At 52.1% G+C, this 121896-nt stretch overlaps 11 protein-coding genes and 4 long non-coding RNA genes across 24 annotated transcripts; 9 read left to right on the top strand and 6 right to left on the bottom strand.

The window, feature by feature from the left end:
- Window positions 1-504: 504 nt before the first annotated feature.
- On the top strand, window positions 505-6045 carry aicda (activation-induced cytidine deaminase). The gene is made up of 5 exons (XM_069182601.1): window positions 505-621; window positions 3068-3233; window positions 4051-4309; window positions 4677-4792; window positions 5498-6045. Exons 1-5 carry the CDS (start codon window positions 602-604, stop codon window positions 5549-5551), a joined length of 615 nt encoding a protein of 204 aa, XP_069038702.1. The 5' UTR covers window positions 505-601; the 3' UTR covers window positions 5552-6045.
- A 1398-nt stretch (window positions 6046-7443) lies between these two features.
- necap1 (NECAP endocytosis associated 1) lies at window positions 7444-13749 on the top strand. Of its 2 annotated transcripts, none has more exons than XM_069182879.1 (8): window positions 7444-7762; window positions 9528-9628; window positions 10948-11052; window positions 11152-11233; window positions 11349-11457; window positions 12181-12253; window positions 12735-12831; window positions 12939-13749. In XM_069182879.1, exons 1-8 carry the CDS (start codon window positions 7668-7670, stop codon window positions 12991-12993), a joined length of 717 nt encoding a protein of 238 aa, XP_069038980.1. In that variant the 5' UTR covers window positions 7444-7667; the 3' UTR covers window positions 12994-13749. The 2 variants fall into 2 exon arrangements, with proteins under 2 accessions (XP_069038980.1, XP_069038979.1); XM_069182878.1 differs by having other exon boundaries at window positions 7448-7762; window positions 12181-12346.
- Window positions 13750-14624: 875 nt separating this feature from the next.
- mfap5 (microfibril associated protein 5) lies at window positions 14625-19301 on the bottom strand. The gene is made up of 7 exons (XM_069182779.1): window positions 19131-19301; window positions 17229-17298; window positions 16554-16586; window positions 15934-15987; window positions 15646-15733; window positions 14934-15007; window positions 14625-14845 (listed from the first exon to the last, which is right to left on the bottom strand). The coding sequence occupies exons 2-7, from the start codon at window positions 17269-17271 to the stop codon at window positions 14748-14750; spliced, it is 390 nt and encodes a 129-aa protein (XP_069038880.1). The 5' UTR covers window positions 17272-17298; window positions 19131-19301; the 3' UTR covers window positions 14625-14747.
- A 1997-nt stretch (window positions 19302-21298) lies between these two features.
- LOC102693658 (uncharacterized) lies at window positions 21299-29528 on the top strand. The gene is made up of 2 exons (XM_069182778.1): window positions 21299-21541; window positions 25025-29528. Exon 2 carries the CDS (start codon window positions 25188-25190, stop codon window positions 27480-27482), a length of 2295 nt encoding a protein of 764 aa, XP_069038879.1. The 5' UTR covers window positions 21299-21541; window positions 25025-25187; the 3' UTR covers window positions 27483-29528.
- Window positions 29529-30858: 1330 nt separating this feature from the next.
- LOC138224548 (uncharacterized) lies at window positions 30859-37773 on the top strand. Of its 2 annotated transcripts, XR_011183032.1 has the most exons (5): window positions 30859-31496; window positions 32368-32596; window positions 35527-35623; window positions 37178-37295; window positions 37459-37773. It is a non-coding gene; the product is annotated as an uncharacterized lncRNA (long non-coding RNA). The 2 variants fall into 2 exon arrangements; XR_011183031.1 differs by lacking the exons at window positions 37178-37295; window positions 37459-37773 and having other exon boundaries at window positions 35527-37170.
- Window positions 37774-38460: 687 nt separating this feature from the next.
- Window positions 38461-50878, top strand: LOC138224547 (uncharacterized). 2 transcript variants are annotated; one of them, XR_011183027.1, is made up of 3 exons: window positions 38461-39282; window positions 49982-50463; window positions 50576-50878. It is a non-coding gene; the product is annotated as an uncharacterized lncRNA (long non-coding RNA). The 2 variants fall into 2 exon arrangements; XR_011183026.1 differs by having other exon boundaries at window positions 49982-50878.
- Window positions 39281-43628, bottom strand: LOC138224546 (uncharacterized). 5 transcript variants are annotated; one of them, XR_011183023.1, is made up of 5 exons: window positions 43531-43628; window positions 43105-43199; window positions 42600-42739; window positions 41900-42048; window positions 39281-39384 (listed from the first exon to the last, which is right to left on the bottom strand). It is a non-coding gene; the product is annotated as an uncharacterized lncRNA (long non-coding RNA). The 5 variants fall into 5 exon arrangements; XR_011183022.1 differs by having other exon boundaries at window positions 43105-43297; window positions 43531-43550; XR_011183025.1 differs by lacking the exon at window positions 43531-43628 and adding an exon at window positions 43336-43399.
- LOC138224549 (uncharacterized) lies at window positions 45287-50035 on the bottom strand. Its single transcript, XR_011183033.1, has 3 exons — window positions 49948-50035; window positions 49829-49874; window positions 45287-45537 (listed from the first exon to the last, which is right to left on the bottom strand). It is a non-coding gene; the product is annotated as an uncharacterized lncRNA (long non-coding RNA).
- Window positions 50879-56909: 6031 nt separating the features above from the next.
- On the bottom strand, window positions 56910-62922 carry LOC138224865 (uncharacterized). Of its 3 annotated transcripts, none has more exons than XR_011183324.1 (3): window positions 59687-62920; window positions 57331-58276; window positions 56910-57062 (listed from the first exon to the last, which is right to left on the bottom strand). XR_011183324.1 is itself a non-coding variant. In XM_069183003.1 (3 exons), exon 2 carries the CDS (start codon window positions 58274-58276, stop codon window positions 57869-57871), a length of 408 nt encoding a protein of 135 aa, XP_069039104.1. In that variant the 5' UTR covers window positions 59687-62922; the 3' UTR covers window positions 56910-57649; window positions 57860-57868. The 3 variants fall into 3 exon arrangements, 2 of the variants coding, with proteins under 2 accessions (XP_069039104.1, XP_069039103.1); XM_069183003.1 differs by having other exon boundaries at window positions 56910-57649; window positions 57860-58276; window positions 59687-62922; XM_069183002.1 differs by having other exon boundaries at window positions 56910-58276.
- Window positions 62923-64264: 1342 nt separating this feature from the next.
- On the top strand, window positions 64265-72448 carry rcvrn2 (recoverin 2). Its single transcript, XM_069183000.1, has 4 exons — window positions 64265-64467; window positions 67116-67682; window positions 70101-70212; window positions 70808-72448. Exons 2-4 carry the CDS (start codon window positions 67302-67304, stop codon window positions 70897-70899), a joined length of 585 nt encoding a protein of 194 aa, XP_069039101.1. The 5' UTR covers window positions 64265-64467; window positions 67116-67301; the 3' UTR covers window positions 70900-72448.
- Window positions 72449-72533: 85 nt separating this feature from the next.
- On the top strand, window positions 72534-81117 carry LOC107075759 (germ cell-specific gene 1-like protein). The gene is made up of 7 exons (XM_069182999.1): window positions 72534-72925; window positions 74506-75766; window positions 76124-76372; window positions 76706-76753; window positions 77838-77990; window positions 78209-78320; window positions 80185-81117. The coding sequence occupies exons 2-7, from the start codon at window positions 75556-75558 to the stop codon at window positions 80672-80674; spliced, it is 1263 nt and encodes a 420-aa protein (XP_069039100.1). The 5' UTR covers window positions 72534-72925; window positions 74506-75555; the 3' UTR covers window positions 80675-81117.
- A 1488-nt stretch (window positions 81118-82605) lies between these two features.
- Window positions 82606-87045, bottom strand: atg12 (ATG12 autophagy related 12 homolog (S. cerevisiae)). The gene is made up of 6 exons (XM_069183004.1): window positions 86946-87045; window positions 86316-86384; window positions 85166-85390; window positions 84178-84314; window positions 83946-84008; window positions 82606-83004 (listed from the first exon to the last, which is right to left on the bottom strand). The coding sequence occupies exons 3-6, from the start codon at window positions 85272-85274 to the stop codon at window positions 82945-82947; spliced, it is 369 nt and encodes a 122-aa protein (XP_069039105.1). The 5' UTR covers window positions 85275-85390; window positions 86316-86384; window positions 86946-87045; the 3' UTR covers window positions 82606-82944.
- Window positions 87046-87143: 98 nt separating this feature from the next.
- Window positions 87144-90151, top strand: isoc2 (isochorismatase domain containing 2). The gene is made up of 6 exons (XM_069183001.1): window positions 87144-87225; window positions 87876-88023; window positions 88659-88865; window positions 88955-89025; window positions 89695-89812; window positions 90006-90151. The coding sequence occupies exons 2-6, from the start codon at window positions 87901-87903 to the stop codon at window positions 90066-90068; spliced, it is 582 nt and encodes a 193-aa protein (XP_069039102.1). The 5' UTR covers window positions 87144-87225; window positions 87876-87900; the 3' UTR covers window positions 90069-90151.
- A 348-nt stretch (window positions 90152-90499) lies between these two features.
- Window positions 90500-92664, bottom strand: cox6b2 (cytochrome c oxidase subunit 6B2). The gene is made up of 4 exons (XM_069183005.1): window positions 92558-92664; window positions 91462-91601; window positions 91236-91336; window positions 90500-90670 (listed from the first exon to the last, which is right to left on the bottom strand). The coding sequence occupies exons 2-4, from the start codon at window positions 91565-91567 to the stop codon at window positions 90617-90619; spliced, it is 261 nt and encodes an 86-aa protein (XP_069039106.1). The 5' UTR covers window positions 91568-91601; window positions 92558-92664; the 3' UTR covers window positions 90500-90616.
- A 1757-nt stretch (window positions 92665-94421) lies between these two features.
- rasip1 (Ras interacting protein 1) lies at window positions 94422-103958 on the top strand. Its single transcript, XM_069182998.1, has 16 exons — window positions 94422-94740; window positions 95180-95313; window positions 96172-96617; window positions 97001-97264; window positions 97687-97910; window positions 97982-98134; window positions 99233-99467; window positions 99550-99893; window positions 100819-100980; window positions 101151-101191; window positions 101284-101435; window positions 101681-101793; window positions 101990-102257; window positions 102717-102892; window positions 102981-103122; window positions 103513-103958. The coding sequence occupies exons 1-16, from the start codon at window positions 94525-94527 to the stop codon at window positions 103689-103691; spliced, it is 3249 nt and encodes a 1082-aa protein (XP_069039099.1). The 5' UTR covers window positions 94422-94524; the 3' UTR covers window positions 103692-103958.
- The last annotated feature ends 17938 nt before the right edge of the window (window positions 103959-121896 follow it).

Genomic DNA, 121896 nt, shown 5'->3' with positions numbered 1-121896 from the left:
CAGAGTGAATTTACACATGAGGATCAGATGAATCGGATGTATTTTAAACTTTATATTTAGTCCTGGGGATATCTATTACTGTAAATGCACACAACTGGGAATGAATATATCTATGCAGTGCTGGGTCTGCGAAGCCTATTAGAGTATTTCTAAGCAGCCTTGGGAATATATGACATCTATACTCTACAAATACACACCTGACGCTCTATAACACATTGATACAGCAGTAGGGAACACAGAACAGAATATCCACTCCAGGCTCAACAGGGCTGAGCCTGACACCACAGTGAAAGGCAGTGGCTGATCTCACGGTGATGCAGTTTTCCTCCTCCTCCTCGTGTGGGCAGGGCAGCCCGGTCTGACCAGGGCTGAGCAGAACGGTGCTTCGTCCTTGCAGGTTAACCCTTCGTGGCCCTAACGGACGCAGCCTGTGTCTCTCTCCCCTCCCCGCGATTCAAACGCTTGGGCACCAACCAGAAACCGGCTCACTGGTTTTCACCCCCTCCTCCCTCCCTCCCTCCCTCTCTCTCTCTCTCTCTCTCTCTCACTTCTTCACCCATTCACTCGCTCGGGGAGCACCTCTGACTGCCAGACCTGGAAGATGACTAACAAGCTGGACAGGTGAGCGCTCGTTCTGAAAGCCTCTCTCGGGCCAGGCTGCTTCCCCACCACTGACTCCCGGTCTGAGTAAGAACTGCTCTCGGTTTCATTCGCGGCTTTTTCACTACTTTCTCTGTTTTCGATCTGCGCCGACAGACAGTTCAACACCTGTCATCTGTACAGAGTGATAATACAGACACACTGACCGGACACTCCAGTACATTAACACTGCACTGAGAGAGAGAGGGGTTCATACAGACACACTGAATGAAAACTATGCTCAGGAAAAGTGGATGATACAATTACATACCAGGGTAAGGGTCATACTTATGAATTTGTTGAAGTTACAGAGGAGCTGGACTGAGTGTCTCTCCAGTATCTCCAGCTCTGATGGGGAGGGGTGTTCATGTGAAGTTACAGAGGAGCTGGACTGAGTGTCTCTCCAGTATCTCCTGCTCTGATGGGGAGGGGTGTTCATGTGAAGTTACAGAGGAGCTGGACTGAGTGTCTCTCCAGTATCTCCTGCTCTGATGGGGAGGGGTGTTCATGTGAAGTTACAGAGGAGCTGGACTGAGTGTCTCTCCAGTATCTCCTGCTCTGATGGGGAGGGGTGTTCATGTGAAGTTACAGAGGAGCTGGACTGAGTGTCTCTCCAGTATCTCCTGCTCTGATGGGGAGGGGTGTTCATGTGAAGTTACAGAGAGGCTGGACTGAGTGTCTCTACAGTATCTCCAGCTCTGATGGGGAGGGGTGAATCTGAACCACAAGAGCATCACATGTTTAGTAAGCTGCAGGTGCTTATTTCATGCCAGTGAGCTCACAGAGAGTCAGCCTGTGCAGGCAGATGTTAAAATAGCATCCATTATAATAATACAGTGTGTGATCTCCTGTCCCAGCCTGAGGAACAGACAGTGAGCCTGTCTCTCAATAATAATAATACAGTGTGTCATCTCCTGTCCCAGCCTGAGGAACAGACAGTGAGCCTGTCTCTCAATAATAATAATACAGTGTGTGATCTCCTGTCCCAGCCTGAGGAACAGACAGTGAGCCTGTCTCTCAATAATAATAATACAGTGTGTGATCTCCTGTCCCAGCCAGAGGAACAGACAGCGAGCCTGTCTCTCAATAATAATAATACAGTGTGTGAGCTCCTGTCCCAGCCAGAGGAACAGTGAGTCTGTCTCTCAATAATAATAATACAGTGTGTGATCTCCTGTCCCAGCCTGAGGAACAGACAGTGAGCCTGTCTCTCAATAATAATAATACAGTGTGTGATCTCCTGTGCCAGCCTGAGGAACAGACAGTGAGCCTGTCTCTCAATAATAATAATACAGTGTGTGATCTCCTGTCCCAGCCTGAGGAACAGACAGTGAGCCTGTCTCTCAATAATAATAATACAGTGTGTGATCTCCTGTCCCAGCCTGAGGAACAGACAGGGAGCCTGTCTCTCAATAATAATAATACAGTGTGTGATCTCCTGTCCCAGCCTGAGGAACAGACAGCGAGCCTGTCTCTCAATAATAATAATACAGTGTGTGATCTCCTGTCCCAGCCAGAGGAACAGACAGCGAGCCTGTCTCTCAATAATAATAATACAGTGTGTGAGCTCCTTTCCCAGCCAGAGGAACAGTGAGTCTGTCTCTCAATAATAATAATACAGTGTGTGATCTCCTGTGCCAGCCTGAGGAACAGACAGTGAGCCTGTCTCTCAATAATAATAATACAGTGTGTGATCTCCTGTCCCAGCCTGAGGAACAGACAGTGAGCCTGTCTCTCAATAATAATAATACAGTGTGTGATCTCCTGTCCCAGCCTGAGGAACAGACAGTGAGCCTGTCTCTCAATAATAATAATACAGTGTGTGATCTCCTGTCCCAGCCTGAGGAACAGACAGTGAGCCTGTCTCTCAATAATAATAATACAGTGTGTGATCTCCTGTCACAGCCTGAGGAACAGTGAGCCTGTCTCTCAATAATAATAATACAGTGTGTGAGCTCCTGTCCCAGCCTGAGGAACAGTGAGCCTGTCTCTCAATAATAATACAGTGTGTGATCTCCTGTCCCAGCCTGAGGAACAGTGAGCCTGTCTCTCAATAATAATAATACAGTGTGTGATCTCCTGTCCCAGCCTGAGGAACAGTGAGCCTGTCTCTCAATAATAATAATACAGTGTGTGAGCTCCTGTCCCAGCCTGAGGAACAGTGAGCCTGTCTCTCAATAATGCTCCATATGCCTGTATGTAAATGTATATATGATGCGTCTGTATTGTAAATGTCCGTAGACGTTGTTTTATTGTAACACGGAATTATTCTTTGATCACGCCAGCAAAGCTTCTTGAATGGAATGACTCCTCTTGCTTGTCATCTTGTATGACTTTAATAGAAGGGCTCGCTATGGTGCCAGGCTGTGGTGCAGGGCTTTAAAGAGATCGGATCGGCGCTGGGAAACTCTCTGTCTGTCCCTCTCAGCGTGCTGCTGGCCCAGAAGAAGTTCCTGTACCACTACAAGAACGTGCGCTGGGCCCGGGGGCGGCACGAGACCTACCTCTGCTTCGTGGTCAAGAGGAGGGCGGGGCCCAACTCGCACGCCCTGGACTTCGGCCACCTGCGCAACCGCTCCGGCCTGCACGTGGAGGTGACATGCGCTAGACCATGTCTCCCAGCGCTGAGGGTCATGGGACTTGTAGTTCCTTCATCCCCGGCATACTCATTGTGTGTAATATGGTTACTGTGTCTCTGTGCTGTAGTGTCCAGTCAGTCAGTCAGTGTCTCTGTGCTGTAGTGTCCAGTCAGTCAGTCAGTGTCCCTGTGCTGTAGTGTCCAGTCAGTCAGGGTCTCTGTGCTGTAGTGTCCAGTCAGTCAGTCAGGATCACAGCGCTGTAGTGTCCAGTCAGTCAGTCAGTGTCTCTGTGCTGTAGTGTCCAGTCAGTCAGTCAGTGTCTCTGTGCTGTAGTGTCCAGTCAGTCAGTCAGGGTCACTGTGCTGTAGTGTCCAGTCAGTCAGTCAGTCAGTGTCTCTGTGCTGTAGTGTCCAGTCAGTCAGTCAGTGTCTCTGTGCTGTAGTGTCCAGTCAGTCAGGGTCACTGTGCTGTAGTGTCCAGTCAGTCAGTCAGTGTCTCTGTGCTGTAGTGTCCAGTCAGTCAGGGTCACTGTGCTGTAGTGTCCAGTCAGTCAGTCAGTGTCTCTGTGCTGTAGTGTCCAGTCAGTCAGGGTCACTGTGCTGTAGTGTCCAGTCAGTCAGTCAGTGTCTCTGTGCTGTAGTGTCCAGTCAGTCAGTCAGTGTCTCTGTGCTGTAATGTCCAGTCAGTCAGTCAGTGTCACTGTGCTGTAATGTCCAGTCAGTCAGTCAGTGTCTCTGTGCTGTAATGTCCAGTCAGTCAGTGTCTCTGTGCTGTAGTGTCCAGTCAGTCAGCTGTAGCTCTTCCTCTTACGGACTCCCTCCCTCCTCTCCAGCTCCTCTTCCTGCGCTACCTGTCCCGCCTGTGGCCGGCCTACGGCGCCGGCGTCAGCTACTCCGTGACCTGGTTCTGCTCCTGGTCGCCCTGCTTCCACTGCGCGCTGCGCCTTTCGCAGTTCCTGGGTCGCCACCCCAACCTGCGCCTGCGCATCTTCGTCGCGCGCCTCTACTTCTGCGAGGAGAACAACGTGGAGCCCGAGGGCCTGAGGACGCTGAAGAGGGCCGGCGTGCACATCTCTGTCATGACCTTCAAAGGTGGGGGGGTGGGCTACAAGTCCCATGGGTTTCCCTGGCTGGTGGGCAGGCAGAGGACTACAAGTCCCATGGGTCTCACTGGCTGGTGGGCATGCATAGGACTACAAGTCCCATGGGTCTCACTGGCCGGAGGGCAGACATAGGACTACAACTCCCATGGGTCTCACTGGCCGGAGAGCAGGCATAGGACTACAAGTCCCATGATGCACTGTGACCGCATAGCCACCCACAGTGTCAGGGCTAATGACAGATGAAGTTTTTGTTTTGTAATATAGGGCACTGGGCAAACTGTTGTGCTGTAAGCGTGCTCACAGCCTGCATGGTACTCAGCAGACAGTTAGGTGGTCCCCTCTTTCTCCCCTCTCAGACTATTTCTACTGCTGGCACAACTTCGTCGCCAGTCGGGAGCGAGTCTTCAAGCCCTGGGAGGGGCTGCACCAGAACTCCGTCCGGCTGTCCAGAAGACTGAACCGCATCCTGCAGGTACAGCAGACACAACACAAACACAACACGCTGAGAAACACGCAAAACAATCACAGTAGAGACACACAACTGACACCATACACACGGAGCAGGGAATACACCCACAATGGACACAACACACACACAGCAAACACAATACTCACAGCAGACGCAGCACACGCAGAAAAGACGCAATCCACGCCACACACAGTGACAACCAGCAATACACAAAAGACAGGCAGGGACACAAAAAGAAAAGTATTTTTCCAGCGAGCACAGCAATCAGCGGTCGATGCTGATAAAGTCACCATCGCCTTTCCTCCTGATGAACTTCCTAGAGCAGACGCTCCGGGCGTGACTATCTCTCACTCGGTGGTTCGGTGCGATACTAGCGGCAACAACGGAAGCCTACAGCACCAGGGCACCTGGCGGATGAAACGTCCGGAGCTCAGTACAGCGCAGTCACGGCCACTCTCGTGCACGGGAATGAGCCAGGGAGCCAGCTGCAAGGGTGAAGCTGGGGAGGAGGGAGGCGCGCAGGGTTGTGGGCAGTGGATATTTCTATGTAGGCAGTGGAGGTGTGAGATTAGATGTGTCCTCCTCCCCTGACTTATCCGTTAGATCGCTCCGTTATTCCTCGTGATATTTCAGGCACAAGAATCGGAAAAAGCCCCCACCTGCGCGGGTGACTGATCCCACCCCTCTCTCTCCCTCTCCGTCCCGCAGCCCTGCGATGACATTGATGATTTCAGCGACGCCTTCGCCCTGCTGGGCCTATGACCAGCCCCTCCCTCTCCACGCCCCGGTGGTCCCGTGCGCTACCTCTCCCTCCGTCGACGGACACTCTCTCCGTCGCTCTCCCGACATTCCGTTACTCCGAAGGCGAGAGGGTGTCGCAGCGTCACTCCGACTCGGCCTCCCTCAGTGTTCAGACGTCGACTGGCCCCACGCGTAGATGTCAACACACAACTACAGTACGGGTTCATCTTCCACATCTCTGCTCTGTCCCCCCTCTCCTCTCTCTCTGCCCTGCTGGGCGTTTATTCCAGCACGTAGCCTCTTCTCCCGGTCCAGCGAGGCGGGAGACGCAGTTGAGAGAGAGGGGAATAGGAGTGAATGTGGGAGGGTGAGCAGAAACATTCAAACAGGTGCTTTTTCAATCCCTGTGGATTTGACTCCTGGGATTTCCAGTGCTTCACGAAGCAAAATACAATGGCATTAATAAGATTTCATTCTGATCTGTGCATCTACTGCTAAATGAATAATTAAAATAATTTTATTCAAAAGTGTTGTTTCTTTTATTCTCTCTAACGGGTGTATATCATCTCTTCACATCCTGCTCACAGGCTGGGATAGGGGACTCTGGAGTGTGTGTGTCTTTAAACTCTGCTCACAGGCTGGTATAGGGGACTCTGGAGTGTGTGTGTCTTTAAACTCTGCTCACAGGCTGGTATAGGGGACTCTGGAGTGTGTGTGTCTTTAAACTCTGCTCACAGGCTGGTATAGGGACTCTGGAGTGTGTGTGTCTCTAAACTCTGCTCACAGGCTGGTATAGGGGACTCTGGAGTGTCTGTGTCTTTAAACTCTGTTCACAGGCTGGTATTAGGGACTCTGGAGGGTTTGTGTCTTTAAACTCTGCTCACAGGCTGGGATAGGGGACTCTGGAGTGTTTGTGTCTTTAAACTCTGATCACAGTTTATTAGGGAATCTGGAGTGTCTGTGATTTTAAAGTCTGTTCAAATGCTGCTAAAAAGGACTGTGGTGCTGCTGTCTGTTTGTGTTCCAATAGGTCATAAAAAGCTAAACAATGACCGAAAGTTTTAAAAAAAGAAAAAGTGCACTCTTATCTCTCTGAGCACACATCTCAGACCTCTGTACCAGGGTTTGGCGCCTGTATAAGCACTTGACAGTATTTTGCAAGAAATAGACTAGGACATAACAACGCTGCTCTCTAGTGGACAGTATCCTGTACTGCAATTTCCTCCCTTGCTGCACTTTTCCAGGCATCGGATGCCCAGCATACAAAAGCTTTGTCTTTCTCATATACATATAGAACACAACATAATAAAAAAACACAGTTCTCGAAAGCCACGGCCCTGCGGGTATCCCATTTGCTTTCGAATGTATCTCATCTGAAAGATGACTTCCACTCAGCAGTTCAGCCAATGCTAGAGAAGGCTCTGACAGACGGCAGTGATCAGTCCCCTGGCTTAAAAGCGCAGTCTCCCACTTGCCGTAATCGTCTCTGTCATGGCGGCGCACGGTGAGCATGCCGTAATGCCTCCTCTAAGATGGCGGGGCCCTGTGCGACAGGAAGTCCCCTTCCGCCAGTGCGGGTGGTCCTGCGGGGCGAACTCCTGCCGTAATCCTGCGAATATCTCCGCCGCCCTTCCTCCAGCTGGTATTTGCCGTAGAGCCCCGCTTTTCTCTCTGAAATGCATTAATCCGATACTCAAATCAGGAAGAGGTGGCGACAGGCTCTAGTAAAGAAGACCAGTCCGTGATACATTGGAAATACAATCACTGTGATGTGTCACATTTATCAAACACGTGCAGGGGAATGTCTCAGAGCGCCCACGCAGCCCCTCCCTTCTCCCCCCTGATCGGACCTCACGCCGGACACGTTTGCAGGACACAAGGGGTTTCTCCGCATCTACTGGCTTCGGGGCGGGTCTTAACATCGCCGCCGCCGCCGCAGCCCGCACAGAGAGCGGGGAGAGACGCGGGAAGGCGTGCCCCTGCGCCACCAGCCCACAGAGGCGCCAGCCCGCCCGTCCCCCGCCTGCAGGGGCCGGGACGCGGTCAAACCGCGCTGCTCCTCTACACGGCGCGGTACGGTACCGGAGCCGCTATATCCCACACACGGGCAGGCTCCCGGCAGCGGCCAGTTTCCAAGATGGCGTCGGAGCCGGATTACGAGTCCATCCTGCTCGTCAAGCCCGATATCAACGTTTACCGCATCCCGCCCCGCGCCTCCAACCGGGGCTACAGGTAAGCACGGGCCCGGGGCGCGCCGCTGCCCATTGAGGGACTGGCCCGGTTCGGCCGGCCGGGCTGTCTCGGTCCGGTGTGTCGGATTGCCGAGAGCCGCTATAGACCGGAGCGGTGCGCTGAGGGAGGAAACCGGGCGTGCGGTGGTAGTAGAGGAATTACGGTACTCGCAGGTGTCGGGCTGTGCCGTGGGCTGTCACAGTGGCCGTGTCGCGGGTGGGGTTCGCTGGGTGTTTTGTGTGGCGGGGCTCACACCCCCCACCCCCCCCGCGGGGACGCGTCCTGACCTCCTTAGCTCATCCGCCTGCCGCTGCCGCACCGGCGCATCCTGCAGGTGTTGTTGCATCCTCCGCCTCCGCAAGCGTGCGATCGGCTCCGGGTTTTACTCTGCTGACAGTCCGGATCTGTTGGAAGGCTGATCCAGTCCCGGGTTTACTTTTAGTAGTCTGGATCCGTTGAAAGTTTTGATCCGCTCCGGGTTTTACTTTAAGAATCCGGATCCATCGGGAGTGTTGATCCGCTCCGGGTTTTCCTTTTAGGAGTCCGATTCCATTGGAAGGCTGATCCAGTCCGGGTTTTCCTTTTAGGAGTCCGGATCCATTGGGAGTTTTGATCCGCTCCGGGTTTTACTTTTAAGATCTATTGGAAGGCTGATCCAGTCCGGATTGTCTTATCGGACAGTTTCACAAAAGCGTGCCTGGAGGGCAGAGGGGCACATTCAGATAGAGACTGCACCCGTAACTTTGTTCTTACCCCTCTGTTGCTTCTGCCATCGATCCCTCTTCTTCTTAACAATTTAACAGCAGCCATATCACCCTGCAGCTCACAACTGGCAGCCCCACTGAAGCTCAGCAGGTGTGAGCCTGGTCAGTACCTGGATGGGAGACTCCTGGGAAAAACTAAGGCTGCTGCTGGAAGAGGTGTGAGTGGGGCCAGCAGGGGGCGCTCACCCTGTGGTCCATGTGGGTCCTAATGCCCCAGTATAGTGACGGGGACACTATAATGTAAACAGGCGCCGTCCTTCAGATGAGACGTTAAACCGAGGTCCTGACTCTCTGTGGTCATTAAAAATCCCAGGGTGTTTCTCGAAAAGAGTTGGGGTGTAACCCCGGCGTCCTGGCCAAATTTCCCATTGGCCCTTACCAATCATGGCCTCCTAATAATAATAATAATAATAATAATAATAATAATAATAATTGCTTACACTTATATAGCGCTTTTCTGGACACTCCACTCAAAGCGCTTTACAGGTAACGGGGATCCCCTCCACCACCCCCAATAATAATCCCCCTCTCTGAACTGGCTTCATTACTCTGCTCTCCTCCCCACTGATAGCTGGTGTGTGGGGAGCGTTCTGGCGCACTATGGCTGGCGTCGCATCATCCAGGTGGGGCTGCACACTGGTGGTGGTGGAGGGGATCCCCATTACCTGTAAAGCGCTTTGAGTGGAGTGTCCAGAAAAGCGCTACTGTATATAAGTGTAAACTATTATTACTATTACATCTTTTTTCATCCGAAACTTGGCCGTGTCCGAAGGGTCCAGCGATGTGACTTGAGGCCTGTCCTGACGGCAACAGACTTGCGGACGTGGAGTCGCTTCCGAGTGCAGAAGCGTCTCCGTTTCTGCACTCGTGTGTGAAGTCTGGAGGACGGAACCTGGGTATAACTCTAGGTGTTTCTGGTGGTCTGCTTTGTCCCTCGCGTGAATGAGGTCACTGTGGGTTGAGAGACGTTGTGAAAGTGGGGCGGTGCTGCTGTGTTGCAGGGCAGCCGACTGGAAACTGGAGCAGCCCGACTGGGTGGGGCGTCTGCGGATCACGGCCCGAGGAAAGGTGGCCTACATCAAGCTGGAGGACAAGGTGTCCGGTGAGAGAGGCACTGGATCGGCCCGCTGACCCGCTGACCCGCTGACCCGCTGACCCACTGACACACAGACCCGCTGACCCACTGACACACAGACCCGCTGACACACTGACCCAGCAACCTGCGCTGACACACTGACACACAGACCCGCTGACCCACCAACCTGCGCTGACACACTGACACACAGACCCGCTGACCCGCTGACACCGCAACCTGCGCTGACACATTGAACCGCTGACACAGCAACCTGAGCTGACCCGCTGACACATTGAACCGCTGACACAGCAACCTGAGCTGACCCGCTGACCCGCTGACACCGCAACCTGCGCTGACCCGCTGACCCGCTGACCCGCTGACCCGCTGACACACAGACCCGCTGACGCAGCAACCTGCGCTGACACACTGACACACAGACCCGCTGACCCGCTGACACAGCAACCTGAGCTGACACACTGACACACTGACACACAGAAACCTGCACTGACACACTGACACACTGACCCGCTGACCCAGCAACCTGCGCTGACCCTCTGACCCAGCAACCTGCGCTGACCCGCTGACACGCTGACCCAGCAACCTGCGCTGACCCGCTGACCCGCTGACACACAGACCCGCTGACGCAGCAACCTGCGCTGACACACTGACCCGCTGACCCAGCAACCTGCGCTGACACACTGACACACAGACCCGCTGACCCGCTGACACAGCAACCTGCGCTGACACACTGACACACAGACCCGCTGACGCAGCAACCTGCGCTGACACACTGACACACAGACCCGCTGACCCGCTGACACAGCAACCTGCGCTGACACACTGACCCACTGACACAGCAACCTGCGCTGACCCGCTGACCCAGCAACCTGCGCTGACCCGCTGACCCGCTGACCCGCTGACCCGCTGACCCGCTGACCCGCTGACCCGCTGACCCAGCAACCTGTGCTGATACACTGACCCGCTGACCCAGCAACCTGCGCTGACCCGCTGACCCGCTGACACGCTGACCCGCTGACACGCTGACCCGCTGACCCAGCAACCTGCGCTGACCCGCTGACCCGCTGACCCAACAACCTGTGCTGACACACTGACCCTCTGACCCGCTGACCCAGCAACCTGCGCTGACACACTGACACACTGACCCGCTGACCCAGCAACCTGTGCTGACACACTGACCCGCTGACCTGCTGACCCAGCAACCTGCGCGGATACACTGACTGACTGACTGACCGCTGGTCCACGTTCCAGTGTAACGTGACCGCCGTGACGCACACCATGAGGCAGCCTGGCGCTGTCTGACGTGCGATGCCCTGTTCCACCTGCAGGGGAGCTGTTTGCCCAGGCGCCAGTGGAGCAGTACCCTGGGATCACCGTGGAGACGGTCAGCGACTCCAGCCGCTACTTCGTGATCCGGATACAGGACGACAACGGTCTGTGACGCCTGTCCCCGCCTGTCTGTCCCCGCCCGTCTCTCTCGCTGCACCTGCCTCTTGTCGGGTGTGGACAATCTGTCTTTCTCTCGGTTCCAGGCCGCAGCGCGTTCATCGGGATAGGGTTCGGCGATCGAGGAGACGCCTTCGACTTCAACGTCTCCCTGCAGGATCACTTCAAGTAAGGCTGTGACCCTCCCTGCGTCTCGGCGCGGGGTTGAGTGTCCAGGCTGACGGTCAGTTGGCGAGCGTTATTCCACCAGACCTCACCTTTCCCCCTTCTCACTCTCTCCCAGGTGGGTGAAACAGGAGAGCGAGATCAGTAAACAGTCTCTGTGTCCAGACTTGACACCCAAACTGGACTTGGGCTTCAAGGAGGGACAGACGATCACACTCAACATTGGGGTAAAAAGCATGCGCAGCTGTCCTCTCTTTTTGTCTTTGTGGTTCTGTGTGAGGAGTGTCTCTAGGGCCTGTATTAATCTTTGTGTGTGAGGAGTGTCTCTGGGGTCTATATTAGGGTCTGTATTAATCTCTCTGTGTGAGGAGTGTCTCTGGGGTCTATATTAGGGTCTGTATTAATCTCTCTGTGTGAGGAGTGTCTCTGGGGTCTATATTAGGGTCTGTATTAATCTCTCTGTGTGAGGAGTGTCTCTGGGGTCTATATTAGGGTCTGTATTAATCTTTGTGTGTGAGGAGTGTCTCTGGGGTCTATATTAGGGTCTGTATTAATCTCTGTGTGTGAGGAGTGTCTCTGGGGTCTATATTAGGGTCTGTATTAATCTCTCTGTGTGAGGAGTGTCTCTAGGGTCTGTGTTAGGGTCTGTATTAATCTCTGAGTGTGAGGAGTGTCTCTAGGGTCTGTGTTAGGGTCTGTATTAATCTCCTGTGTGTGAGGAGTGTCTCTGGGATCTGTATTAGGGTCTGTATTAATCTTTGTGTGTGAGGAGTGTCTCTGGGGTCTGTATTAGGGTCTGTATTAATCTTTGTGTGTGAGGAGTGTCTCTGGGGTCTGTATTAATATCTGTGTGTGAGGAGTGTCTCTGGGGTCTGTATTATTTTCACTGTCTATATTGATTGCTCTGTTTTTCTGCCTCTTCATTCTTTCTCCATGCTTTCTCTCTGTAGCAAACAAAGAAAAAAGACAAGCCGCGACCCCAGGGAACAGGAGGCCTTGGGCTCCTCCCTCCTCCCCCAGGAGGCAAGATTGCCCCACCCCCATCAACTGTCCTGTCCAATCACGTCACAGAAACCACGGGTTCTGGTCACACCCACACAGGGGGAGGGGACACAGGTACTTTGTGGGAGGGGCTTGATGCCGCTATTAATATTTAGTTTTTATCATTTCCTGCTTTTACTTTCTAAAATATTTTTTTCGATTGAACTGAGAAATGGAAATTATTCCAAAATAACATAATTTTAGTGAAGTTCATAATGAACTGAAGCACTATTAATATTATTGAGTAATATTATGAGGTTGCAGTTTTGTTTTGTTTTTTGGATCTGCTAGATATTTGTAACGTTTCTGACCTGCCTGCCCCAGAGTGACTCGCAGGAGAGTCGACCCTGATTGGAGGGACAGCAGCTCTCTTGATGATGTCACAGCTGCCCTGCCATGACGCTGAGTGTATCTCATTGTTCTCCGGTATTGACTGGTCTCTCCCCCCCCGCCGTTGTCTCAGGGCGTCTGCTGGACCTGGACGGCTCTTCCTCCATCCCCACGCAGTCCCTCTCGAACCCGGGCGCCGACCTGTGGGGGGAGTTCTCCTCTCCAGCCAGGTACGTACGTACGGGCTGCAGCACAATACAACCAGAATCCCCGAGGAGCAGCGTCGCGTGTCCAGCCAGTGTCTGCATTAACGTCTTCTCTCTCTCTGTCTCTGCAGCTCGGTCTCCACCACAAACCCGGAGTCTTCATCTGGAAACTGGGTGCAGTTTTGAGCTCGGCCCTGCTCCTTTCTCTCGGTCTCCTTTTCTCTCCTGTCCAGTCATGCCTGCCCATGTCTCTCCCCTGTTGCCCTTTCATTCCTATAGACTGCTAAAACACTGACTTGATCACTAATGATCTCTCTGCTCTGCTTCCCTCCTCTGTCTCCTCTCTCTCTGTGTGTCTCCTGTCCTGTTGTTGTGTCTTTATTGCTGAGGGATTCTCTGTGATCTCCTCTCTCTCCCTGTGTCTCCTGTCCTGTTGTGTGTGTTTATTGCTGAGGGATTCTCTGTGATATCTCCTCTCTCTCTGTGTCTCCTGTCCTGTTGGGTGTGCTAATTACTGAGGGATTCTCTGTGATCTCCTCTCTCAAATTCTTCATATTCAAGGAGACACAACGAGAGAGAGAAGAGATAACAGGGTTTTGAGCAGAGAGAAAACTTAACTAGATCTTTCAAAAGGTACTGTACCCTCTCCTATATTCATAGTCCACCCTGAAGAACACTGCATTAGTTTACAATAATTATGCTGAATATTACAATACAAATAAGATAAATATTGTGTGTATATAATTGTGAATGTATATATCCATAGAGCCAGTGAAAATATGATCTGTTTTTAGATGATTTGTCAAGTTTAAGATTTGAAGTTAATAATTCATTCTGTACATAACATGGTTCTGTCTGTACGTTTCTCTGTGTTGATAAACTCGTGGGAAATTCATTTGTGTGTATTGAACATCATCTAAAAATAAAGAATATACTAAATGATTTTTTATCATTTGTCTAGGTGTATATATAGTGTCCTCCAGGAGCGTTTGTGTATACAGAGTGTCCAGTAAGAGTCTGGACTCCAGGTGTGTGTGTGTGTGTGTGTGTGTGTGTGTCCAGTAAGAGTCTGGACTCCAGGTGTGTGTGTATATATATACAGTGTGTCCAGTAAGAGTCTGGACTCCAGGTGTGTGTGTGTGTATATATATATACAGTGTGTCCAGTAAGAGTCTGGACCCCAGGTGTGTGTGTGTGTGTGTATACAGTGTGTCCAGTAAGAGTCTGGACTCCAGGTGTGTGTGTGTATACAGTGTGTCCAGTAAGAGTCTGGACTCCAGGTGTGTGTGTGTGTATACAGTGTGTCCAGTAAGAGTCTGGACTCCAGGTGTGTGTGTGTGTATACAGTGTGTCCAGTAAGAGTCTGGACTCCAGGTGTGTGTGTGTGTGTATACAGTGTGTCCAGTAAGAGTCTGGACTCCAGGTGTGTGTGTGTGTGTATACAGTGTGTCCAGTAAGAGTCTGGACTCCAGGTGTGTGTGTGTGTATACAGTGTGTCCAGTAAGAGTCTGGACTCCAGGTGTGTGTGTGTACAGTGTGTCCAGTAAGAGTCTGGACTCCAGGTGTGTGTGTGTATACAGTGTGTCCAGTAAGAGTCTGGACTCCAGGTGTGTGTGTGTGTGTGTGTACAGTGTGTCCAGTAAGAGTCTGGACTCCAGGTGTGTGTGTGTGTATACAGTGTGTCCAGTAAGAGTCTGGACTCCAGGTGTGTGTGTGTATACAGTGTGTCCAGTAAGAGTCTGGACTCCAGGTGTGTGTGTGTGTGTAAACAGTGTCTAAAAAAAGTAAATTAATAAGTTTCAACTATGCAGCAAAACTGTGATACAATATAAAATGTATTGATACTTTGTGTGAGAACGGTGTGCTCATAGACAGGTGCTTATAGAGTGAGGGGAGAAGCAGGAGGGCGGCGGTGCCCGGGGACGCTGGTGCTCTCTCTCTCAGGCTTCGCCGTGGGCCCTGGTCTTCCTGCGGCCGCAGAGCCCGAGCGACCTCTGAAGCCTCCTGGGATAGCCGGCTTTCACACGGCACAGGTCGGCTGCGGAGAGCGACAGGGAGGGAGCGTCACCAGCGCCCGCGTGTCTGGCGGACCGACGACGCGGAGACAGAGAGGGACGAGGTCTCACCCTTCAGGGCTTCCTCCTCCTGACAGACGATTCTGACACAGATCTCCTTATTGATGATATAGACACGAGGGGTACTGGGAGAGAGAGAGGGGTTAATATAGACACACTGACTGACTGGACACTACAGCACAGAGACACTGACTGAGTGACTGGACACTACAGCACAGGGACACTGACTGAGTGACTGGACACTACAGCACAGGGACACTGACTGACTGACTGGACACTACAGCACAGTGACCCTGACTGACTGACTGGACACTACAGCACAGTGACCCTGACTGACTGACTGGACACTACAGCACAGAGACTGACTGACTGACTGACTGGACACTACAGCACAGAGACACTGACTGACTGACTGGACACTACAGCACAGTGACCCTGACTGACTGACTGGACACTACAGCACAGAGACTGACTGACTGACTGACTGACTGGACACTACAGCACAGAGACACTGACTGACTGACTGGACACTACAGCACAGAGACACTGACTGACTGACTGGACACTACAGCACAGTGACCCTGACTGACTGACTGGACACTACAGCACAGTGACCCTGACTGACTGACTGACTGACTGGACACTACAGCACAGAGACCCTGACTGACTGACTGACTGGACACTACAGCACAGTGACCCTGACTGACTGACTGGACACTACAGTATATCAAGAGTGCACTGAAAGATCCAGAGTATCAGTTACCTGTAGATACAGATGGAGTGGAAACACTTCTTGGTGGGCCGATGAACCGAATACATTCTAGTGCAGGGATAGGTCTCCTCTCTACAGTCTGAGATATAGAGTGGGGCAGATTAACAGTGATTTCACCATGATCACCGCCACCATGATCACCACAAATACCATTTTCACCACCATGATCACCACAGTTACCATCTTCACCATTATCATCATCCTCATCACCATCAGCAGCAGTGTGAGATAGAGAGCCTTCCCATTTGCAATGTAAGGATACTCTGGGATGGAAAGTACCTGGTGTTAATGTTGCCTGAGAAGGATCTCCGGGCACAGGACCGTACGTCAGCTCTGCACAGAGAGAAAGTGAGTCGCAAGTGACTGGAAAACCACCTGGAAAATGACAGCAGACCTGAAAGGAACAGGGCAGCAGCCGAAGACCGCAGTGTGAACACAGAGCTCTGGTTCACTAACTGTCTACAACGGACGTGGATATTGATGAGCTCTCTGGGGCATCCACGGTACCAAAGGCAGGAAGGACTGTCTTAGAACCGGACTAGGGGCTAATGAACATGCATTCCCAGAACGACACAGCTGCCCTTATCTCCAAGCCTCTCCCTGGGTCACATCTGACCTCTGTTTCCGCTGGAGCTGTGGAAAGACAGGGGATCCAGCAGGACTCAACCAGTTAAGGAACTGGGGTGTGGAAACACGGGCGACGGACACACTTTCCTATTGGTTGCTGACCCGGGGGAGGCGTGGCCGTGTGGGCGGGGGGGCGTGGCAGTACCCACGTGCCCCGCCTGCCCTTCGGCAGGGAAAGAAGCCGCTGCCAGAGCGCTGCTGGCAAGGCGCGCGCGTGGCGCGAACTCATCAGGGCTCTCTTCGTTCACAACGGGGAGTTCCGTTCGTCTTACCTCTGTCCTGGGCTTCACCAAGGCCGAGAAGAACTGCGGGGGAAGAGGAGAAGACGCATGATCGGGTGAGAAAGAAGGCGGCGGGGTTGCGCAGTGGTGACCACCGCTGCCTCTGCGCACTGGGCCGGGGTGCTGTCTGTGTGGAGTCTGCATGTTCTCCCCCGCGTCTGTGAGGGTTTCTTCCCACAGTGCAATGAGGTTGCTTGTCTTCTGGGACAATCAGTGCTGACGTGAGTGTGTGTGTGTGTTTGTGATGGACTGGCGTTCCCCTCCAGAGTGTACCCCGCCGTGCGCCCCAAATGTCCCGCGAACCGAAATCGGACGAAGTTTTTAGAAAATGTATGGAAGTGAAAAACAGCGCCCCCCACTCTCTGCCCAGGCACAACAGGGGGACTGCAGGTCCATGTAGTTGTCCTGATCGCTCTCTCCATGACGATCATGTTATCAATCCTGTGCCATCATGCCAGCAAGGTGCACGACGTGGGACCTGATCACAGGACTGTCGATGGACTGCGAGGTGGAACCCAGAGCACCTGAACTGACCCCTGTCCTCACTGGGAGATCACGCAGACACTTCACAGACCGCACCCTGATCCAGAATGAACTGTCTGATAAGAGCATGACCATCTCTAAATCTGATTTTCAGACATGCTTCCTGTTTCCTTGGCTCCTTACCTTGGATACCGCAGAGAAGCACTGTGACTGGCAGGCGGCCCATCTTTCAGGAAAGGTCTCTACAAAAACACTGAGGAGATGGACAGAGTATTATTATACAAACATGGCGATGATGTAGTGTTCATGTGAAGTTACAGAGGGGCTGGACTGAGTGTCTCTCCAGTATCTCCAGCTCTGATGGGGAGGGGTGTTCATGTGAAGTTACAGAGAGGCTGGACTGAGTGTGTCTCCAGTATCTCCTGCTCTGATGGGGAGGGGTGTTCATGTGAAGTTACAGAGGAGCTGGACTGAGTGTCTCTCCAGTATCTCCTGCTCTGATGGGGAGGGGTGTTCATGTGAAGTTACAGAGGGGCTGGACTGAGTGTCTCTCCAGTATCTCCTGCTCTGATGGGGAGGGGTGTTCATGTGAAGTTACAGAGGAGCTGGACTGAGTGTCTCTCCAGTATCTCCTGCTCTGATGGGGAGGGGTGTTCATGTGAAGTTACAGAGGAGCTGGACTGAGTGTCTCTCCAGTATCTCCAGCTCTGATGGGGAGGGGTGTTCATGTGAAGTTACAGAGGAGCTGGACTGAGTGTCTCTCCAGTATCTCCTGCTCTGATGGGGAGGGGTGTTCATGTGAAGTTACAGAGGGGCTGGACTGAGTGTCTCTCCAGTATCTCCTGCTCTGATGGGGAGGGGTGTTCATGTGAAGTTACAGAGGAGCTGGACTGAGTGTCTCTCCAGTATCTCCTGCTCTGATGGGGAGGGGTGTTCATGTGAAGTTACAGAGGAGCTGGACTGAGTGTCTCTCCAGTATCTCCAGCTCTGATGGGGAGGGGTGTTCATGTGAAGTTACAGAGGAGCTGGACTGAGTGTCTCTACAGTATCTCCAGCTCTGATGGGGAGGGGTGTTCATGTGAAGTTACAGAGGAGCTGGACTGAGTGTCTCTCCAGTATCTCCAGCTCTGATGGGGAGGGGTGTTCATGTGAAGTTACAGAGAGGCTGGACTGAGTGTCTCTCCAGTATCTCCTGCTCTGATGGGGAGGGGTGTTCATGTGAAGTTACAGAGGAGCTGGACTGAGTGTCTCTCCAGTATCTCCTGCTCTGATGGGGAGGGGTGTTCATGTGAAGTTACAGAGGAGCTGGACTGAGTGTCTCTCCAGTATCTCCTGCTCTGATGGGGAGTGGTGTTCATGTGAAGTTACAGAGGAGCTGGACTGAGTGTCTCTCCAGTATCTCCAGCTCTGATGGGGAGGGGTGTTCATGTGAAGTTACAGAGGAGCTGGACTGATTTTCATTCTCTTTTTTCCTCATTTTCCTCCCTGTTTGTCCCTCTCTGGCACACTTTTGCTCTCTGCTGTTTGTGATCGGCGGTCGAGTCCAAGCCATGAGCTCATCCAAAAGAATGTGTTTTGTACACTAATCCTTGTGTGTGTGGCGATCCCCTCTCCCTCACGACCCTCTCAGTGCCAGGCTTGCGTTTAACCCATCGGGAACCATGAACGCTGTCCCCCTCCTCACCACCGAAAACCCCACAGGATCCCCCCCTCTGTCTCCACAACACCCACCCGCCCCTCTCTCCCCCTCCCTCCCTCTCTCTACGGCTAATTCTATTATTTCCGCCCCAGAACCTGGGCTCTGTTTCTGCCAAAACAACGCGGAGCTTGAAAACGCGAATAAGCATCTTTCATGAGCCAAAAAGTTAAGTTATCTAGATCAGAGATGTAGTACTGTTTGTGTAAAGGAATAGCAGTCTCTCTCTCTGAATGTCTCTCTCCCTATCTCTCTTCGAAAGCTACAGCTGTCTGTCTCTGAATCTCTCCATCTCTCTTCTGAAGCTACAGCTGTCTCTCTGTCTGTTTCTGTCTCTCTCTCTCTCTGTCTAACAGTCTACCTGTCTGTGAACGATGAATCACACTCACCTCTGTTAGTCCTGGCTCTTGGTTTTCAGCTCTTTCCCTGGCTCTTGCCCTGCGTCTCTCCCACTCTCGCCTTCCTAATTGAATCCAGCCACGGGCTCTGTGTCGTCCAGTGGATTCACCCTCTTAGAGAGAGAGCGAGGGAGAGAGGGAGTGTGTGAGAGAGGAGAGCAGTAGGAGTGTATGGGCGGGAGAGAGGGAGTAAGAGACGTAGGGAGAGAGAGTGAGGGTCTTTCTGCTTTAAGCTGCTCATATATCACAATGTGCAAGAATTTCCCCTTTAGCAAGCTCATTAACTTAAGAAGGTTATGATGTGATCTTCTGGAATGAAATCATGAGCACTCAGGCTGAAAGAGCAGAACTCTACTGAGTGAAACTGAGCACCCTGTCTGTACAAATTCTCACAAGTCCAGTCTGTATACACTGATCCCAGACTCACATATGTCCCAGTCTGTACACACTGATCCCAGACTCACACATGTCCCAGTCTGTACACACTGATCACAGACTCACAAGACCAGTCTGTACACACTGATCCCAGACTCACACATGTCCCAGTCTGTACACACTGATCACAGACTCACAAGACCAGTCTGTACATACTGATCCCAGACTCACAAGTCCAGTCTGTATACACTGATCCCAAACTCACAAGTGTCCCAGTCTGTACACACTGATCCCAGACTCACAAGTGTCCCAGTCTGTACACACTGATCCCAGACTCACAAGTCCAGTCTGTATACACTGATCCCAGACTCACAAGTGTCCCAGTCTGTACACACTGATCCCAGACTCACAAGTGTCCCAGTCTGTACACACTGATCCTAGACTCACAAGTCCAGTCTGTACACACTGATCTCTCACTCACAGGTGTCCCAGTCTGTATATACTCATCCCAGACTCACAAGTCCAGTCTGTATACACTGATCCCAGACTCACAAGTGTCCCAGTCTGTACACACTGATCCTAGACTCACAAGTCCAGTCTGTACACACTGATCTCTCACTCACAGGTGTCCCAGTCTGTACACACTGATCCCAGACTCACACGTGTCCCAGTCTGTACACACTGATCTCGGACTCACACGTGTCCCAGTCTGTACACACTGATCTCGGACTCACACGTGTCCCAGTCTGTACACACTGATCTCGGACTCACACATGTCCCAGTCTGTACACACTGATCCCAGACTCACAGATGTCCCAGTCTGTACACACTGATCCCAGACTCACAAGTGTCCCAGTCTGTACACACTGATCCCAGACTCACAAGTCCAGTCTGTATACACTGATCCCAGACTCACAGATGTCCCAGTCTGTACACACTGATCCCAGACTCACAAGTCCAGTCTGTACACACTGATCCCAGACTCACGTGTCCCAGTCTGTACACACTGATCCCAGACTCACAAGTGTCCCAGTCTGTACACACTGATCCTAGACTCACAAGTCCAGTCTGTACACACTGATCTCTCACTCACAGGTGTCCCAGTCTGTACACACTGATCCCAGACTCACACGTGTCCCAGTCTGTACACACTGATCCTAGACTCACAAGTCCAGTCTGTACACACTGATCCCAGACTCACAGATGTCCCAGTCTGTACACACTGATCCCAGACTCACAAGTGTCCCAGTCTGTACACACTGATCCCAGACTCACATGTCCAAGTCTGTACACACTGATCCCAGACTCACACGTGTCCCAGTCTGTACACACTGATCCCAGACTCACAAGTCCAGTCTGTACACACTGATCTCGCACTCACACGTGCCCCAGTCTGTACACACTGATCTCAGACTCACACATGTCCCAGTCTGTACACACTGATCTCAGACTCACACGTGCCCCAGTCTGTACACACTGATCTCAGACTCACACATGTCCCAGTCTGTACACACTGATCTCAGACTCACACATGTCCCAGTCTTTACACACTGATCTCGGACTGGTGAATTCCCAGTCTGTCCACACTTATTTCAGACTGGTGCTAAAATATGAACTGGCAGTCCTCTCTATAAAACTGCCCTGGGCTGCCCTGCTGTATAATATATTGGTGTATTATACTGAACTCCACTACTCCTCCGCTCTCCACAGCATCAGCGCAACTTGGCGCTGTCAGCTGCCGCGGGACTGGTAACGCGGGGACACCGACCCGGATCGCCAGCGCGGTGACACCAGGGCCGGAAGCGGAAGTCTCATTGTCTGCGCCGAGTGTGTCTGCAGCGGGGAGAGACAGGTTGAGACGGGCAGCAGGGAAAGAAAAACGGACTGAGGCGGAAAGACAGAGCGAAGAAGAAAAGTAGCAGAGGCAGCGGAGGACAGAGGCAGCTGGAGGAGTGCTGCATTGGCAGAAATCGCCCCCAGAAAAGCAGAGAGCGAAAACGGAGGAGGGCTGTATCATAGATCTAACGGTAAATCTACTACCTCCGTTATTATTATTATTATTATTATTAGTATTATTATTATTATTATTATTATTATCGAGATATGCATGCATGCATTAGTAACACTGACTGCTCAAGTGACCGGGAGTTAGCGGTGATGCTATTAAGTACCTCTTGGCTGTCAGTTAACACCGTTATAATGGTAGTAAAGTTTTAAGTCACACTTAACGCATGCATTCTCCCCTCGCGAGATTGTCTCCCGAATAACCGGTAAAGAAAAAAGCAACTCGTCAAAAACTTTCTCTCTCGGACACGACATCTGACTCCAGTGATGTTGCTTCAACATGACAGATCGCGGTCCTGTCGGAGTCGCGGTGACACCGCCCCTGATGACGATATCGAACTGCCCCTGTTATGGACAGTTAGTCTCTGGGTCTGGATCATTGATTATATGATTGCTTGGACCTCAAACGGTTTATATTTTATTCAACACGTATTTAACTCAATCGGGTTTACAGACAGGTAATCTATTTTGTCTTTAAATCTTGCATCTTATTTGCTGGGTCTGTCTGTAATAATATTGGGCTAAGCACTTTGTAACTCAGTGTGTCAGAGCTGTACTGAGCCCTGCGCTGTGTGACTCAGTGTGTCAGAGCTGTACTGAGCCCTGCGCTGTGTGACTCAGTGTGTCAGAGCTGTACTGAGCCCTGCGCTGTGTAACTCAGTGTGTCAGAGCTGTACTGAGCTCTGGGCTGTGCAACTCAGTGTGTCAGAGCTGTACTGAGCTCTGCGCTGTGTGACTCAGTGTGTCAGAGCTGTACTGAGCCCTGTGCTGTGTAACTCAGTGTGTCAGAGCTGTACTGAGCTCTGGGCTGTGTAACTCAGTGTGTCAGAGCTGTACTGAGCTCTGCGCTGTGTAACCCAGTGTGTCAGAGCTGTACTGAGCTCTGCGCTGTGTAACTCAGTGTGTCAGAGCTGCACTGAGCTCTGCGCTGTGTAACTCAGTGTGTCAGAGCTGTACTGAGCTCTGCGCTGTGTAACTCAGTGTGTCAGAGCTGTACTGAGCCCTGCGCTGTGTGACTCAGTGTGTCAGAGCTGTACTGAGCCCTGGGCTGTGTGACTCAGTGTGTCAGAGCTGTACTGAGCCCTGCGCTGTGTAACTCAGTGTGTCAGAGCTATACTGAGCCCTGCGCTGTTTGACTCAAGTGTGTCAGAGCTGTACTGAGCTCTGGGCTGTGTGACTCAGTGTGTCAGAGCTGTACTGAGCCCTGCGCTGTGTGACTCAGTGTGTCAGAGCTGTACTGAGCTCTGGGCTGTGTGACTCAGTGTGTCAGAGCTGTACTGAGCCCTGCGCTGTGTGACTCAGTGTGTCAGAGCTGTACTGAGCTCTGGGCTGTGTGACTCAGTGTGTCAGAGCTGTACTGAGCCCTGCGCTGTGTGACTCAGTGTGTCAGAGCTGTACTGAGCTCTGGGCTGTGTAACCCAGTGTGTCAGAGCTGTACTGAGCTCTGCGCTGTGTAACTCAGTGTGTCAGAGCTGTACTGAGCTCTGCGCTGTGTAACTCAGTGTGTCAGAGCTGTACTGAGCTCTGCGCTGTGTAACTCAGTGTGTCAGAGCTGTACTGAGCCCTGCGCTGTGTGACTCAGTGTGTCAGAGCTGTACTGAGCTCTGGGCTGTGTAACTCAGTGTGTCAGAGCTGTACTGAGCTCTGCGCTGTGTAACTCAGTGTGTCAGAGCTGTACTGAGCTCTATGCTGTGTGACTCAGTGTGTCAGAGCTGTACTGAGCTCTGTGCTGTGTGACTCAGTGTGTCAGAGCTGTACTGAGCTCTGCGCTGTGTGACTCAGTGTGTCAGAGCTGTACTGAGCCCTGCGCTGTGTAACTCAGTGTGTCAGAGTTTTATTGAGTGCTACACTATGTAGAATGATTTAAGAAATAATGATTATTAGGCATAAATGTTGGGACACTAACATTTTCCACCTTGCAAGTAAAACTCTTGATTTGACACCAGCATCCCTTTAAGACCCACAGAGTGCTGGCCCACAGTCTCTTCTGGCTGAAACAGCTGGTTCAAGCAGGTGCTCATTGAGCCTTTATTTCCCGGCGCAGTCCCCGAGTCCGACCACCAGGTGGCACTGATGCGCATTCACGCGGCACACCCTCCTTTCAACGGCCTTCGGATTTCGGTTCACTTTATTCAGTCCAGTCTGTTTCTCACGGGCACAAGCGCGGGGAAGTTGCTTATTAGCGCACGTGTGCTCCGATACAGAGACACTAAGGAATCACCACAACATAAACACAGAACAAGTTAGCGTACAAGTCACACAAGCAGTCTGAGAAGCGGAAAAAAAGACCCACATCCGTGTGAGTGGTAACGTAGGTGTAGTTATATAGAGGATTTGAGTAAGTGCTCTGTAGGGGAAGGTCATTTGCTTAAGATGGGTGTTTGTGTTTTGTATGCTTTTTACCAAGTAGTTTACAGCAGATAAACCACCCACGAAGGAAAGATCTTGTTTACACATGATCAGATAGTCACAGGAACAGATTTCATTGTGTAGAATAAAAAAAGAAGATCCAGAAAGCATATCTACAGTATACACTGTAGATGTATCTCATATAATTGTGTGAGATACATCTATAAACTATCTATACCCTCCCGTTAGTTCATTAGTTCTTTCATTATGGCCAGCAGCCATATCACCCTGCAGCTCACAACCGGTAACCCACTGAAGCTCAGCAGTGTGAGCTTGGTCAGTACCTGGAGGGGAGACTCCTGGGAAAAACTAAGGTTGCTGCTGGAAGAGGTGTGAGTGGGGCCAGCAGGGGGCGCTCACCCTGCGGTCCATGTGGGTCCTAATGCCCCAGTATAGTGACAGGGACACTATACTGTAAACAGGCGCCGTCCTTTGGATGAGACGTAAAACCGAGTTCCTGACTCTCTGTGGTCATTAAAAATCCCAGAGTGTTTCTCGAAAAGAGTAGGGGTGTAACCCCGGTGTCCTGGCCAAATTCCCCATTGGCCCTTACAAATCATGGCCTCCTAATAATCCCCCTCTGTGAATTGGCTTCATCACTCTGCTCTCCTCCCCACTGAGAGCTGGTGTGTGGGGAGCGTTCTGGCGCACTATGGCTGCCGTCGCATCATCCAGGTGGGGCTGCACACTGGTGGTGGTGGAGGGGATCCCCATTACCTGTAAAGCGCTTTGAGTGGAGTGTCCAGAAAAGCGCTATAGAAGTGTAAGAATTATTATTATTATTAAACTGAGGGTTTACTCTCTGTTTATTCCTTGATGTGCCATCGGGTCAGACCAGCAGGTGGCGCTGTTGCTCTCTGTGCTCCGAGCGCGGAGGGGTGTTGAGCCAGGTGTGGGCTGCCAGCGCAGTAGGACCGGTGTGCCCCCCGAAGCCTGCGAGGGGGGAGACGGGGGGCAGGGCAGGGGCGGGGCGGCGGCAGAGCTGCGCTCTGGATAAACGGTTCTTCTTCTCTTTTTTTTTTGCGGGTTCTCTGCAGCGGCGCCGCACCGCGGCCGAGGAGGAGGAGGAGGAGGAGGAGGAGGAGGAGGAGGAGCGGGCGGGACGAGAGGAGCCGGATCGAGGCGGGCTGGGGCGGGAGGGGGAGGGCAGCGCGCGGCCGGCCCTCGCTCCCTCGCTCTCCTGCGCCCCCGGAGGGGCCGATGGAAGAGGCGCCTGGAGGCGAGGGCGAGGGAGGGCTCCCAGGATGCCCTCTCCACCATTCCGGCTCGAGGGGCGCTCGGGTGTCCCCGCAAGGGGAGGGAGGGAAGGAGTCAAGCTGCCCCCCCTCAAAATCCGCCCCCTGGAAGCTGGGGGCTTCAGAGAGGAGCTCCGGGATCGTCCGGAAGAGCCGGGAGATGGGGAAAGCCACGGTTTCCGCCGCCCGAGGGCACCCTAAAATTAGCGGGCGCCCCGCGTCTCTCTGCGTGCCCCCCCCTGCGGAGCAGGAAGGCGAAGAGATGGCCGCCCTGTCCGTGCCGGTTGTCGGCCAGGCCTGGGTCCGGCGGGAGAGAGGGCCAGCACCCCTGGGGAGCAAGGGAGACGAGGGGGAGAGCCGGGGGGCGGGCCGGGGGGCGAAGGGGAGGGGGTTTGAGCTGGAGAGCAAGTGCGAGAGGGAGGAGCAGAGGGGGTCGCCGGGGGAGGGTGGAGAAGGGAGACCGGCGGCCGGGGCCACATTCCCGTCCCTGATCCGGGGCGCCTCCCGTCACGGCAAGCAAGGACTCCCACATCCCGCCCCGGTCGTCAGGGGAGACTCCGAGTCCAGGGCTGTGGATCTCCGCGCCCCAGTGCCGCTCCCGATGAGGGAAGGAGAGGAAGACCGCTCGGCGCCGAGAGAAACGGCGCCCCCCCCCGGCGGCCCCCCGAGCACCCCGCCGCACCCGCCGGGGCAGCAGGGTGACCCAGAGAGGCGGCCGCGCGGGCTTCAGGCAGCGGAGCGCCGACCTGGCTCGCCAGAGCCGAGCCCCCGGTCGCGGCGCCAGCCGGCCGAGCCAGCCCTGCGGCGGCGGCGGCGGCGGCGGCGGCTCCACCCCGGACCCCCGCTCCGGCAGCCTGCCCCCCCGGACCCGCCACAGCCGCCCTCCTCGCGGAGGAAGAGGAGCGACCCCGCTGGTCCGGAGCGAGCGGGGGAGGGGTCCGGCTTCCCCGCCCCTGGCCGGGTCTCCGGGGCGACGGCGCCTTCCTCCAGGAGGGAGGACGAGGGAGGGGCGCAGGGGGACTGGAGGGGGGAGACGGGGGCAGGGGGAGTGAAGTTCGTGCAGCTGATCGATGAGTCCGGGGGCTACGCCACCGCCAAGCTCGTGCCCTGCCTGGGCGACGACGACGACGACGACGACGACGAGGGGGGCGGAGGCGGGCTCGGCGGACGAGGCCAGGGAAGGGAGGGGGGAGAGGAGGAGGAGGAGGACACGGAGGACGAGCTGGGGGCGGTGGAGATCCGGGAGGTGATCGTGGACGGGGACGACGACGAGGACGACGACGAGAGCGACTCGCCCCCCCCCGGCCCCCTCGGCCCCCCCGGCCCCCCCGCGCCCAAGCTGTTCCAGTGCGGGGCCTGCGGGAAGGCCTTCAAGCGCGCGTGGGAGCTCTTCAGCCACGAGGTGGTGCACACCGCCGAGCGGCCCTACCAGTGCGACGCCTGCGGCGCCACCTTCAAGCGCCACTCCGACTACAAGAGCCACCGCATGGTGCACACGGAGTCGCGGCCCTTCCGCTGCGAGACCTGCCACAAGGCCTTCAAGCGCTCCTCCAACCTGCAGGAGCACCGGCGCATCCACAGCGGCGCGCGGCCCCACCTCTGCCCGCCCTGCGGCAAGCGCTTCAAGACCCCCTACGAGCTGCAGCGCCACGCCCTGGTGCACGTCACCGAGCGGCCCCACAAGTGCCAGGACTGCGGCAAGGACTTCCCCACCCCCGGCACCCTGCTGGCCCACCGGCGCCAGCACTGCGACGACAAGCCCCACGTCTGCCCGGCCTGCGGGAAGAGGTTCACCTACGGCCACAGCCTCAAGGTGCACGAGCGCGTGCACACCAACCATCGCCCCTTCGTGTGCCCGCTGTGCGGCAAGGCCTTCAAGCAGTCCAACGCCCTGGCCAGCCACGAGCGCGTGCACACCGGCGCCCGGCCCTTCGCCTGCCCCACCTGCGGCAAGGCCTTCAAGCAGAGCTCCTACCTGGTGATCCACCAGCGCGCCCACACCGGCGAGCGGCCCTACCGCTGCCAGACCTGCGGCAAGGCCTTCGCCCGGCCCTCGCTGCTGCTGCAGCACGCCCGCGTGCACAGCCAGGAGCGGCCCTACCAGTGCGGCTTCTGCCACAAGCGCTTCAAGGACGAGGCCTACCTCGCCGTGCACGAGAAGGTGCACACCGGCCAGAGCCCCTACCAGTGCGGCGTGTGTCACAAGGGCTTCGCACACCCCTCCAACCTGCTGCAGCACCAGAGAGTGCACCGAGACTGAAGGACACACTGGACACTCCAGGACATGGACACTGCACTGAGAGAGAGAGGGGTTCATACAGACACACTCACTGGACACTCCAGTACATTAACACTGCACTGAGAGAGAGAGGGGTTCATACAGACACACTGACTGGACACTCCAGTACATGAACACTGCACTGAGAGAGAGGGGGGTTAATACAGACACACTGACTGGACACTCCAGTACATGAACACTGCACTGAGAGAGAGGGGTTCATACAGACACACTGACTGGACACTCCAGTACATGAACACTGCACTGAGAGAGAGAGGGGTTCATACAGACACACTGACTGGACACTCCAGTACATGAACACTGCACTGAGAGAGAGAGGGGTTCATACAGACACACTGACTGGACACTCCAGTACATGAACACTGCACTGAGAGAGAGAGGGGTTCATACAGACACACTGACTGGACACTCCAGTACATGAACACTGCACTGAGAGAGAGAGGGGTTAATACAGACACACTGGTTGGACACTCCAGTACATGAACACTGCACTGAGAGAGAGAGGGGTTCATACAGACACACTGACTGGACACTCCAGTACATGAACACTGCACTGAGAGAGAGGGGGGTTCATACAGACACACTGACTGGACACTCCAGTACATGAACACTGCACTGAGAGAGAGAGGGGTTAATACAGACACACTGACTGGACACTCCAGTACATGAACACTGCACTGAGAGAGAGAGGGGTTCATACAGACACTGACTGGACACTCCAGTACATGAACACTGCACTGAGAGAGAGGGGTTCATACAGACACCCTGACTGGACACTCCAGTACATGAACACTGCACTGAGAGAGAGGTAAAGGTTAATATTGATAGACACAACAGTACATATATACTATAGTACATTAATTCTGCACTGAGAGGGATAGGGTTTATTTAGACTGACAGGACAATATAGTCTGAACACTACAGTATTAACACTGACTGGACACAGTGAGAGTGAGAAAGGTCAATGCTGAAAGCCTGGACAGAGGAGTAAGGGACTAAATCACTGATTCATTGGTCACTCCAGAGCACGTCAGAGGTTATGTTTACCGGGATGAGATATAGCAGCAACTCTGTATGTAAGAACAGATGTAGAGACGTGAAGAACACCATTACCCATGCTGCATTGTACCCTGAGGTACCCCTGAGGAAAACAATGCAAGCTGACCTCTGAACTCTGGGAGTTGTAGTTTTTGTCCAGAAGAACTCGCTGTGCACCATTAATCTTCTCTCTTACTCGTTACATAAGAATCAATAACCACAATAGTGTTACGGTTATAATTAAGGCTTCTGGTTTGAATTAGGAGATTATGTCATTCTCCCAGTTGGAAAAAAACCTGCAACATTGCTTGCATTTCAGGTTTATTTTAGAACCTTGTAGGTTTATTATGCATTTTATTTGTAGTTTTTTACAACCTTGAGAACAAGTTTGCATTTTGAGGTGGAAACCACAAGCAGTGAAAGAGTTTTTGTCGGCAGGCGGCTCGCACACCACAGTGAAGAGCAGAGACGCACCAGAGTCTCAGGTGAGTCGCAGACCGAAGCGAGAGGCAGATCCCAGACGGGGTGGTCACGTCAAGACCCGAGCTTAGGACAGGCCAGCTGTGGTTCGTAGTTCTTGAGTCGTCTCTGTTTTTTACGATCAAACCTAATCAACTGGCATTTAAAGAACGTTGTAGGGGCGAGACCGTATTGATGGACATCACACTCCAGCTCTTAAAATCTGTCCTGACAGAGCGAGGAGGGTGAATATTGATCTAATCCACCACACACTACAGTGTCTTCCACACTAAGTACTATAGGTGGTATACTCCTAAACATGCACAATGCCTAAAAAAACCAGAAGCCCTAGTTATAATAAGAATGACAAATAATGGTGTTGTTTTTATTGGATTTTGGATTTTGGAATTAGGTTTGTAAGCTGTAGTGTGGGAACACTAACGTGTATAATATTACTCCTAACCTAATAATCTGTTGATAGTGATATTGGAATTAAAATTCGGAGAATTGCCTGTTTGGTTTGATTGCTGATGGCCTCATGAACCAGAAGAGTTTGCAAATGGCTGGAAACCTGATATATTAACATCTGTCCGTTTTTTTTAACTGCTTTATCCAGCACAGGACCGCTGGGGAGCCGGAGAAAATCCCAGCAAGCTCCGGGCACGAGGCAGGGTACACCCTGGACTGGACGCCAGTCTGTTACACAGCACACAGACACACAGACACACACTCGCACTGGGGCCACGTTTCCCAGAAGGCATTTAACTGGCCAACATGTCTTTGGACAGTGGGAGGAAAGTGTAGCGCCCAGAGGAAGCCCAGGAGAACATGCAGACTCCATGCAGACAGCACCCCAGGTCTTGAATTGAACCCAGGGCCCTGCATCGCTGTGCCATCCTTCGTTGACATTCCCCAAATTGTAATTAATGAAGAATAGGGCTGGTGCATTATACTTGTGTGTCTGGGATACAAGCTCTAAATGTCTTTAACCTTTGCTCAGGAGGTTGAGTTGTTAACTATTCAGACAAAGAGCTTTTGATGAGCTTTCCTGGACAGCCATTGCAGAGCGCCCGAGGCGCAGGTGAACATCTTTCCTCTGTGTCTGTCTCCAGGTGTGTGTGTGTACAGTGTGTCCAGTAAGAGTCTGGACTCCAGGTGTGTGTGTGTATACAGTGTGTCCAGTAAGAGTCTGGACTCCAGGTGTGTGTGTGTATACAGTGTGTCCAGTAAGAGTCTGGACTCCAGGTGTGTGTGTGTATACAGTGTGTCCAGTAAGAGTCTGGACTCCAGGTGTGTGTGTGTGTGTGTATACAGTGTGTCCAGTAAGAGTCTGGACTCCAGGTGTGTGTGTGTGTATACAGTGTGTCCAGTAAGAGTCTGGACTCCAGGTGTGTGTGTGTATACAGTGTGTCCAGTAAGAGTCTGGACTCCAGGTGTGTGTGTGTGTATACAGTGTGTCCAGTAAGAGTCTGGACTCCAGGTGTGTGTGTGTATACAGTGTGTCCAGTAAGAGTCTGGACTCCAGGGGTGTGTGTGTATACAGTGTGCCCAGTAAGAGTCTGGACTCCAGGTGTGTGTGTGTATACAGTGTGTCCAGTAAGAGTCTGGACTCCAGGTGTGTGTGTGTGTATACAGTGTGTCCAGTAAGAGTCTGGATTCCAGGTGTGTGTGTGTGTATACAGTGTGTCCAGTAAGAGTCTGGACTCCAGGTGTGTGTGTGTGTATACAGTGTGCCCAGTAAGAGTCTGGACTCCAGGTGTGTGTGTGTATACAGTGTGCCCAGTAAGAGTCTGGACTCCAGGTGTGTGTGTGTATACAGTGTGTCCAGTAAGAGTCTGGACTCCAGGTGTGTGTGTGTGTATACAGTGTGTCCAGTAAGAGTCTGGACTCCAGGTGTGTGTGTGTGTATACAGTGTGTCCAGTAAGAGTCTGGACTCCAGGTGTGTGTGTATACTGCCTCATACCTCAGCCAAAAAACATTTGTCCTGTATCGTCCTGAAAAATATAAACCGCAATCATTAATGAGCTAGGTAAGCTGTCCGTTCACCAGGTGTCGGTATTATCCTGCATCATGCGGACGCCACTCGGCGCGAGGTCCGCTAGAGGGCGCTGCTGTGCCACGTCGGCCGTCACTGCCGAGAAAGTCTTCTCTTTCAGAAAATCGAAACCTCAAGTGGAGGCGAATCGGTCAGTATGTTGGCAGCTCGCTTGTGCGCCACAGACCAAAACAAAAGCGAGACGGACTTGTCTGCGTCTGGAGAGACTCTTTCTGCGCTTAAAGATTGTTTTTACACGAGTTAGGTGAGGTGCATGGTGGGACAGAAACATGACGTCAGTATTGTTGACTCCGTTTGGCTGTAGGCCATTTCTGACTTGCGTGAATCCAGCTTTGGGTACATCATTTCCAAAAAGCGATCGCAAAACTCTTTCCTCATCTGATAATTAAGCCACGGCTGCACCAGCGTTTCCTGAGAGCAGGTATGTGAAGCGCTGTGACACCAGTTTTGTCCTGCTCTTTGCTGCAGTTGGAGCTGTATGAGTGAGGTGCTGTACAGCGCACTGCAGTATTGTAATAGTGTCGTTTGTATTTTTACAGTGCTGTTGTAGTGGTGATATCGCAATAGTGTAATTGTGTATCATTACAGTTCTTTAATGATGAAGATGATCATAATGAACTTATGCATTTATTGCTTGGATACCTATTGTAATATTGAGCTCAAGTTGCTTCCCAATCACTCCGCCTTTATTAATAATGAAGTGTATTAGGACGCTTTTCTCAGTCACCCACACGACCCTGGTCAGTCAAGCTGGAGGTGTCGTCATTGCAATGCAGACAAGAGGACAGACGAAGTCAACAGAGAGTGCTCGTCTCCCCCTTGCTTTCCCAAGAGCAGCAGTGGGCTTTAATCCCTGAAGATGAGCAAGTTTTGTCCTGCAGAAACGTACAGGAGCAGTTTCTTACCGTATCGGGTGTAGACGAGGTCAGGACGTTAGCCAGTGAGGTCACCCTGGGGCAGATAACCAAGACCCTAATCAGATCAGACCCTGTTCCCTTTCATGGTGCTAAACCACCTGTAGGACACATGAGTTACACCTCCACTCCAGAGAAAGAAATCAGCCCAGCCAGGAGTGTGCAAAACAGCAGAGGCTCCTTCAAAGTATGGGTGCTTATTACTCAAAGAGTCATTGGTTAATATTGACATTGAATGTCTGTCTTTATCAGTGGCTGTGTTACTGCAAACACCTATAGAGCCGTCAGTATGGGCTAATATCCAGATACCCTGGGGGAAGGAAATACTTTTTTTAATGAAGTCAGTCGGAAATGGGTTCTGTCGCATCTGGCTGTCAGCTGAACAGGTCTGAACAGGTCTGTTGCAGTCGAGACGGCTCTTCAGGACACAGTCCTCCCTCCTCTGCCCTGCGGCTGTGGGCCAGGGATAATTGAAAAGACAGCCACGTGCCGAACGTCCTGGGAGACAGGACAGGAGGCTCGTCCGGTGGAAAGGAAGCCTGTGGGGGACAGTTCGTGCCACGGTGAGGGTGCGGGCTGCTACTGGATTGCTGCGCAGTCATGAAAGGTAAGCGACAACCCCAAAAAAAGTTTTAAAATTCCAAAGGCTCACAAGGTCAGAGGAGAACCTGCTCAGCTGAACTGACCTGAAAAGATCTGTCACAGAAGTCTCCTAAGCTGACCTTTTTGGAGCTGCATATATATATATAGGTGATGTATCAGCACCTTATATGAATGCTACTTCTATAGGGAAAACAAAATAAAAACTGCAATGCGATTGGATACGAGCTGGTGCTTTTTGAAGCAGTTCGCCGACTCCTCTGTAACTCCGCAGTACATGCCTGAGTCGGCTAGTATTCAACATACCCGTAACTCACGACCTCAAACGGAGGTGATCCACAAATACGAAAAACACCGAGGTGATGTCTAATAAAGCAGCCGCTGAAAGTGCACAGGACTTGTCCAGATACGAAGGCTGCCTATACGGAAATAGGCTACAGTTGAGCAATGTGTTCGCTTATTCAACTGAAGAATCCCCGTTTGAATCTGTATCATTGATCACTGGACAGAAAAGCTGCTATAATACAATGCATGTTCAAACTCAAACTCGCAGCGGCTGTACTCGTTTGTTCCATGACTGATTGCAAAGGAGTATCTCGTTAGTAGTTACGTAACCTCATCTGGTACATTTGACCATAAATGCAGTTCTTAAATGAAAAACTTACATCGAATTGTCAGGCGCACTGAGATATATACACACTCGAGACGGGCAGTGATGCTAATTTCATTCTGAGGATTTGTCTCTGTACCAGCATGATTTGCTCCAGAAATATCCATTCTCAGACGGAGGTGATAAGTGGTGTGCAGGTGTAGCTCATTGGTGAGAGCAGGTACAGTATCTGTGATGGAGGTGATCAGTGATGACTGTGCGGATGTAGCTCATTGATGAGTTCAGGTACAGTATCTGTGATGGAGGTGATCAGTGATGACTGTGCGGATGTAGCTCATTGATGAGTTCAGGTACAGTATCTGTGATGGAGGTGATCAGTGATGACTGTGCGGATGTAGCTCATTGATGAGTTCAGGTACAGTATCTGTGATGGAGGTGATCAGTGACGACTGTGCAGGTGTAACTCATTGATGAGTTCAGGTACAGTATCTGTGATGGAGGTGATCAGTGACGACTGTGCAGGTGTAGCTCATTGATGAGTTCAGGTACAGTATCTGTGATGGAGGTGATCAGTGACGACTGTGCAGGTGTAACTCATTGATGAGTTCAGGTACAGTATCTGTGATGGAGGTGATCAGTGACGACTGTGCAGGTGTAGCTCATTGATGAGTTCAGGTACAGTATCTGTGATGGAGGTGATCAGTGACGACTGTGCAGGTGTAACTCATTGATGAGTTCAGGTACAGTATCTGTGATGGAGGTGATCAGTGACGACTGTGCAGGTGTAGCTCATTGGTGAGAGCAGGTACAGTATCTGTGATGGAGGTGATCAGTGACGACTGTGCAGGTGTAGCTCATTGGTGAGAGCAGGTACAGTATCTGTGATGGAGGTGATCAGTGACGACTGTGCAGGTGTAGCTCATTGGTGAGAGCAGGTACAGTATCTGTGATGGAGGTGATCAGTGACGACTGTGCAGGTGTAACTCATTGATGAGTTCAGGTACAGTGTCTGTGATGGAGGTGATCAGTGACGACTGTGCAGGTGTAGCTCATTGGTGAGAGCAGGTACAGTATCTGTGATGGAGGTGATCAGTGACGACTGTGCAGGTGTAACTCATTGATGAGTTCAGGTACAGTATCTGTGATGGAGGTGATCAGTGACGACTGTGCAGGTGTAGCTCATTGATGAGTTCAGGTACAGTATCTGTGATGGAGGTGATCAGTGACGACTGTGCAGGTGTAGCTCATTGATGAGTTCAGGTACAGTATCTGTGATGGAGGTGATCAGTGACGACTGTGCAGGTGTAACTCATTGAGTTCAGGTACAGTATCTGTGATGGAGGTGATCAGTGACGACTGTGCAGGTGTAACTCATTGATGAGTTCAGGTACAGTATCTGTGATGGAGGTGATCAGTGACGACTGTGCAGGTGTAACTCATTGAGTTCAGGTACAGTATCTGTGATGGAGGTGATCAGTGACGACTGTGCAGGTGTAACTCATTGATGAGTTCAGGTACAGTATCTGTGATGGAGGTGATCAGTGACGACTGTGCAGGTGTAACTCATTGATGAGTTCAGGTACAGTATCTGTGATGGAGGTGATCAGTGACGACTGTGCAGGTGTAACTCATTGATGAGTTCAGGTACAGTATCTGTGATGGAGGTGATCAGTGATGACTGTGCGGATGTAGCTCATTGATGAGTTCAGGTACAGTATCTGTGATGGAGGTGATCAGTGATGACTGTGCGGATGTAGCTCATTGATGAGTTCAGGTACAGTATCTGTGATGGAGGTGATCAGTGACGACTGTGCAGGTGTAACTCATTGATGAGTTCAGGTACAGTATCTGTGATGGAGGTGATCAGTGACGACTGTGCAGGTGTAACTCATTGATGAGTTCAGGTACAGTATCTGTGATGGAGGTGATCAGTGACGACTGTGCAGGTGTAACTCATTGATGAGTTCAGGTACAGTGTCTGTGACGGAGGTGATTAGTTTTTACTGTGCAGGTGTAGCTCATTGATGAGTTCAGGTACAGTGTCTGTGACGGAGGTGATTAGTTTTTACTGTGCAGGTGTAGTTCCTCGATGAGAGCAGGTGTCGGTGATGAAGGTGATCAGGGCCTATAGAAAGCCTGTACACACACTGTAAAACATTCCAAGTAAAACACAGTCAAATATAACGTCCATAAATTAAGACAAAAATCGGAATTCATATCAGCTTTATTTACACATTGTATCACAGCCTCCGGATGAAAAACAAGTGTTCAAACATTCTGAAAAGTAATCATGAAATCCTAGAAATAACGGTCGCTCTCCCCTGCAGGAGCTGCGTCATGTGACCTCCAGTCTCCGCCCAGGAAGGTGGACAAGAGGCGTCTCGCTCAGCCATCAGGTCTTCAGGCAGCGCCAGGAGCTGGGAGGTGATTTATTTCTGCTGATGTGTTGTAACTTTGTGATTTGTTGTGTTTTGGTGGCAGTGTTGCGAGTTCTGTTTTATTTATTCACTGAATTTACTAACACTGTGGAGTTGTATGTTGTTCTTTGGTAACAATATTCTCTAAGAAATAAATAATAATACAGTGAAATGTCAAACGTTTTCAGTTATTCGATACTTTTCATCCCTGAACAAATGATTGTGTCAGGTGAGAGGTGGAGTGTGAAGCACTCTGCAGCTCTGTGTTCTAGTTTAGTGATGAGAAAGTCTCCTCTTGCCTTCAGTCCCACTGGAGTCTCTGTCAGTGAGCAGCTCAGTGTTCTGAGCCCTGACAGTGCTGTAAGGTCTCCTGTGTTTGAGATGTAGGTGTTCAGGAAGTGTGGGGCCACAGCAGGTATGATCCCCAGCTGTGTTTATTGTCACTCAGTAGGACCTGCACACTGGTGACGTCTGTATTTTATTTTCCAGGACAAACTGTGTCCACAGGCACACTCTTGTTTTCAAACCCACTCGTGATTTCAAATCCACAGTGCAAATACAATTTCCCCCTCTCAGTGCATTGCTTTAATGACTCAGATGTCATAACAAGCAACATAATTAGAAGAAAGAAGCAACTTATTATAAACCTGGGTCTATGAGGGGCTTTAACAGGAACATTTCATTGCATTGATCTCAACTCTGAGCTCAAAAAAGCAGCTGGGCTTTGCTTCTTAATTACAAAACAAGAATGATGGGTTTAGTGGTCTAATTATTTTTTCTGAATATGTTTAATGTTGAAATAATTTAAATTCTCTGAATAGAGTTGGCATTGTTGTATTTCAAACACTGTATCTCAGTGCTGTCAAGTAAGATTCAGCTGCGAGATGTTTCTGTTAATGGGGCTGAATGATTGACTTCTCTGGTGAGCTGCTGTGAAAACAGTCATTTCTTTTAATCCAAGATTTCTGTTTAGTCCTGATTCTGCTGCCTGTGTCCAGAGGCAGGGGACAATTAAAAACTGAACTTTAAAGCACCTGGTAGTTGTGTTTTTGTCCAAACCACTCATCCCTCCATTTCCCCAGCTATGAGGCTGTTAAAAGGCACTTTAGTAACGCTGGTACATGAGGCTGCTGGGGGTCTCAGTCTGTGCAGTAGAAGCTGCCCTCCAGTGTTTCAGCTGGTGACACTCAGGGCAGCTGCGGGCTCTGCAGTGTCTCTTACAGAGAAGCTCCTTCTGTCCTCATGTGGCCACGATCAGGAGACGTCCGAGAGAATCTGACTGATTTCATTAAAGAGCTCAGAGTCTGTTCCTTAGACAATGCCATCTGTGTGAGATGTGAGCAGCACTGCAGCAGAGAATGTATTTAAACCATCAGATATATTCTTGGTTTCTTTAATTTCTTTGAATATATTTAAAACTGCAGTTTCAGCTTGTGGCTACAGTGTGCCGATACGTTGAGGAGTACAGGCCATGGATATACAGTACTGATGTTTCACAGTATTGAACAAAGAATTGAAATAATAGCACACCAATAGTTATAACAGGAAACTCTTCTTTTAGGAAATCCACTACAATCGGGTTCTAATCAGGACAGTCCAGATGTCGGACAGGCTGATCTGTTCACGAAGCAGAATTAGATGTCTGGCTCTGTGGCTCTGATCGCTGGTGTTGTATAAAGGTCAGAGCGAGTTCTCCACATTTGTCCCGTGTTTCATACTCGGTTTTACTGCACTGGATGAAATCCTTTCCAAACACTTTCCTAGAATTTCTTTCAGCTCTTTGAACATTTGCTTTGCTTTATAAACCCATTTGAGATTTGTTTGCAATCGTGTTTATTTCAGTGTTGTATCTGAAGGTGATTTAATCATACCGGGATTGTTCGCCATTTCTGAACTCGTCAACATCAACGCCGGAGTGGAACCAAAATCCATAAGTTCCATCGACCTCTTACCTGTATAAACAGGTCAGTATTCTGGGATAGTTTGGACACTGGCGTCGCCCGTACTGAGAGAGAATACGAGTTTAACGGATGAGTTTTTCTTACTTCATTAGTCTTTCGTGTACGATATGAAAAATATCAACACAGAGGCTGATTTCTCAGTATATAAATCCATGATCGCCACTCCTGTCTGATATCGTGGGCAGTTATAAAGAGCTTTGTGCTGCATGAGAGAGACGTGTTCCTAGCTCTACCTTTATGAAAACTAATTTTGTGAAGTGAATCAGTACAGTGATTCTGTTCTCCTGTTTTCTGAAAGGACACATGCGCTGCAGTTGAACTTTCTGCCTGCAGTGATTAAAACACTTTCACACAGTGCACTGGGTGACCTCTGTCTGTGTCCAAGAGTAGTGCTTCACAATTTCAGCCTCAATGTTTCGGGGTCTTTATAAAGTCCCCGAGACAGGCTGTGAATTTCAAGCAATGATTCAGCCCCGCAGACCAGAGGTTGTGAAACACCTCAGTGAAAAAGCTGTAGATCTCAAACCGCACGGGAGCCTTTATTTAATCACTGCATGCATGTTAGAAAACCCTCAGGTGAGGAGGAAGATACAATTCAAAAGCACCGAGTATCCCTGGGAGCCCAGCGAAGAGGATCATTAGGAAGATGAAGGTGCATCGAACCACAGACGCTGTCTCTCCAAACCCAGCAGCCAGGCGAGAAGGAGGCTGGTCCGGGGCGCCGCTGTGAGGCCAGCAGTGACCTGGAGAGGATCCGGCGGTATCCCAGTCCCTCCACAGAGCGGAGCTGGGTGGCAGAGAGGAGAACCCATCTCTGACCCCACAAGGAGTTTGAGCAAAGCATTGAAGAGATTCTGCAACCATGCGTGCTACAGGTGGGTGGAGTTAGAGGAGACCGAACTGGAACTTCCTGATGTCAATGCAGCGTGTTACAGCAGGTGCAGACTCAACACTCTGTCACACCGTCGACACCATCCCTACTGTCAAGCCTGAAGGAGGCAGCAGTGTGATCCAGTTCTGCTGCAGCTCAGCAGGGACTGGGAAACAGGTCAGGATTCAGGGAAAAAATGACAGGCACATCCTAGAAGAAAAGTTGCTTCAGTCTGCTAAAAGACCCAAAACTGATAATCAACTAACCCAAAGCACAAAGCCAGATCTACACTGGCAGAGTGTGAGTCAGTGTGCGGAGATGAGTGGCCACAAACTCCAGTGTCCTGGTGTGTACAGACTCATCCCAAGAGCCTTCAACCATTTATTGACTCAGGTACTTCTATAATCAAGATTTTTTTTATTTTGCAGTTTTTGTTGACATTTAACACCTTTTCACCATTTAAGAAGTTCCATTTGAACATTTCTTTAACATAAGCACATTACAATTCTATACACTTCTAATTCAACGCACATAGACATCATCAGTAGGGTGTGAATACTTTTGCAAGACATGAATTCACAGTAAGGGTATCTGAAGGAAGACCAGGGACCCCTGTCACTGCACTGGGTCTTTGGTTTGGAGAGTCTGATTCAGAGAGAAGAGTCGCCTACTGATCCAACACCTCTTCCAGCAGCAGCCTTTCCAGTCTTTCCCCTGTGCTGTCTTCTCCAGGAGTCGGGAATGTCCGTGCTGGGATCAGCAAGGAAAGGAAGAGGCAGACTGTGTGCCTGCTCACGGAGAAGAGGAGCAGACTCTGGCTGGACAGGGAGGGAGGTAAGAGCGCCTGTGTCTGGGAGCTCAGGGTGACAGCAGTGCAGGAGGGAAGGTGAACATCCTGACAGGAGGACAGGAGCTGACAGAGAGGGGCAAGAGGGGCTGAGAGCCGGAGAAGATCACATTCAGACACGAGAAACGTTTCATATGAGCAGATCAATAAAATAGCCTTCACAATAATACAGCATAGACAGGTCTGAAAACAAGAACATTAATAATATTCAGTCTGTTAACATTTAATGAGAAGCCTCGTCAAGTCAGAACTGTGAAATAACAAATTAGAAGTCATATTTAGAGAAACTAAACCTAGACATCTGTTGAATAACAGGCAAAGGATCAGAAACTTTATACAATAAATCTGTATCTTAATGTGTTTAAAGGGAATTACAGGAAACCCTGGATTTACTGCACTAGTAGGGAGAAGGGGTGTTATTTTCCAAATGATTTTTCATCCTAGCAACACCATGATTTAAGAAAACAAAATATACTAGATATAGAGCGTGCTTTCTGGAAATTGTGAATTAACACATGCAGTCAGAAGACAATGAAAATTGCTCCTGAACTTTTTTTATTGTAAATACAGAAACTATTTAATAGGTTGTAAATTTAGTGTATAAAATGAGCTATAGTATGGGAAACAAGTAACACCCAAAATAAGACATTTGCCTAATGTTATTGCAGGGAAAGTCCAGTATTTCTTATTTTACATAGAAAATTCTCCTTTAGCAGATTGACTGTTAAACTGAGGGTTTACTGTAGTTCCAGTCAGTCACACAGCTGCAGCGATTGTAGACCAACACTTCAACAGCACTGAGGCCACCTGTGGGCTGAAATCTGCTTGTACGTCAGGCAGGAGCAACCAAGAGGTTAAAAACTTCACTCAATATTAGTTATGAAATCAAAGATCTTCAATTGAACTTTTTAGATAAAGGTTTTACAGCTCTTGTGTACAGAATGAAGTTGAAAATGGATCACGATAACAATTCTCCCCAGTGAAGCAGGTGGACACAGTTGTATCTTGATAATAAATACAGGTCATATCTCAACACTGTTTGAGAAGGACACTGGCTCACATGATAGCGAGGGAAATCAGGAGCAGAGTGAACTCTAACAGACGATATGAGAGCTCATGTTGGTGCTGGTGTGCTCAGTGCAGTGTGTTTGTGGGCTGGACTGTCGAGGGCTGATGGAGGTTATATTAACAGTGTGGAGAAGGAGACGGAGGTAACAGGAGATACAAAGAATCCAGAAGGAAACAGAACGAGGAGCAGCTGCAGGGTTTCAGGCTGTAGGCTGACGTCAGGTGGAAGATCGTGTAGAAGCTGACAGGAGGGGATACAGGCAGATCTTCAGCCAGGTACAGGCAGTGGGGGGAGGGATTTAAGAAGGAAAAACAGAGATAAAGAAAAAGACACTGGAGCCCGGACAGTGAGACGAGCAGAAACAAGAAAACAAGGAGTTAGTGTGTGGATGCTGGAGTGGGGAGCTGTGCAGTGGTCCTTTGCAGCCAACAAACAAGGAACTATTCCTCTGGAGAGAAAGAAGCCAGAGAAGAGTCAGTGAAATTAGTGTTTGTTATGTGATTCTCTAATGCGAAGCTGCAGTAATAGAGATCTTACATACACAGATAGCTGAAGGGGGAGATGTGAGTTTTAGTTCTTTCTTTCTGTACTAATCACACATTTCTCACTTCCTGTTAACATATTAGACCTTTATTAGACATTACAAATTAGAACGCAAATGTGTAATGTCTTATTACCTGAGCATTCAGTCACAGCACCTCAGTGTGCTTTCTGCTCCCTCTGAGTTCTGACCCTGATCACATGTATGAGGCAGGATCAGGGACACAGGTGGGTTTGAGGTTGGTAGAGATTATACATATAATCAACACATGACCTCTTTGTGTTAGATAGTCATGTCTTGTGTGTGAGTTATATTAGATTTTTAGCTTGAAGTGTTATTTGACATGTTATATCTCTTTCTATCTCAGTCTATTATGTTGCAGTAGTCTGAGCTCTGATTCAGTGATGGAAAGATGTCATCTAAACTTTAGAAGAGACACTAGAGAAAGGTGTCCTGCTCTCTGCCTGTCCAGCCACCTTCAGCACAGCCTCCCACTGACACTCGTTCACACTGTGGAAGTGTTTCAGCCTGTGTGACTCTGCACCTGGAGCTGTTCTCTGTAGTGTCACAGTCTGAATCTCTTCATACTTTCCTTTACTTCTTCCTCTATCACTAATGTTCCTGATCTTTTCAAATAAAGGCTGATAATTCACAATGATCTCTGATCATCACAGGAATCCTGAGTGTCTTCAGCTCCTCCTCTGAGCTGGGATGATGATCACATGTAGAAGAGTGAGGAGTGGGGTTAGTAGTGGGGTTAGGGAGTGGACATGCCATCAGCATCTGAACTCAGAGGAGGAGCTGAAGACACTCAGGATTCCTGTGATGGTCAGAGATCACTGTAAATTATCAGCCTTTATTTGAAAAGATCAGGAACATTATTGACAGAGGAAGAAGTAAAGGAAAGTATGAAGAGATCTAGACTGTGACACTGCTGCAGCTGTAGTGAAGGAGTCAGTGTGATGTCAGGGTACAGAGATCTAAACCAACTCACCCTGTCAATCCCAGAGCCAGATTCTGACTCTTCACAGTCTCAGTCCTCAATGAGAGAGAGGAGCAGCAGGAGGAAGCTGAAGGTGTTTATTCATCACATGTTGACAGACAGGAACCAGGCTGGACTGAATTCAGTGACTTTGTTGAAATCTGGAAAGAGAGAAGTAAACTCATTAAAATAGGTCAGGCTGTGCCAGAACACTTCCTCACACTTTAGATCTCTGTACCCTGACATCACACTGACACTCCTTCACTACAGCTGCAGCAGTGTCACAGTCTAGATCTCTTCATACTTTCCTTTACTTCTTCCTCTGTCACTAATGTTCCTGATCTTTTCAAATAAAGGCTGATAATTCACAGTGATCTCTGACCATCACAGGAATCCTGAGTGTCTTCAGCTCCTCCTCTGAGCTGGGATGTTGATCACATGTAGAAGAGTGAGGAGTGGGGTTAGTAGTGGGGTTAGGGAGTGGACATGCCATCAGCATCTGAACTCAGAGGAGGAGCTGAAGACACTCAGGATTCCTGTGATGGTCAGAGATCACTGTGAATTATCAGCCTTTATTTGAAAAGATCAGGAACATTAGTGACAGAGGAAGAAGTAAAGGAAAGTGTGAAGAGATCTAGACTGTGACACTGCTGCAGCTGTAGTGAAGGAGTGTCAGTGTGATGTCAGGGTGTAGAGATCTAAACCAACTCACCCTGTCAATCCCAGAGCCAGATTCTGACTCTTCACAGTCTCAGTCCTCAGTAGAGGGAGGAGCAGCAGGAGGCAGCAGGGAGGGAGCTGAAGGTGAAAGTGGAACCAGGCTGGAGGTGAAGTCAAAGACTTTGTTGAAAGCTGGAATAACAGACAAGTACAGTCATTAAAACTCAAAGTCGAGCTGTGTCAGAGGACATTTCACACTCCAGTGAGTAAGAACGGTAGTACAGGACTGAACAGTGAAGTAGTGGAGTGAGCTCCACTGTTTCAGAAGCCCGAGCTCACACGCTGTTGCTCTTAGCCGCCACCAGGGGGCAGCCTGCAGCCACAGACGGCAGAGCCAGGTACACGGTCTGTATCCGCGGCTCTGCAGACAGCTGCTCCCACAGCCCGACAGCCCGCTCCTCTTGGTCAAGCCAGGGTACCAGTGAGTTGCCCAAGAGAGCTGACCCGGGCTGTGAAAGCAGCGCCCCGTCTGTCTGACGCCGTTCCCCGGTTCTTACCCGACATGTTGTCGATACCAGAGCAGCAGGCAGTAAAACTCTCCCCTCACTGTCACTGGGGCCGCGAGTCCTGGCCGAGCTCCGGAGTGAGAGAGCTGGAGAGAAACGAGATGCAGAGAAAACACTGAAACTTACCTCTCGACTCATACATGGTCCCGCCAGACTGACTGAACATGTGATTTAGACCACAAAACTGAAAAAAAGAGTCTGTTAGTCTGAAGTTAAACGCACATTTTAAGAGCGGTAGTGAGGAGCACATAGTAGGAGCGAATATTCACAGGATTCTGCAGACAACTGGAAGCACAACAGGAAAAAAAGAAGAAAAACATTGTAATAGAATAGAAAATTATTGAAAAACAATGACCTAATACAGGTTTAAATGCACAGAGCATTAAAGCTTGAAAAGCGTTTGGACGAGTTACTTACCGCTGTCTGTCTTGCCCGGCTCTCGCGCGAAAGGAGGATAACCAGGCGGGTCAGAATTTATAGGACCTGGAGCCCAAAGTGACCAATAAACAGGCGAGACGACATAATTCGCGGCTCTGCCCACCACAATCCTTTATTAATATTCAATATATAGGCAGCGGCTTTACAATTAAACTAATTTGTAGTTCGTCCTCCCAACGCATGAGGGCGGTGCAGCCCCACCCACTACTGCCAACAGGCGTGGCTTTGGGTCGGGACGTCATGGATTCTGATTGGTTGAGATTCTCATATTTAAGTAAGCCCCGCCCCCGTCATGGCTCCTTCCGGAAGTTCTGCCGAAATGGGGAGGTGGAGTTTGTGAATGGCGTTTCTCGATTTTATTGCGTTTTTAGTCTTGGCCTATTTTTAATGATATCGTTATGACACATCACGGAATCGTTGTGGACTTAAAATTGGACGTTTCTGACCTTCAGCTAGTGAGTATCGAGCGATTTTGTGTTGTGTTTGATTAGCAAGATGGCGGCGGTAACGCCTCTTTTGCATTTATTAAAATCAGTCGCTGTTTTTTAATAAGCTGATTTGCATTTCTCTTGTTAATGTGATCTATAAAACAGTTTTTGGCTAGAATTGTTTTGTCTTTTTTAAGGTTTTTATTGTTTGTACAGAATTAAGACGCTCACTTTGCTTTAGTGTGGAAAAAGTGATTTTCTATTGTTTATTGTAAGATGTTTAACTCCCTCATTTGCATTACATTTGCATTTATTAAAATCGCGCACTAGTCACTAGTATTTTAATTAGCTTTTTGTATAGATGTTAATATGAAATAAAAAACAATTCTAGTGAAAATAACGTTATTGTTAATGATTACTGTGTTTATTTTTTCTAGTGCTTGTTTTGTCAGTAAGATGTTGGCGTTAACACCCTAATGTATTTAAATTTCTATTTAAATCGGTTGACCAGTCACTTGTATTTCAATTCTGTTTTAATGATTTCTGTTTTTGTTGTTTGTTTTGGTTTTATGTTTTCTCTCGAATGCTTTTTGGTTTCTAAAATGTATGTTTACGCTTACACTGAACACAAATAAAATTTAAATTCATTTTACTTCTGGCTTATTTGTCTTTTTTGGGTAATGTATTTAAAATGTATTGTATTTATAATGTATTTAAAAAAACTTGGTTGCTGTCTTTCAAATTGAATAAAAAACTAAAAACTTTAAATATCAAATTCAAACAGAAAAGGGGTATCTGTTTATTATTTTAATTAGTCATTAATATTCTAAGTTATGCTAGTTAACTATAATGAGAGAAATGTTTATGTATCAAGTTCATTAAAGTTCATTTGTATTAATCAAATCACACCCTGGCCAGGGATTGAAGATGGGCTTTTGTGATTGGGCTAAATGTCTTGTCAGTCATGAAAAGACTACCCTTAAGAACTGCGTCATTTTTGGGGGGTGTGGTTATTTGATTGACATTTCTTTCAACCAATCAGAATAGAGCAAATGAGGTTTTATCCAATCAGAATTAGGCATGGGTGGGACATGGGTGTGGTGGGTCAAACATGACCAATCATGTAAGAGCAAAAATCTTGGAGGTGGGCTCAAATCCAAGCATTATGATTGGTTGATGTGATGTCATTTGGTAACGCCCTCTCATGAATAATGTGACACTCCCCTACTTAATCATACGACACGCCCCTTCATAAACCACACCCCTCATGAATATTCATTGTGGGCGGTGCTTGCTGCTCGTTTTGTTTGGTTTTATGTTTGTGTTAGAAATAATGTTACGAGGAAAAGAAGAAAGTATGACAGAATTCAAAATTCTTTATTACGTTTTGCAAGCATACAAATCAAAGACAGCTGGCAACAATGAAACAAAAACACAGAGTGAGTTACAGAATCACAAGTAACGGCGTCCGCGATGACGATTTCCTGTCCAGCGCCAGCAGTCTGGTCAGTGCCGGATGGGTCCTGTGCGGGCGGCAGGGACAGCAGCCAGGGGAGACCTGAAACACAAGACAAGCAGGTAAGAGCTCGGAGTTCAGCCCTGAGCAGCAGCGCAGCGACAGTCATCAGACAGGAGTGAGGAGCTGCGCTGGCGGAGGGGCTCAGGGAATCACTCGGCAGTACAGCGCAGCTCGCTTTGCGCAACACGGGCTCGTCCCGCTGTCGGGAGGATGAATTTGGAATAAAAAGGGCTCAAGACCTCCAGACCGTGTCCTTACTGTCACGAGAAATACTCACCCTCTTTAATTCGATTCAGATTTAGGAACCATATGAAGTTTTATTAATTTCAACGTTCAATCACTACACAGGCGTCAGGAAGTTGACCAAGACGCTGTTTGTTCACATCGCGCTGCAGCGCCGACAGAGACGCGGTCTGTTTGTCTGAGCTGGGTTGTGCTTTTTAAACTCTACTCGCACCCGTATGTTGCTTTTAAATTTTAATTCGTTCTAGGTTCGTCTTGGCTTTTTATAAAAAACCCGTTTGAGCCGGGGTTATGCAGAGCGAGTCGTGCTGTACAGTACTGTCATCACATCTGTCCCGGGACAGTGTGGGATACTGAGCACTAGATCACTGAAGGGGCTCTAGCCTGTTGTACAGTTAAAACCCGAGTGCAGAGCACTCCACTGAACAGGGTGTTACTACTCATCAAGTGCTTCCCATAACGAGATCTAGTTCTCAGTTTGCCCCTGAGCACAGGTCCCTCAGTTCCACAGTAAATCATGTCAACCCCCTGCACTGTTAAATACAGCAAGACTCGTCCTAGATCTGCACCCAGTACCCCAGCAATGAGCCACAACTTTACAGTCAAGCACTGTTTATTCATGAACAGGAGACGATGAATAACAAATGGAATAAAACATACAGTTTATTTTTGGAATTGCATACATTTGATCATATTCAAGCACAGCCAGTTCAGTGTTGTAATATCAAGTGACAGTAAAGACTGGGAAACATGTGGGTGAAGCTGCCTTTGAGCCAGTAACTGGCTGCAGTCTGGACACAGTCAGCTCAGTATTCTTAGCAGCTCAAGTTGTCTATTCTTGTGGTTTTGATTTTCTTCAGCCTGTAAAATGCTGCTCTGGAGGATTTAAATGTGGAGACTGGCCTGGCCAGTACAAGACTGTCCACTGTTTCCTCCTGCTGACCTCCTGACAGTGCTGGACTTGTCAGCTACACCTCACTGTCTTCTGCAGGAACAGCTCAAAGTTCAGTGCTCTGGTTTTAAATCTTAAATGATTGAGAATATCAGTATTGATACAAAAACAAGTATATAAGATGGAGTTCTAGACAATTACAGAATATGCTTGATGAACTGTACATGTCAGACTTCCACATTAATGCAGATGACTTCAGTGCTGCAGCTGTAGTGAAGGAGTGTCAGTGTGATGTCAGGGTGTGGGGGTCTAAGCCAACTCACCCTGTCAATCAGATTCTCCTCAATTTGGAAATCATAATCTCAGACCTCTGTGAGTGTGGATGAATACCAGGAGGCAGCAGGAATAGTGGTGAATTAATCCTCACCATGTCATATGGGCTGACGTATTGGGACACATTCAGGTTAGATTCATTTCAGAGTGTAGACCAGTAAATGAGCTCACTGTACTCAGTGTCATCATTGAAGATGAGGTATCACCTGTTCTTGAGATGCAATTACTTTGTATCATGCTAAAGCAGTGGCTTTGAGTTGGATTGAGATCTGCAGACAGACTTGACCAGTTTCTGTTTTCTCCTGATGAGCTCTTTGGTTGCACTGACTGGATGCTTTGGGTCATTCTCATGCTGCATAGTGCAGCACTGTCCAATAAGTATGGAAGCATTTTCTGCTGCATTAGAGACCCTGTTTCTGTAAACTTCAGAAATCACTCTGCTGCTGCCATCATTAGCTACATCCTCAAGGAAGATGAGTGACCCAGTCTGAGACATTCCTGCATCCCCAGGCCATGACATTCCCTCCACCAGGCTTCAGCGTGCGCTCAGAGGACAGAGATGACAGGTTCAGGTGTGGAGAAAGAAAGGAGCTGCAGATGCTCCAGAGAACAGCACCTCCTGTGAGAGTCATGGCCTGGCCTGGGGAGATCATGAGGAGACTCCTTCACCTGTCTGTCTCCATCAGCACTAGTGTACTGGGTCACTGAAGCTCAAACCCGAAGGCTGTGGACTCAGAGCTGAGAGCTCCAGCAACACCTCAATGTCCTCTGCGCTCAGATGGAGATCACATGTACAGGAGTAGGATTAGAGGTGGTGTTAGTTAGAGACCATACATGTCATCTACATCTCAGCTCAGAGGACACACATCAAATATTCAGGTGCTGTAGCTTTGAGTCAGTTTATAATGCAACCAAGGAGGTAATCAGGAGAATAACTGTAGAAACACCTTAACTTGTTGCGTCTAATGCCTGGATTTCAACCCTATTGACAGAAGGATAAACAATTGAAGTATGATCACCTGAAGACTAAATAAGAACTTGGTGGCAACAGCAAAGCATCTCAGATGATTACAGAGGGCAGTGAGCTCAATGGGTCTCAGACCTCATGCAGTTACTGTTTCAGAGGGATATACAAGCACATCCTCTTCTACACTCTGAAATGTATTTAAAGTGAATGTGTCCCAGTAACGTCAAAATAGAAAGTTGAACATTGTTTATTGTAATACGATCAAATGTATGCAGAGAACTACCACAGAATAAAACCAGGGAATATTTCTGTTCTGATCACAAGACCAAGTTGCTTGACTGTAAAGTTGACTCCTTGCAGTACTGATGGAGGACACTGTACCTTTACAATGAAAACATGCATTTTCAAGTGTCCCACAGTATCAATACACCTTGACAGGAGGGGCTGACTGACAGGGCCAGTGACATGAATTAATGTGCTTTGTTCATATTCTGGGCTGTTAGAATTCTTCCACTGGACCATGAAAAAGATCTGAGTGTCTTTGGGTGGGAGTGCAGCTGAGGCTGTTGGTGAAAGGAGATTGTTCAGCTGTAGGAAAAACCTGCCTGTTTGAATGTGCTCAGAGTGGAGAGGAGTGTCAGTGTGGAGCTGCAGAGGAACAAGTAGGGGAGAATTCCACACTGAGAAGAACATTTATTCTGGCTCTGGAGTTTTCTTCATGTGTGAGACAACAGCTACAATTGTCCTTAACACTGTTACTACAGAGTCCTGATATCTGAATCATGTTCACATACTAACTGCAGGATTCAGACTCACTCCACATCATCAGAAAACATGTCCTTCCCCTGCGACAGTCGAGTTCACCCCAACACAAGCGCAGGAGAACTGCTGTGCGGTTTGAATGCTGTCAGAAAGCAGGCAAGGGGCAGGAACCATTAACATTCATCACAGGAGAGTGTATAAACCAGAGTAACTAAACTGGTTTAATAATGAGTGCTGCAAATGAGGTTTATCAACTGTTTGGGCTTGACGTAGTGAGGTAATGGGCTGAACACAGGTGTAGAAGTGATTGCTTTCAGTCTCAGAGCCTCTTCAGACTCCTGTTCTGTCTCAAGGTGTCCTGTTTCTCTGCAGCCTGATGGCCTCCCGACACACAGACACGGCTCCACAGCCAAAACCAGTTTCCTTTCCAGAGTGGAGTCGACACCTGCTTGTTCCCTATTTGTGTTCCCTGTGAGCAGTGTTGTCTTGAGGTGAATAAAGAGCATGAGTGGGCAGTGTAGTGTCAGTGTGGGAGCCCGTCCTGTCTCAGGGTATTGCAGTGTGAAGGTGGGACCTTGATACTGGAATCAGAGCTACTTGCAGCCTCTCCAGTCCACTGCATTACAGGGTAGCTGCACCCAGTGCTGTTGAATTGATAATTAGCAGGATCAGGAGTAATTAAGTAGCTGGTTTAGTCAGATTACTGCAGTGGAGTGCACTGGAAGGGCTGCAAGCTGAGTAGCTCAGACTAAAACCTCCCTTTTATCATCGGATGATTTGATTTTATGCTTAACTGTCCCTGTTAGGGGATTTTTGGTCTCTCGTGTCCCTGTTTGAAAACGCGCTGTTTAGCAGCAGAGACGAGCAGCTCCGGGATCCGCCGCCCCTATTGGCCGAGTCTGAATGAGAAGGCAGGTGCGGTCAGTCTGCAATTAGACTTCAATCCGCGGCTGTTTAGCGGTTCCGACGCCCGAGTCGCTTCTCTGCCTTTAAATAGCGAGTTTACAAACAGAAAGTTACTCAAATTTACCGTTTAGCTGGAGCGGGATTCTGAGCGACGGCTGTCGGCTTTTCTCGGTCCGAGTGGAAAATTACTAAATGGGCTTGAAAAGTAAATGAACTGCGAAACTTACTTTTGTTGGAGCTGCCGGACGGGCTGTAGGACTTGTGGCTTCGACTCTGCGGAGAGAAACATGGTATTAAAATCGTGCTTCATCTTCTTTAAACTGCTTGTTGTATGTTGTGTTTTTACCTGCACAAAACGCTTTTTCTCGTTTGTATTCCAGGCTTCTGCAGGATCCTGGCGCGGCTCTGGGCTTTAAACGGCGGCTGTCGGGTCCTTCTCGGCGTGGAGACCTGAGCGCAGACCCACCCGTGTACCGAGTGACCGGAGCTCCGCGGCGGATTCACAGGCGAGTCCGAGTCTCTTCTTCCTAGAGGCCGAGAGAGACCCGGTCAGGAAAGCGCAGCTTCAGGACTGAAAACCACTTTCACAGGGGCTTCGTCTCTCTTACCGGCATCGACTCACTGTGCAGCTGCAGGTCCGGCTGGGTTTTCTTTCTCCGGAGCCGGTTTGCATGAAGACGCGCCGACCGCTCCGTTTACCTTGAACTGGGGGAAACTGGTAACTCGAGTTACCGGTAACTGACCGCAAGAAACTGGAGCCCAGCCGTGTGAGACCCGGTGTGAAAACCGAAACCCCCGGTGTGAGGAGAGAGAGAGAAACCGCTTACCTTGCTCTCGAAACGCCGGCTGTCCTGCTGTAAAGGTTAAAGCGAGAGAGTTAAAACACTTAAAATGCAGTTCTCGTAGAAAACGTTGCTGGTTTTGTCAAAACCTGTAAGAAATTTAATATTTTTTGTTTTTCTTTTTTCCGGCAGCCGAGCAAAGCGCCTGTACCGGGAGAGCAGCGGGGTACCAGCCGCCTCTCTCCCAGCCAGCGAGCCGCCGGAGTCCCCCCACCTCCCCTGACCCCAGCCTGCACGGGCCTGGAGCACAGACCCGCCCCTATTTATAACGTGAACCCCTGACGAGCGCGAAAAGGACGACAGAGGTAGCAAAATAAGAGACACCGGGGACCGAGATGGAAATGTGTGGATATCTGCTTAATAACACTGCTGTATATTGTAATTGTTTTATGCTTTATATCCTTATTTGCTGTAATAAACTGCTGTGAGTGTTAATTGGTTAATTGATTATTCTGGGGTGTGGGAGGGTGGGGTACAAGGGTGTAGAGAGTCGTGAATCGGGTCCCCCTGTGAGCAGCCACACCAAGCGGCTCGCATTGCTACTGCCTCCGGGCACCGGGCTGTCGTGGGCGGGGAGTCGGGAGCCGCTGGTCTGTGGCCTAGACTGCAGCCTCCATCCCCGGCCTCGATTAGAGCCCCGCCGCCCGAGGACACTCGCAGCCCGGTAGGTGAAGGATGACGCTCCGCGCTGCAGAGGGAACGCGTCCTGTCACCATGGTGACTGAAACAGAGGGTGTGGCTGTGCGTAAGGGCGGGGTTCAGTGTTAATAGTGTCCAATCAGCGTGTGGAAGAGGTGGGTGTAAGAACAGCCAATCAGAAGAGTGCAAGTGCAGCCCGAGAGAAAAATATCGGTCGAGCGAGGCGGGTCTCGAACCCGGGGCTCCGGGGTGGAGATGTGTAAGAGTCGGGGTTTAGCAGAGTGAGCTATACTTCCTGCCAAATCTGGTGTAACACCGCGGTCATACTTATCTGGCAAAATTCCGCTACACGAAAAAATCCTAAAAAATAAAGTATCCCTCCTGTTCTTGCAATTCTAAAAGTAGTATCTCTGCTCATCTACTTTGTTTCGGGTTTTACAAAAGCTTTTCCTTGCGGGCTTGAACCCAGATCTGCATTAACAGCACATTAGTCTGGGGATTTGAACCTGGACTTTCACTGCCCGCAGTCCAGCGCGCTACATGATGAGCTACAGCACCACACAGAAATTTCAGTGCCGCCAAATATAAAAGCTTTAAAACTGCGATTCACCCCCCGGCCGAGAGCAGGAGCCCCTTCTGTAATAAAGACAGAGCAGAAGCACAGCTGGACTGCAGGAGCCACTGCACAACTGCAGCTCAGATGAAGTGAGTTGATGATGTTTGTGAAGATGGAGGAGAGTTGGAGCTGCGCTGAATCCTGCAGTGATCTGGAGCTGCTGTGATCGTGCACAGTGTTCAGAGGGGCTGTCAGTCCTGCCTGTTGCACAGGACTCTGCTTCACTGTGAAAGGTGTTGCAGTGAGTCAGTGTGACTCCATCTGTGTGTATTGAGCAGCTCTGAGTTGGACAGTATGATGGAATTAGACTTGAATTATAAATGTGGACAATCAGGCTTCACCTTTCCACTGTTCTCCATGAGAATCTCACCCCTCACAAGGCACAGAGCTCATATCAGAAGTTCCCCCGAAACTCTTTGATATAATGACTAGCAGAGAGCTCTCACATCACCACGAAGACCACAGTTTCCTTCACAGACACTGGAAATAAAACCCAAGAGCATGGAAGAGGTTCACAACCTGGTGTTTAATCAAAGACCAAATATAAGATAAAAACAAGTGACTAAAAGTTTGCTCATGTGTTTTATTATGTTAAAACAGGACATCAGTGTAGTGAATTATCAGAATGAAGGAGTGAAGGAACAGTCAGCTGATATCGGTCCATTCCTGAGGCTGGTACAGATTCTCCAGAGGCCGTCCCTGAGAAAATACCCACAGCAGTGTAGGAGCAGCTCAGACAGAGGGATCAAAGAGCACAACACAGTTTACTACAACAGAGATCATCTCCTTTCAACACAACAGCTGACAACACTATTCCTCATCACGATAGCAGTTATAAGATTGAACAGAGAGAGAGACAATACAAACATAACACACAGTAAACTAAAGAGATCCAGCAGAGACTGGTGTAAGATCTGTACAGTTATATGTGTATATATATAGAGCAACATATATTCAACAGGTATTCAAAACAATGTCTATGTCTATAAATGTTCAATAACATTGCTGGAAAAATTAACATTTAAATGTTTTGGGAATTATTTTTAACTAAAGATTAAATCAGAATCTGTATTCTCTCTTTATCTAACAAACACAAATCAACACTGCCTTCTGTAATCTGTCTGCCTTCTAGATCTCTCATGGACACAGTATAGAGCTACAGAGGAGAGAGACTGGAGCTAAACCAGCTTGTTACTGGTTTAACTAGACCAAACAAACACCTTTCCCCAGCTCTTCAGCTGCTGCTGATATAAAAACACCTGGATCATCTACAGACACACTGACCTCTCCAGGACCAGGACTGGACAGCCCTGCTGCAGACACACACACTGACCCCTCCAGGACCGGGAGTGGACAGCCCTGCTGCAGACACACACTGCCCCCTCCAGGACCCGGACTGGACAGCCCTGCTGCAGACACACACTGACCCCTCCAGGACCAGGACTGGACAGGCCTGCTGCAGACACACACTGACCCCTCCAGGACCCGGACTGGACAGCCCTGCTGCAGACACACACTAACCCCTCCAGGACTGGACACCTCTTACTTACTTTATTGTCCCAGAGGGGAAAGTGTTTTTGCAGGCAGGTAAAAGACAACACAATACACAGCACATTTAACACAACAAGAGCCCATTCATAAAATGTACGATGAGAACAAATATATAAAGTAAAATCTCCCCTAAGTTCTCACAGCTTCTGTTAAAGAAGAGCTCTTGTCCTGCCTACCTCCTTCCTCAGGGCTGTGGAGTGGACAGTGGACTGTCCAGCTGGTCCTCATGATCCTCACAGCTCAGGGACTCAGCCTTTGGAAAGGTCTGAGCTTCAGTCTTGTTTCTCCAGTAACAGTTAGAAGACACACTCTGACACACGAGGGTCTCGCCATCATCGTCTTCTTCATCATCATCTTCATCTGCTCGAAACTTCACGATCACTGAGGCTCAACGTGTCTGAAGCAGAAATAAAGTTTCCACAGCAACTCGTGTAACGTAGCCCCGTGATTTCATGTGTTCAGACGAACAAAATACGAGACAAGCAGCAACAGTTTACAGCTACAGCACTAAAAGCCGCCTCGGATTTTTCACAAAGAAAAGCGACACCGATTAAATGTTACTTCTGGCTAAATAATAAATCCTTACTGTTTCTTAAACGCAGAGGAACAACAACACATTTAAAATTCCCGCCCTTCTCCTGAATCTCGGAGTTTATTGGGCAACTGGTCTGAGTCTCGTCTATAATTGGGAAAACTTACTGTCAATCAGAAATAACTCCCACTGACCAATTGCGACATCGCTGGGCTCAATCCAGAGATCTGATTGGCTGTGGATCTTCTTATTCATAAACACAGTACAGACCCCAGTCACATGATCCGGGTGTTTAATACACACCAGACCCTCACTACTGCACTGTGAACCAGCCCTCCATAGACTCGTGTATCACCACCGCCGCCGGCGGACAGTTATCGGAATCGACACCCCCTGCTGTAGCCCGATCAATAGGCTTCATTTTATTGTTATTTTATTTCGAATTCACTGACACTGCGGGCTTTCTTACGTTTTCACTTTAATATCCAAAAACATCCCGAAGTCCACATATTCAAACGTAAATTGTATTTTTGAAGGACGAGTCACAATAATGACAGTTTTGACTCCTAAACACGTTAATAACATGCTTTACAATAGAATTTACATTATCATTCTCGTCAAACTTACATTTTTTACAGGACTCCGAAATATAAGCTATATCTATTAGCCTTGAAAAATAATCTAGGATACAAATTTTATTGTTAAAGGATTAAGTGAACAATCAGTTCAATTTGCAAGAAAGAAAGAAAACAAAACGTTCAGCTCACACCTGAAGAATGCTCGACAGCCGAAACGTAACACTGTGATACTGTCTGTCTGCTGCCCTGTAACACTATGACACTGTCTGTCTGCTACACTGGAGCACACTTCACACCTGAAGAAGACTCCACGGCTGAAACGTTGTGTTTTCTTTCTTCTCTTTTCAGCAGGGAATTATCCTATTACTTGTTCCTTTACAGATTACGAATGCTGATACGGCTACCCACCTGGACTACTCCAATCAGTTCAAATGGCGACATTTAAAGTTGCAGTAACACTGTGAAAAGCGATGTCAGAAGGTGACATTTCACAGTGTGGCCGCCAGGCGGAGACACTGCTACACGTGTCTATGGAGGCTGTTCTAATGAAGCCCTTTTCAGTTTCCAGCTGTGCTCCACTGCCCACGATGTCATCTGTATCCAGTCCAGCTCCTGGCCCTGAGCCTCAGTGACACAGCAGACACCAGCTCCAGGCCAAGAGTCTCAGACTGACACTCTCACCAGCTCTGAATGAGCCTCAGTGGGATGTTGTGCTGAAGGTGTTTCCTGCAGATCTTTCAGCCACTATTCTGTTAACTGTGCTTGTCTGCCACAGTCCAGAACAGTTTGTCTGACTCATTTCACACAGTCCTGGAGAAATCTGTCCCTGCCTGTCACACGTGTGTCTATTGACCTGTCTGGATCAGAGATCTGTCACTTTCCAGCTATGATTTTAAATCCCTGATCAGTTTTAAAGATCAGGGGTAAAAGCTGGAGGTCTGCGGTCTCTCTTACACTCACTCTCTTTCTACAATTTTCTGAATTCTGTATTGATCCTTTTGTAATTGATCCTGTATTGATTATTGTGTCTAAACCCCTCTGTACATCTGTCAAACTCCCCACGTCTCATCCCAGCTGTAACAGATACAGCTCCTGTCTGAAACAGTCAGTAAGATCACTGTGTATCGACACCCTTGTCTGTCTTTGCTGTTATCATGTTGTGACCCATCTGGCTGTCCTCAGCTGCTGTGACGTTCCTCGGGTCTTCCTGTCTCAGTATTGTGTGGAGCCACTCTCCTGCAGCACAAGCGTCTCTCCGATCGTATCGGCCAGCTCTGCTGTGCTCCTGCTGCCAGCAGGCCCCCCACTGCCCACACGGTATCCACTGCCCCCCTGTAATGTCTCCTGGCTGCACAGAGCCGCACGAGCCTGCTGGACCGACTCTCCCAGTATGGCCAGTGAAGAGCAAGCAGAGTCACTAGCCAGACCAGTTGTTGTTCTTCTTCTCTGCTCTGATTCATTTATATGAATATGGAAGAGGTGTTAGTGGGGCCAGCAGGGGGCGCTCACCCTGCGGCTCATGTGGGTCCTAATGCCCCAGTATAGTGACGGGGACACTAGACTCTAAACATGCGCCGTCCTTCGGATGAGACATAAAAAACCCAGAGGTCCTGACTCTCTGTGGTCATTAAAAATCCCAGGGTGTTTCTCGAAAAGAGTAGGGGTCTAACCCCGGTGTCCTGGCCAAATTTCCCATTGGCCCTTACCAATCATGGCCTCCTAACAATCCCCCTCTGTGAATTGGCTACATTACTCTGCTCTCCTCCCCACTGAGAGCTGGTGTGTGGGGAGTGTTCTGGCGCACTATGGCTGCCGTCGCATCATCCAGGTGGGGCTGCACATTGGTGGTGGTGGAGGGGATCCCCATTACCTGTAAAGCGCTTTGAGTGGAGTGTCCAGAAAAGCGCTATATAAGTGTAAGCAATTATTATTATTATTATTATTATTATTATTATTACTATTATATATTGTCTTCTCGGCCAGCTGTTCACAGCTCCTGCCACTGGCCATGTGGATATGAGGTCATTGATCCCTATCCAGTGATCACAAAGGGCAAGAATTCCATTTCAATATCAATCTGAGGATGTGACCCTGCTCAGAAAATAGATGGACGTATAATTACTGTGTGTTATACTGCAGACAAGTGCTAGTCCTGACAATATATAGGACACACTGTTCTATACTGATATCATAACATACAAGAGAGACTAGTCTGCTGGGACTTCATCACAGGATCAGACAGGGCACAACAGCTGGGCGACCCACAATCCCGCAGCGAGCCCTGAGACGGGCCAGAGACAGGCCGCGGCACAGGAAGCGTCTCAGCTGGTCCGTCAGTCAATGCCGTCCCCCCCTCCCCCAGATTCACAGGCCCGTCTCCGGCCAGGAAACACTTAGCAGACTTCCTGTGGCTTCATTCCACACTAATTGTGCGATAGAGAGCAGATAGGGGGCCCGCGAGGGGGTGGAGGAGGCAGGAGAAGAGCCGAGGACTGACTGCTCACTGACCACAGCCTGGACAAGGACACTGGATGCAGAGTAAAGGAAGAGTTTGATGAAGAAAAATCTGCACTTTATTTAGCATTTTGTATTTTACATACAATGAAACTTTTATGTGAATTCAGGCAGAAAAGCTTTCACAACATTTCCTTCCACAAAACAGGCAAATGTATCCAATTTACAATTACATCAGTCCAGTCCAGCCTGGAGAGTCTCAGACTGCTCTGTCAGTGTCAGTGGAGTCTGATTATAATCCCAGTGAAGAACCAGTCCAGCTCCCAGTCCAGTCAGTCCAGTCCAGCCTGGAGAGTCTCAGACTGCTCTGGCAGTGTCAGTGGAGTCTGATTATAATCCCAGTGAAGAACTCGTCCAGCTCCCAGTCCAGTCAGTCCAGTCCAGCCTGGAGAGTCTCAGACTGCTCTGGCAGTGTCAGTGGAGTCTGATTATAATCCCAGTGAAGAACTCGTCCAGCTCCCAGTCCAGTCAGTCCAGTCCAGCCTGGAGAGTCTCACACTGCTCTGTCAGTGTCAGTGGAGTCTGATTATAATCCCAGTGAAGAACTAGTCCAGCTCCCAGTCCAGTCAGTCCAGTCCAGCCTGGAGAGTGTCAGACTGCTCTGTCAGTGTCAGTGGAGTCTGATTATAATCCCAGTGAAGAACTAGTCCAGCTCCCAGTCCAGTCAGTCCAGTCCAGCCTGGAGAGTCTCAGACTGCTCTGGCAGTGTCAGTGGAGTCTGATTATAATCCCAGTGAAGAACCAGTCCAGCTCCCAGTCCAGTCAGTCCAGTCCAGCCTGGAGAGTCTCAGACTGCTCTGGCAGTGTCAGTGGAGTCTGATTATAATCCCAGTGAAGAACTCGTCCAGCTCCCAGTCCAGTCAGTCCAGTCCAGCCTGGAGAGTCTCAGACTGCTCTGTCAGTGTCAATGGAGTCTGATTATCATCCCAGAGAAGAACCAGTCCAGCTCCCAGTCCAGTCAGTCCAGTCCAGTCAGTCCAGTCCAGTCCAGCCTCTCAGACGGTGACTTTCTTAGCGCTGTGCCCGTCCACCAGCACCGTCCTCCCCTCTTCCCCTGCTCTTCCTCCGGCCGCGGCTCTCCTCGTCCTCCTCGCGCGGACGCGGCGCCACAGCAGCACGGCGGCCACCAGCCCCCCCCCCGCGGCCAGCAGGCCCAGGCCCATGAGCAGCAGGACGGAGGGGCGCCCGGGGTCCCGGCGCGCGCCGGCGCCCAGCTGCTCCCAGAGCCCCACGCCCACGGCGGACAGCGCGATCAGGCCCCACACGCAGCCGAAGCCCAGCAGGCAGCCCCCCCAGGACAGCTCCATGCCCCCCGTCACCTTGGAGATGCCCGTGATGGAGACCACTGTCACGGCCTGGGCGCCGCTGTCGTAGGACACACTGGGCTCGGAGCCTGGCATCATCTGGGGAGAGACAGCGGTCAGCGCAGTGTCCACTGGACACAGAGGGCAGCGCAGTGTCCACTGGACACAGACACTGGACACAGAGAGCAGCACAGTGACCACAGGCTGGACATAGACACTGGACACAGAGGGCAGCACAGTGTCCACTGGACACAGAGGACAGGCTCAGTGACCACAGGCTGGACACAGACACTGGACACAGAAGACAGCACAGTGTCCACTAGACACAGACAGTGGACACAGAGGACAGTGCAGTGACCACTGGACACAGAGGACATGCGCAGTGGACACAGCCTGGACACAGACCGTGGACATAGAGGACAGGCGCAGTGACCACAGGCTGGACACAGAGGACAGGTGCAGTGACCACAGGCTGGACACAGACAGTGGACACAGAGGACAGGCGCAGTGGCCACAGGCTGGACACAGACAGTGGACACAGAGGACAGGCGCAGTGAACACTGGCTGGACAAAGACAGTGGACACAGAGGACAAGCTCAGTGAGCAATGGACACAGACAGACCTGGCCATCCAGAGAGGACAGACTCAGCAACAAATTTTGTTTTTCCAACAATTAGAAAAAAAAATCTGGGAAAATGACAATCAGGAAGAATTGGAGGGCATGAAATATTTCCTGATTGTTACTGCACCCCAGGGGCCTTGCCACACCCCAGGGGCCACGCCAGTGAAGCTCTTTGATCTTGAATTAGAGCCGCAGTCCAGCCTGACAGATTGTATCTCTGCAGGCGAGACTGGACCAGGAGAGCTGAGGCTGAGCTGAGCAATCAATCACTCCATCACTCCATCACTCAATCCATCCATCACTCCATCACTCCATCACTCCATCAATCACTCCATCGCTCCATCAATCGCTCCATCAATCGCTCCATCACTCCATCACTCCATCACTCAATCAATCACTCCATCACTCCATCACTCCATCAATCACTCAATCACTCAAGCCATCCATCCGATGTTGAGCAATGTGTTCATCGACTAAGTTTAGATCTGTCACTCATAAAGTCAGGATATTAAGTCAGTCAGTGTGTCAGTGTGTCTCTCAGTCAGTGTGTCGCTCAGTCAGTGTGTCAGTGTGTCACTCAGTCAGTGTGTCTCTCAGTCAGTGTGTCAGTGTGTCTCTCAGTCAGTGTGTCTCTCAGTCAGTGTGTCAGTGTGTCTCTCAGTCAGTGTGTCGCTCAGTCAGTGTGTCGCTCAGTCAGTGTGTCAGTGTGTCTCAGTCAGTGTGTCGCTCAATCAGTGTGTCGCTCAGTCAGTGTGTCAGTGTGTCACTCAGTCAGTGTGTCTCTCAGTCTGTGTGTCAGTGCGTCAGTCAGTGTGTAAGTTATTTGGTGTGTCTATGAGCGTGTCAGTCAGTAGGTTTCATTGTTCTTAAGAAAGAAATGTGCTCACCTCTTTCTCCCTGTCCCTCTCTCCTCTCTCCTCTGTCTCTCGTCTCTCACTCACAGATCTCCAGACCCTGGACAGTCTCCTGTCTCTCACTCACAGATCTCCAGACCCTGGACAGTCTCCTGTCTCTCACCCACAGATCTCCAGACCCTGGACAGTCTCCCGTCTCTCAGTGGCTGATCTCCAGACCCTGGACAGTCTCCTGTCTCTCAGTGGCTGATCTCCCAACCCTGGACAGTCTCCTGTCTCTCAGTGGCTGATCCCCCGACCCTGGACAGTCTCCCGTCTCTCAGTGGTTGATCTCCAGACCCTGGACAGTCTCCCGTCTCTCAGTGGTTGATCTCCAGACCCTGGACAGTCCCCCGTCTCTCAGTGGCTGATCTCCAGACCCTGGACAGTCTCCTGTCTCTCAGTGGCTGATCTCCAGACCCTGGACAGTCTCCCGTCTCTCAGTGGCTGATCTCCAGACCCTGGACAGTCTCCCGTCTCTCAGTGGCTGATCTCCAGACCCTGGACAGTCTCCTGTCTCTCAGTGGCTGATCTCCAGACCCTGGACAGTCTCCTGTCTCTCAGTGGCTGATCTCCAGACCCCGGACAGTCTCCCGTCTCTCAGTGGCTGATCTCCAGACCCCGGACAGTCTCCCGTCTCTCAGTGGCTGATCTCCAGACCCCGGACAGTCTCCCGTCTCTCAGTGGCTGATCTCCAGACCCTGGACAGTCTCCCGTCTCTCAGTGGCTGATCTCCAGACCCTGGACAGTCTCCCGTCTCTCAGTGGCTGATCTCCAGACCCCGGACAGTCTCCCGTCTCTCAGTGGCTGATCTCCAGACCCCGGACAGTCTCCCGTCTCTCAGTGGTTGATCTCCAGACCCTGGACAGTCTCCCGTCTCTCAGTGGCTGATCTCCAGACCCTGGACAGTCTCCCGTCTCTCAGTGGCTGATCTCCAGACCCTGGACAGTCTCCCGTCTCTCAGTGGTTGATCTCCAGACCCCGGACAGTCTCCCGTCTCTCAGTGGCTGATCTCCAGACCCCGGACAGTCTCCCGTCTCTCAGTGGCTGATCTCCAGACCCCGGACAGTCTCCCGTCTCTCAGTGGCTGATCTCCAGACCCTGGACAGTCTCCCGTCTCTCAGTGGCTGATCTCCAGACCCTGGACAGTCTCCCGTCTCTCAGTGGTTGATCTCCAGACCCCGGACAGTCTCCCGTCTCTCAGTGGCTGATCTCCAGACCCTGGACAGTCTCCCGTCTCTCAGTGGCTGATCTCCAGACCCTGGACAGTCTCCCGTCTCTCAGTGGCTGATCTCCAGACCCTGGACAGTCTCCCGTCTCTCAGTGGTTGATCTCCAGACCCTGGACAGTCTCCCGTCTCTCAGTGGCTGATCTCCAGACCCCGGACAGTCTCCCGTCTCTCAGTGGCTGATCTCCAGACCCTGGACAGTCTCCCGTCTCTCAGTGGCTGATCTCCAGACCCCGGACAGTCTCCTGTCTCTCAGTGGTTGATCTCCAGACCCCGGACAGTCTCCCGTCTCTCAGTGGCTGATCTCCAGACCCTGGACAGTCTCCTGTCTCTCAGTGGCTGATCTCCAGACCCCGGACAGCTGCCTCTACAGCAGCAGGTGGACAGGAGCTCTGCTGCTGACTGTGAGAGTGGACATCTCAGCACTGGAGCGGCGATCCTGCAGGCTCTGTGTCTCCGCCTGCCGAGTCCCACGGGCTGCCCACTCCGGCGGGGGGGATCTGTCATTAACATCCATTAAGTGGCACTTATCTCTGCCCCCCGGGACTCCCCACTCCCTTCCTCGACACCCCTTCCGCCTCCCTTTATCTCCAGGACAAACAAACACTATCGGCTCTGCGCAAACAAACCCCCCCCACCCCAGCTCTCTGTCTTCCTCCGCCCGCTAGCCAAGATCCCACGCCGGTGCAAGGGGAGTTATTTCACTGCTGTACACAGAGGGTGGCGGGGGTGTGGGACAAGCTGTCGAACCCTACACCCTGGCTTCTCTCCAGGCACAGCTTGATGAGACCCTCCAGTCAGGACAGGAGGCTGTACGCAGAGAGTGGTGGGGGCGTGGAACAAGTTAACCCAGCTGTGCGGTTGGAACTGATACCCTGGTTCCTCTCAAGACACAGCTGGCTGAGATCCTCCAGTCAGGAGGTGTTTCTTTGCACAAAGGGTAGCGGGAGTGGGGAACAAATGTTGAAACCACTTCCCTGGGGGAGGGGGGGGGGGGATTGTCATTTATTACTCATTTCATTCACAAAAGTTTCCAAGAAGCAGAAAGCAAGGCATTTGAACTGACACCAGCAGGCACTTCTGTACACAAAGAGTGGTGGGAGGGGGGAACAGGCTGCCCGGGCCATGTTGCTGAAGCCGACACCCTGGCTTCTCTCCAGACACAGCTGGCCGAGCTCCTGGGGTCAGTGAACGCCAAAGATGAGACGGACTGGACGGGCCGGACGGCCCCTCTCACTGGTCACTGTCCCCACAACGACACAGACCAGCATCAGACAGAGATCACTGCGCTTAGAAGTCGATCCCAGCTGATGCCGAAATTCAGACAGAAGAGCACTTCAACCGGCTGCTGACCTCCAGGAATCCCAGAGTTCTCTCTTCCTGATGCCCATCTTGAACCCTTCATTGGCCAGAGGTAAGTCACGCCCCCCCACACCAGGGAGCCGACTGGACGCTGCCCAGGTCCTGCTGCTCGGACTGCTGTCCCAGAGGCCAGGCTGTGACACACTGCAGGGCCACAGGGGTGTGACCAGGGGATGTTCTCCAGGACGGGGCCACAAGGGGGCAGACGTGCCTGCTGTGGCAACGGTCTTTGACACCAAAGGCGGTGATGTGGTCTTTCCGGCTACAAGGATCTCATCCAGCTGAAGGATCCCAGGGAACTCTCCTCAACGATGTGGCCGGGAAGCCTGTTCCAGACACCCGCCACTCTTTGCATACAGACCTGCTCCTGAATTCAGTCTGAAAGGGCACGTGGGGGCCCCCTCATACAAAAGTGCCTCCTGTATCCCACCCTGAATTTCTATGTGATGGCCACAGCCTGGACATAGAAAGCGGACACAGACAGGTCTGAATGTCCAGCATTACTGTGCTGTAGTGTCCAGTCAGTCAGTCAGTGTCTCTGTGCTGTAGTGTCCAGTCAGTCAGTGTCACTGTGCTGTAGTGTCCAGTCAGTCAGTCAGGGTCTCTGTGCTGTAGTGTCCAGCTGGTCAGTCTGTCTATATTAAGCTCTAATCCTCCTCCATGTGTTTTTCCAGGAGAATGACAGGTCTTATTCTTACAGCTCCTCCTCACCGAAGGAGGATTCTCAAATCCTCCTAAAATCCGATTTCAGGGATAATCCCTAAGCAGCTACTTTCAGGATCAAACCGGGAGGGGAGGGGAGAGAGCGAGAGAGGTGGGGAATCTGTCGATCTCACCTTCCCTGTGACGGACAGACAGGTTTCCTCAAGGGGAGCAGAGTCACGATCCGCACACACAGTCCCGACCTGCTGCTTCTGGGGCAGGTCGCCAGCAGTGCTCATCAAACACACAGGGACGAGGTGTAGCCGGGGCTAGCTGTCATGGGAATGGATTGTCAAGGAAGATGGATAAACTGCTGTGGGGACTAGTTGTCAGGGTGATGGGTTGCTGTGGGGACCAGTTGTCGGGGTAATGAGTTGCTGTGAGGACTTGTTGTTAGGGTGATGGGTTGCTGTGGGGACCAGTTGACACTGCTGTAGTGTCCAGTCAGTCAGGGTCACTGTGCTGTAGTGTCCAGTCAGTGTCACTGTGCTGTTTGCTCTTGTACTTTTAATCAAGATGGTCTAATCTCATCCATCATCAGTCCAATCTGTCTGTCTCCTGCTTTGTGACAGGCCAGATGGCGAGGCTGCCAATGGAACTGGACAGCCACTCATTACCTTAATTAAAACCTTAACCAGTGGACAGTGGGGGTGGGGAGTCAATTACCTTAACTGAAATCTTAATGCCAGACCATAATTACTATCTTTGCTAACATGATTCCTGCCAGTCCTTTAAAGAGCAAGCAGAGGTCTGAAAGTGCAGAATAAATGAAGCAGGGGTTTATGGGGGAAAGTGGGTGAGTGGGTCACTGACACACTGTCACAGACCTTAGGGAAAAACAGACCGCAGTATGACAGACACACATTTCCCAGTCTGAGACTGAGCACACACATCGGGAGGTCTGCACAGGGCCCTGAACTGTCACACACACAGACACACACTGGACAGTCTGCACAGAGCTCTGAACTCTCACACACACACACACACACACACACACACACACACACACACACACACACACACACACACACACACACTGGACAGTCTGCACAGAGCTCTGAACTGTCACACATACAGACACACACTGGACAGTCTGCACAGAGCTCTGAACTGTCACACACACAGACACACACTGGACAGTCTGCACAGGGCCCTGAACTGTCACACACAAGACACACACTGAACAGTCGGCACAGAGCCCCGGACTGTCACACAGAGCGATCGGTCTGCAGACCCTAGGGTTGTGTCTATATTAAGAGAGCAGTGCCTTACGGGGCGTCAGTGTGGTTTATCGCTGGGGCTAAATCCTCTAATTGTATTATCCTGTGTGTAAAGCTGCTCAGCAGAGACACACCGAGCGCACACTCCTCCAGCGCGCCCCACTCAGCCTCCACTCTGCGGCTCCCAGCACCTCACTGCGAACACCAGCCAGCCGAGAGACTGCTGGAGAACTCTCAACTGCACCAGCTTACTGCAGTATTGGGTAAAGTAGGACTTCACTACGGTATTCTGGACTGTAGTAATCTGGAGTAGTATTTTTACTAGAGTAAATTGCTGTTGTATTTGGGACAGTCTCAATTTAACATGGTATTTGGGATAGTGTTGCTTTACTACGAGTATACTGTGGTATTTTATACAGTAATACTTTACTGTGGTATTTGTGAAACAAGTACTTTACTGTAGTATTTGGGACAGTAATACTTTATTGTGGCATTTGTGAAAGTAATACTTTACTGTGGTATCTGAGACAGTAATACTTTACTGTGGAATTTCAGATAGTAGGACTTTACTGTAGTATTTGAGACAGTAAGACTTTACTGCAGTATCTGTGACAGTAGTACTTGACCATGTTTTGTTGGGACAGTAGTAAGTTACAGCTGTATTTGTGAGTGTACAACTTTACCATGCTATTTGGGACAGTAGTACTTTACTGTGGTATCTTAGTAATACTCTACTGTGGTATTTGTAACAGTGTTACCTTATTGTGACTTAATGTTGACTTTACTGTGGCATTTGAGACAGTAATACTTTACTGTGGCATTTGAGCCAGTAATTCTTTACTGTGGAATTTCGGATAGTAGGACTTTACTGTAGTATTTGAGACAGTAAGACTTTACTGCAGTATCTGTGACAGTAGTACTTGACCATGTTTTTTTGGGACAGTAGTAAGTTACAGCTGTATTTGTGAGTGTACAACTTTACCATGCTATTTGGGACAGTAGTACTTTACTGTGGTATCTTAGTAATACTCTACTGTGGTATTTATAACAGTGTTACCTTATTGTGACTTAACGTTGACTTTACTGTGGCATTTGAGACAGTAATACTTTACTGTGGCATTTGAGACAGTAATACTTTACTGTGGAATTTCGGATAGTAGGACTTTACTGTAGTATTTGAGACAGTAATACTTTACTGCAGTATCTGTGACAGTAGTACTTGACCATGTTTTTTTGGGACAGTAGTAAGTTACAGCTGTATTTGTGAGTGTACAACTTTACCATGCTATTTGGGACAGTAGTACTTTACTGTGGTATCTTAGTAATACTCTACTGTGGTATTTGTAACAGTGTTACCTTATTGTGACTTAATGTTGACTTTACTGTGGCATTTGAGACAGTAATACTTTACTGTGGCATTTGAGCCAGTAATTCTTTACTGTGGCATTTGAGACAGTAATACTTGACTGTGGAATTTCGGATAGTAGGACTTTACTGTAGTATTTGAGACAGTAAGACTTTACTGCAGTATCTGTGACAGTAGTACTTGACCATGTTTTTTTGGGACAGTAGTAAGTTACAGCTGTATTTGTGAGTGTACAACTTTACCATGCTATTTGGGACAGTAGTACTTTACTGTGGTATCTTAGTAATAGTCTACTGTGGTATTTGTGACAGTGTTACTTTATTGTGACTTAACGTTGACTTTACTGTGGCATTTGAGACAGTAATACTTTACTGTGGAATTTCAGATAGTAGGACTTTACAGTGGTATTTGTGACAGTAGTACTTTACTGTAGTATTTGGGACAGTAATACTTTACTGCAGTATCTGTGACAGTAATACTTTATTGTGGCATTTGTGAAAGTAATACTTTACTGTGGTATCTGAGACAGTAATACTTTACTGTGGAATTTCGTATAGTAGGACTTTACTGTAGTATTTGAGACAGTAAGACTTTACTGCAGTATCTGTGACAGTAGTACTTGACCATGTTTTTTGACCATGTTTTTTGGGACAGTAGTAAGTTACAGCTGTATTTGTGAGTGTACAACTTTACCATGCTATTTGGGACAGTAGTACTTTACTGTGGTATCTTAGTAATAGTCTACTGTGGTATTTGTGACAGTGTTACCTTATTGTGACTTAACGTTGACTTTACTGTGGCATTTGAGACAGTAATACTTTACTGTGGAATTTCAGATAGTAGGACTTTACAGTGGTATTTGTGACAGTAGTACTTTACTGTAGTATTTGGGACAGTAATACTTTACTGCAGTATCTGTGACAGTAATACTTTATTGTGGCATTTGTGACAGTAATACTTTACTGTGGTATCTGAGACAGTAATACTTTACTGTGGAATTTCAGATAGTAGGACTTTACTGTAGTATTTGAGACAGTAAGACTTTACTGCAGTATCTGTGACAGTAGTACTTGACCATGTTTTTTGACCATGTTTTTTGGGACAGTAGTAATTTACAGCTGTATTTGTGGGTGTACAACTTTACCATGCTATTTGGGACAGTGGTACTTTACTGTGGTATCTTAGTAATAGTCTACTGTGGTATTTGTGACAGTGTTACTTTATTGTGACTTAACGTTGACTTTACTGTGGCATTTGAGACAGTAATACTTTACTGTGGCATTTGAGACAGTAATACTTAATACTACAGTAATACTCAAATACTGTGGCATTTGAGATTAGTAGGACTTTACTGTGGTATTTGTGACAGTAATACTTTACTGTGGCATTTGAGACAGTAAGACTTCACTGTGGAATTTCGGATAGTAGGACTTTACTGGTATTTGAGACAGTAAGACGGTATTACTGTGGCATTTGGGAAAGGAGGACTTTACTGCAGTATTTGCAGCAGTCGGACTTTACCATGGTACTCTTCCTCACCCACAGCGCCGGCTCCACAGGAGAGATCCCGTCCCAGAAAACCGTCCATCAGCTGACGGGACAGTGAGCGGCCGTACGGAGAAGGAGCAGCCCGACAGAGACCGAGCGTCCGAGCGTCCGAGCGTCCGAGCGTCCGAGCGTCCGAGCGTCCGAGCGTCCGAGCGACCGAGCGTCCGAGCGACCAGAGCGGAGATGGGCAACGCTAAGAGCGGTGCCATCTCGAAGGAGATCCTGGAGGACCTCAAGCTCAGCACCAAGTTCTCGGAGCAGGAGATCACGCAGTGGTACGACGCCTTCAAGAAGCAGTGCCCCGACGGGCGCATCACACGGCCCGAGTTCGAGCGCATCTACGAGCGCTTCTTCCCCAACAGCGACGCCAAGACCTACGCGCAGCACGTCTTCCGCTCCTTCGACGCCAACGGCGACGGCACGCTGGACTTCAAGGAGTACATCATCGCGCTGCACCTGACCTCCTCGGGCAAGATGGCGCTGAAGCTGGAGTGGGCCTTCTCACTCTTCGACGTGGACAAGAACGGCTACATCACCAAGAGCGAAGTGCGGGAGATCTGCATCGTGAGTCCCCCGCCACCACACTGACCGACTGACCGACTGGCCGCCACACTGACTGACCGACTGGCCACCACACTGACTGACTGGCCGCCACACTGACAGACTGACCGACTGGCCACCACACTGACCGACTAGCCACCACACTGAATGACTGACCGACTGGCCACCACACTGACCGACTGACCGACTGGCCACCACACTGACTGACCGACTGGCACAACACTGACTGACTGACCGACTGGCCACCACACTGACTGACCGATTGGCCACCATGCTGACTGACCGACTGATCAACACACTGACTGACTGGCCACCACACTGACTGACCGATTAGCCACCACACTGACTGACTGATCGACTGGCCACCACACTGACTGACAGACTGGCCACCACACTGACTGACTGACAGACTGGCCACCACACTGACTGACTGACTGGTCACCACACTGACCGACCGACTGGCCACCACACTGACCGACTGGCCATCGCACTGACTGACCAACAGACTGGTCACCACACTGAGTGACCGGCAGTCTGATACACTAACTGACAGAATGGGCATCACACTAAGTGACCAACTGTCTCCCTGACACGCTGACCGACACACTGGTCATCAGGCTGAGTGACCTAATGGCCATTTCTGCCTCCTGATTCACAGACCCACAGGACAGGCATGAGAAATGAGAACAGGAGGCGGGTCATTACACAAAGGGGGGTGGGAGTGTGAGACGAACAACGAACCACCAGCCTTCTTATGTCACAACGTAGTTCTCTGCATCTCTGCCAACATGTGCAGTTACTTTAGTCCAGGCTGGGAAAATCAGCCAAGTCAAACCATTCCAGCCCTGCTCTGTCAGGTCGCAGAGGGACAGCAGTGATGTAGTGAGGAGAGGGGGAAGACAGGGAAGGAGCAGGAGGGAGGGAGATGGAGAGCTAACTCGCACAGGCTATTGCACTGCGTGTGCCTCCCTCTAGTGGACACAGAGGGAACTACAACCACAAGCCACCCTGACAGAGGGACAGGAGCAGGTCGCAATCACAGAGTCTGTACAGAGAGCCAACACTGGAGCACGGCAGCTGCCACTACAGGCAACTGGTCCTGCTGGTACACAGCTGCTTTAACTGCTGTATATCACACACCCATCACTGCTAATACTACTGCTGTTGCTACAGCACCACTGCTCGGTCTACATGTTACACAGAGGAGCTGGACTGAGTGTCTCTCCAGTATCCCCAGCTCTGATGGGGAGGGGTGTTCATGTGAAGTTACAGAGGAGCTGGACTGAGTGTCTCTCCAGTATCTCCAGCTCTGATGGGGAGGGGTGTTCATGTGAAGTTACAGAGGAGCTGGACTGAGTGTCTCTCCAGTATCTCCAGCTCTGATGGGGAGGGGTGTTCATGTGAAGTTACAGAGGAGCTGGACTGAGTGTCTCTCCAGTATCTCCAGCTCTGATGGGGAGGGGTGTTCATGTGAAGTTACAGAAGAGCTGGACTGAGTGTCTCTCCAGTATCTCCTGCTCTGATGGGGAGGGGTGTTCATGTGAAGTTACAGAGGAGCTGGACTGAGTGTCTCTCCAGTATCTCCTGCTCTGATGGGGAGGGGTGTTCATGTGAAGTTACAGAGGAGCTGGACTGAGTGTCTCTCCAGTATCTCCTGCTCTGATGGGGAGGGGTGTTCATGTGAAGTTACAGAGGAGCTGGACTGAGTGTCTCTCCAGTATCTCCAGCTCTGATGGGGAGGGGTGTTCATGTGAAGTTACAGAGGAGCTGGACTGAGTGTCTCTCCAGTATCTCCAGCTCTGATGGGGAGTGGTGTTCATGTGAAGTTACAGAGGAGCTGGACTGAGTGTCTCTCCAGTATCTCCAGCTCTGATGGGGAGGGGTGTTCATGTGAAGTTACAGAGGAGCTGGACTGAGTGTCTCTCCAGTATCTCCTGCTCTGATGGGGAGGGGTGTTCATGTGAAGTTACAGAGGAGCTGGACTGAGTGTCTCTCCAGTATCTCCTGCTCTGATGGGGAGGGGTGTTCATGTGAAGTTACAGAGGAGCTGGACTGAGTGTCTCTCCAGTATCTCCTGCTCTGATGGGGAGGGGTGTTCATGTGAAGTTACAGAGGAGCTGGACTGAGTGTCTCTCCAGTATCTCCTGCTCTGATGGGGAGGGGTGTTCATGTGAAGTTACAGAGGAGCTGGACTGAGTGTCTCTCCAGTATCTCCAGCTCTGATGGGGAGGGGTGTTCATGTGAAGTTACAGAGGAGCTGGACTGAGTGTCTCTCCAGTATCTCCTGCTCTGATGGGGAGGGGTGTTCATGTGAAGTTACAGAGGAGCTGGACTGAGTGTCTCTCCAGTATCTCCTGCTCTAATGGGGAGGGGTGTTCATGTGAAGTTACAGGTGACTCTGTCACCCTTTCTGTACCTCAGGCCATCTTCAAGCTGATTCCGAAAGATGAGGTGGAGTTGCTGGCAGAGGATGAGAACACACCAGAGAAAAGAGCCGATAAACTGTGGACCTACTTCAACAAGGGAGAGAATGGTGAGAGATTCAGACACAGTGACTGACTGGACACTACAGCACAGAGACACTGACTGACTGGACACTACAGCACAGAGACACTGACTGACTGACTGGACACTACAGCACAGAGACACTGACTGACTGACTGGACACTACAGCACAGTGACCCTGACTGACTGACTGGACACTACAGCACAGAGACACTGACTGACTGGACACTACAGCACAGAGACACTGACTGACTGACTGGACACTAGAGCACAGTGACCCTGACTGACTGACTGGACACTACAGCACAGAGACACTGACTGACTGACTGGACACTACAGCACAGAGACACTGACTGACTGACTGGACACTACAGCACAGAGACACTGACTGACTGACTGGACACTACAGCACAGTGACCCTGACTGACTGGACACTACAGCACAGTGACACTGACTGACTGGACACTACAGCACAGTGACCCTGACTGGACACTACAGCACAGTGACATCTTATCGTTTTTCCCATGATCTGTCCCTCTATTTACCCTCTGTCTCCCCCTCTTTCTCTTTCCGCCCCCCCCTCGGTCTGTCCTTTGCTCTCTCGCTCTCTCCCCCACCCCCAGAGAAACTGGCCGAGGGCGAGTTCATCAAGGGCGTGACAGAGAACGAGAACGCGCTCCGGCTCATTCAGTACGAGCCCGTGAAGAAGAAATAAAGAAACAGAGACCCCGGCCTCCATCTCAGATATCGCTCTTTTGGGGGGATAAAAGATATATTGTGTAATTGTGTCTCCCTCTGTGTAATGTTCCCAAAACACGGCCACCTGCTGTACCAGGGTCAGCCCCTGACCACACTGGACACAACACCCGGCTCGATGCGCAGCACGCTCCAACACCAACGCCATCCCGCCGCCACCGCGCGCCTCACACAGGGCCTGACTCAGACGCTCAGGCCGCACTCAGCTGGAGGGGCGGAGGGGGAGGGGGTGACACTGGAATGCTGGGAATGAGTCGCTCCCGGGAATGGTGGGAGAGGACTGGACCACTTCCTGTCACGAGCGCGTGTGTGCGTGTGTGTGCTCAACCTGCTGTCACGGCTCCTGGCACCCATCGCACCCGGGCACGGGCACAATCGCACATTGGACGGGTGTAAAATGCGATCCCGAATCTCCCAGGAGGGAGCTGAGCCCAGGACGTGGCCGGGCGGCGGGTCCCACAGACGTCGCAGGTGGGGGAAGTAGATCTAACCGGGACCCCAGCTGTGTCGGTCCTGAGGCTGATCCTGGTACACAGACACCCCCTCTCTCCCCTCTCCCTCTCCGCTAGTTTACTGCTCACCCAGCACCAGGGCGGACGGGGTTAAACTCAGGGCTCAGACCGCAAAGCCCTTGGAGTCCTCTACTCTGGTAAATCACAGTATTAACACAGTAGAGAGCAGTCAAGCCCAGCGACAGCAGGGTAAATCTCAGTATTAACACAGTATAGAGCAGTCAAGCCCAGCGACAGCAGGGTAAATCTCAGAATTAACACAGTATAGAGCAGTCAAGCCCAGCGACAGCAAGGTAAATCACAGTATTAACACAGTATAGAGCAGTCAAGCCCAGCGACAGCAGGGTAAAGCTCAGAATTAACACAGTATAGAGCAGTCAAGTCCAACGACAGCAGGGTAAAGCTCAGTATTAACACAGTATAGAGCAGTCAAGCCCAGCGACAGCAGGGTAAATCTCAGAATTAACACAGTATAGAGCAGTCAAGCCCAGCGACAGCAAGGTAAATCACAGTATTAACACAGTATAGAGCAGTCAAGCCCAGCGACAGCAGGGTAAAGCTCAGTATTAACACAGTATAGAGCAGTCAAGCCCAGCGACAGCAGGGTAAATCACAGTATTAACACAGTATAGAGCAGTCAAGCCCAGCGACAGCAGGGTAAAGCTCAGTATTAACACAGTAGAGAGCAGTCAAGCCCAGCGACAGCAGGGTAAATCTCAGAATTAACACAGTATAGCGCAGTAAAGATGTATCCGTACCCTGGGGTAAAGAGGGCAGGAGTGGGATGTTACTCCAGTCAGGGTCAGGTGTCTCCAGGTGGAGGGAGTCAGCAGGCTGGCCAGTCGAGTCCAGTGCTCCGGGTTCGAGGCCCTGCTGTGAGGACTTTTCTGTACAAGGGGGCTGATGTGTTGGTATCGGCGGTGCATCTGTGTACAATAGAAACCCAGAGAGGACATATTGAACCCAAGTGTGAAATAAAATCCTCCTTGAAAAACAGCCTTCTGTGTGTGAATTCAATGACTGACTGACTGGACACTACAGCACAGAGACCCTGACTGACTGACTGGACACTACAGCACAGAGACACTGACTGACTGGACACTACAGCACAGAGACCCTGACTGACTGACTGGACACTACAGCACAGAGACACTGACTGACTGACTGGGCACTACAGCACAGTGACACTGACTGACTGACTGGACACTACAGCACAGTGACACTGACTGACTGGACACTACAGCACAGTGATCCTGACTGACTGGACACTACAGCACAGAGACACTGACTGACTGGACACTACAGCAAGGGAACAGCACAGGCAGTGAGGAGGGGCTAAGGGAGAGAGAGAGGAACAGCTGGACTTGGAGGGATTAAGTGGAGTCTGGGTGGGTCACACCGACCAAAGAAGGAGAGAAAGAAAAAGAGAGATGAGAACGAGGAGAGACGGAACAAACCAGCGACCGGCACACTGTAAGTCTGACAAAATCTCATCCTGTCCTCTTTCACAGACAGCCTCCTCGTCACCCCTCTAGGGGTGAAATATTGTGTGTGTACAGGTGTAATACTGAGAGTCTCGGGAACTACCAGGGCCCTGGGCTTCACCTGGGTACAGTATCTCCAGCTCTGATGGGGAGGAGTGTTCATGTGAAGTTACAGAGGAGCTGGACTGAGTGTCTCTCCAGTATCTCCTGCTCTGATGGGGAGGGGTGTTCATGTGAAGTTACAGAGGAGCTGGACTGAGTGTCTCTCCAGTATCTCCTGCTCTGATGGGGAGGGGTGTTCATGTGAAGTTACAGAGGAGCTGGACTGAGTGTCTCTCCAGTATCTCCTGCTCTGATGGGGAGGGGTGTTCATGTGAAGTTACAGAGGAGCTGGACTGAGTGTCTCTCCAGTATCTCCAGCTCTGATGGGGAGGGGTGTTCATGTGAAGTTACAGAGGAGCTGGACTGAGTGTCTCTCCAGTATCTCCAGCTCTGATGGGGAGGGGTGTTCATGTGAAGTTACAGAGGAGCTGGACTGAGTGTCTCTCCAGTATCTCCTGCTCTGATTGGGAGGGGTGTTTTTAACAGTTATCTTGTGCCACTCCGCCAGTAAGAATGTCCTTCAGGTCAGTGAGTTTGCGTGGTTCACAGTTGTATTCACTGAATCAGCCTCGTGTGTCAGCGCCACGCAGGAGTAGCAGCACAATTCTGGTTGTGTGTGATTTCTCACGGCGTGTGTGGTGTGGAGGCACTGGGCTGCTCTGTGACTTTTACCACTGGCGGCTGTTTGAGAAAAATGGGAAAAATTCCTGAGCAGCCAGCTGCTGCAGGAGTGTGTCCGAGCAGGAGAGACAAAGAAAGAGACAAAGAAACAGAAGGAGGAAGGGATGAGCAGACAGATTGTGAGGAGGAGGAGTAAGAAGATTAATCCCAAGATCTGAGCTTCAGCTGCAAGACTTTCTGAAAAACACACACATCTGCCGAAACTCCCACATAACACATTTCCAGTGCATATGCATGTGTAGAAATACACATTAGACAGGAATTGAACTGTATATATTTACATCTTGTAAGCAATATTTCTTTATTATAACATATCTTTAGACAAGGCAGTATATGTTATTGGCTAGGTTTGATTATTCTAAAATGGTGCTAGTCCAATGATATTAACTTTTTTTTTTAAAGATTTAAATCTCTCTGTATGAACACACCAGGCAAACACATCTGTTAGCAATAAACTAAGTCACAAAGCTGTGTTTATCATCTCAGTTGGTGCCAAAAGTTCAGCTGAAAACGCAGCTACATTAATAAAGCACTACTTTAGCATGCCATGTCTCCAGCACTGGAAAGTCTGGTTTATGTAGCAGACAGGCGCTGGCGAGCTAATAACACACAGGCTGACTCAACAGCTGCAGTCCAGTCCTACTCGGCAAAGTGATTGGGCTGGTAATGTAGTAGTGATGAAGCTGACCTGTGAGCTTGAGCTTTGACCTATGAATTATGAGTTTTTCTATGTCTTTCTCTTAAAAGTATTTAGCTGCTGTTTGTTTACCTGTATTTTTATTTCAGGTGTCAACACAGGAAACTGCCAGAGGGGACAAAAACTGACAGAAGAGAAAGAGAAACAAAGATAAAATATTGCCAACATAGACTGTAGCGACACGTCTCACACACTGAGATTAATACAGACCCTTATATAGACCCTAGAGACACTCCTCACACAGAGATTAATACAGACCCTAATACAGACCCCAGAGACACACCTCACACAAACAGGTTAATACAGACCCTAATACAGACCCCAGAGACACTCCTCACACACAGAGATTAATACAGACCCTAATACAGACCCCAGAGACACACCTCACACAAACAGGTTAATACAGACCCTACTACAGACCCTAGAGACACTCCTCACACACAGAGATTAATACAGACCCTAATACAGACCTCAGAGACACTCCTCACACACTGAGATTAATACAGACCCTAATAAAGACCCTAGAGACACACCTCACACACTGAGATTAAAACACACCCTTATATAGACCCTAGAGACACACCTCACACACACAGATTAATACAGACCCCAGAGACACAACTCACACACAGAGATTAGTACAGACCCTAGAGACACTCCTCACACACAGAGATTAATACAGACCCTAATATAGACCTTACTTACCACAGACAGGAAGAAGGACAGGTTTACTACTGATTCGTCTGACAGTGACACTCACCTCACTCCTTCCATTCCCTTCTCTCCTTCCTCTGCTGTGTTTCACTCCCCGGCTCCTTCCCCAGGGGGTGAGGAACGACAGGACAGAAAGAACCATGTCTTGAGAGAGGGAGGGTATTCAGGTGAGGTGAGGTGCCCGTCTCAGGGATCTAGATCATCGGCTCACAGAGAGGGGGGCAGCACCACAGGTCCCGGACTGCTAGACTGACAGGTGGACCCCGAAGCGGGAAATCGGAAGTCAGACAGCAAGTTCATCTCTCTCTCAGCCCCTCCCCTACCTCCTTCCTCACCTCAGCTCGGCCCCTTTTCCTCTTCCTCTCCCTCTGTCCAGCCCTCCTCCTCTTCCTCTCGCTAGCCCCGGTCCAGCCACGGAGAGGAAGATGCTGGACCACATGTCCCGGCGCGCTCGTTCCCTCCTGTCTCTGACGCTCACCTCCCTGGCCCTGGCCACCTCCATCCTGGCCTTCTCCACCAGCTACTGGTGCGAGGGCACCCACAAGGTGGTCAAGCCCCTGTGCCTGTCGCCCGTCAAGACGAAGAACTGCGGCCACAGCCTGGTGGACTTCGCGCCCGGCGCCGGCGCGAGCCCAGGTTCGAAAAGGGCGGGCAGGGAGGGGGAGGGGTGGGGAGACGCAGAGGAAGGAGGGAGACGTAGGGGGGCGAGTGTTGGGAAAGGAAGGGTGATCGCTGACGTAGCTTCTCTCCCTCCTCGTGGGGCGCTCCTGTACCTCGCGTTCGGGGCTCCCCACGCTCCTGATGATCCGGGCCTCCAGGGCAGGCTCCCTTGCGGCAGGTGACCCGAATGGACTCCCGCTGGTCCTGGTCCATTATCCGCACAGAAAGCCTGACGGGCGAATTCCAACTCCGTCGGCCTGGCAACTATCCCGTCTTTCCCATCGGGATGAACAGGAGATCATTAAGGCTGGCTTCACCCTCCTCTGTCTCCAGGCAACCTGAGCACCCTGAGTGCCCCGGTCATCAAGGACACGCCCAGCAATGCCACAGCTGCAGGCTCCACCCCCCCACCCCTGTCGGCCAATGGGACGTCACCTGGACAGACGAAGGAGGAGCTAGCGCGAATCCGACAGAGACAATTGGCCAACGCTGTCCATTACATCTGGGAAACGGGAGAGGATAAATACATGTTCCGATACTTTCACACGGGATTCTGGCACTCCTGTGAAAAACACTACGATGGTAAGGAAGATTAATGCAGACCCTAACACAGACCCTAGAGACACTCCTCACACACAGAGATTTATACAGACCATAGAGACACTCCTCACACACAGAGATTAATACAGACCCTAATACAGACCCCAGAGACACTCCTCACACACAGAGAGTAATACAGACCCTAGAGACACTCCTCACACACAGAGATGAATACAGACCCTATTAAAGGGCCTAGAGAGACACATCTCAAACACAGAGATTAATACAAAAAATCTATTATAGATCCTAGAGGCACACCAAATGCAGAATAATAATTGAAGACCCTGTTATTGGAGTCTTTTTCTATGTATTCAGGTGAGAAATGTCGAAGTTTCATCGAGTTAACTCCTGCCTCAGAACAAGGTAAACTTACTTTGTCAGCAATCTGCCTACTTGTCTCCCTGCCTGTTTGTTTAGTCACAGCTAGTGTAGTGTCCCGTCAGTGAATGTTATATATAAGCACATGAGTAATGTTACACACGAAAGAAAGGACCATTTGGACTGGAATGCTTGTTTGTTTGGTGAGTCTGTGGATTCAATCTTCCCCTTTCTTCAAGCTGTGTGACATGTGACTCCCACAGTCCTCTGTGTAAGGACCTGTTAGTCAGGGTCACTGTGCTGTAGTGTCCAGTCAGTCAGTCAGTGTCTCTGTGCTGTAGTGTCCAGTCAGTCAGTGTCACTGTGCTGTAGTGTCCAGTCAGTCAGTCAGGGTCACTGTGCTGTAGTGTCCAGTCAGTCAGTCAGTGTCTCTGTGCTGTAGTGTCCAGTCAGTCAGTCAGTGTCTCTGTGCTGTAGTGTCCAGTCAGTCAGTCAGGGTCACTGTGCTGTAGTGTCCAGTCAGTCAGTGTCTCTGTGCTGTAGTGTCCAGTCAGTCAGTCAGGGTCACTGTGCTGTAGTGTCCAGTCAGTCAGTCAGGGTCACTGTGCTGTAGTGTCCAGTCAGTCAGGGTCACTGTGCTGTAGTGTCCAGTCAGTCAGTCAGTGTCTCTTTGCTATAGTGTCCAGTCAGTCAGTCAGGGTCGCTGTGCTGTAGTGTCCAGTCAGTCAGTCAGGGTCACTGTGCTGTAGTGTCCAGTCAGTCAGTCAGGGTCACTGTGCTGTAGTGTCCAGTCAGTCAGTCAGGGTCACTGTGCTGTAGTGTCCAGTCAGTCAGGGTCACTGTGCTGTAGTGTCCAGTCAGTCAGTCAGTGTCTCTTTGCTGTAGTGTCCAGTCAGTCAGTCAGTGTTGCTGTGCTGTAGTGTCCAGTCAGTCAGTGTCGCTGTGCTGTAGTGTCCAGTCAGTCAGTGTCTCTGTGCTGTAGTGTCCAGTCAGTCAGTCAGTGTCGCTGTGCTGTAGTGTCCAGTCAGTCAGGGTCACTGTGCTGTAGTGTCCAGTCAGTCAGTCAGTGTCGCTGTGCTGTAGTGTCCAGTCAGGTTTGCTGTATTAACCCCTCTCTCACTCTACTCAGGGGTGCTGTGGCTGTCTGTGGTCTCCGAGTTCCTGTACATCTCCCTGCTGGCTGTGGGGTTCCTGCTGATGTGGCTGGAAGTTCTCTGTGCTCACAACCAGATGTATAGCCTCAAGATCAACGCCTTCGCTGCAGTGTTCACTGTGCTGTCTGGTGAGCCTGCCAGTCAGGGTCACTGTGCTGTAGTGTCCAGTCAGTCAGTCAGGGTCACTGTGCTGGAGTGTCCAGTCAGTCAGTCAGTGTCTCTGTGCTGTAGTGTCCAGTCAGTCAGGGTCACTGTGCTGGAGTGTCCAGTCAGTCAGTCAGTGTTACTGTCCTGGAGTGCCCACTGTCTTTATTAACCCTTTTGTCTGCCTGTCTCTGTGTCTCAGGGCTGCTGGGGATGGTGGCCCACATGATGTACACCACAGTCTTCCAGGTCACAGTCAGTCTGGGACCGAAGGACTGGAGACCACAGACCTGGGACTACGGCTGGTCCTTCATGTAATGACAATATTACTAACAACAGTAACAATGGTAGTGAGTGAGAAAGAGCGCCCCCCTCTCTCTGTGCAGGCTTAGCGGGGGAACTGCAGCTGACACAGCAGTGGACAAGCAGAACACCAGAGTCCTGAACACATGGGAAATAGGGGCTGTTTCTCCCCCCCAAAGCCAAACCAGGGGGTAGTTACGTTCCAGATCCCACAACGAGACACCAGTCTCTATGTTCAGGTGGAATCTGGACTCTACCTCACAGCTCCAGCCCCTCGTCAGGTCCGTTTCCAAACCCCTAGTTCCTGGTGCAGCCATCCAGTCCAGCGAAGGAGCACTGTCCCGCGTCGAGAGACCACCTGTGACAACTGACCAAGGCAGCCCATTGGCATCAAGAGAAATCAAGGGAAAAAAAACAGGTTTTGAAGGGAAAGAGAGTGACCTAAACAAGCCACTCACTGGTTTAACTGGACCAACTTACCAGCGTCTCCCAGCTCCTCAGGGACAGGTACTTGAATCGAGGACCCCAACTGACAAGGCCACATCAGAGCACCCCACCACTCACTGTATGATCCTGGTTTTCACTGGAGTGAGAGGAGTCCACCTCCCACTGTGTGATCCTGGTCTTCACTGGAGTGAGAGGAGTCCACCTCCCACTGTGTGATCCTGGTCTTCACTGGAGTGAGAGGAGTCCACCTCCCACTGTGTGATCCTGGTCTTCACTGGAGTGAGAGGAGTCCACCTCCCACTGTGTGATCCTGGTCTTCACTGGAGTGAGAGGAGTCCACCTCCCACTGTGTGATCCTGGTCTTCACTGGAGTGAGGAGTCCACCTCCCACTGTGTGATCCTGGTCTTCACTGGAGTGAGAGGAGTCCACCTCCCACTGTGTGATCCTGGTCTTCACTGGAGTGAGAGGAGTCCACCTCCCACTGTGTGATCCTGGTCTTCACTGGAGTGAGAGGAGTCCACCTCCCACTGTGTGATCCTGGTCTTCACTGGAGTGAGAGGAGTCCACCTCCCACTGTGTGATCCTGGTCTTCACTGGAGTGAGAGGAGTCCACCTCCCACTGTGTGATCCTGGTCTTCACTGGAGTGAGAGGAGTCCACCTCCCACTGTGTGATCCTGGTCTTCACTGGAGTGAGAGGAGTCCACCTCCCACTGTGTGATCCTGGTCTTCACTGGAGTGAGAGGAGTCCACCTCCCACTGTGTGATCCTGGTCTTCACTGGAGTGAGAGGAGTCCACCTCCCACTGTGTGATCCTGGTCTTCACTGGAGTGAGAGGAGTCCACCTCCCACTGTGTGATCCTGGTCTTCACTGGAGTGAGAGGAGTCCACCTCCCACTGTGTGATCCTGGTCTTCACTGGAGTGAGAGGAGTCCACCTCCCACTGTGTGATCCTGGTCTTCACTGGAGTGAGAGGAGTCCACCTCCCACTGTGTGATCCTGGTCTTCACTGGAGTGAGAGGAGTCCACCTCCCACTGTGTGATCCTGGTCTTCACTGGAGTGAGAGGAGTCCACCTCCCACTGTGTGATCCTGGTCTCCGGAGAAGTAAACAGGACAGAATCGGCGGATCTCATCTTACGAACCGGACTGCACTCAATCACTCACCAGTCCCTCGCACAGAAGTGGAAGCTGCTGCAGTCTAAACACCCTCTAGGTCTTCCTCTGTGAAACACTCTGACTTGGCCCTCGCGGATCTTCCTCCTTCGGCTCATCACTGCTGTGCGACGGCGCCTACCTGGGTCCGGGGAGGGGGGGGTTCTTCTGTTAATGAGCCTGTGAGCTGACCTCTGATTTCTGCGCGGTGATGGACGGTGTTTCTGTGCTGTAACTCTGGCTCTTTTCTCTGTCCCTCTCTCTCTCTGCCTCAGACTGGCGTGGCTCTCCTTCAGCTGCTGCATGGCGGCCGCGGTCCTGACGCTGAACTCCTACACCAAAACGGCCATCGAGCTCCGGCACCGGCAGAGGCTGCGCCTGGAGGAGGCTCGCAACAGCCACGCCCCCTCTTACGACGAGGTCGTGCTGGGGGGCGTGGCCGAAGGCGGGGTCGGCGCGGGGGCGGGGCCCAGGGCCCTCTATTCAGTCAGCGCCCTGCTGGAGTGCGAGGCTCCGCCCCCCCTCCGCGTGATGGACAGGCGGCCCGGGATCCCTCACCAGGTGTGGGCGGGCCGTCCAGGGGAGGAGCCGCCCACTTTCATGTTCGTAGGGGGCGGGGCCTGCAGGGAGGCGGGGTGCGAGGACTGCGAGAGAGAACTGGAGGAAGAGGAGGAGGAAGGCGGGGAAGAGGCCGTGAGGGAGGAGGAGATGGGGGAGAGGATGGAGAGGGACAGAACGACAGAAGGAGAAGACTCGGTGTGCTGAGAGGGTTTACTGTGCAGGTCAGCCGTGAGCTTCGCTGGTCGTGTCCGAGATCATAGGTACCAGAACATTAGCTTCACTCTCTCGGCAGATGGAAAAAGGTGGTTTCAAAACCTTTACTACTTAAGAAGAACAGAATATAATTGTATATATTACTCCTCGATTGTCTCGTATAACACCGACAGACTAAGACACACAAAATCAGACAGACTAGCACACTGACACACTGACAGATTGATACAGACACTGACACATTGATACAGACACTGACAGACTGACACACTGACAGATTAATACAGCCACTGACAGACTGACACACTGACAGACCAACACGCTGATTACATCTTGTTGCCAGACTCTGTCTGTACTGACTGCTCCTCCTCACGCAGTGGGCATGTCAAGGAATCTGCAAATTCCTAAAACATGGATAATTATTAATAAATGCATCACAATAATTCCTCTGTTGCCTATTCTTATTTGTCCAGTAGTTTAACTTTTGCTTATGCTACAACGGATCGGTCCGGGTGAAGTATCAGACAAAAAAAAATACTTACTACTTACAAAAACTACAATACGCAACTGGTACTGTTTCTACTGTGTAATAAATAACACAGTTACTGCCACAACATCTACTCAAGCTGTGACTACTGCCAATACTCTGGCTAATACTAGTCATACTAGAGACAGGAAAGGATCACAGCAGAGAGGATGAGCAGCGTGTCAGAGCACAGGGACAGGAGAGAGAGGAGAGAGCAGTGTGTCAGAGCACAGGGACAGGAGAGAGAGGAGAGAGCAGTGTGTCAGAGCACAGGGACAGGAGAGAGAGGAGAGAGGAGTGTGTCAGAGCACAGGGACAGGAGAGAGAGGAGAGTGTCAGAGCACAGGGACAGGAGAGAGAGGATGAGCAGCGTGTCAGAGCACAGGGACAGGAGAGAGAGGATGAGCAGCGTGTCAGAGCACAGGGACAGGAGAGAGAGGAGGGAGCAGCGTGTCAGAGCACAGGGACAGGAGAGAGAGGAGAGAGCAGTGTGTCAGAGCACAGGGACAGGAGAGAGAGGAGAGAGCAGTGTGTCAGAGCACAGGGACAGGAGAGAGAGGAGAGTGTCAGAGCACAGGGACAGGAGAGAGAGGAGAGAGCAGTGTGTCAGAGCACAGGGACAGGAGAGAGAGGAGAGTGTCAGAGCACAGGGACAGGAGAGAGAGGAGAGAGGAGAGTGTCAGAGCACAGGGACAGGAGAGAGAGGAGAGTGTCAGAGCACAGGGACAGGAGAGAGAGGAGAGAGGAGAGTGTCAGAGCACAGGGACAGGAGAGAGAGGAGAGAGCAGTGTGTCAGAGCACAGGGACAGGAGAGAGAGGAGAGAGGAGTGTGTCAGAGCACAGGGACAGGAGAGAGAGGAGAGTGTCAGAGCACAGGGACAGGAGAGAGAGGAGAGAGCAGTGTGTCAGAGCACAGGGACAGGAGAGAGAGGAGAGAGGAGTGTGTCAGAGCACAGGGACAGGAGAGAGAGGAGAGTGTCAGAGCACAGGGACAGGAGAGAGAGGAGAGAGGAGAGTGTCAGAGCACAGGGACAGGAGAGAGAGGAGAGAGAGATGGGAGGGAGAGGGAGGGATGGTGTAAGGTCAGAAGACACATCTGTTCAGTGATGTAGAACAGAAGATTACTCCGGTAATCCAGAGGGAGGGATTAGGCAGAGCTAGCTGCTGCACACCGGCCCTGCACGGAGAGATTATCCCAGATTAGGCAAAAATCTTACGGAAAGACCATTTGCTCCCTGTATTGTTATTCCATGAAGCACACACGGAATTGTCTGGCCTTAAACACCCCACCTGTCCCGGAACGTTATCAGTCAGGTCTGTCGCCTCAACCAGCTCCTTTCTCTGCTCTCTGCCGCAGCGCAAACACACCAAGGAAAACCGACGACAAAGACGGCGATTTTATTTTCATTCCAGTTTATTTACAGGGAGCAACATCCATAAATACAAAAAGTCCTGACAGTATTATTAGTTGTTAACGTTACAGATACAGTTCGACTCCACTGGAGCGGGTGACCCTGGTGGCTCTGTCAGCGTCCAGGGCTGGTCAGCTGTCTGTGATCCTTCAACTCTCTCTCAGTCTGGGTCTGTCTCAGTCAGGGTCTGCGTCTGGCTCTGCCAGTAAGGTCAGTCTGCGCGCGCGGTCTCGGTGTCGGTCAGAGGAAGCGTCTGCCTCCCAGTCTGGGCAGGAACAGGAAGTGCTGTGCCACCAGGCAGGAAATCGGTCCGTCGCTCAAAGTCATCCCCACGCCTGCGATTTACAGTAGTGGAGAACAAGCTTCCCGTCGCTGCCAAAGCACTGAAAGAGACCGAGAGAGCTGGGGTGAGGAGACAGGCAAGCTAACAGCCAGCGGCTTAGATCACCCTGCAGCGCCCAGCTGGCAGCCCATCGCAGCCCAGCAGGAGTGAGCCCGCCCAGTACCTGGAGGGGAGACTGCGGGGAAAAACTAAGGCTGCTGCTGGAAGAGGTGTTAGTGGGGCCAGCAGGGGGCGCTCACCCTGTGGTCCATGTGGGTCCTAATGCCCCAGTATAGTGACGGGGACACTGTACTGTAAACAGGCGCCGTCCTTCGGATGAGACGTCAAACCGAGGTCCTGACTCTCTGTGGTCATGAACAATCCCGGGGCGTCTCTCGAGAGGAGTAGGGGTGTAACCCCAGTGTCCTGGCCAAATTTCCCCCTGGCCTTTACCCATCATGGCCTCCTAATAACCTCCCTCTCTGAACTGGCTCCATCCCTCTGCTCTCCTCCCCACTGAGAGCTGGTGTGTGGGGAGCGGACTGGCGCATCATCCAGGTGGGGGTACACACTGGTGGTGGAGAGGAGAGCAGTCCTTCAGGGCGAAAACAGCTAGGTGCAGGAATTTCGTTTGGTGAGCTCATTCAATACAGATACTTGGCTTAGAGCAACGGACAATATCAACCCAACCCATTTTCACATTCCATTCCAGACACACAACTGAACACAGAACTAACGAAACACAAACCAGCAATAAAGCAAAACACAAAACTATATTGCACAAAAACTCCTCATTTCCACCTGCAGCACTGTCACCTGCGGTCCTGTCTTGAAGATTCTGCCCCAGAGGTTTATTCTGATGGGGAGGGGAGTGTGGTCAACAGGGGGAACAGGCTCAGACTGAGCCATGAGCGATCCATTCAACGAAAAGACCCCAGAATCACGTCATCGATATGCAAAAGCAGACACTCCAGATTCAATTAGAAAACTGGAAGCACTTACTTCAAAAAGGACACCGACTTCCTGGTCAGGAGAAGGGGCGAAAGACTGGTTAACGTAGATGAACTGGACAGAGAGACAGAGAGAGAAATGAGCTCAAATTCACAGCGAAGCGCAGACTACCTGCTCCTCTGTCTCACAGTCAGGATGTATTTTAGACGTATTGTAATTACTGAGGGGACTATAACACCCTGTGTCCTGTGGTCAGTCTGTCTGTCTGTCGGTCAGCACTCACCAGCTGCTCGTCCGGCTGCAGTTTGAGGAATTTCTTGATGAACTGCCCGAGAGCCTGCACCGTGCGGCCTCGCTCCACTGACCACTTCTTCGTCTTCATGATGGGCGTGTCTCCTACTGCCTTCAGCAGCACGTCAACTGTAGAGAGACACACTGACCATCAGCACAGGACACTACAGCACAGAGACACAGACTGACTGGACACTACAGCACAGTGACCCTGACTGACTGACTGGACACTACAGCACAGAGACACTGACTGACTGACTGGACACTACAGCACAGTGACCCTGACTGACTGACTGGACACTACAGCACAGTGACCCTGACTGACTGACTGACTGGACACTACAGCACAGTGACCCTGACTGACTGACTGGACACTACAGCACAGAGACACTGACTGACTGACTGGACACTACAGCACAGAGACACTGACTGACTGACTGGACACTACAGCACAGTGACCCTGACTGACTGACTGGACACTACAGCACAGAGACACTGACTGACTGACTGGACACTACAGCACAGAGACACTGACTGACTGACTGGACACTACAGCACAGTAACACACTGTGAGACAGAGGTAATACAAATATAGTGACCGGATACTGTACTTGACTTATAAAATAAAATGACTACTTTAATAAATAAATGGATGGTAATTCAAGCCAAATTCCAATCATTGTCACTAAAAGAAACACGCTTGGTATAAATTACCCCTTAATAGAATGAATAAAGAATACGTAACAATTGTAAATATTGAATATTTGCTTCCACGAGATCCCGCCCCACTCATCCGGCCGAGGCCTCTGATTGGTTCATTGATGCACCCTCTGCTTTCCCGTTGGCTAATGCTGCTGTCAGTCAATCTCATGAACGCGATATTTCCGGAAACGCACTTAGAGACTTCAGGAGCCTAAACACCAAAGGTCTTTAACCATAAAAAACAACAAGAAACAGTCTGCAAATAAAGGAGCATTTACTTTTTTTCTTTTCGTCGCTGATCGTCGTCTCTTCCGTCTGAAGCGGTGCGGAGGAAGAGTCCTCTTCAGGTTTCGGACTTTCCACAGCAGGCTCGGCGCTGTCCGCCATCTTGACTGTGGGCGGAACTGGAGGGCCGTCCCCTGGTGCAGAGCGAGAGTGACGCTGTTGGCCGGGAACTTCCGGTGCCTCTAAAGTCACATCCAGTACAACTCCTCATAGATTTTCTATTATAAATAAAGTTAAAGAGATATCGTTTAAAATTATTCATAAGTTTTATCCAGTTAAATTAGTACTCTCTAAATTTAAGCACGAGCAGGGTGATCTGTGTGTTTCTTGTCGGGATGAAAAGGAATTTTTGGTGCACTTATTTATTTGTGAGGTGTCGGTTTGTGAAGTTGTTTTGGACGGACTTGCAGTTTTGTTTGCAGGCAGTTAAAGGTGTTTTTTAGATTGAAGGATTTTGATATTTTATTGTATTGTTTAATAGAAAATTTGGATAAAGATCATTTACTTATAGTAAATTTATTAATCATTCTTGGTCAATTTCACATCCATAAATCCAAAGAGACTTTTGAGGTGGAGCTGAAACACTATTTAAATTCTATTAAAAATAAGAAATAATAAAGCAAGGAAAACACACGGTATATGTAAAAAATACAATTTAATCACATAACTTACCTATTACCTCTGGCGGTTAATTGTTTATTTTTCTGTTTGTGTTTGTTCTCTTGTACCTATTTTGATCCTCTGGTTGTATTTGTATTTGTTAATTCTTTATACATTTAATAAAAAAATCTTTTAAAAAAATAAAATAAAGCCACATCCAGTATTTTCAGAAATGTATTTTTTATATTTATTGTTAAAAAATTACATAAACGAAAAACATGTTGGAAAACATCTTACACACTTTCTTTTTTTAACTTGTGTTGTCTATATAATGTGTGCTGTTTTACAGCGCTTTGATTAAAGTTGTCCAGACTGCATTTCAGTTAGTATTTTCAAAGTCATGCAGGTCAGACCGAAGCAGTTTACATAGAGTCCTCATGTGGTGATTATTGCATTTGTATTTTTATTTTCACACCATGCAAGAACGGTAAAATCCAGAAAGTCAGTACTGACAGAGATAAGACTGCCTTTGATCAAACTCACCACTTTCTCGGGAACAGCGTCAGAGAATGTGGCGTATTCCCGAGGGGCAACTGGACTCTGGAATCAACCCTGAAATTCAGAGAAAGTCAACAATCAACCCACAACTTTCCACCTAACTACATCTAAATCTCACACCCCGTCTGAAAGAATATACCTTTATCTTTGTATAATGGCTTTGTTATTTCATATGTAGTATGTATGTGGTAAGAAATTATGCTTATATAAATGTGAACGCTGGATAACTTTACTTAGATTAAAATTACACCTTAACAGAAAGTCCAGATCACCTATATTTTAAAGACCTGTTTGGGAATCATATATTGTAAGATATTGTAGCGCTACAATATGTTTGTTCGTATTATAATTTCGAATCCAGGTAATTCAGACGGTTATATCCGAGATACAAAAAGTTCAGCGAAGTTTCTTTTTTAAAAAGTTTTTATTCAAACATCATAAACACAAAAAGGATACAAAAGATTAAACCAGATACAGAAATAGACACACTTCACAGCCAGAGGACTTCACACTAATAAAAGCTGAAAATTAAGCTTTTTACATATTTCCGTTATATGTCTTGCCTTTTAATTCTTTACATTTCGAACAGAATTTAAATTAAAAAAGGAACTATACCTTAAAAGCATTAGAGCATGTTTAGTAAAGTTTCTGATGGCAATAAAGGCTCGGGTTTTACGCACTACAGTTGTCCCAGTTTTGCCCAAAACAGCTACGGGGCTTCACTTGCCACAAAGACGCCCGTTTTGATGACGTAAGGGGAGGCTCCGCACGTGGAGCCGTAGTAGCCAATCAGACTCCAGGAAATGACAGGAAGTAGGGAGCACACTTCGTGAGTGGCCCTGTCGGCGCCACAGCTCCTCCCACCGCTGACAACGGTACAGTCCTTCCGTCGCAGGTGAGAGTGTGGTGCCCAACCGGGTTTTGCTTTTTCATTTGTATTTAAAATATTAATCGTTTTATGAAATTACCAAATGCATGGTATAGAACAGAGTGTAGTAAACCATCTAACAAAATCAGCTGGTCGTGTACAGGTGGAAACTAGCCCGTGTCTTTGGTGACCTAGAGATCGGGTGACAGCGAGAGAGTTCATTTACATTAGCGATGGTTTGATTTATCAGCAGGAATGCACCTGTTGCAGTTATCATCCGTTAGCAGATAATTCACTGGAGGATCTCAAGCAGATCGTCTGAAACGAAGCCACGTTTACGACCTGTTCCACGCTCCCACCGCGCTTTGTGTACAGTAGCACTCGGTTTTCAGTGCGTTTCAGCTGGGTTGTGTTTCCCTGCTGGTTCTGCGCGTCCCCTGGCAGACTCTGCCCGTGTCTTTGTCCCCTCGTCGTCCTCTCTGATCAAGACTTCAGGTCGGTCCGTTCAGCCCATCAGTGCAGAACTTCATCTGAGTCCAGAGCAGCAACAGCTGTCAATGAACTGCTGGAACAAATATCCAGTCAGGATTAATGCCCAAAACTGTGCTACTTGGACAAAACCAAGTCCAGTCATTTCGTGTATTAACCCCTCTGTCTCTCGGGGTGTCTGTGTGCAGGATCCCCTCGGTCTCTCGCTCAGCGATGTCAGTGGGCCGGCTCGCCGTGAGGGGCTCTGTGCTCCTGCTGTGTGACATGCAGGAGAAGTTCAGACCCAACATTGTTCACTTCAGCAACATCGTGAGCAACGCCGCCCGTCTGCTGCAGGTACTGTTCACATCTATATCCACCTGTCTCACTCAGAGCGTCCAGACAGTCAGGGTCACTGTGCTGTAGTGTCCAGTCAGTCAGTCAGTGTCTCTGTGCTGTAGTGTCCAGTCAGTCAGTCAGTCAGGGTCTCTGTGCTGTAGTGTCCAGTCAGTCAGTGTCTCTGTGCTGTAGTGTCCAGTCAGTCAGTCAGGGTCTCTGTGCTGTAGTGTCCAGTCAGTCAGTCAGGGTCTCTGTGCTGTAGTGTCCAGTCAGTCAGTGTCTCTGTGCTGTAGTGTCCAGTCAGTCAGTCAGTGTCTCTGTGCTGTAGTGTCCAGTCAGTCAGTCAGGGTCTCTGTGCTGTAGTGTCCAGTCAGTCAGTGTCTCTGTGCTGTAGTGTCCAGTCAGTCAGTCAGTGTCTCTGTGCTGTAGTGTCCAGTCAGTCAGTGTCTCTGTGCTGTAGTGTCCAGTCAGTCAGTCAGTCAGTCAGGGTCTCTGTGCTGTAGTGTCCAGTCAGTCAGTCAGTCAGTCAGTGTCTCTGTGCTGTAGTGTCCAGTCAGTCAGTCAGTGTCTCTGTGCTGTAGTGTCCAGTCAGTCAGTCAGGGTCTCTGTGCTGTAGTGTCCAGTCAGTCAGTGTCTGTATTGATCTCTCTCAGGCCTGCCGTATTCTGGGGGTCACCCCTGTGGCGACAGAACAGTACCCGAAGGGGCTGGGCCCCACGGTGCCGGAGCTCGGCTTGGGCGACCTCCGCACCTTCTCCAAGACCACCTTCTCCATGCTGGGGGCCCCGGGGGTGGAGCAGGAGCTGGCAGGGGTGCAGAGAGCCCTGCTGTGCGGGATAGAGACGCAAGCCTGCATCGCGGTGAGCCTCCGCGCATGACCGCCACTGCAGCTGCGAAGGAGGTGCTGCTGCCACCTGCCCACAGCATCTCTCCGTCTCCTTCTCCTCAGTGCACGACCTTCGACCTGCTGGAGAGGGGGATCGAGGTGCACGTTGTAGCCGATGCCGTCTCTTCCAGGAGGTATGACTGAACTGATCGCTCCCGGATCACAGAGCCACCTGGCTTTCCTGTCTGCGGGCTGCAGTGCCCGCGGAGAAACCGATTCTCCGAGTCCACCGATTCATCTGTCCATCTGGGAGCATCATGTGTCCCCTTCCTATACTTGTCTGTCCCCGGGCAGTGAGTAAAACCTGCAGCGGATCAGACTGCTGGGCACTGAGTCTGACTGCACTGTCACACCTGGAGCGGATCACACTGCTGCGCACTGGGAGTCTGACTGACTGCACTGTCACACCTGGAGCGGATCAGACTGCTGCACACTGGGACTGTAACAACACCGTCACACCTGGAGCGGATCAGACTGCTACACACTGGGACTGTAACAACACCGTCACACCTGGAGCGGATCAGACTGCTGCACACTGGGACTGTAACAACACCGTCACACCTGGAGCGGATCAGACTGCTGCACACTGGGACTGTAACAACACCGTCACACCTGGAGCGGATCAGACTGCTGCACACTGGGACTGTAACAACACCGTCACACCTGGAGCGGATCAGACTGCTGCACACTGGGACTGTAACAGGTGTGACAGTGCAGTCAGACTCCCAGTGCGCAGCAGTCTGATCCGCTGCAGGTCTTACAGCCTGTCTGTCTTCCTGCTGACCTTCTGTCTGCTCTCCCAGTCAGGTCGACCGCCTCTTCGCCCTGGCGCGGCTCCGGCAGAGTGGGGCGTACCTCACCACCGTAGAGGGCGCCGTTCTCCAGCTGGTCCAGGACGCTGCGCACCCCCGATTCAAAGAGGTAACCCCAACAGTACCAGCCCTCGCCCCTCTGACACCAAGACTTCACACCGGAGCACAAGCCCTTCCTGCGGTGATTAGGGCTGTACCGGCCCATGACTGCATGAACACGACAACACACACAGCCCAGCTCCCAGTCCAGCCAGTCCAGCTCCCAGTCCAGTCTGTCCAGTCTGTGTCTCTCTCCCTCTCAGGTCCAGAAGCTCCTGGCTCACCCCTCCCCCGACACCGGCCTGCTGTCCTTCTTCGAGCGATGAAAGATGACCATCGCCATCATCGCTCCGTCCCCCCCAGAGAGCCGCCGTCCTGTACCTCTCCCTCAATAAACAGAGCGATCTCCCACCTGTCTCGCGGCCTCTCTGTCACAGCTGCCGAGTCATTGAGAGGATTCATGCGGCCGTCGGTGCAGTAGAGTGAGCTTCTCCAGTCCGTCCTCAGATGACGAGGGACAAACTGATTGCGATTATGCACAGCGGCCAAAATATTAGCCCCCCCCCGTGTCACTTCCTGTTCAACATGGCCGACAGGCAGCTCTCCCCTGGGCGGCGAGACTCTGCAGGCTCGCGATCTCTCCCCCACCGCCCGGAGTCGGCGGTCAGACTGCTGGACACGCGGCGCCCGGGATCGGCTGGAAACAAACACAGCTGACCAGACGCCCCCCCCCCACAGAGACAGGCGGACGCAGGCATAGGGAGTCCCAGGGCGCTTTTATTACAGGTGAGGCTGGACAGCGAGAGCCGCTGGACAGCGAGAGCCGCTGGACAGCGAGAGCCGCTGGACAGGGGCCGGCGAGAGCAGAGGTCACTCAGATCTTTCCAGGGAAGCTTCCATCTGCCAGCTGCTCATCCCACTTGGAGACCTGCGGCCACAGACAGAGGATTACTGAACACGCCCGGCTCCCAGCACTGAGCGCGTCTGCGCCGTGTCACTGAACACGCCCGGCTCCCAGCACTGAGCGCGTCTGCGCTGTGTCACTGAACACGCCCGGCTCCCAGCACTGAGCGCGTCTGCGCTGTGTCACTGAACACGCTCGGCTCCCAGCACTGAGCGCGTCTGCGCTGTGTCACTGAACACGCTCGGCTCCCAGCACTGAGCGCGTCTGCGCTGTGTCACTGAACACGCCCGGCTCCCAGCACTGAGCGCGTCTGCGCTGTGTCACTGAACACGCCCGGCTCCCAGCACTGAGCGCGTATTAATAATAATAATAATAATAATAATAATAATAATAATAATAATAATTCTTACACTTCTATAGCGCTTTTCTGGACACTCCACTCAAAGCGCTTTACAGGTAATGGGGATCCCCTCCACCACCCCCAGTGTGCAGCCCCACCTGGATGATGCGACGGCAGCCATAGTGCGCCAGAACGCTCCCCACACAGCAGACAGTATTAGACACATCAGTGTTGGACAGCTGTACTTACCCAGCTCATGGGACACATGCTCTTGAAGACGCGCTGGTACCACTGACAGGGACTAACGTCCTGGCCCTTGGCTGTCAGAGCCTTGTTGCACCTGTGGAAGTCTGAGAGGAGGGGGAGATCTGTTAGACTCCAGAGGGTCTCGGGCAGAGACGGCCACAGGCCAGGGGGGGGCGACAGAGAGCCAGATGAGGCACAGGGGGGGTGGGGTGTGCCGGTCAGCACTTACCCAAGTAGTTCTGGAAGCAGTTGCGTGTCTGGTTGGTGTTGGGGAAGCGGGCGTCGAAGGGAGCTGTCCTGTAGTTCTTTATCTTCTCCTGAACTGCTTCTGCCATCCTGACTGCAGTCTGTGACTCTTCCAAATCAGTCCTGTAACACACACAATATCACCACACACTCCACTACACTACCATTACACCACATACCACTACTGTTCAACAGTACAGGATCAACACACACTGATACAGCACTAACACACACAGGGTCAATATCAACACACTGATACAGCACTAACACACACAGGGTCAATATCAACACACTGATACAGTACTAACACACACAGGGGCAATATCAACACACTGATACAGTACTAACACACACAGGGACAATATCAACACACTGATACAGTACTAACACACACAGGGGACAGTACTAACACACACAGGGACAGTACTAACACTGATATAGTACTAACACACACAGGGACAGTACTAACACACACAGGGACAATATCAACACACACAGGGACAATATCAACACACACAGGGACAATATCAACACACACAGGGGACAGTACTAACACACACAGGGGACAGTACTAACACACACAGGGGACAGTACTAACACACTGATACAGTACTAACACACACTGATTCAGTACTAACACACACAGGGACAGTACTAACACACACAGGGACAGTACTAACACACACAGGGGACAGTACTAACACACACAGGGGACAGTACTAACACACACAGGGGACAGTACTAACACACTGATACAGTACTAACACACACTGATTCAGTACTAATACACACTGATTCAGTACTAACACACACTCCCCCGTCTCCTGTATTCCTAACAACAGTGATTCCCCATGAGCCGCTGCAGGCCGGAGCGAGCCGGACAGGGAGCCCTGATCCCAGTTTCTCACACCGCTCACTGTCCCGAACACACAACCGTCTTCACGAAACTCGCTCCCTTCCGGAATTACGCCGTACAGAAACACACCAGCGAGAACACGGTGTCAAAAGCCAATGATATGTCGGCCCTCTTATAACTTCTATTTTTTTTATAACATATTTTAGTCTGAAACCCGGCCTACCTTAGTGTTCACAGCTCGCTCAGCTCAGCGGTGTCCTTTCCTGAAGGATGACCGCGCGCTCGGCATGCCGGGATACTGGCGGAGGAGGGTGGGGGGGGGGGGGGAGGGGAGGTGCATGCTGGGATACTGCGGGGCAGAACTGACTAAGCGGCCGGGCTGTGAGGGGCGGAAGCTGGTTGTGCTTGAATGTGCCGGCTGTTTTGTTCCAAACACGCATCACCGTTCTTGCCAAGACGTCCTGCCTGCCGCTCATTCTTTCTCTAATGTCATTAAAGCTGCCAGGAACGCTTGAAGCTGGTTAAGAGCGAGGTTGCACTGCTTTACGCAAAGGGCTGTGGGAGTGTGGAGCAGGCTGGCTGGCCACAGGCAAGAGCTAATACACTGTCCTCTTTGAAGAAATGGCTGGATGAGATCTGCAGCGCAGCTGGCTGAGCAGTTTCTTACCCCCTCCGGCTCAGGGGAGCCACTGCCTATCCCAGCAAGCAGCGGGCACAAGGCGTGGCACAGCCTGGACAGGACGCCACACACACACACTCACAGCAGGGCCAGTCACCCAGCGGAAACAGTTCACAGAGAGTTCTTCCGCAGGTCAGAGGACAGCTCAGCTCCTCTGTCCACTTCATCCAGTCCACTGCAAGGGGTCACACACTCACACACACACACTCACACACACACACTCACTCACACTCACACACACACTCACACACACACACTCACACACACACACACACACACTCACTCACACACTCACACACACACACTCACACTCACACTCACACACACACACTCACACTCACACTCACACACTCACACACTCACACACACACACACACACACACACCAGGGCCAGTTTTCCCAGAAGCCACAGCACTGGACCCACGCGAACACTGAGAGAACATAGACTCCACACACACAGCACCCCGGGAATCGAACCCGGGGCTCCAGTGCTGTCGCAGTGCTGCCCTCCCTGTTCCTCATTCCCACCGGCTGCGTGTGTCCCTGCCCCTCCCTCCAGCACAGCGTCCCGCTCTCCGACACCCACACTCGGCTCACAGCACTGGAAACAAAGAGCAGAAATATTTTTCCCTTTTCTTCATTTCCTGTCAGCCGCGTCCTGCTCAGAGCGGGTCAGAGGTCACACACGTCCACAGCTCCATCTTTCTTTCCTTTCTGTTGCACACAGCACTTCCTGTTTCCTCTTTTCAGCAAAATAATGAAATTCAGGCACATCTAAAGGACTAAAATAGCTACGTAGTGTCACAGTCCAGTCAGTCCAGTCCAGCCTGGAGAGTCTCAGACTGCTCTGTCAGTGTCAGTGGAGTCTGATTATAATCCCAGTGAAGAACTAGTCCAGTTCCCAGTCCAGTCAGCCCAGTCCAGCCTGGAGAGTCTCAGACTGCTCTGGCAGTGTCAGTGGAGTCTGATTATAATCCCAGTGAAGAACTAGTCCAGCTCCCAGTCCAGTCAGTCCAGTCCAGCCTGGAGAGTCTCAGACTGCTCTGGCAGTGTCAGTGGAGTCTGATTATAATCCCAGTGAATCACTAGTCCAGCTCCCAGTCCAGTCAGTCCAGTCCAGCCTGGAGAGTCTCAGACTGCTCTGTCAGTGTCAGTGGAGTCTGATTATAATCCCAGTGAAGAACTAGTCCAGCTCCCAGTCCAGTCAGTCCAGTCCAGCCTGGAGAGTCTCAGACTGCTCTGGCAGTGTCAGTGGAGTCTGATTATAATCCCAGTGAATCACTAGTCCAGCTCCCAGTCCAGTCAGTCCAGTCCAGTCTGGAGAGTGTCAGACTGCTCTGTCAGTGTCAGTGGAGTCTGATTATAATCCCAGTGAAGAACTAATCCAGCTCCCAGTCCAGTCGGTCTCAGCGCGTCACAGCTCCGGGCTATCGGCCCCCCTGTCCCCCCCCAGCCCCCTGCTGCTCAGGATATAGGTGTTGTCCCAGCTGGTGGAGGAAGGAAGCTCTCTGATGGAGAACAATGGAGCTGAGGCTCTATCTACAGCCCCTGCAGGAACTGCAGCTCAGAGGCGCAGAGAGACACAGGCTCTTCCTCGCTCAGCATGTAACCCAGGAGCTGCTGCTGGAAACACTCGGATCTCGTCCCCGGATCGGCAGCGCAGCCTCTTCATCTTGCTTTCCCTGCCACGAGAGAGGATCGGACCCAAGCGCCGGGAGTCCGCCAGGGTGAGTCCGATCGCGAACATCTTCCTCCTCCTCCTCCTCCTCTCCGTCGCCCTCGTCGTCCTCGGCGTCCGGAAGGGGGAAACCGGGGGCTGGTCGGGACTGGGCAGTCGGGCAGGGCCTGCCAGCGGGGAGCCCGCGCCGCTGGACAGGAGGGCCGATCGGGCCGGGGCCGGACCCAGGGTGCGTGTCTCAGGGCCTCCCTCAGGGCCCAAGCGGTCGGCCGCTGTGCCACGCCCACCAGATTAGAACCCGCCGCCCCCCGGGACTGGCAATAACCTGGACCCAGAGTCACCAGCGGCACAGGGCCTCTGGAACAGCCGGTAACATCTGACGATACTGGTGTTACTGGTGCTGCTTACAAGGAAGACAAATCTAAAGCCCGGAGTGGATCAGCCCTCTCACCCTTGCCCTGGCGCTGTGTCCTGGCCTGTCGTCCCAGATGCTCTCCGAGGAGAAGAAGGAGGGCAGCCCGCGGTTCCGGAAGCTGCACTTCCCCGTCGGGCTGTGGATCAACTCCCCCCGGAAGCAGATCGCTAAACTGGGCCGGCGGTGGCCAAGTGCTGGGTCTGTCAGGTACTGCGTCCCTCTGGATCGGTGTCTGTCCCTCTGTGTGTCCCTCTGGATCGGTGTCTGTCCCTCTGTGTCTCTCTGGATCGGTGTCTGTCTCTCTGTGTGTCCCTCTGGATCGGTGTCTGTCCCTCTGAGTGTCTCTCTGGATCGGTGTCTGTCCCTCTGAGTGTCTCTCTGGATCGGTGTCTGTCTCTCTGTGCGTCCCTCTGGATCGGTGTCTGTCCCTCTGTGCGTCCCTCTGGATCAGTGTCTGTCCCTCTGTGTGTCTCTCTGGATCGGTGTCTGTCCCTCTGAGTGTCCCTCTGGATCGGTGTCTGTCCCTCTGCGTCTCTCTGGATCGGTGTCTGTCCCTCTGAGTGTCTCTCTGGATCGGTGTCTGTCCCTCTGAGTGTCCCTCTGGATCGGTGTCTGTCCCTCTGCGTCTCTCTGGATCGGTGTCTGTCCCTCTGAGTGTCTCTCTGGATCGGTGTCTGTCCCTCTGAGTGTCCCTCTGGATCGGTGTCTGTCCCTCTGAGTGTCTCTCTGAATCGGTGTCTGTCCCTCTGAGTGTCTCTCTGAGCGTCTCTCTGGATCGGTGTCTGTCCCTCTGCGTCTCTCTGGATCGGTGTCTGTCCCTCTGCGTCTTTCTGGATCGGTGTCTGTCCCTCTGAGTGTCTCTCTGGATCGGTCTCTGTTCCCCTGAGTCTCTCTGGATCAGTGTCTGTCCCTCTGAGTGTCTCTCTCTCTCTGTATCTGTCTCTGTGTGTGCCTCAGTCTGGATATCGGGGTGCTGTGTCTTCACTCACTGTGTCAGTCTTGATATCGGGGTGCTGTGTCTTCACTCACTGCCTCAGTCTGGATATCGGGGTGCTGTACCCCCAGGTCCACCACGAGCTCCGACGCCGTCTCCCTGGGCGACGCTGCGGCCGCCGCCCCCCCCGCCTCCTCCGCGCCCCCCCTCGCCCTCTCCCTCTCCCTCTCCACGCCCTCCCTCTCCCCGGCCCCCTCCAACCCCCCCTCCTTCCTGCGGCCCCGGCCGGCAGCCGCGCACCCCCAGTCCCGGGCCAAGCGCCTGTCCCACCTCTTCCTGCGGGGGCGCTCCAACAGCGACCGCGAGCGGGGCCTGGGGGGCGACCGCGAGCGGGGGGCCGAGAAAGACAGGGAGCCCCCGGGGCTCATCAAGGTCTACGGCGACGCGCTGTCCACCGGCGCCAACTACAGGAGCGTGCTGGCGACCGCGGACTCCTCCGCGCGGCAGCTGATCTGCCACGTCATCACGCGCTACACCGAGAGAGAGCGGGACGCTGACACGGAGGGGGAGGACGGAGGTGAGTCCAGCACACGTGAGAGCGGGCGGGAGGGGGGAACTACATTTACCACAATGCACTGGGAACTGCAACTGTTGGCAAAGGATCATGGGCAATGTAGTCTAGATCTCGGGCAGTAGGCTTGTAGGAAACTACATTTCCCATCATCCCATCAAGAATGCTAAAGACATGTAAGCCAGTCTTTCCCCACGTCACAACGGTTTCGCTGCGATCCTCTTGATGCGTCAGAGAGCAAAGGGAAGTCAGCGGCGGCACTGAAAATGAGAGTCGTCCAGCAGTGCCGCCCCCTGCAGGACAGGGTGGGGAAGTGCAGGCCCGGGTGAACCCCGAGACAGGCCGCGGGAGCCTGCGCTAACCCCGCCTCTTCCGCGCCCCTGTCCCAGCGGCCCGCAGGAAGCCCAGCCCGGAGGACTTCGTGCTGTGCGACGTGGTGGGCAGGCCCCTGCCCGGGCCCGCGGGGGGCATCGACTGGCAGGCCAAGTGCCGCAGGGGCGTGGCCTCCTGGGAGCGCCCCCTGCTGCTGCTGGACATGTGGAGGCCGAAGGAGGGCTACGAGCGGCGCTTCGAGATCCGGCGCCGGGAGGAGTACGAGCAGGAGGAGAGAGAGAGGGAGGCGCAGAGGGACAGGGAAGGCGCCGGCTACACAGGTGGGGAAACTGGGAAACCCGCGGCGGCTCGTCTCGGCCAGCATCCGGGCTCGGCTCAGGGCTCCCAGCACACTGCTGTCGCGCACAGATCCGGGCGCAGAGGCGCGCGAGGAGAGCACAGTGCTCCTGGGAAGTGTAGTTTACTGTAAAAGTGGTTGTGGGAAGTGTAGTGCATCGCAGAGTGGTCATGGGATGTGTAGTCCTGTGCAAAGTGCTCATGGGATGTGTAGTCCTGTGCAAAGTGGTCATGGGATGTGCTGGGTGCTGGGAGAGAAAGACGCAAACAAGTAAGATGTCAAGATGAATTAAAAGCAATCTGAGAATGGAGTGAGGCGCAGGCATAGCTGGGCACCTGTGAAAAGATTTTAAAAACTCTTTACCATGGGGCTGCTGCTGATGATGATGATTACTGTTAATCCCAGGGGTGAGGTGGCGTCGCCATCGCATCGCCTCGGGGGGCGGGGCCGACAGCGGGCGGGGCCCGATCGAGAGGGGGGCGGACCTGAGGCGCAGCATCAGCGACATGAACCTGAGCCTGCGGCGCCGCCAGGGCCATCAGCTCGCCAACGACAGCCTGCCGGACAGCGGGCCGGGCAGCCCGGGCCGGAAGGACATCATGAGCATGATCGAGACGGACCAGGGCGAGGTGAGGGCTGGGGGGCCGCGGGGGGCGGGGCAGCATCGCTGATGTGGGCTCACGGCTGACCTCTCCCACAGCCCCGGGGGCCGCAGGTCAGCCCCGAGGAGCAGGCGGGAGCTCGGGAGGAAGAGGCTGCGAACTCTGACCTGGAAAGGATGTCCCAGAGTCTCATTCTGCCCCCTGCTCACTGCCCATACTTCCTGCTGCTGCAGGGGTACGACCAGAGCAAGGTAACCTGACACCCTGACACACTGACCGACTGACACTCTGACACCCTGACACACTGACTGACACACTGACACTCTGACACATTGTCCTACTAACACCCTGACGCACTGATGCACTGACACACTGACACACTGACTGACTGACACTCTGACACACTGACACACTGACCGACTGACACTCTGACACCCTGACACACTGACCGACTGACACTCTGACACACTGACTGACTGACACTCTGACACATTGTCATACTAACACCCTGACGCACTGATGCACTGACACACTGACACACTAACACTCTGACTGACTCACACAGTGACACAGTGACACTCTGACTGCCTCACACTCTGACACAGTGACACACTGACACAGTGACACTCTGACACTCTGACACAGAGACACTCTGACTGACTCACACTCTGACACTCTGACACAGTGACAAAGTGACACTCTGACTGCCTCACACTCTGACACAGTGACACTCTGACTGACTCACACTCTGACACTCTGACACTCTGACACAGTGACACAGTGACAGACTCACACTGACACAGTGACACACTGACACTCTTACTGACTCACACAGTGACACAGTGACACTGACACTCTGACACTCTTACTGACTCACACTCTGACACAATGACACAGTCACACTCTGACACTCTGACAGACTCACACTCTGATACAGTGACACAGTGACACTCTGACACTCTGACACTCTGACAGACTCACACTCTGACACAGTGACACTCTGACACTCTGACACTCTGACAGACTCACACACTGACACAGTGACACAGTGACACTCTGACACTCTGACACTCTTACTGACTCACACTCTGACACAATGACACAGTCACACTCTGACACTCTGACAGACTCACACACTGACACAGTGACACAGTGACACTCTGACACTCTGACACTCTGACACTCTTACTGACTCACACTCTGACACAATGACACAGTCACACTCTGACACTCTGACAGACTCACACACTGACACAGTGACACAGTGACACTCTTACTGACTCACACAGTGACACAGTGACACTCTGACACTGACTCCCTTACCTGTGTGCCGCTGTGTCCCGCCGCAGGACTTTGTGCTGTACATCATGTCAGGGCACGCGCACGTGTTCGGCCGGCTGCTGGGCGCGCGGGAGAGGGCTGGGCCGGAGCGCGACCGGGCGCGTGACCGCGAGAGGGAGAGGGCGGGGAAACGCAGGAAGCCCCTGAAGGTCGACACCTTCCTCTCCGCCCCCGACCTGCTTCCTCGACACCTGTTGGTCCGCAGAGACTCCGCCCTCTCTGGCCACGCCCACCCGGCCTCAGGTGATTGACAGCTCCGGTGTCCGCCTGCCTGGCTGCGGAGAGCAGGCCCTGTGCTAACACAGCCCCTCTCTCTCTCGCCCAGACTCCCGCCCCTCGGCCCCCAGCCCCGCCCTCGTCCGGCCCTTCCGGGGGGCGGCCGTGACCCACAACGGCGCCGAGCTCTACCGGGAGGCCGAGCTGAGGCCCGGCGACCTGCTGGGCCTGGGCCAGCACTTTGTCTTCCTGTACCGCGACCCCCGGGTCGTGCCGGCCCCGCCCCTCTCGCTGGCGCTGCCGTGGCAACGGGCCCTGTCACTGGCTCCGCCCTCAGGGCCGCCCTGCTGCCCCGGTGCTTTAACAGACAGACAGGAGGCTCTGAGGGAGTACCTGGGCTCTCCGGACCCAGTGCTGAGGTTCCTGCCCAAGCACATCGATGCATTACTGCAGGTACCTACTACATCCACGTCTGTATTAGGGTCTGTGTGTGAGGAGTGTCACTGGGGTCTGTATTAATCTCTGTGTGAGGAGCGTCACTGGGGTCTGTATTAGGGTCTGTATTAATCTCTGTGTGAGGAGTGTCTCTAAGGTCTGTATTAGGGTCTGTATTAATCTCTGTGTGTGAGGAGTGTCTCTGGGGTCTGTATTAGGGTCTGTATTAATCTCTGTGGGTGAGGAGTGTCTCTAGGGTCTGTATTAGGGTCTGTATTAATCACTGTGTGGGAGGAGTGTCTCTGGGGTCTATATTAGGGTCTGTATTAATCTCTGTGTGAGGAGTGTCGCTGGGGTCTGTATTGGGTCTGTATTAATCTCTGTGTGAGGAGTGTCTCTAGGGTCTGTATTAGGGTCTGTATTAATCTCTGTGTGTGAGGAGTGTCTCTAGGGTCTGTATTAATCTCTGTGTGTGAGGAGTGTCTCTAGGGTCTGTATTAATCTCTGTGTGTGAGGAGTGTCTCTAGGGTCTGTATTAGGGTCTGTATTAATCTCTGTGTGTGAGGTATGTCTCTAGGGTCTGTATAAGGGTCTGTATTAATCTCTGTATGTGAGGAGTGTCTCTGGGGTCTGTATTAATCTCTGTGTGTGAGGTGTGTTTCTAGGGTCTGTATTAGGGTCTGTATTAATATCTGTGGGTGAGGAGTGTCTCTGGGGTCTGTATTAGGGTCTGTAATAATTTCTGTGTGTGAGGAGTGTCTCTAGGGTCTGTATAAGGGTCTGTATTAATCTGTGTGTGTGAGGAGTGTCTCTAGGGTCTGTATAAGGGTCTGTATTAATCCCTGGGTGTGAGGTGTGTCTCTAGGGTCTGTTTTAGGATCTGTATTAATCCCTGGGTGTGAGGAGTGTCTTTAGTTTCTATATTATACTCTCTCTCCCACAGGAGATTATTTCTAAGAATTCTTCTCCTGACTCTGGAGGCGGTGCCTTGGCACCTGCATACCTCCTGTCAATCATGATAGACCACACCTCCAAGCAGCTTGATCCCGTCCTCCTGCCCCAGGTTCTCCTGAAGACAGCCAATCACATCAAAGCGATCGCCTGGGTGAGTCTCTCACCTCGGCTGTCCAGCGGTGCTCGTGGACCTGTCTGCTGCTCCCTCTCCAGTACCTGCACTTCTCCTTCCTTCGCTGTCACTCGTGCTCTCTGGGTGCGGCTAGTGCTGTCTGTCAGTCAGGCACCGCATTAACCCTCTCCTCTCCGCCTCTCTCTCAGGACAAGATCAAGGAGTTTGGAGACAAGCACCCCGCCGAGAAGTAAGATCTCCTCCTCCGTCCTCTCTCCAGTGTTGTGCGTGTGGCCGCGCTGTTGTGAAAGTACCGAAATCACTCTTTCCTGTGTCCTGCAGTCCAGCGGAGGGGGCAGAACTGAGCGTGCCCAGCATTAAGGAAGTGGCCTCTGACCTCCGGCCCCTGATGTTCTGGATGTCCAACGCCACTGAGCTGCTGAACTTCTTCCAGGTCAAAGTGGAGGAGATGGAGCAGGAGTGGGAGTTTGAAGGTGAGCCAGGACATTTGCAGTGGTAGATTGTTCACATGCAACATGCGAACTCCACACAGACAGTACCCCGGGAATCGAACCTGGGGCCTCGGTATTGGCAGTATTCGCATGTGACACCCTTGCTCTTGGGTGGGGAAACATATCTACCACCCGCCCAATCAGCCAGAGGAGCCGAACAGACTCCTGGCGTTTGGCTTGCCATTGGACCCTGTAACCTGTCAATCCCCCTGTGCTCCCGCCCCCAGCACCCGGAGACCCCGCCCTCTCCGCCGACCTGGACACCTGCGCCGAGGCCCTGGCGCTGCTTGATGACGTCATCATGTACACCTTCCAGCAGTGCGTCTACCACCTCACCAAGGTGAGCCACTGAAGCCTGAAGCCCGTCCTCTGTGAGGAGGCTTTCAATAAATGCTGCTGCCACCATGTGGACGGCCATCGTCACTGCAGCCTATGGTAAAGGGTGCTGCCACCTAGAGTCTGGAGCCTGTCACTGCAGCCTCCTATAAATAGTGCTGCCATTCCGCGCAGAACTGACCTCTCCTTCCCGCCCACAGACACTGTACTCCCTGCTGCCGGCTCTCCTGGACACCAATCCCTTCTCCACAGCGCCCGGCGGAGACGGGCGGGACGAGCAGGAGGGGGAGGGCGCCGAGGGCGACGTGTCGGCGCTGCCGCGGCCCGTGGCCGGCCTGCTGGACGTGTACCGGCGCTCCCTCGCCCTCACGCGCAACGCCCTCCTGCCCCCGGCCCTCACCTCCCAGACATTCGGCTACCTGTTCTTCTTCACCAACACGTCCCTGCTGAACACCCTGCTGGAGAGAGGTGAGAGAGAGGAGAGAAAGGAGAGAGAGAGAGGGGAGATAGGGGGGAGAGAGGGAGGGGAGAGAGAGAGGGGAGAGAGAGAGGGGAGAGGGGGGAGAGAGGGGAGAGAGAGAGGAGAGAGAGGAGAGAGAGAGGGGAGAGAGGTGAGAGAGAGGGGAGAGAGAGGGGAGAGAGAGGAGAGAGAGGGGAGAGAGAGAGGAGAGAGAGAGGAGAGAGAGGGGAGAGAGAGGGGAGAGAGAGGGGAGAGAGGAGAGAGAGGGGGGAGAGAGGAGAGAGAGAGGAGAGAGGGGAGAGAGAGGGGAGAGAGAGGGGGGAGAGAGGGGAGAGAGAGGGGGGAGAGAGGGGAGAGAGAGGGGGGAGAGGGGAGAGAGAGAGGAGAAAGAGGAGAGAAGGAGACACTGCAGAGCTCATCCAGTCAGAACACCAATCCCTCTCTCTGGTCCACTCCTCCTGTCTCAGGCTCCAGCTCCGAGGGCCTGTTCTCCTGGTCTCGAGCAGTGCAGATCCGGACCAATCTGGACCTGGTTCTGGACTGGCTGCAGGGGGCGGGGCTCGGCGACATCGCCACCGAGTTCCTGCGCAAGCTGTCCGTCACCGTCAACTTCCTGTGCGTCCCTAAGACCCGCCTCATCCAGGTGCGTGGGGCCGTCGCCCGACCGCGGACACTCTGCCTGGCGGGGAGCCAGTGATCTGTGAATAACCCCCCCTCACACCCTCTTCCAGTCCTCCTGGTCCAGCCTCCAGCAAGACAACCCCTTGCTGAGTCCCGCCCAGCTGAACCACCTGCTCCAACACTACAGGCTGGGACCCGCCAGAGTGACACCCACAGCCTGGACTCCGCCCCCCGACACTGACCTCAGCGCAGGTGAGGACAGGCAGGGCGCCAGTAACTAGACATCACCCCTCTAGGACCAGGACTGAGGACTCAGGGTTCAACACTCAGACTGACTGACTGATGGGTTTGAGATACAGCACAGTGACCCTGACTGACTGACTGGACACTACAGCACAGTGACCCTGACTGACTGACTGGACACTACAGCACAGAGACACTGACTGACTGGACACTACAGCACAGAGACACTGACTGACTGACTGGACACTACAGCACAGTGACACTGACTGACTGACTGGACACTACAGCACAGTGACACTGACTGACTGGACACTACAGCACAGTGACACTGACTGAACAAACCTTTTAACTAATTTTTAACTGGAGCTCCTCGTGCTTCTGACACTTTCACCCAATCAGATATCTTTGAGAGCTTCATGGACCACCCGCCTCTCATCCTGCCCAATGAGCCGCCCCAGCTCGACCTCTCCCAGCCCATCCCCAGCCCCGAGCTGCAGCAGGAAGTGACACGCCTGCGGAGCTTCCTCTGGGGGCTGGACCAGGATGAGCTCCCAGCCAATCAGAGAACGCGCCTCTAAGGATTGGCCAAGAAAGATCTTGTCAACCAATCAGGTGTGTTGGAGGTCAGCCAATGCGAATACAAGGGGAATACCCAGGACGAAACCAAGCCCAGGAGCTTAAATTAATACTTTCATGGCTCCTGTTTTACCATAGTATGACATTATATTGTAATGTACAAAATAGTATTTCAAAAGTAGTACTCGTGTGGAAAATACAATATCTAAACTTGGAAATCTATATGTGTTCTTCTTTCTTTTATTCAATAAATCACCCTTATTACTAAAGCCGTGTTGCTTGTCTTTAAAGTTTTTCAAGCGAGTTGTACCAGGCCGTACCGAGCCGTTTTCACACGAGAATTCAGGAGCAATACTGAATAATACGTTCAAGTCAGGAGCAGCGTTGAGAGAAGGAATGGTTTATGAAAAGAAAAAGGAAACACAACTTTTCGTCCGTGGGGCCTTCTTCGGTGTTTCCTTTCTGCTCTTTTCAGCGTGGAATAAACCTGTACTTGTTCTGCCATAATAAATAATAATAATAATAATAATAATAATAATAATAATAATAATAATAATAATAACGTTCCGCGGAGGCGGCTGCAGTGACGCCCTCTGGCCGCACGGGGGCAGCAGCGCGCAGAGGCCGGCTCCGCTGTCCGCCGGCTGAGCGCGGGGGTGGCCGAGTCTGCACATTCTCAAATGAGTCTTCTGTGGGGGGGATTTCCCGGGAATCCCACGCCTTGTTTATAACCCTCGCGGCGTGCAATATCGACCGCTCCACGAGACCCGGACTGCTGTGAATGAGAGCCGCGGGTGTTCGCGCAGGAAGGCGGCTGTCCGGCTGGTCAGTTCGAGCGGGATGAACACGGTTTATCTCCCGCGGCGCTGTTTTCGGCTCTGCCCGTCCGGCTAATAAAAACACCGGGGCTTGATTCGAGTGGAAAACACGGCTTCTCTGTCTGGAGACACTGTTTTCAAACACGGGTTGTTGGCTTCTCTTCCTGCCAGTGCGACACGGTGACTTTCCGGCCTCAGGAAAATCACTCTCCCAGGATAAAGGAATGACCGCGCACCTGACACCTTCTGTAAAGCCCCTTTCGTGAGAAACCGAGGGATAGGAAGAGGAAACAAAACACAAACCTGTAGACAGTCCGAACAATGGAGTTGCACAAGCACACAGCCCGTCACTGGCCCTGTGACTGCGTCAGGACAGAAATACAGAGCGAGCGGCCGTTCCCAAGGTGCACCAGAGCCAACGCACACACACATAGCTGAGGGACACACACACACACATAGCTGAGACTGAGGGACACATACACACACACAGCTGAGACTGAGGGACACACACACACAAACACACATAGCTGAGACTGAGGGACACACACACACAAACACACATAGCTGAGACTGAGGGACACACACACACACGGCTGAGACTGAGGGACACACACACATACACACACACATACAGCTGAGACTGAGGGACACACACACACACAGCTGAGACTGAGGGACACACACACAAACACACATAGCTGAGACTGAGGGACACACACACACGGCTGAGACTGAGGGACACACACACACACAGCTGAGACTGAGGGACACACACACACACAGCTGAGACTGAGGGAAAAACACACACACACAGCTGAGACAGACAGACACACAGCTGAGACAGACAGACACACACACACAGCTGAGAAAGAGACACACACACACACAGCTGAGACAGAGGGACAGACACACACAGCTGAGACAGAGAGGCACACAGCTGAGACCGAGGGACACGCAGCTGAGACAAAGGGACAGACACACACAGCTGAGACCGAGGGACACGCAGCTGAGACAAAGGGACAGACACACACAGCTGAGACCGAGGGACACACAGCTGAGACAAAGGGACAGACACACAAAGCTGAGACCGAGGGACACGCAGCTGAGACAAAGGGACAGACACTCACAGCTGAGACCGAGGGACACACAGCTGAGACAAAGGGACAGACACACACAGCTGAGACAGGACTGACAGGGCTGGCTGGGAATTCAGTAACAGAAGTATTCAGGAGCCCAGTTATTTCCTGGAGATGTTGGGGTGTAAAGGCTACTGTAAAGGACAAAAAGCTGTTTCCCAAGCATGTGCATCTCGCTGTGTGTTCAGTTCACTGCGAGTGTGTTCAGCTGGCTGTGTGTTCAGCCAGACACACAGACACTGAGAGAGTGACCCACCATCACGAGCGCACGTGGGGCGGCTCGGATGACGCGGGTGGGCGAGGGTCCAGGCCACTGCCGGTCATCGCGAGCGCCTTCCTGTAAACCGTGTCGGTCTCGTGAACCCCTGACCTCATCGCGGCTCATCCGCGATTACAGTCGCGAGGAGGAGGTCATCGCGCGCCCCGGGGCGACGTGCGGGCAGGACGCGCGCGCTGGTGTGGCGAAATCCCGGCAATAAAGCACGACGGGTAATTGCGATATCCTCCCAGCGCCGCGTGTGTGCGTGGACTGCTTCATCAGCGGCTTTTATTGGAGTATTAGCGCGGGGGTTAGTATTGTGTGCAGTAAAGTGATGTAACCCTTCCAGTTGGCAATTCAATCAAGCGAGTGGTGAGGCGCGTTTAATAGAGGGAGCACGCTTCGTCAGTGTGTCTGCAGCAGGGCTGTCCAGTCCGGGTCCTGGAGGGGTCAGTGTGTGTCTGCAGCAGGGCTGTCCAGTCCTGGTCCTGGAGGGGTCAGTGTGTGTGTCTGCAGCAGGGCTGTCCAGTCCTGGTCCTGGAGGGGTCAGTGTGTGTCTGCAGCAGAGCTGTCCAGTCCTGGTCCTGGAGGGGTCAGTGTGTGTGTCTGCAGCAGGGCTGTCCAGTCCTGGTCCTGGAGGGGTCAGTGTGTGTCTGCAGCAGGGCTGTCCAGTCCTGGTCCTGGAGGGGTCAGTGTGTGTCTGCAGCAGGGCTGTCCAGTCCTGGTCCTGGAGGGGTCAGTGTGTCTTCAGCAGGGCTGTCCAGTCCTGGTCCTGGAGGGGTCAGTGTGTGTCTGCAGCAGGGCTGTCCAGTCCTGGTCCTGGAGGGGTCAGTGTGTGTCTGCAGCAGGGCTGTCCAGTCCTGGTCCTGGAGGGGTCAGTGTGTCTTCAGCAGGGCTGTCCAGTCCTGGTCCTGGAGGGGTCAGTGTATCTGCAGCAGGGCTGTCCAGTCCTGGTCCTGGAGGGGTCAGTGTGTGTCTGCAGCAGGGCTGTCCAGTCCTGGTCCTGGAGGGGTCAGTGTGCGTCTGCAGCAGGGCTGTCCAGTCCTGGTCCTGGAGGGGTCAGTCAGTTTGACTGTGCTGTGGGCACTGTGGGCTCTCAGTGAGAGACACAGCTCCTCCAATCCAGTCCCAATAAGGTCCTCCCGCCTGGTTCTCATTTCAGCCCGGCTCAATTCCTTACAGGGAGCCTCCACTAACCAGTAGCCTGATTGGAATAGTTGAAAGTTCTTTTATTCCCAATCCAAAAGACGGGATTCCAGGTTACTTCTCAAATGCCGCAGATAAAAGCCAACTTCCAACACGCCCGAGAGTCAGGAGGCTCCTGATCTAGGGCTGGCCCGTGTCGCCGAGACCTGGGCTGGAACAGAACCCAGAGGCTGGCGATCCGGAGCCTGTGGGATCAGGACTCTCCCAGCCAGAAACAGCGTCGCCACCGGCCCCCAGTACAGCTGTTCCTGCTTCCCCTGCCCTCTCTCACTCTTCCTCCCTCTCGCCGGCGTTTCCTCGACTCAGCTGTTTTCCAAAACCTGTTTCTCTTTGAAGACAGGAAGGTTCTTTAATTACTGCGGGACCACGGGAACCAACCACTGAGCTCCATTGTCCATTATCAAGGAGCACTCCTCCCTCCCCCCGCCCGGCAAACAATAATGGTCTGTTCCTAATTACAGAGTGGCACGAGAACAGGTGTGGAGCACCGCACCTGGAGAGAGACGGGGGGGTGGGGGTGGGGGGGAGACCGAGAGAGAGAGAGGAGAGAGTAAGAAAAAGCAGCACCAAAACCCGAATTCGACCCCTGTCCCCTGGCGGAGACAAGGTGCTCCACACTCTCTTCTTTCACATGCTCAGTCTGATCCGCCTCGAACCCCCTGGCAGAGCCAAGATGGCTCCGCTCCAGTCCTGATGCCCTAGAGCCCTGTGACTGGGCTGTGTCAGTGTGTCCACAGGGACTGGAAGAGTCTAGAGCCCTGTGACTGGGCTGTGTCAGTGTGTCTACAGGGACTGGAAGAGTCTAGAGCCCTGTGTCTGGGCTGTATCAGTGTGTCTACAGGGACTGGAAGAGTCTAGAGCCCTGTGTCTGGGCTGTATCAGTGTGTCCACAGGGACTGGAAGAGTCTAGAGCCCTGTGACTGGGCTGTGTCAGTGTGTCCACAGGGACTGGAAGAGTCTAGAGCCCTGTGACTGGGCTGTCAGTGTGTCCACAGGGACTAGAAGAGTCCAGAGCCCTGTGACTGGGCTGTCAGTGTGTCCACAGGGACTAGAAGAGTCCAGAGCCCTGTGACTGGGCTGTCAGTGTGTCCACAGGGACTAGAAGAGTCCAGAGCCCTGTGACTGGGCTGTCAGTGTGTCCACAGGGACTAGAAGAGTCTAGAGCCCTGTGATGGGCTGTGTCAGTGTCCACAGGGACTAGAAGAGTCTAGAGCCCTGTGACTGGGCTGTGTCAGTGTGTCCACAGGGACTAGAAGAGTCTAGAGCCCTGGGACTGGGCTGTGTCAGTGTGTCCACAGGGACTGGAAGAGTCTAGAGCCCTGTGACTGGGCTGTGTCAGTGTCCACAGGGACTAGAAGAGTCTAGAGCCCTGTGACTGGGCTGTGTCAGTGTGTCCACAGGGACTAGAAGAGTCTAGAGCCATGTGACTGGGCTGTGTCAGTGTCCACAGGGACTAGAAGAGTCTAGAGCCCTGTGACTGGGCTGTCAGTGTGTCCACAGGGACTGGAAGAGTCTAGAGCCCTGTGACTGGGCTGTGTCAGTGTGTCCACAGGGACTAGAAGAGTCTAGAGCCCCGTGACTGGGCTGTCAGTGTGTCCACAGGGACTGGAAGAGTCTAGAGCCCTGTGACTGGGCTGTGTCAGTGTGTCCACAGGGACTGGAAGAGTCTAGAGCCCTGTGACTGGGCTGTGTCAGTGTCCACAGGGACTAGAAGAGTCTAGAGCCCTGTGACTGGGCTGTGTCAGTGTGTCCACAGGGACTAGAAGAGTCTAGAGCCATGTGACTGGGCTGTGTCAGTGTCCACAGGGACTAGAAGAGTCTAGAGCCCTGTGACTGGGCTGTCAGTGTGTCCACAGGGACTGGAAGAGTCTAGAGCCCTGTGACTGGGCTGTGTCAGTGTGTCCACAGGGACTAGAAGAGTCTAGAGCCCCGTGACTGGGCTGTCAGTGTGTCCACAGGGACTGGAAGAGTCTAGAGCCCTGTGACTGGGCTGTGTCAGTGTGTCCACAGGGACTAGAAGAGTCTAGAGCCCTGTGACTGGGCTGTGTCAGTGTGTCCACAGGGACTAGAAGAGTCCAGAGCCCTGTGACTGGGCTGTCAGTGTGTCCACAGGGACTAGAAGAGTCTAGAGCCCTGTGACTGGGCTGTGTCAGTGTCCACAGGGACTAGAAGAGTCTAGAGCCCTGTGACTGGGCTGTGTCAGTGTGTCCACAGGGACTGGAAGAGTCTAGAGCCATGTGACTGGGCTGTGTCAGTGTGTCCACAGGGACTAAAAGAGTCTAGAGCCATGTGACTGGGCTGTGTCAGTGTGTCCACAGGGACTAGAAGAGTCCTGAGCCCTGTGACTGGGCTGTCAGTGTGTCCTCAGGGACTAGAAGAGTCTAGAGCCCTGGGACTGGGCTGTCAGTGTGTCCACAGGGACTAGAAGAGTCTAGAGCCCTGTGACTGGGCTGTGTCAGTGTGTCCACAGGGACTAGAAGAGTCTAGAGCCCTGTGACTGGGCTGTGTCAGTGTGTCCACAGGGACTGGAAGAGTCTAGAGCCTGTGACTGGGCTGTGTCAGTGTGTCCACAGGGACTGGAAGAGTCTAGAGCCCTGTGACTGGGCTGTGTCAGTGTGTCCACAGGGACTAGAAGAGTCCAGAGCCCTGTGACTGGGCTGTCAGTGTGTCCACAGGGACTAGAAGAGTCTAGAGCCCTGTGACTGGGCTGTGTCAGTGTGTCCACAGGGACTAGAAGAGTCTAGAGCCCTGTGACTGGGCTGTGTCAGTGTGTCCACAGGGACTAGAAGAGTCTAGAGCCCTGTGACTGGGCTGTGTCAGTGTCCACAGGGACTGGAAGAGTCTAGAGCCCTGTGACTGGGCTGTGTCAGTGTCCACAGGGACTGGAAGAGTCTAGAGCCCTGGGACTGGGCTGTGTCAGTGTCCACAGGGACTGGAAGAGTCTAGAGCCCTGGGACTGGGCTGTGTCAGTGTGTCCGCAGGGACTAGAAGAGTCTAGAGCCCTGGGACTGGGCTGTGTCAGTGTGTCCACAGGGACTAGAAGAGTCTAGAGCCCTGGGACTGGGCTGTGTCAGTGTGTCCACAGGGACTGGAAGAGTCTAGAGCCCTGTGACTGGGCTGTGTCAGTGTGTCCACAGGGACTGGAAGAGTCTAGAGCCCTGTGACTGGGCTGTGTCAGTGTCCACAGGGACTGGAAGAGTCTAGAGCCCTGTGACTGGGCTGTGTCAGTGTCCACAGGGACTGGAAGAGTCTAGAGCCCTGGGACTGGGCTGTGTCAGTGTCCACAGGGACTAGAAGAGTCTAGAGCCCTGGGACTGGGCTGTGTCAGTGTGTCCGCAGGGACTAGAAGAGTCTAGAGCCCTGTGACTGGGCTGTGTCAGTGTGTCCACAGGGACTAGAAGAGTCTAGAGCCCTGGGACTGGGCTGTGTCAGTGTGTCCACAGGGACTGGAAGAGTCTAGAGCCCTGTGACTGGGCTGTGTCAGTGTGTCCACAGGGACTGGAAGAGTCTAGAGCCCTGGGACTGGGCTGTGTCAGTGTGTCCTCAAGGACTAGGAGAGTCTAGAGCCCTGTGACTGGGCTGTGTCAGTGTCCACAGGGACTAGGAGAGTCTAGAGCCCTGGGACTGGGCTGTGTCAGTGTCCACAGGGACTAGAAGAGTCTAGAGCCCTGGGACTGGGCTGTGTCAGTGTGTCCACAGGGACTAGAAGAGTCTAGAGCCCTGGGACTGGGCTGTGTCAGTGTGTCCACAGGGACTGGAAGAGTCTAGAGCCCTGTGACTGGGCTGTGTCAGTGTGTCCACAGGGACTGGAAGAGTCTAGAGCCCTGGGACTGGGCTGTGTCAGTGTGTCCTCAAGGACTAGGAGAGTCTAGAGCCCTGTGACTGGGCTGTGTCAGTGTCCACAGGGACTAGAAGAGTCTAGAGCCCTGGGACTGGGCTGTGTCAGTGTCCACAGGGACTAGAAGAGTCTAGAGCCCTGGGACTGGGCTGTGTCAGTGTGTCCACAGGGACTAGAAGAGTCTAGAGCCCTGGGACTGGGCTGTGTCAGTGTGTCCACAGGGACTAGAAGAGTCTAGAGCCCTGTGACTGGGCTGTGTCAGTGTGTCCACAGGGACTAGAAGAGTCTAGAGCCCTGGGACTGGGCTGTGTCAGTGTGTCCACAGGGACTAGAAGAGTCTAGAGCCCTGTGACTGGGCTGTGTCAGTGTGTCCACTGTCCACACTGTAGTGTCCAGTCAGTCAGTCAGTCAGTCAGTGTCTCTGTGCTGTAGTGTCCAGTCGGTCAGTGTCAGTGTGCTGTAGTGTCCAGTCAGCAGTCAGGATCACTGTGCTGTAGTGTCCAGTGGGTGTTAGAGTGCTGTAGTGTCCAGTGGGTGTCAGTGTGCTGTAATGTCCAGTGGGTGTCTCTGTGCTGTAGTGTCCAGTGGGTGTTAGTGTGCTGTGAGGTTCATTGTCATCTCAACACTCCTCTCTCTTTATCTCCCAGGAAGGACCTGTTGTTTTCCGTCTTGCTGTTGTTTTCCTTTGTTATAATCAGATTCCGGGGAAATTCCCCCAGCCATGACTCGCACATTTCTGGCATTCCTCACATTCCAAACACCCGGATCCGGTATAGACAAAGAAGGAGAGAACAGGGCAGGAGCAGAAAGAGAGGGCGACCGGAAGAGGAGAGAGGAAACAGATCTCGATGATATCAGAGGGACTGAGACCTGTTCACTAGCAATCTGAGCTACTGTCCAGTCAGTCAGTCAGGGTCCCAGTGCTGTAGTGTCCAGTCAGTCCATCAGGGTCCCAGTGCTGTAGTGTCCAGTCAGTCAGTGTCTCTGTGCTGTAGTGTCCAGTCAGTCAGTCAGGGTCACTGTGCTGTAGTGTCCAGTCAGTCAGTGTCTCTGTGCTGTAGTGTCCAGTCAGTCAGTGTCTCTGTGCTGTAGTGTCCAGTCAGTCAGTCAGTGTCTCTGTGCTGTACTGTCCAGTCAGTCAGTCAGTCAGTGTCTCTGTGCTGTAGTGTCCAGTCAGTCAGTCAGGGTCACTGTGCTGTAGTGTCCAGTCAGTCAGTGTCTCTGTGCTGTAGTGTCCAGTCAGTCGGTCAGTGTCCCAGTGCTGTAGTGTCCAGTCAGTCAGTCAGGGTCTCTGTGCTGTAGTGTCCAGTCAGTCAGTCAGTGTCCCAGTGCTGTAGTGTCCAGTCAGTCAGTCAGTGTCTCTGTGCTGTAGTGTCCAGTCAGTCAGTGTCTCTGTGCTGTAGTGTCCAGTCAGTCGGTCAGTGTCCCAGTGCTGTAGTGTCCAGTCAGTCAGTCAGGGTCTCTGTGCTGTAGTGTCCAGTCAGTCGGTCAGTGTCCCAGTGCTGTAGTGTCCAGTCAGTCAGTCAGGGTCTCTGTGCTGTAGTGTCCAGTCAGTCAGTCAGGGTCCCAGTGCTGTAGTGTCCAGTCAGTCAGTGTCCCAGTGCTGTAGTGTCCAGTGCCTGTATTGACTCCCAGGTGTCTGTTCTCTGTGTTCTTACGCAGCCGGTCAGCGGAGAGACCACGTCAGGACATTCCTGCGGCCTTTGTCTCCCCTCGCTCCCTGCGTGCCCGTGACGTCCCTGCGGCTCGTGGGGCTGTCTCCCAGGGCTGCAGTGTCCTGAGTAAGAGGGGGGCAGGCCGTCTCCCCGAGCGCCTCCGAAGGAATGCGCTAAAAATAGCCGCAGTTTCCCTCTCCCACGATGAGCCACGAGCTCGCTCACTCTCGCCCAGCGTCTGTCCTGGAGCCACTGTCCCACTGTCTCTGCCTGTCTGTGTGTCCCACTGTCCCACTGTCTCTGCCTGTCTGTGTGTCCCACTGTCTCTGCCTGTCTGTGTGTCCCACTGGCTCTACCTGTCTGCGTGTCCCACTGTCCCACTGTCTCTGCCTGTCTGTGTGTCCCACTGTCCCACTGTCTCTGCCTGTCTGTGTGTCCCACTGTCTCTAGCTGACTGTGTGTCCCACTGTCCCACAGTCTCTACCTGTGTGTCCCACTGTCCCATTGTCTCTGCCTGTCTGTGTGTCCCACTGTCCCATTGTCTCTACCTGTCTGTGTGTCCCACTGGCTCACTGTCTCTCTTCTGTCTTACCTGTGTCAGCCTGTGTCCCCAGCTGTCCACACACACACTCCATGTCTCTCTGCGAGACTGTAGCCCCCAGCTGCTCCAGCGTTCATCAGAAGCGCCTTGTCCCAGCGAGACTGCAGCGCACCAGAGTGCTGTCTCGGGTCCCCCCGGACCCCCGTGAGTATGGGAGAGCATGCAGACCCCACACAGACACCCTCCCGCCCCAGACAGACACACGGAGCTCGATGAGGGAGACAGCCCGAGTCTTTTCAGGGTCACACCTGACAGTGACACCTCAGGAGCAGAGAACACAGCTCCCATACAGTGTGTCAGTAGGACAGTGTGTCACTGTGTCAGTCGGTCAGTGTGTCAGTAGGACAGTGTGTCAGTCAGTGTGTCAGTCAGTCAGTCTGTGTGTCAGTCAGTCAGTGTGTTAGTAGGACAGTGTGTCAGAGTGTCAGTCAGTCAGTCAGTGTGTTACTAGGACAGTGTGTCAGAGTGTCAGTCAGTGTGTCAGTAGGACAGTGTGTCAGAGTGTCAGTCAGTGTGTTAGTAGGACAGTGTGTCAGAGTGTCAGTCAGTGTGTCAGTAGGACAGTGTGTCGGTCGGTGTGCCGGTGTGTCAGTCAGTCAGTGTCAGTAGGACAGTGTCGCTGTGTCAGAGTGTCAGTCAGTCAGTCAGTCAGTCGGTGTGTCAGTCAGTCAGTGTGTCAGTCAGAGTGTCAGTCAGTCGGTCGCTGTGTCAGTCAGTGTGTCAGTCAGTCGGTCGCTGTGTCAGTCAGTGAACCCCCTCTCTCTCCCCCCGCTACCCCGGCCAGGCTCAGTCTGTGGTTCAGTCTTGGCGGGGGATGTCTGAGGCGGCGAGGGGAGATGCAGACAGGAAATCTACAGTGACAACAGGGGAAAGAATTTCTTCGACTGACTGAGAAAGAGCCGGAGAGAGAGACAGCGCCGCGGCCGGCGGACACAACCGGGAGAGAGCGGCTGAAGGCGCCGAGCGGAGCGGGGCAGGAAGACGGAGCCTGCCCTCTCCTGCGTGGGCAGCCCCTCTCTCTCCGGCCTGACCTGTTGCCTCACCGCTCCCGGTTCATTCACAGATTTCTTCATTCCGTAAAGCACGCACACGCAGGACTGCGGAAAAACAAACAATCACTTCTTACAAATCGCCGGTTCCGTGTGACCTGCTGCCGTCCCCGAATTTGCGTGTTTTTGCGTGTACGTGTAGCGCGCGTTTCCGGCACTGCATAGACACGGAGCGCGCAGTCAGAGGTCCAATTTCTTTTCTCCACCCACGGTTTTGGGAAAAAAAACCCCAACAACAACTCTTTGCAAATAAGAAATGCATGCTTTTCATGACAACTCGACTTAAAGAAACTCGAATCAGCCTTTCTGTTCAACAGTATTATACCCGCAAACAAATAATAATAAAGTAAATGAAAGGGACTAAACTGTTTGTTTTAGCTGTCTGTCCACATTCTGACTGCCACGCGAGTCGCCGTTCCCAGCGGGATATTTCCCACGGGTGTCGCGGCTGCGGCCTGTATTCAGCCTGAGTTCAGCCGGAAAGCGCCGCGGCGCTCGCGAGCTCGCACGTGCCCAGCCAGCGGGCAGGGGGCGCGGTCCTGCGGGGGCCGCGCGCGCAGGGCGTGGCGAGGTCTGGCAGGCCGGGAGCTCGGGCGCTCGGGAACTCGGGAGCGGAGAGAGGGAAGCCTGCAGCGCCTCTGTCTGTGACCCGGGCGTCTTCACGGCTACTGGTGGGGCATCTCACTGTACACTGGGCACGCTGTACTGTCACACCGCACTGCACACTGGGCACGCTGCACTGTCACACCGCACTGCACACTACACACACTGCACTGTCACATCTCACTGTACACTGGGCACGCTGCACTGTCACACCGCACTGCACACTGGGCACGCTGCACTGTCACACCGCACTGCACACTACACACACTGCACTGTCACATCTCACTGTACACTGGGCACGCTGCACACACATCGCTGCGCACGCTGCACTGTCACACCGCACTGCACACTGGGCACGCTGCACTGTCACACCGCACTGCACACTGGGCACGCTGCACTGTCACACCGCACTGCACACTGGGCACGCTGCACTGTCACACCGCACTGCACACTGGGCACGCTGCACTGTCACACCGCACTGCACACTGGGCACACTGCACTGTCACACCGCACTGCACACTACACACACTGCACTGTCACATCTCACTGTACACTGGGCACGCTGCACTGTCACACCGCACTGTACACATCACTGTCACACCGCACTGTACACTGTGCACACTGCACACACATCGCTGCGCACACTGCACTGTCACACCGCACTGTACACTACACACACTGCACTGTCACACCGCACTGCACTATCACACCGCACTGTACACTACACACACTGTACTGTCACACCGCACTGCACTATCACACCTCACTGTACACTACACACACTGCACTGTCACACCGCACTGCACTATCACACCGCACTGTACACTACACACACTGCACTGTCACATCTCACTGTACACTGGGCACACTGCACTGTCACACCTCACTGTACACATCACTGTCACACCGCACTGTACACTGTGCACACTGCACACACATCGCTGCGCACACTACACACACTGCACTGTCACACCGCACTGCACTATCACACCGCACTGTACACTACACACACTGCACTGTCACACCGCACTGCACTATCACACCGCACTGCACACTACACACACTGCACTGTCACATCTCACTGTACACTGGGCACACTGCACTGTCACACCTCACTGTACACATCACTGTCACACCGCACTGTACACTGTGCACACTGCACACACATCGCTGCGCACACTGCACTGTCACACCGCACTGTACACTACACACACTGCACTGTCACACCGCACTGCACTATCACACCGCACTGTACACTACACACACTGCACTGTCACACCGCACTGTACACTACACACACTGCACTGTCACACCGCACTGCACTATCACACCACACTGTACACTACACACACTGCACTGTCACACCGCACTGTACACTACACACACTGCACTGTCACACCGCACTGCACTATCACACCGCACTGTACACTACACACACTGCACTGTCACACCGCACTGCACTATCACACCTCACTGTACACTACACACACTGCACTGTCACACCGCACTGCACTATCACACCTCACTGTACACTACACACACTGCACTGTCACACCTCACTGTACACTACACACACTGCACTGTCACACCTCACTGTACACTACACACACTGCACTGTCACACCGCACTGCACACATATCACTGTCACAGCGCACTGCACACACATCACTATCACACCTCACTGCACATACTGCACACTGCACTCACACCACACTGCACACTGTACTGTCACACCTCAGTGTACACTCTGCACTACAACACCTCACTGCGCACTGCACTGTCACACCTCACTGTACACGGCACCGTGAACCCTTGTGAACCCCTCTGAGCTCCTGTAAACCCCTGTGACCCCCAGTGTGTCCCTGTGAACTCCTGTGAGCTTCTGTGAGCTTCTGTGACTCTTGTGAGCTCTGGTTCCCATAATGAAAGCAAGATGGAGCTGCAGCTCAGCTGTCTGTGTTGTTGTTCCACCACCAGCCCAGTCCGCCTCCCACTCAGTTCAACAGTCTGGTCCAGCCCAGCTCTGTTCCAGACTCACACAGGCACACAGGCCCACCTCTCTTCCAGACACACACACGTCCGCACACACAGAGTTACACACAGTACATACACAGAGGTACACACACGTGCACACGCAGAGGCAAAGACAGCACAAACACACATGCACACACACTAATAGAGCACACACAGAGGCACACACACACTGTCACACCTCGCTGCACAACACACACACACACACACACACACACACACAGAGGCACACACACACTGTCACACCTCGCTGTACACACACACACACCGAGACAGACGTGCGGTGTGAGCCAGTGATCACCCCTGTGGGTAGTCCGCGTATGGGAAAGAGTGAATCTGGAAGCCAGAGAGAGGGAGGCAGGGAAGAGTGACTGATGTGTTTATTTAGACTGGGCCCAGACGTCACCAGCAGAGGGGAAACACTGCTCTGGACAGCAGCCTCAAAGAGATAGTGTTACTGCTCTCCCCGGACTGAGAGAGGAGCCCAGTGTCTTACACAATCCTATTACTGCGCGCTGTGTCAGTGTCTCCTTGCACAAAACAGAGTTTCCCAGCGGATAAAAACAGAGTCACTCTCACTGACTGACGTCAGCAGAGGAGAGAGGGAGGAAGGGAGGGAGGGAGACAGGGAGCGCACAGACAGGCAGAGAGGCAAGCAGAGAGGCAGACAGGCAGGCTGTCAGACAGGCAGAGAGACAGACAGTCAGACAGGCCAAGAAGCAGTCAGACGGGCAGAGAGACAGGCTGTCAGACGGGCAGAGAGACAGACAGGCAGACAGACGGTCAGTCAGACAGGCAGAGAGACAGACAGACGGTCAGTCAGACAGACAGAGAGCTGTGTGCAGTGAGTCAGTGTGGCAGGTCAGTCACTGGGCCTGTATTTCCTTACAGCTGGGACTTCAAAGGCAGCTTTGATGTGGGCAGGAGAGTGTGGAGTCCAGCCCCCCTCCTCCACGCACTCAGCCCTGCCTGCTCTCTCCCTGTCCCCCCTCGCCCTCTGCAGCTCGCGCCTCTGTCCGCCTGTCCAGCGGCCCGGCCAGGTCCCGCTCCGCGCCTGCAGGGCCTGTGTCTGCGCTCTGAAAGGGAACCACTGTCTCGCCTCCCCGCCAGCTCTGCCTTCGCAGCACTTTGCCACGCTTTACTGCACCTCACCGCCACTGACTGGCTGTTTCCACGGAAACACTTCCACCATTCCCTCCCTGTCTCAGTGCAGCATTTACTGCAGAGCCCAGTCAGTCAGTGAGTCCGAATGAACTCCCCTCTCTCTGGCAGTGTCCCTGTGCTGTAGTGTCCAGTCAGTCAGTGTCTCTGTGCTGTAGTGTCCAGTCAGTCAGTCAGGGTCTCTGTGCTGTAGTGTCCAGTCAGTCAGTGTCTCTGTGCTGTAGTGTCCAGTCAGTCAGTCAGTCAGGGTCACTGTGCTGTAGTGTCCAGTCAGTCAGTCAGGGTCACTGTGCTGTAGTGTCCAGTCAGTCAGTCAGTGTCTCTGTGCTGTAGAGTCCGGTCAGTCAGTCAGTGTCTCTGTGCTGTAGTGTCCAGTCAGTTAGGGTCACTGTGCTGTAGTGCCCAGTCAGTCAGTCAGTGTCTCTGTGCTGTAGTGTCCAGTCAGTCGGTCAGTGTCTCTGTGCTGTAGTGTCCAGTCAGTCAGTCAGTGTCCCTGTGCTGTAGTGTCCAGTCAGTCAGTGTCTCTGTGCTGTAGTGTCCAGTCAGTTAGGGTCACTGTGCTGTAGTGTCCAGTCAGTCAGTCAGGGTCACTGTGCTGTAGTGTCCAGTCAGTCACTCAGTGTCTCTGTGCTGTAGTGTCCAGTCAGTCAGTCAGGGTCACTGTGCTGTAGTGTCCAGTCAGTCAGTCAGTGTCTCTGTGCTGTAGTGTCCAGTCAGTCAGTTATGGTCACTGTGCTGTAGTGTCCAGTCAGTCAGTGTCTCTGTGCTGTAGTGTCCAGTCAGTCAGTCAGTGTCTCTGTGCTGTAGTGTCCAGTCAGTCAGTTATGGTCACTGTGCTGTAGTGTCCAGTCAGTCAGTGTCTCTGTGCTGTAGTGTCCAGTCAGTCAGTCAGTGTCTCTGTGCTGTAGTGTCCAGTCAGTCACTGTGGCCCCACTGACGCCTCTCCCTGCAGCAGGCTGAGCTGTCCCAGGAGTCTCCCTGCAGGTCCTGGCCAGGCTCGCCCCGCTGGGCTCCAGGGGGCTGCCAGCAGGGGGCTGTTACCCCTCTGTATCTCCCCTCCCCCTCTTATCAGCTCCTGGGTGGTTTCTCCTCTGACTCCATCCTGTCTTTGGAAATGACACAGCGATGTGTCAGCGACTGAGCCAGGAGATGAAAGAGAGGCGCAGGGAGAGAGTGAGAGAGAGGGAGAGTGAGGGAGAGGAGGAGATACAGTCAAACCTGGGTCCAAGCGTCCAGTCACCCTCAGCCCAGGGCCCAGGAGATCCAGAGCTCTTCCAGGAATCCAGCACTGTCCCAATGTCTTGTCAAGATTGCACAAGGCTCTGCCTCAGCTCTGCTGCCCTGAGCGTGTGTGTGTGTGTGTGTCTGTCTGTCTGCTCGAGACCTGTCCAGCAATTCATGCACTTCAACCCCATCTCTGGTCACCCTCACTCTCTCACAGTGACCCTGAGTCTATGGTCACCCTCACTCTCTCACACTGACCCTGAGTCTGTGGTCACTCTCACTCCCTCACACTGACCCTGAGTCTGCGGTCACTCTCTCACACTGACCCTGAGTCTGCGGTCACTCTCACTCTCTCACACTGACCCTGAGTCTGCGGTCACTCTCACTCTCTCACACTGACCCTGAGTCTGCGGTCACTCTCTCACACTGACCCTGAGTCTGCGGTCACTCTCACTCTCTCACACACTGACCCTGAGTCTGCGGTCACCCTCACTCTCTCACACACTGACCCTGAGTCTGCGGTCACTCTCTCACACTGACCCTGAGTCTGCGGTCACCCTCACTCTCTCACACACTGACCCTGAGTCTGCGGTCACTCTCTCACACTGACCCTGAGTCTGCGGTCACCCTCACTCTCTCACACTGACCCTGAGTCTGTGGTCACTCTCTCACACACTGACCCTGAGTCTGCGGTCACCCTCACTCTCACACACTGACCCTGAGTCTGCGGTCACCCTCACTCTCTCACACTGACCCTGAGTCTGCGGTCACTCTCACTCTCTCACACTGACCCTGAGTCTGCGGTCACCCTCACTCTCTCACACTGACCCTGAGTCTGCGGTCACTCTCACTCTCTCACACTGACCCTGAGTCTGCGGTCACCCTCACTCTCTCACACTGACCCTGAGTCTGCGGTCACCCTCACTCTCTCACACACTGACCCTGAGTCTGTGGTCACCCTCACTCTCTCACACTGACCCTGAGTCTGCGGTCACTCTCACTCTCTCACACTGACCCTGAGTCTCCGGTCACTCTCTCACACACTGACCCTGAGTCTGCGGTCACCCTCACTCTCTCACACTGACCCTGAGTCTGCGGTCACTCTCACTCTCTCACACTGACCCTGAGTCTGCGGTCACCCTCACTCTCTCACACTGACCCTGAGTCTGCGGTCACTCTCACTCTCTCACACTGACCCTGAGTCTGCGGTCACCCTCACTCTCTCACACTGACCCTGAGTCTGCGGTCACCCTCACTCTCTCACACACTGACCCTGAGTCTGTGGTCACCCTCACTCTCTCACACTGACCCTGAGTCTGTGGTCACCCTCACTCTCTCACACTGACCCTGAGTCTGCGGTCACTCTCACTCTCTCACACTGACCCTGAGTCTCCGGTCACTCTCTCACACTGACCCCGAGTCTGCGGTCACCCTCACTCTTTCACACTGACCCTGAGTCTGCGGTCACCCTCACTCTCTCACACACTGACCCTGAGTCTCCGGTCACTCTCTCACACTGACCCTGAGTCTGCGGTCACTCTCACTCTCTCACACTGACCCTGAGTCTGTGGTCACTCTCTCACACACTGACCCTGAGTCTGCGGTCACCCTCACTCTCTCACACTGAACCTGAGTCTGTGGTCACTCTCTCACACACTGACCCTGAGTCTGCGGTCACCCTCACTCTCTCACACTGACCCTGAGTCTGCGGTCACTCTCTCACACTGACCCTGAGTCTGCGGTCACTCTCACTCTTTCACACACTGACCCTGAGTCTGCGGTCACTCTCTCACACTGACCCCGAGTCTGCGGTCACCCTCACTCTTTCACACACTGACCCTGAGTCTCCGGTCACTCTCTCACACTGACCCTGAGTCTGCGGTCACTCTCACTCTCTCACACTGACCCTGAGTCTGTGGTCACTCTCTCACACTGACCCTGAGTCTGCGGTCACCCTCACTCTCTCACACTGACCCTGAGTCTGCGGTCACTCTCTCACACACTGACCCCGAGTCTGCGGTCACCCTCACTCTTTCACACACTGACCCTGAGTCTCCGGTCACTCTCTCACACTGACCCTGAGTCTGCGGTCACTCTCACTCTCTCACACTGACCCTGAGTCTGCGGTCACTCTCACTCTCTCACACTGACCCTGAGTCTGCGGTCACTCTCTCACACTGACCCTGAGTCTGCGGTCACTCTCACTCTCTCACACACTGACCCTGAGTCTGCGGTCACCCTCACTCTCTCACGCACTGACCCTGAGTCTGCGGTCACCCTCACTCTCTCACACTGACCCTGAGTCTGCGGTCACTCTCACTCTTTCACACACTGACCCTGAGTCTGTGGTCACTCTCTCACACTGACCCTGAGTCTGCGGTCACTCTCTCACACTGACCCTGAGTCTGCGGTCACCCTCACTCTCTCTCACACTGACCCTGAGTCTGCGGTCACTCTCACTCTCTCACACTGACCCTGAGTCTGCGGTCACCCTCACTCTCTCACACACTGACCCTGAGTCTGCGGTCACCCTCACTCTCTCTCACACTGACCCTGAGTCTGCGGTCACTCTCACTCTCTCACACTGACCCTGAGTCTGCGGTCACCCTCACTCTCTCACACACTG

Source organism: Lepisosteus oculatus, chromosome 23 (genome assembly GCF_040954835.1).
Source record: "Lepisosteus oculatus isolate fLepOcu1 chromosome 23, fLepOcu1.hap2, whole genome shotgun sequence".
Classification (NCBI taxonomy): domain Eukaryota; kingdom Metazoa; phylum Chordata; class Actinopteri; order Semionotiformes; family Lepisosteidae; genus Lepisosteus; species Lepisosteus oculatus.
Note: the sequence above shows the minus strand (reverse complement) of the source record. Positions and strands in the feature narration are given on the sequence as shown.

Coding starts and splice junctions, on each gene's coding strand:
- aicda (XM_069182601.1), top strand. CDS start 602: ATGACTAACAAGCTGGACAG. Junction 622..3,067: donor ATGACTAACAAGCTGGACAG/GTGAGCGCTCGT, acceptor TGTCCCTCTCAG/CGTGCTGCTGGCCCAGAAGA. Junction 4,310..4,676: donor CTCTGTCATGACCTTCAAAG/GTGGGGGGGTGG, acceptor CTCCCCTCTCAG/ACTATTTCTACTGCTGGCAC.
- necap1 (XM_069182878.1), top strand. CDS start 7,668: ATGGCGTCGGAGCCGGATTACGAGTCCATCCTGCTCGTCAAGCCCGAT. Junction 9,629..10,947: donor GCTGGAGGACAAGGTGTCCG/GTGAGAGAGGCA, acceptor TTCCACCTGCAG/GGGAGCTGTTTGCCCAGGCG. Junction 11,458..12,180: donor CGATCACACTCAACATTGGG/GTAAAAAGCATG, acceptor TTCTCTCTGTAG/CAAACAAAGAAAAAAGACAA.
- mfap5 (XM_069182779.1), bottom strand. CDS start 17,271: ATGGGCCGCCTGCCAGTCACAGTGCTTCTCTGCGGTATCCAAG. Junction 16,587..17,228: donor GCTTCTCTGCGGTATCCAAG/GTAAGGAGCCAA, acceptor CTTCCCCCGCAG/TTCTTCTCGGCCTTGGTGAA. Junction 14,846..14,933: donor GGAGGAGGAAGCCCTGAAGG/GTGAGACCTCGT, acceptor CGCTCTCCGCAG/CCGACCTGTGCCGTGTGAAA.
- LOC102693658 (XM_069182778.1), top strand. CDS start 25,188: ATGGAAGAGGCGCCTGGAGGCGAGGGCGAGGGAGGGCTCCCAGGATGC.
- LOC138224865 (XM_069183003.1), bottom strand. CDS start 58,276: ATGATGCCAGGCTCCGAGCCCAGTGTGTCCTACGACAGCGGCGCCCAG.
- rcvrn2 (XM_069183000.1), top strand. CDS start 67,302: ATGGGCAACGCTAAGAGCGGTGCCATCTCGAAGGAGATCCTGGAGGAC. Junction 67,683..70,100: donor AAGTGCGGGAGATCTGCATC/GTGAGTCCCCCG, acceptor TCTGTACCTCAG/GCCATCTTCAAGCTGATTCC. Junction 70,213..70,807: donor CTTCAACAAGGGAGAGAATG/GTGAGAGATTCA, acceptor CCCCACCCCCAG/AGAAACTGGCCGAGGGCGAG.
- LOC107075759 (XM_069182999.1), top strand. CDS start 75,556: ATGCTGGACCACATGTCCCGGCGCGCTCGTTCCCTCCTGTCTCTGACG. Junction 75,767..76,123: donor CGGCGCCGGCGCGAGCCCAG/GTTCGAAAAGGG, acceptor CTCTGTCTCCAG/GCAACCTGAGCACCCTGAGT. Junction 76,754..77,837: donor AACTCCTGCCTCAGAACAAG/GTAAACTTACTT, acceptor CACTCTACTCAG/GGGTGCTGTGGCTGTCTGTG.
- atg12 (XM_069183004.1), bottom strand. CDS start 85,274: ATGGCGGACAGCGCCGAGCCTGCTGTGGAAAGTCCGAAACCTGAAGAG. Junction 84,009..84,177: donor TGCAGCCGGACGAGCAGCTG/GTGAGTGCTGAC, acceptor CTCTCTGTCCAG/TTCATCTACGTTAACCAGTC. Junction 83,005..83,945: donor AAGTCGGTGTCCTTTTTGAA/GTAAGTGCTTCC, acceptor GGTCTCTTTCAG/TGCTTTGGCAGCGACGGGAA.
- isoc2 (XM_069183001.1), top strand. CDS start 87,901: ATGTCAGTGGGCCGGCTCGCCGTGAGGGGCTCTGTGCTCCTGCTGTGT. Junction 89,026..89,694: donor GATGCCGTCTCTTCCAGGAG/GTATGACTGAAC, acceptor CTGCTCTCCCAG/TCAGGTCGACCGCCTCTTCG. Junction 89,813..90,005: donor CGCACCCCCGATTCAAAGAG/GTAACCCCAACA, acceptor TCTCCCTCTCAG/GTCCAGAAGCTCCTGGCTCA.
- cox6b2 (XM_069183005.1), bottom strand. CDS start 91,567: ATGGCAGAAGCAGTTCAGGAGAAGATAAAGAACTACAGGACAGCTCCC. Junction 91,337..91,461: donor CTGCTTCCAGAACTACTTGG/GTAAGTGCTGAC, acceptor CCCTCCTCTCAG/ACTTCCACAGGTGCAACAAG. Junction 90,671..91,235: donor GCATGTGTCCCATGAGCTGG/GTAAGTACAGCT, acceptor CTGTGGCCGCAG/GTCTCCAAGTGGGATGAGCA.
- rasip1 (XM_069182998.1), top strand. CDS start 94,525: ATGGAGAACAATGGAGCTGAGGCTCTATCTACAGCCCCTGCAGGAACT. Junction 94,741..95,179: donor AGCGCCGGGAGTCCGCCAGG/GTGAGTCCGATC, acceptor CTGTCGTCCCAG/ATGCTCTCCGAGGAGAAGAA. Junction 98,135..99,232: donor AGGGGTACGACCAGAGCAAG/GTAACCTGACAC, acceptor GTCCCGCCGCAG/GACTTTGTGCTGTACATCAT.